At 41.4% G+C, this 140,126-nt stretch overlaps 14 protein-coding genes, 1 long non-coding RNA gene and 1 pseudogene across 24 annotated transcripts; 8 read left to right on the top strand and 8 right to left on the bottom strand.

Annotated features, from left to right (window-relative positions):
• Positions 1-3,339: 3,339 nt before the first annotated feature.
• Positions 3,340-8,698, bottom strand: LOC127783241 (transcription factor MYBS3-like). Of its 2 annotated transcripts, XM_052310481.1 has the most exons (6): positions 8,307-8,698; positions 5,356-5,567; positions 5,170-5,262; positions 4,978-5,100; positions 4,335-4,389; positions 3,582-3,725 (listed from the first exon to the last, which is right to left on the bottom strand). In XM_052310481.1, the coding sequence occupies exons 1-5, from the start codon at positions 8,611-8,613 to the stop codon at positions 4,375-4,377; spliced, it is 750 nt and encodes a 249-aa protein (XP_052166441.1). In that variant the 5' UTR covers positions 8,614-8,698; the 3' UTR covers positions 3,582-3,725; positions 4,335-4,374. The 2 variants fall into 2 exon arrangements, with proteins under 2 accessions (XP_052166440.1, XP_052166441.1); XM_052310480.1 differs by lacking the exon at positions 4,335-4,389 and having other exon boundaries at positions 3,340-3,725; positions 8,307-8,697.
• A 5,812-nt stretch (positions 8,699-14,510) lies between these two features.
• LOC127781216 (tyrosine--tRNA ligase 1, cytoplasmic-like) lies at positions 14,511-19,203 on the bottom strand. Its single transcript, XM_052308142.1, has 9 exons — positions 18,926-19,203; positions 17,779-18,062; positions 17,570-17,666; positions 17,337-17,442; positions 17,114-17,196; positions 16,404-16,549; positions 16,132-16,237; positions 15,900-15,959; positions 14,511-15,270 (listed from the first exon to the last, which is right to left on the bottom strand). Exons 1-9 carry the CDS (start codon positions 19,166-19,168, stop codon positions 15,220-15,222), a joined length of 1,176 nt encoding a protein of 391 aa, XP_052164102.1. The 5' UTR covers positions 19,169-19,203; the 3' UTR covers positions 14,511-15,219.
• A 2,823-nt stretch (positions 19,204-22,026) lies between these two features.
• On the bottom strand, positions 22,027-24,833 carry LOC127781653 (F-box protein PP2-B10-like). The gene is made up of 3 exons (XM_052308661.1): positions 24,450-24,833; positions 24,200-24,318; positions 22,027-22,817 (listed from the first exon to the last, which is right to left on the bottom strand). The coding sequence occupies exons 1-3, from the start codon at positions 24,774-24,776 to the stop codon at positions 22,364-22,366; spliced, it is 900 nt and encodes a 299-aa protein (XP_052164621.1). The 5' UTR covers positions 24,777-24,833; the 3' UTR covers positions 22,027-22,363.
• A 6,741-nt stretch (positions 24,834-31,574) lies between these two features.
• Positions 31,575-33,805, top strand: LOC127782019 (F-box/LRR-repeat protein At3g58900-like). The gene is made up of 5 exons (XM_052309093.1): positions 31,575-31,650; positions 31,962-32,818; positions 32,908-33,108; positions 33,188-33,387; positions 33,472-33,805. The coding sequence occupies exons 1-5, from the start codon at positions 31,575-31,577 to the stop codon at positions 33,521-33,523; spliced, it is 1,386 nt and encodes a 461-aa protein (XP_052165053.1). The 3' UTR covers positions 33,524-33,805.
• Positions 33,806-42,047: 8,242 nt separating this feature from the next.
• LOC127781571 (disease resistance protein Pik-2-like) lies at positions 42,048-51,688 on the bottom strand. Of its 2 annotated transcripts, XM_052308541.1 has the most exons (6): positions 51,185-51,688; positions 50,701-50,953; positions 50,525-50,610; positions 43,360-45,397; positions 42,967-43,245; positions 42,048-42,478 (listed from the first exon to the last, which is right to left on the bottom strand). In XM_052308541.1, the coding sequence occupies exons 1-6, from the start codon at positions 51,601-51,603 to the stop codon at positions 42,461-42,463; spliced, it is 3,093 nt and encodes a 1,030-aa protein (XP_052164501.1). In that variant the 5' UTR covers positions 51,604-51,688; the 3' UTR covers positions 42,048-42,460. The 2 variants fall into 2 exon arrangements, with proteins under 2 accessions (XP_052164501.1, XP_052164500.1); XM_052308540.1 differs by having other exon boundaries at positions 42,049-42,478; positions 50,525-50,953.
• A 2,401-nt stretch (positions 51,689-54,089) lies between these two features.
• LOC127781504 (uncharacterized) lies at positions 54,090-58,146 on the top strand. The gene is made up of 4 exons (XR_008019013.1): positions 54,090-56,642; positions 56,735-56,899; positions 56,979-57,245; positions 57,711-58,146. It is a non-coding gene; the product is annotated as an uncharacterized LOC127781504 (long non-coding RNA).
• A 233-nt stretch (positions 58,147-58,379) lies between these two features.
• Positions 58,380-62,169, bottom strand: LOC127782018 (disease resistance protein Pik-2-like). The gene is made up of 4 exons (XM_052309092.1): positions 62,126-62,169; positions 59,737-61,777; positions 59,347-59,613; positions 58,380-58,496 (listed from the first exon to the last, which is right to left on the bottom strand). The coding sequence occupies exons 1-4, from the start codon at positions 62,167-62,169 to the stop codon at positions 58,380-58,382; spliced, it is 2,469 nt and encodes an 822-aa protein (XP_052165052.1).
• An 805-nt stretch (positions 62,170-62,974) lies between these two features.
• On the bottom strand, positions 62,975-65,807 carry LOC127782844 (F-box/FBD/LRR-repeat protein At5g53840-like). The gene is made up of 4 exons (XM_052310118.1): positions 65,768-65,807; positions 64,698-65,573; positions 63,508-63,678; positions 62,975-63,413 (listed from the first exon to the last, which is right to left on the bottom strand). Exons 2-4 carry the CDS (start codon positions 65,505-65,507, stop codon positions 63,213-63,215), a joined length of 1,182 nt encoding a protein of 393 aa, XP_052166078.1. The 5' UTR covers positions 65,508-65,573; positions 65,768-65,807; the 3' UTR covers positions 62,975-63,212.
• A 2,339-nt stretch (positions 65,808-68,146) lies between these two features.
• Positions 68,147-68,876, top strand: LOC127782017 (uncharacterized). The gene is made up of 2 exons (XM_052309091.1): positions 68,147-68,315; positions 68,434-68,876. Exons 1-2 carry the CDS (start codon positions 68,147-68,149, stop codon positions 68,874-68,876), a joined length of 612 nt encoding a protein of 203 aa, XP_052165051.1.
• A 4,688-nt stretch (positions 68,877-73,564) lies between these two features.
• On the top strand, positions 73,565-78,038 carry LOC127781278 (putative F-box/LRR-repeat protein At3g18150). Of its 4 annotated transcripts, none has more exons than XM_052308214.1 (7): positions 73,565-73,775; positions 75,827-75,938; positions 76,056-76,102; positions 76,273-77,092; positions 77,188-77,352; positions 77,427-77,594; positions 77,705-78,038. In XM_052308214.1, the coding sequence occupies exons 4-7, from the start codon at positions 76,295-76,297 to the stop codon at positions 77,732-77,734; spliced, it is 1,161 nt and encodes a 386-aa protein (XP_052164174.1). In that variant the 5' UTR covers positions 73,565-73,775; positions 75,827-75,938; positions 76,056-76,102; positions 76,273-76,294; the 3' UTR covers positions 77,735-78,038. The 4 variants fall into 4 exon arrangements, with proteins under 4 accessions (XP_052164174.1, XP_052164175.1, XP_052164173.1 ...); XM_052308215.1 differs by having other exon boundaries at positions 76,056-76,119; positions 76,324-77,092; XM_052308213.1 differs by having other exon boundaries at positions 76,056-76,119; positions 76,277-77,092.
• An 836-nt stretch (positions 78,039-78,874) lies between these two features.
• On the top strand, positions 78,875-81,816 carry LOC127781559 (F-box/LRR-repeat protein At4g14103-like). Of its 2 annotated transcripts, none has more exons than XM_052308525.1 (5): positions 78,875-79,237; positions 79,756-80,661; positions 80,739-80,900; positions 80,988-81,211; positions 81,304-81,816. In XM_052308525.1, exons 2-5 carry the CDS (start codon positions 79,789-79,791, stop codon positions 81,305-81,307), a joined length of 1,263 nt encoding a protein of 420 aa, XP_052164485.1. In that variant the 5' UTR covers positions 78,875-79,237; positions 79,756-79,788; the 3' UTR covers positions 81,308-81,816. The 2 variants fall into 2 exon arrangements, with proteins under 2 accessions (XP_052164485.1, XP_052164484.1); XM_052308524.1 differs by having other exon boundaries at positions 78,878-79,247; positions 81,304-81,814.
• A 241-nt stretch (positions 81,817-82,057) lies between these two features.
• On the top strand, positions 82,058-84,818 carry LOC127782824 (putative FBD-associated F-box protein At5g22720). 2 transcript variants are annotated; one of them, XM_052310095.1, is made up of 4 exons: positions 82,058-82,166; positions 82,860-83,765; positions 83,846-84,332; positions 84,425-84,818. In XM_052310095.1, the coding sequence occupies exons 2-3, from the start codon at positions 82,893-82,895 to the stop codon at positions 84,326-84,328; spliced, it is 1,356 nt and encodes a 451-aa protein (XP_052166055.1). In that variant the 5' UTR covers positions 82,058-82,166; positions 82,860-82,892; the 3' UTR covers positions 84,329-84,332; positions 84,425-84,818. The 2 variants fall into 2 exon arrangements, with proteins under 2 accessions (XP_052166055.1, XP_052166056.1); XM_052310096.1 differs by lacking the exon at positions 84,425-84,818 and having other exon boundaries at positions 83,846-83,918; positions 84,116-84,200.
• A 2,521-nt stretch (positions 84,819-87,339) lies between these two features.
• On the bottom strand, positions 87,340-90,965 carry LOC127781376 (putative protease Do-like 14). 2 transcript variants are annotated; one of them, XM_052308323.1, is made up of 10 exons: positions 90,435-90,965; positions 90,197-90,334; positions 89,976-90,106; positions 88,918-89,187; positions 88,705-88,835; positions 88,418-88,535; positions 88,249-88,338; positions 88,100-88,168; positions 87,920-87,997; positions 87,340-87,555 (listed from the first exon to the last, which is right to left on the bottom strand). In XM_052308323.1, exons 1-10 carry the CDS (start codon positions 90,850-90,852, stop codon positions 87,547-87,549), a joined length of 1,452 nt encoding a protein of 483 aa, XP_052164283.1. In that variant the 5' UTR covers positions 90,853-90,965; the 3' UTR covers positions 87,340-87,546. The 2 variants fall into 2 exon arrangements, with proteins under 2 accessions (XP_052164283.1, XP_052164284.1); XM_052308324.1 differs by having other exon boundaries at positions 89,976-90,113; positions 90,435-90,582.
• Positions 90,966-103,963: 12,998 nt separating this feature from the next.
• On the top strand, positions 103,964-110,547 carry LOC127783212 (endoribonuclease Dicer homolog 3a-like). The gene is made up of 10 exons (XM_052310446.1): positions 103,964-104,462; positions 104,682-104,782; positions 104,888-105,068; positions 105,146-105,257; positions 105,464-105,529; positions 106,160-106,224; positions 106,546-106,677; positions 106,787-107,933; positions 108,229-108,331; positions 108,743-110,547. The coding sequence occupies exons 4-8, from the start codon at positions 105,215-105,217 to the stop codon at positions 106,907-106,909; spliced, it is 429 nt and encodes a 142-aa protein (XP_052166406.1). The 5' UTR covers positions 103,964-104,462; positions 104,682-104,782; positions 104,888-105,068; positions 105,146-105,214; the 3' UTR covers positions 106,910-107,933; positions 108,229-108,331; positions 108,743-110,547.
• An 867-nt stretch (positions 110,548-111,414) lies between these two features.
• Positions 111,415-112,475, bottom strand: LOC127781438 (uncharacterized; annotated as a pseudogene).
• A 14,072-nt stretch (positions 112,476-126,547) lies between these two features.
• Positions 126,548-138,377, top strand: LOC127781073 (uncharacterized). Of its 2 annotated transcripts, XM_052307979.1 has the most exons (10): positions 126,548-127,157; positions 127,330-127,467; positions 127,549-127,679; positions 131,914-132,183; positions 132,262-132,392; positions 134,718-134,835; positions 137,359-137,448; positions 137,529-137,597; positions 137,692-137,769; positions 137,933-138,377. In XM_052307979.1, exons 1-10 carry the CDS (start codon positions 126,593-126,595, stop codon positions 137,939-137,941), a joined length of 1,599 nt encoding a protein of 532 aa, XP_052163939.1. In that variant the 5' UTR covers positions 126,548-126,592; the 3' UTR covers positions 137,942-138,377. The 2 variants fall into 2 exon arrangements, with proteins under 2 accessions (XP_052163939.1, XP_052163940.1); XM_052307980.1 differs by lacking the exons at positions 137,359-137,448; positions 137,529-137,597; positions 137,692-137,769; positions 137,933-138,377 and adding an exon at positions 136,180-136,356.
• The last annotated feature ends 1,749 nt before the right edge of the window (positions 138,378-140,126 follow it).

Genomic DNA, 140,126 nt, shown 5'->3' with positions numbered 1-140,126 from the left:
GTTAAAGTTAATTATTTTAAATTGGAGACATACTTGTTCATGAATGTAGATATAGGTCCACGTTGAAAACAATGTTCGTCCAAGAGGGAAAACGACATGGAAGAAATGCATCACTTTTCAATAAAATATGTACAAAACTGCATCAAAAGAAATGCATTTTTAGGATAAAATATATGCCTGAAGTGGTCCTATATATGTGTGTCTACATACCAGCTGATTCTCTGTTTGCATGAACGACGTCGTCTGCCCTTTTGTTCAAAAGGCACACGATCGAAAGATACATGCAAATTTAAGTGATTGATTATATTTTGTGTGCATATTAATCGACCTTTCAGTATCAAGAACAGGCAGGGAAATTAAGATTAATTATAGCTGATTGGCACAAGAACATATGTATTCACTAAATATTCAGCATAGCTATCAGTATCTTGTGTCATCAGATTTTCGGTATCAATTAACCTCAATTTATTAGATTGTCACAGATAATATAGTATCACCAGAATTAATGTTATCCATATTATATATATATATGGAGTATATCGTCAAACAGATCATTGATCAGAAGCATATAACCTGATTAATTTTATGTTTTTTATTAGTATGCTCTCTTTTGCTTAATTTTCTTGTTTAATCGTAAAGATAGCTTAACCTTACTAACCACTCCCTTTATTTTCGATTGATCATCTTATTATTGTTTGAGTTACTCCCAAATGATCATTATATTACTATACTTTCTAAGTATATTCGTTATGCATGAAAGTAGATGGACATTAATGGATACATCCATACACATGACTCTTTACAATCAACATGCAATATTTTGATTTGTTATTAGCTAGAAAATAGTAAGAATGGTGCATGTATTGAGTTTATCACCAGAGTAAACATAGAGAACTCCATTCGTCCCATAATTTTATATTTCTAGGATTCAAATTTATTTCAAAATAGTTTTCACAATAGAGTATTATAGTTGTCACATTAATCACTTATGATTCAAATTTCTTCCTATTCTACCCTCAATCACCATCTCACTCTTACCTATATATCATTTAGTCTTTCTTCTCAAACCTTAATATATACTATATGCTAAACAATCTAGAATTACAATTATTGTGAAATAGAGGTAGTATATGATATTTATTGGCTTTATTTGATCCTGTAATATGATAATTAATTGAGAACAGAGGGAGTACTTACCATAATTTAAGCTGTAATATTTATGACTCAGAAACCAAACGACAATGTTGTTACACGTGACAGCATGAAACACCACAGCACGTACTATCCGTAAGTAATAAGGACGAAATTAACCAAGTGACACCCTGCACCAATAAATTAACCACTAATTGATGACAATAACTTGCATGCAAGTTTGACTCCATGTATACATGATGCAAGCAAATGTACGTTACGCCTTCATGCTCTCTAATTAATTAATTAATCGTCTATAAACATTGTTATCATGAAATTAACTTAACTTGCAGTCTAGCTTGTATGTGATGGATTAATTAGGTGGGGTTGGACTTTAGCAAAGGATTAGTTCGAGTGTCACATGCAGCTCGATCGATCCATCCATCTCGCCCGGGTCGCTATGAACCGACGATTTTAAAGTATGCATATCTTTGTATCTATCTTTAATTTGATTCAACTTAATTTAATTAATTTCGTTCAATGCTTGCTTCCATGGAAAGTGTGTGTTTGTGCAGAGAGTAATTAATTGATTTTTTTTTTCATTAATTTGATTCCTCTTTTTTCACCTTGGAGCTCTTGTCTTTTCTAATCTAGTGGCTAGTGTTGTCATGATTTTTGTAGAGGATTCCTTCAGAATGCAGGCATGAATTGGATATGGGGAATATTATCAGCTGCTAGCAAAGTTGAGTTCATATATATGTGACATGCATGGCTGTATTATAAATATCACTTGCTTTTCTTAGCTTCTTTCTCTCTTCCTTCCAACATCAAGAGTTTGTTAGGCTTTGAAATGTAGTGGCCATGGCAATGCAAGCCGACAATGAACTGTACTAGGGTTTTTTTTTGTTTTCAAGAAAAAATAATATTTGAGGTTTGAGAACCGACAGTTTGATGATAAGACCATGGATGGAGAAGAGTAGAGTCAATGGCACTCACTCTTTGAAAAATTTTTCCCCTTTTTCTTTATTTTTCCTTTTTGTGTTTGTTTTCGGATGAGTAGTCGGTCTATGGAGGTGGAAAGGGGGTGATTCGACTGCGACAATGAGAGATTGCATGAGCTTTTGGGTCTCCTTCAAATACAGGAATTAATAGAATTTTAATATGATAGTTCAATCCCCGTATTATTCGGAGAAAATTCATGCATTCCAAAAGAGGATATAGGATTTCTTGTTTTGCAATGGACCATCCAAATGATTTTCAAAATAACTTCCTAAATTTGCAGAAGGAAAAGAACTGCACAGTTTAAAGGGTGCTTATGATGGATTCCCAAACATTTGGAATTCAACTCCAAAGAAAGAAAGAAAAAAAGGCTTTAGGATGCAATATTCAATACTCAATCCGTCCCATAATATAGCAATATAGAACCGAACGAGACATTCCATAAGACAATGAATCTGGACATCCTGTGAAATGTCTCGTCGGTTCTAGTTTGCTATATTACGGGACGGAGGGAGTAGTTGAAATTGCTTCTTTTTAGATATAATGAAAACTTTATTAAACTTAGCCAATTATATCGTACTGAGAGCACTCCCGATCTCTTTTAGACTGGTAAAATTATCCATCCAACCGGCTTTTTCATCCAAAGGATGATCCAAGATTGTCCAAAGGAATTGTAGATCAAGACAAGTGCTTAATCTTTTTACTTGGACTGTTGGACACAGCATTTTGCCTCCAGTATACAAATCCAGTTACACCTATCATCATTCACAAAAGGTTGTACACCAATCAGATGGCAAGCTGTTCTCCTGCCATGGTACCAAGTACTGGCTGGAAGTACCAGTGCTTACCAAACCATGGAATTGAGGGGATGATCACTGATCAGGTGCAGAGCCAATTATGCTACACCACCCACAACATTCTGTTTTATCATCACCTTTTTTCAGTCACTTTCTCCATTGATAATATGCTCTACCCTCTGCCTGGACCAAATGAAGAGAATCAAATGTACATGCACCAGAACTGCACTCAATTCAGGCCGGTATACACCAACACATGAATGATCAGCTAGGCACATGCCATTGCCTAAAACATATATAGAAGGGACATGAAAGCTGCAAAAATATATAGGCTCCACATGAACTTGATTGTGTGGCCAGAAAAAAGGAGGCAGAAATGAAATGAAGGGAGCATACAACGATTCGGAGCACATAATCTTTAATTCCTTCTTTTATTGGTGTATCGCTAATATAATGTTAATGTTTATTTTTGTAAACATTCAACAACATAGTTAAAACTCCCCAAAAAAAATTATCAGTCTATACGACTTGAATTACGCCTACTGCGTTCTGGGAAGAAATACTGGCCCTGTTTTGTTGGGAGGGTGGGGCAACTGTCAGATCCAGATCCTTCTCTGCTGGAGGATCTGCCTTCTTTGGCTTTCTTCTCGGACTCGCGAATAATGCATTAGAACATGCAGTCAGGTTAGCTTGAAATTCCAGATCAGCTATGCTTGCAGTTGCAGGAGTCGATGAAGATGCCCCTTCAGCGATTCTTGGAATTGGTCTGAACAGCATGGGCGCCCTCAAGAAACCGTCCTGGAAAGGAATGAAGGTTAATTAATCCATAAGTATAGATAGTAATGGCTCATTGTATTACAAATGTAGCTCCTAAAATGTAGAAAATGAACAAATCTGTGTGTTTCATAATGAGTTCAAGGAACAAATGCTCAGGCTCTCATACTGATCGTTGGCACCCTAAACAACAGTACTTGTAATCAATACAGTACCACTACCAACTAGGCAACTACCAAGTAAAGTACATCAACTAATAATCTAATATAACATGATGTTCTCAGGCGGTTACCAACAAGATAGTTGTTCTGATCAAAACTAATTCCCTAATATTGCTGGAACTCAGGGCACCAAATAACTTTGACATTACAAGTTACGGTGTCTTTTCATAATTTTCATTTTTGCACATATGATTCAACATGAATAGTAACTACCAAGTACCAACTCCCAAATCCACAGAATATTTGTGTTGGTGCTTGGGACCACTATTATGGAAACAATTGTACCGTCGTTTTTGGAACAGTACCAATAGTGCATAGAAACAGTTTAAGAACATAATTTTGGATATGCAGTTGTTACTTGTTGGGTTTACATTAAAAGTGCAGAAAGGTGTGTTTATCCAGTGCAGCCTACCTATTAGATGCTCCGACACTCTGATAAGGAACCATCCAAATTATCGCAAAAGATTCTACAAAAACAAAATTAAGAAGGTAAGGATCAGAGTGATCTAGTGCCCATAAAATTGCAGGTTTTACTACACATAGCAGAACAGAGAAGTTCACTCAACAATCGCTTTTACTTCTTTATTTACCTTCACCGAGTATTATTTTTCAAAAGAATATTTTTTCCCTCATGACAAGTTCCAGTTTGGACTGAAATTCAGTATGTTGATTAACAATTTTGAACCCAATATTATCAGTCTTTGAACTATCTTTGATGATCTGGATGGTCCTTCATAGGAAGGAGATTGGAAGCACTGAAAGCAAATATGCCCATGCAATTTCAATTTCCCACAACTCATTATTTTACCAGCTATGAAATAGCTGTGCCTATTTTCATTTCCCTGATGTGTGTGGCTTTTGGTTGGTAAATATGCCCACATTATAGTTGCAATATGGTATTTAAAAGTTGGAGATCATCAATGCGGAGCAATGCCTAGACCAATAGAAAATGGTTCAAATGAAAAACATCCAAACTCTTTATGAGAAATCACCACCTCTTAAAGTATGAGATATCTGATATCTAATATGTCAAAAATGAAAACCAGTAGCATTACCATGTGGTTCATTTTGCTGAGACTTGAATCTACATTTGTTGCTTTAAAAGATGGAATTGGGGGAGGAAGATCTCTTGCAACTTGTGGTGCTAGATTAACTGTGCTTGAAGATGAGACTCCTTCCTGAAAATAGGTTGCCATATATCTCAGCACTGAAACTAGCATGTTAAAATGGATATCAAATGAACTTACCAAACTGCTGTTCTGGAGTTGTTTAGTCATAGCTACCATATCATGTAATTTTCCCATTGATGGTGGCAAGACAGGGCAGTTTGGTGCTGGTGACTGCAGTTCACAGGTGTACCAAGGATTGATTAGAAACATAATAATGTTCAGATGCCAATGCAGAGTACTGTATGTTAGCAGAAGGTACAATACCATATCAGTTGCCATCATATCAAAAAGGCTTGATCTGCGCTTCTTCTTGTTTGGATTAGTTTGTCTAAGAAAATATTTCTGAGCATGACTAGCCACTTGAGTTGGAGTCCTGGTAGTAACAAAGTTCTTAGATATACCCCTCCAGTCCCCCTTTCCTAGCTTTTCAAGACCAGCAAGAAATGTTCGGTGCTCTTCTTCAGTCCAAGGGACAGCTGCACAGTGGAAATAAATCTATTAACTCACCGACTGAATTGCAATAGATACAGAAAGGTGATATGCGCTTAATAACTGTAGCAAGAAAATGGATGCACATCCTATTTCTTTTCATCTTACTATCATAAAAACTTTCTTGAGGTAGCTTTGCAAATGCTTTAGAAAGTAATGCTAGTATTGTCCAAAAAGAAGTGTAAGACATTATCAGGTTGACATGCTTTAAATATAAGATGAGAGGGATTTCATGGAAAATTTGGGCCCAGGGATGATATCTGCACAGTTTTGAAAATTGAAGAACCAACAATAAATGGTTTTGTAGTTGAGGAATGAAGGATCAAATGTGGACTTTTTCCAAAAAAAAAAAAAAAAAAAAAAAAAAAAAAAAAAAAAACTTATAAGGTGGAAGTTAGCATAATAGCCAGTGAAAATATCAAGAGAAACCAATGCAGTAAGGGAGATATCAATGCTTCTACAAATAAATTTCAGTAACCAAGCCATAGTGGGAACTGGGACATCCTCTCCGTGTGCTTATAGCCTTACCAAATCCAAATGTATCAATATGTAAAGTAGTACTTGCAGAGAGCAATTTCTCATCATCCAGGTCTTTAAGTACTTCCACAGTTCTACAATTAAACCGGTTTCAGTGCAGGGATATGTCTAAGTGTATATAGGCTAGGGTGTGTCCAGCCTAGTGCCTGATCACTTTATAGCCCCCTATGCAGTGACTGCCTGGGTAATCGACAAGGCACTGACTAGTACTACCTAACTACTTAGAACAACCAACACTTCCAAAGCATCATTGCAAGTTTGTTTAAACTATATCTGAAATCATCTACTATGTAACTTTTATTAGAATACAAAAGGTAGTCAAACAACTCTAGACCATTTTTTGACAAACTGTAGCATCTACATAGAAGTTACCTTTGACTTAATAAAATTTTTATACAGTTAATATAGGTCGCATGAGTTACTTTGTCATTTGTTTAAGTTTACTGAGCAAAGGCCCAACTCCCCCCCCCCCCCCCAACCCAAAAAAAAAAACTCTGAAGCATGGAGCAATACTCTAAAATGATAACCAACTAAAATAAAAATCATGTTCACATATCATAAACAAAGAACGGGTAGGCTATTTTTTCCCCATTTTAACAAACATTAGGCACCATATTTAGTGGAAGCCAGAAGCCATTGGAATGCATATAGCATCATTACTCCAAAACAAACATCTATGATAAATCAGACTAACAGATTAATATAATTGATCAAATGTAACAACTGCAGGAAGTCAATAATTTTCACCGGCGGGTGCAATTATGAGAAAAATAAAGTCCTAAAAGAATTCCTGTAACTTAAACCTAGGATGCATTATGATAAAGTTAGAAAGCAGCATTACTCAGGATGGAACGAAATAGGGCTGCTTGTGTGTGCGATATAAGAACACAGGATCCAACTAACAGAACAGTTATGTGCATGAAGACAAATGGAACAGCATCCATGGAAATTTGATTAATTTGTCTGGCTAGCTGTATATGAACCAACCAGCCACCAGGCACTGAAAGGCACTTACACTTCAGCAGGAACGCATTACACATCATTTGCTTTCCCTAAAAAAGACAAAGAGCTTGTCTTTTCCAAGCACAATATGAACAGAATCCATCCTATACTTTTACAATATTCAGAACAAAGTCCAACATATCAACAGCTTGTCCTTCGTTAGGGATGTGACAATGCAAATACTAGGAGGCCTTCAACTGCCTTAATGCACCCTGATGTATATCAAACACAGTGTAATAAGTGATAACTGTCTTAATCAAGCTCCTCCTTGCATGACTAAAGAGTAAACTCACCTGATCCTTATGAGTAAATTAATGTAAACCAGGCAACACCAATACAAACACAAATTCCAACCAGGGATTATCCGGTCAGTTATATATTTCCCAGTCACCCATCAGACTATACTGCCAACGCAAAATCTGATATGGAAGAAAACAAACCCACCAGCATGCATCATGGATCAAGTCCAAAAGAATCACTATTCAAAGTTCAAACAACTGACTAGTGGATACTATTTACCAATCTATAAGTACAACTGTAGCAAAAATAGGATCTTCAATCAACTAACATGCAAAGAAAAGCACTTGTAGGCTATATGCCAGCACTAGCACAAAACAAAGCAAGAAAGCCTGATACATTCAACGAACAAACGCATCTATCGTACATTTGTACCACAACTCTACAACCTCAATCGACCTAAACTAATAGCTTGTAAAACTCTTGCACATAGCAAAGAAGGTTCAAGCATTACATATCCAATGAACTAATGTGCAAATAACAGTGAAATGAATGTAAACATTTACATACAAGCTAAGCTACAGCACAAGCACAAACAAAAGGATATTAGACTTTCCTCATTCGATGTGCAACGCATTCGTGGCATCAGAAACCTAATCATCTCATTACCTAAATCATTGGATTCTGCTACAAACGAATGCAATCTTTAATAACCCTCCATATTAAAGTAACAACATTTCTGCGTCCAGACAACTCAGGTAAAACTAAAAAAAATAGCTAAAAAGGCCATGGCTTTGTCCCTCCAATCCAAGCAATTTTTTTTGTAGCGAGCAAAGAGACCATTCATCACCAGATCTTTCCTTATTTCTACATTTCTATTAACCAAAGGAGAAAAAAAATTAAGCTAAACGAAATGGAGATTAAAAAAAAAAGAAAAAAAAGAGGCACACCTTTCTTCCTCTCCTGCGCGCGCCGCCGCTTGCCGGAGGACAGCAGCAGCCCACCGTCGGAGAGGTACCCGTCGCCCGATCCCCCGGCGTCCCCGGCGCCGCCGCCGCCGGCTGCGGCGGAGGAGGCGGCGGCGAGGTTGCCCATGCTCTTGCACTTGCGCATCGCCTCCTCCCTCGCCGGCCGCGGGCTCGGATCCCGGGGGTCGGACGGATCCGGCTCCGGCTCCGGCTCCGGCTCCGGCGGCGGCGGCGGCGAGATGGTGACGCCGAAGAGGCGCATCGCGGCGGGGCGCGAATCTTGAGGCATATCCCGACGGCCGCCGCTCCGACGGGGTTGGGCGGTGGCGTTTTTATTGGGGAGAAGGCGGGGTGTCGGAGGGGACCAACCATTGGACACCCCTCCTATTTATCTGTCATCACACCATTTTTTTTCTACCATCATATGCTGCTGCTTTTTTTTCTGAGTATTGCTATACTCCCTTTGTTAAAAAAAAAATCAAATTCTAGAGTTGAATTTTATAAAAAAAAATCAACTCCTACCATCCTACCTACCATTAGCACGTAAAACGAAAAGTTTTATTCCTACATTACTCTTTACCTATCTATCACTCTTATTATTATTTTTAATGATTAAAGGCATTTTAGTCATTCTCACCCTCCATAAATTCTACCTTGGGATGTTAGGACTTGATTTTTTTGGCACGGAGGGAGTATGTACTAAAATTTTCTTACAAAACTCTCACTAACAAATTTCTCGACCGTTTGATTTAACTAGATGAAAGTTACGAGAATTCTAGATTTAGTTATAACTTACCACATCAGAGTTTGTAAGCATTTTGTAAGAAAAATTTACTAGGTATAGGCTTTTTCTTCTCTCTATTGTTCCTCTTACCAACACTGCTTCGAAATTTATTGAACAATTAATATCTAAATCTTTCTCGACTACTGTTATTCATTGTAGTGGCAACCTCGCTTTATGTGTTTTGTAGTACATTTATTTTACGAAGTTATGCTCAAAATCTTTACGGTGTAAACAGGCTGTTTATTTTATCGAGATTGCGGGTTGATGAACTACTCCCTCCGGATTGATAATACTTATCGTCTTGAATAAGGACATGGTCTCCAAAAAAACAACTTTGACCATTATTTTTCATTATAATATGATTAAAAGTGTTAACAAATATATGATCTTATTAAAGTACTTTTCAAGACTAATCTATACATGTAGTCACCATATTTTAAAGACAAATATTTTAAAAATGATTCATAATCAAAGATTCTAAAGTTTGACCTCACCCTTGTCCAAAACGACAAGTATTATCAGTCCGGAGGGAGTACCAGCTAAGAAAATGTTGTCGTATTCTATTTTTAATTTCATATCATTACCACATAATGCTAGTATTTAACAATATTATTTTGTGTATGATTTTATAATAGGATGCATATTTTTCTTCCATTTTTTTTATCAACACTGTTTCAAATTTGTTGAACAATGAATATGTAAATCTTTCTTGGTCATTGTTATTCATTATAGTGTCATCCTGGCATAACATGTTTCTTAGTATATTCATTTTACAAAGTTGTACTCGACATCTTTACATTTGTAGATAGACCAGCGATTTTTTCCTATCAGCTAAGAAAAATTGGCATGTTCTATTGTTCATATCACTACCATAATATTAGTATTTGATAGCCAAATTATTTTGCATATAAATCTATAGTAACAACACTACTTCAAATTTATTGATCAATGAATGTCTACATCTTTGTTAATCATTGTTATTGATTGTAGTGGCATCCTCATATCACATATTCCGTAGTATATTAATTATACGAAAGATGTGCTTAAGATCTTTACGTCTGTAGAAAGACAGTTGATTTCACCAAAATCGCAAGTTGAAGTACTAAAAATGATGTTCTAGTTTTCACATCACTACCATTATTATGTTAGCGATTAACAGCCAGGTTATTTTGCGTATAAAATTATAATAGGATGCCCATTATACTTCAAACTTACTGAACAATGAATATCTAAATATATGTTTATCATTTTTTTTTTCTCCAGTGGTGTCATTGGATTTCTAAAATGGTTGAAGGAGGAAGTGTCCGTATAAAAGTCAATGATGACTTGGGTAATAATTTCAAACGTACAAAGGCCTGCGACAAGGGGATCCAATGTCGCCTATACTTTTCAATATTGTGGTTGATATGTTAGCGGTTCTCATTGAGAGAGCTAAAGGCGATGGTCAAATTAGAGGAGTCATTCCACATCTAGTGGACGATGGTTTGTCCATTCTATAATATGCTGATGATATAGTAATTTTTCTAGATCATGACCTTGAACAGGCCAAAAATATGAAAGCCATCCTATGTGTGTTCGAACAGCTCTCAAGGCTGAAAATAAACTTTCATAAAAGTGAGATTTTTTGCTTTGGGAAAGCCAAGGAAGTGGAGGATCAATATAGACAACTATTTGGTTGTAATTATGGATTTTTCCCGTTTAGATATCTTGGTATTCCTATTCATTATCGGAAACTCCGGAATGTTGATTGGAAAGGAGTTGAAGATAGATTTGAGAGGAAACTCAGCACATGGAAAGGCAAAAACATGTCATATGGTGGGAGATTGGCCCTTCTAAACTCAGTTCTTTCAAGCCTTCCGTTGTTTATGTTATCCTTCTTTGAAATTCCACGAGGTGTGCTTCAAAGACTGGATTACTTTAGGTCACGTTTTTTTTTGGAGTAATGATGACCGAAAAAGAAAATATAGACTAACTAAGTGAGAAAACATATGTCGACTAAAAGATCAAGGTGGACTAGGTGTCCATAACCTTGATATAAAAAATAGCTGCTTATTAAGCAAATGGCTTTTCCAGTTGTTTAATGGTGAAGACCTGTGGCAAGACCTTTTGCGAAATAAATACTTAAAGGGTAAACCTCTTTCTGGTATGTCCAGCAAGATAGGTATTTCTCAGTTCTGGGCCGGTTTAATGAAAGTCAAAGACCAATTTATTAGGTTTGATTCTTTTAGTGTGGCAATGGGACAAACATAAGATTTTGGGAAGACACGTGATTGGGATCGCGTGCTTTCAAAGATCAATACCCTACATTATATAATGTGGCTCGAAAGAAGCAGTCTACTATGGCAGAGGTCATGAGCACAATGCCGCTAAATATCTCTTTTAGAAGAGCTATTGTTGGCCAAAAGCTAATCAAGTGGAACGATTTGATCCTCAGGCTAGCTAATATAACTCTGTCAAATGAAAAGGACGACTTTGTATGGTCGCTCCATAAGAATGGTCAATTTTCCGTCAAATCTATGTATGCCGCGATCATGAACTGTAATGTTCGGATCAAAAAGAGAATTCTGTGGGACTTGGAAATTCCACTAAAGATCAAGGTCTTTATGTGGTTTCTTCACAAGAAAGTAATTCTAACGAAAGATAACCTGGCTTAAAGAAAATGGGGGGGGAGACAAACATTGTTCTTTCTGCTATGCACAAGAGACAATCCAACATCTTTTCTTTGATTGTCATGTCGCTCAGTTTGTTTGGAGATGTGTGTTTTTTGCCTTTAATATCCCCCCACCCCGTAACGCCAAAAATATTTTCGGTAATTGGCTTAGAGGGGTATCTAGGTTCATTAAGAAGATGATTCTAATTGGAGCTAGTGTTGTATGTTGGTCAATTTGGCGTTGTCGCAATGATAAAGTTTTTAATGGTAAACAATTATCTAACCCTATGCAGGTTATCTTTATGTCTTCCTACTGGCTCCACTTTTGGTCTACAATGCTACCACAGGAGGAGCAGGATACTATGCGCAATGGTGCTACACTCTTGGAATCGGTAGCCAAGGGTCTCTTATTCCACTATGGGTGACGTAGTTCCATAAGAATTGCTAGCTAAAATATTTTATGTGGTTTAACGCTAGTCAATAATAAAGGGGAGTTGGGGATTTGTCCCATCACCTTATTTCTCATTTTGATTTACTTTTATCTTACCTTTTTATTACTATTAAACTTATAGCTGTGTGTCTTATGATAGAAGCCGGAGATGTAATCCATTTCCATTATCTAAAAATATGTTCATCATTTTCATTCATTGCAGTGGCATATCCTTCCATCACCTGTTTCATAGCACATTTATTTTATGAAGTTGTCCTATGTATCTTTACAACTGTGGACGAACCGTTGATTTTGGCGAGACTTGCGAGTTGTATATTTTTGTTTACCTGTCAAATAATTTTCTAGCAGGATGCCTATTTTTCCTCCATTTTTCCTTTTTGGCAGCATTACTTTAGATTTATTTTATTTTCATATAGTACCATAATATTCCATTTAATAATCAGGTTATTTTACAGATAATCTTAGTCATATTTCATGCATAAATGTCAACATGTTTGCATTTTTTATGTCAAGGCTCCAAATGCTTCTGAATGCAAATAACAACTATTACGATGAAAATGGTAATATTTTCTTATCGCCAACTTACCACAATATATATATCCATAGTTGCTAAAAAGTTATATTAACTTATACTCCATCTATCCTTTTATGTTTGAGGTTGGTTAGCTCAAAACTAACCAAAGGAGGTAGTAGTTTTTTTAGATGATGCATTAAACTGAAGTTGGTTCACATTGCTGATAATAGATATCATTCGAGTATAAATATTAAAATGCACATTCCCCACTTTAAACATGTCGACATCACCATTTTTGCTGGATGCCCTTAAAAACACAGTGTTTTATATCAAGCTGGTGCTCCTATTTACACCCTGTTTGGATGTCACATCGGATGTTTGACACTAACTAGAAATATTAAACGTAGACTAATGACAAAAACCATTCCATAACATTAGACTAATTCGCGAGATGAATCTATTGAACCTAATTAATCCATAATTAGCCCATGTGATGCTACAGTGAACATGTGCTAATTATAAATTAATTAGACTTAAAAAATTTGTCTCGCGAATTAGCTCTCATTTATACAATTTGTTTTGTAATTACTCAATGTTTAATACTCCGAATTAACGTATAAACATCCGATGTAACATGATGTATCCAAATACCACCTAGCAGTATAGTCCGTTTTGGAACCTTGAATAACTTCTTGAATGTCTTTGCCAAATAAATGAAGTCTTATTTGGCACCTTTATACAAAAAAAAAAAAGGTGGCATGGTATGTAAAGCACTTTATTGAAAACGCCACCGTATTTATTTTTCTAGTAGTACAAGAATTTCCTTAAGAATGAAGGGCTTTTGTTATAGTACTACCTCGTATTAATGTGGGTTGTTTTCTTATCTTGATGACTTGATCTAATGGATCACATCATTTTACCATAAACCTCGTAGATGATGACCAACGTCATCTCTCCGCGATATTCCATTTGCAATTTTGCATACATGTTGCCAACCACGCGACTGAGGTTTGTATTTTCGTGCCATTTCATTTTAAACTTAACCACGATTTAACAATGATGGCACTATGGTGCCACCAATTAATTTCCTAGATCATGTAATTAGTTCTAGCTCATACGCATGTTATAGCTGCTGACAAACTACGCCAAACTATATACTCCCTTGGTTTCAATTATTTGTCTTCCTAACAAATCTTACACTAAACTTCCCTTGGTTTCAATTATTTGTCTTCCTAACAAATCTTACACTAAACTGAAGGTGTGGCAAAACACATCGCTAACCTCACTAATTACATCCTTAATTATCTATTTTCATGTAAAGCCTCTGTTTTAGCGTAGTAGCGTACTGTAGAAAGGAATTTTTGGTAGTTGGTACCTGCCACCCATCACTGTCGTTTGTATTTTGGATATCGGATTCGTTTACTTCATGCTTTTGCTGGCTTGCGTACACGTTTGTACAGTGACATTTCAGGCCAAGCTTGTAGGGGCGGGGTAGATGAATCCTTTCTTATCATGAGTCAACCACAAGCACACACGATTGACAAACCTTTTCAACATGGTCATAATCATAAACATATCCAAAGACCCATTTCTCCCTGAAACATACGACTTGTAAAACACAAGGATAAAAAACTCATATGGTTTTATGATTTTGACTGAATTACAAGTGTAACGCAAATGATCACAAAAGATAGGAAAAGCGCATAAACTTAGATACATCATAGGAGAAACACGAAAGTCTGAGAAAAGATAATCCCTCAAAAGTGAAGCTCGCAACAAAGTTCCAGGGGTGAAAAGTTTTGACGTGTCACATCAGATATACGAACACACATTTGAAATATTAAACGTATACTAATAACAAAACAAATTACAGATTCCGCCTGTAAACTGCGAGACAAATTTATTAAGCCTAATTAATCCATCATTAGCAAATGATTACAGATTCCGCCTGTAAACTACGAGACGAATTTATTTATTAAGCCTAATTAATCCATCATAAGCAAATGTTTACTGTAGCACCACATTATCAAAACATGGAGGCAATTAGGCTTAAAAGATTCGTCTCACAATTTACACGCAATCTGTGTAATTAGTTTTTTTTATATTTAGTACTCCATGCATGTGTCCAAACATTCGATGTGAGAAGGTGAAAAGTTTTATGCGTGGGAACTAAACAAGGCCATATTCCTGCTCCCACAGGGCCACAGGAGTTGAGAAAATGAAAATGATTCCAAACAGGGCTTCACCAGTTAATATTTCTTTCCACAAAGGTAAGACCTTAGTGGTTGTGCAGATGCAGAGCAGAACAAATGTTTGGTATCAACAAGGCATTTCCACTGTCTGCACTCAAAACTTTTGCCTTTTTTCTCATACTATAACGGTATAAGGTGATCATGAACATTTAAAGTACATAACACTAACCAAAAGAGAATGTGTATCACACAACTGCATAATGTAAACAAAGTTAAAAGATATCCATGTAGACCATCATGAACTCTAAGATGCTTGAGGTCTTGAACTAGTATCCTCCGTTTTTACTTTGTAATTCTGCAAATCAGAAAAGTTCAAATTAACTTCCTAGTAATTGACCCGTATTGGCACTAATCGCTGTCAATAGAGTAACTCAAAGTTCAGCCAGATTATTAAGAGCCCTAAAATAAAACTGCAAATTAAAGTAAACAATTATTTTTTTCCATTATTTCCTGGTAAATGAGGTTTTGCATGGTTATGCCGGCTGAGTCAGGTCTCAAATGCCACCGACAAAAAATCCCAATCAAGCAGATATATCAAGAAAAAGGCATGATTCAAGCTATTGACAATGAACCGGATCATAAATCACTTCTACAAAACTCAATCTGAGATAGTGCACAGGTGCAGTTAAAAGGCATCAAAGTGGTTACTATCTTGCAGAGTTGCAGTTACAGTTCGAAGATAGAACGTAGAAAGAACATAGAAAGGTAACCATACAGTTAACAGATGGATAAAAAAAAAGGAAAAGGCTATACGTACTAACTTTTTCTTACTAAATTCTTACTAACACTGATGTGTCATGCTATGAGTGCACCTAGAATTTTTGTAACTTCCATCTACTTAAATCAAACGGTTGAGATGATTGTTAGTAAAAGTTTAGTAAGAAAAATTTAGTACGTGTAGCATTGCTCAAAAAAAAAATATACCTTAACAGTGTTGAGCAGAACTTTTGCTTCACTGTTGTTTTTGAAGTGGTCACGGATAGGCTGAAAATGGGAAAGGATAACATTATTAAGACGATAATCTAAGAACAATGGACTATTGATCATACTACATCGTATCCAATGAAAAAACAGGTCAATACAAAAATGTACTGATGCAAGATTGATCCCGCAACAATTAAAAGAATCCATCAATTCGTTTTGCCAGGATTCATACCTGCAATATTTGGTTTATCGCTTTTGCAAGAGCTGGTTTAACATCAGCAGGATGCAAAGCACCACTCTCATAATCAGCGATGAGTTCATTCATGTTGGCAAATGTCCTGTTTAACAGCAAATGGCAAACAGTTGTTACAACTGAAAACATAAATGGTTGTGCTCAGTCTGCAGATAAACTGGTGGTACAGTTATTATCGTATGATTATCCTTTAACATGATTGATAGTAAATAGGATAATTCAAAGTTTGGTAGCTCAGAATAAAATATTACTTGTTACCGCCATTTTCTTCCTTCCGAACCACCTCAAACGTTTCAAACCAAGGGAAAACAATGTACTTGATGTACTCCAAGCATGGATTGCCATCAACAATGTTGGGAGGGCAAAATGCTTGTTTTATCTTCAAATTTACCTGAGCCTGCAATGAAGTTATGAAGCAAATAAACTTAGAAACCCAAGTAGAGCAATGATGAGCTGCGAGAAGCCAACTTAACAGAAAATAGGTAACCAGGCACAATAGGGACAAAGCAGAAGTCACTATAGAAGACAATGCTCCAAGCAAATGGTACAAACATAAATGATTCCATTTATCCACTGGATTATGCAAAATGAATAAACTGCAAATCAGCATAAAAGGCTACACAGTAGCCATTCAAAATAATATATCTGTCAACTCAAAACTAGGAACTATAACAAAATTAAAATCGCCAAGTAAAACATGAAAGTATAGCGCTTAAACATTCCTTTATCTTTTATGGTAGATGATGACCAAATCCTAAACATCCTAGGCAAATATCCTTAAAACATATTCCACTATCTCTATTCACCAGTGCAAACTAGAAGGTCATGCCACTCTTCAATAACTGTTGGTGCATGAGCATAGTTATGAGAGGCATAGTGCATGACAAAAGAAATTATTTTATATTGCAATATTGGGTTCAGAAGTATATAAAGATGGATAACTGGTAGTAATGGGGAAAACCTCGTCATCTTCCATAAAAATGGCTGAGGATGGATCACTCTTTGACATCTTTTCTTGGCCCTCCTTAAAACCAGGGAGCATATCTGTAATTCAGGTTAAGGAAGTAATACAGTGTTCTAAAAACTGGTTAAGAACCCCCAATTATGACTCAGCTTGAACAGTGTCCCATGTTTATTTACTGCATATAAAGGTTTAACCAACTTGGAAGGGCAGATAAGGATACGATGTGACAGAATAATTGGTTTGTTTCTCCTTTTGATGTCATCACAGTACTCCCTGGCTAGCATATTGACCTTCCTTTGGTCCATGCCCAACTGGCAAATGTCTGCCTACAAAGGGAAAGGGATAATTAGAGCAAACTCATGCCACAGGTTCATGCACACAGCTGTCTTTACATTGTAACTCAGTATACTTCGTTTTCACAAAGCACTTGTGCAATAGTGTAAATGTACTAACCTTTAAGAAAAATATATCAGCACACTGCATGCAAGGATAGAAGATCTGGGCAGCTGTCAACTCATCCGAATCATTCCGACCCATAATCTGACAACATCTGCAAACCAAAGAAAAATATACTCACTTGCATGTTAGGAATGGCAATAACACTTTCAAGCTTTGGGAACGAAGAAGCCATAGATGTATATAAGCAAACAAAAGATGGTTACCTCATTATTCTTTTGACATTATTTTTACGAGCAATGTCCATTACAAGTGGCCAATATTCATTTGCACGCTTATTGATTTCCTCTGAGGACCACAAGAATTCCACACCATCAAGATTCATACCAGCCGCTCTCCAAATCTCAATCATGTAGCGTCCCACAGTCTGTATTTTTTTTATATCACCCCCCATCTTGTTGTTTAGCTGAGCAAACCAGTCTGCTATCCAAATTTTCACTTTGCATCCAGCTCTGACCATCTTGTTAACATTGATTGTCTTCACAATGCCCTGACAATAGACAGAAAGATCGATCAAGACCAATTCATCTGTTCAAATCCTACAGTCCAAAACTTTTGCACGTGTAAACTTCACGCGTCACTGCCCGCAACGAGTCATGACAGAAGAGGAAGCACACAATAAAAAAAGATATACTAGTGAATATTGTAACCAAAGATCAGGTAATGGTAACACCAAAGGAATGATTATGCTAGTTTGTTTTCATTTTCTAGAACAAGAATAAACCTCGAAACATAGGAATAATGAACTAGATTATATGTTTCATAGTTCTAGAGAAAACTATCATCATCATGGCTGGTTACTATCCAAACCAGCACACACCACCATTTAACACATACCAGATTAACATAGACACCACACTTCATTTCACCCATGTGGTTCATAAAGGACAATGGATAAAACAAACCTTATATCTATATCCAACCCAAATTTATTTACATCGACAGCTTAAAGTGAAGTGAGCATATTAGTGCGAATCCCCACTACCCTGCTAGGTAAAATCATGGTGATCCATCTTGAATGTCCATGCGATTACTAAATTAACATCGACGCAACACATAACTTAAATCACATATGAGCATGATTTGCTAATAATGCTAGTACCCTACCAGGTAGAAAAGAGCACATCCCTTCAAATTTCAGGAGATTGCACTCAGAAACTTTGGGAGCAAAAAAAATTAAAAAAAAAGTAGTGTGACGTTTCTAATGTCCTCCATGATTAATCGAGTTCTAGCCAACAAGGAAATTCTATGTCCTTGTACAATCTACTTAACCCGACCTCAGTTATCTCGAAACCTAGGGAAAGTAGATCGATTCAAGAGGCAGGAGAGGAGGACGCGGCGGATTCGCCGAACCTGCGCAATGTGCATGCGGCCGGAGGGCTCGAAGCCGTCGTAGCAGATGGGGACGGGCTTCTTCTGCAGCAGGTTCATGAGCTCGTCCTCCTGGATGCACTCCTCGCCGATCCCCCGCAGCAACTCGAACCGATCCTGGAGGCTCATGGCCGCCATCCCCGCGGCGAGATTCTCCACGGCGGAGGAGGAGGAGGAGGACGCCGAGGCGTCGGCGGAGCTCCCGGACGGCTGCGAGGGGTCCATGGCGGCGGCGATGGCGGCGATGGCGGCGGCGGGAGAAGGATTTTGCGGCAGGCGGCGCGAGAGGAGGCGGCTGATAAGTAGGCCCCACCGAGCCGAGCCCCCGCGCGTTTCTCGCCGTCCGATCTCGTTTGTGTGGCTCAGATCGAGACCCCCCGTGCCACACAGATGAGTTGTCCTCTCTGACAAGTGGGCCCAAGGTTAGGACGTGGCCCACATGTCAATCGCCTAACCGTCGGCCCAAGCAAGTTTGGTTCAGCCTGTGGGCCGAGCCCATTTTTGTGCTCGCTAGGAAAGTCTAATACCTACGTGGGCTCTGAAGATCAATTGGGCTAGTTAGGTAGCTTCTTCGTATTCTTCTTTCTCTCTCTTTGCTATCGCCCCCACTACTGGTAGTGAAGACTATAAGAGACCCCACAAAGAACCCACTATAACTTTTTACCATATGTAGATCGGAGGGGGGACTATCACTCTATTTAGTTTACTCAGACCCCACTACTATTTATTTCTGGATCCGCCACATTTCATACTTCATCCATCCTAAATTATTAACATAGGGACTGTTCACTTTAATGCTATTTCAAACCATATCATTTTGTAGTAAAGTTGTTAAAAATGTGCATATGTTTGGTTTCTTACCAAAATTTGGTAAATATACCAGAAATTTGACAACTGCACGGTAATAATCAAAATTGGGTAGCATGTATGTTGGCAATAAAGTGAACACGTCCAAAATAGCTATATTGCCAACCTTACCAAAATTTTAGCATTGTTAAAATTTGGTAATGTTTATTTTGGCATCAAAGTAAATAGCCCCATGGTATCAGAATTAACACAATCTAATGCTACGTATCTAAAAGTGAGATTACATCTTTAAATTCATAGTACTTGTGTCAAATTCAGTATTGTGTTGTTGTAATTTGTGAATTGTGACGGATGGAATAATTACATTACTTTATAGATGGGCGAGTTCTCCATATGTTGAATAATGTTATTTTTTTTCCTTTTCTTTTTTGTATGGTGTCGTTTGTGATGTTAGACTTGATCCGCGACCGTGTCCGCCACATATTTGGTTGAGTTTACCCGGCACTAGGTTTTTCTACTGATTGACGGCCTTTTCAACTGCTTGGTCTGAAAGTTTACCATTTTTGTCGGGAGAGGAAAAGAAAATTCAAAATTCAAAAGTCAAACTTGTACGTACACGACAGCTAGCTGATACTCCCTCTGTTTTCAATATTTGACGTTATTAATTTTTAAATAAAATACCTGACTATTCGTCTTATTAAGGTCCAGTATAAAAATATAATAAGGCATACTATATCTTCTTAATAATAAAACCATTAGAAAAAAATATATGGTTTGTTTATAAAATTCTCCGTGAAAGGGTAATCGTCACGTCCAAAATTCAACTTTAAAAACAAAGTTAGCGCATCGATGAGCGAGGTATATTTACGCCGAAATGGTAGATGCAATCACCGTCAATGCACTGACTCTGGACTGATCGGCCGCGGTGACAAAATTGGAGTCAGTCAAGTACTCAAGTTGCCGTACGGTGTACGTGAAACCGCGCCACGTAGACAGCCGCGTACGGGTTTATTGACTTTTCATTTTGATTTATAAGTGCTATATTTTTTTTCTTCCTTATTTTGACAAACTGAGCGATAGCCTGTGTTTAGTTCATGCCGTATATAGACACATATTTGAAGTATTAAACGCAGATTAATAATAAAATAAATTATAGATTCCGCCTGTAATCTGCGATACGAATCTATTAAGTCTAATTAATCCATTATTAGCAAATGTTTAATGTAGCACCATATTGTCAAATCATGGCGTAATTAGGCTCAAAAGATTCGTCTCGCGATTTACATGCAAGCTGTACAATTGGTTTTTTCTGTCCACATTTAATACTCCATGCATGTATCCAAATATTTGATGTGACAGAAAAGTTGGAAGTTTGAAGAAAAAATTTTGAATATAAACACGGTCACAATATGGAGATTGCAGAAAACTGAATAGTTTCAGGACAAAATCAGAGCCAATTTAGTCGACAGAGTGTAATGCGACAACCGGAAGCAATGATGCGAACAAATCAAAGGCACTTGCGAGTCTTGCACGAAATCAGAAGCGATTGGGAGAGATAAGATAGATACTGATGGATACTTTCTTGAATTTTCTTCCGTTTCATCGGTCAGCAAGATTCCAACAGAGATGCAGCTATCAGAATGACAGCATCCGGCCGGTCTATATATGATCCCTCATAACTGATGAGATACTACCTCCGTCCCATGAAAAGCGAATGGAACAATTACAAATTTATCACTACTTTGAATCGTTATTAAAAATACCACTAGAACTGTATTCGAGTGGTATCCTTACAATATTGAAAAAACAGTGGCAAATTTGCAAATGCCCCAAAACGAATTTAGGATCAGGTGTGACATATCATAGTACTACGAATCTAGACATATCTGATATTAAGTTGGTTTTTTATGAGACGGAGGGAGTAGATTGCAAGTTTGCAACCTAGCTAGTGTACCATTAGGATCTTTCCTGGGCTGCAAAATTAGTCGGTTTAACAGACACACGTGTGTGCGTTTGGTGAGACTGTACTCACAGAGAAAAGACACGACGAGTTGGGTTAAGTTAGCCATCAAACCGAACAACGCTGCCGTCATTAGGATTGACACATGCGATGGTAACTACACGGTTCTTCGGACTTATCAAGCATGCGTGTATTGTGACTCCAGACTCGCTTGATAAACTGCACAAGTTCAAATGATTTCAAACTGTAATATAAATTTGAGAATAGCAATGCTAGGTATTCTGCTAGGCTATTATCTAAAAATAATAATGTGGAGAATTAAATTATCCCTGATAGTTCTGAGAAAACCAAAACGCTACAGGTTTCATTTTGTACATGAGTATACATCCCAATATCCCATGGTGGTAATTTGCTAGGTTATTATCTAAAAACAATAATTCAGAGAATTAAATTATCCCTGATAATCTGGGTCGTGGAGGTAATAAACTAATAATGGTTGTATTTCGTTTATATATATCAGAACAAGTGCAATCCATACTTTAGCAGCTCATCAACGAGATGAACTGATGGCTCCACGTGCCCAACATCTGGACCGTCCGATACGTCATACAACCCGCGAATCCGCGCGATCACGACCGTTCATTTTACCAACTTCAGACTACAGGCCTAAACTCCATACACTCGACGACGAGGCCGCGCTTGGGATACCACCCGAGCACCTCGAAGCTCGCCACCACGTCCTCGCCGCCGGCGCCGGCGACCTCGTCGGCGGCCACCCGGCCGAGCTCCATCTCCGACCACCCGTCGCCGCGCCGCGCGGGGCGCCTGACCGGGACGCCGGCGCCGGCGAGGCCGACGCCCCTGAACTTGCGCGCCTCGGCGTCGTCGGGGCGGAGGCACACGGCGTGGCGCGCCACGACGCGCCCCGCCGCGGACACCGTCGTCTCCTGGTCCGGGAAGCTCAGCCCGCGGTGCCCCTCCGCCGCCGCCGCGGTGCCGAACACCAGGTACGCCGCGTACGGCGTCGCCGGCGTCAGCGCCGCCGCCGGCAGCCGCCCGTAGATGTCCAGGCACGTGCAGTCCACCAGCTGCGCCACCTCCTCAAACCTGAACAATCAAACCAAAACAATTGATTCAATTAATTTTCTTTCCTCAATAGCGGAATCAAATCGAACTTGTAAATTAAAATAATCCAAATCATGCAGCTCGTGGCAGCCATGGATGAGATTGCTTAATTAATCAAAACTACTACTTTTTCATATAGGCCTTGTTTAGATCCAAAAAATTTTGGCAAAAACATCACATCAAATATTTCGATTTATGCATGGGGCATTAAATCTAGAGAAAAAAACAAATTGCACAGGTTGTATGTAAATTGCGAGACGAATCTTTTGAGCCTAATTACGCCATGATTTGACAATGTGATGCTATATTAAACATTTGGTGATGACGGATTAATTAGGCTTAATAAATTTGTCTCGCAGATTACAGGCGGAATCTATAATTTGTTTTGTTATTAGTCTACATTTGATATTTCAAATGTGCGTCCGTATATTTAAAAAACTTTACACCCAAAAAACTAAACACACCCATAATTAATATGCATGATGAACACTGAAATGGAGAAGCTAGCATTAATGAATCGATGTTGATCAGATGCGACTATATATGCCTGCCAAGAAAGGATCAACGGAAACTCCTGCTCAATGCCGTCATGAATGTTGACGAATCAGCTCATCTGGAATCACAGAATTTTATTTATATTGACACGTACTATTAATTTATTTGTGGATGCAACAATACACGCATGTATATATGCATCTTTCAGGAGACAGTGCCGGGGTGACGTCGCTGTCTGGTCGACTGTTCTTGATCAGAAACGTCTTGGAAGTTGATCGATATCGATCTTTGCTCAGCAATCTGATCATCACCTAAGATTTTTGAGTAGTGCTCAGCAACTTTTGTGACTGAATGTTCTGCGGATAATTAATTAATTACTTTCTACTTGACAGTGGCTGTAATTTCTACTGCTTTTCCACCGCTCGGTTGAAAAGGCTTACGACTAGGGAATTGTTGCGGTTAGTGCAGGACAGAGACAGATATGCTAAATAGAATAACACTACGCGGTTTAATCAATATTGTTTATCAAGTCGCCGTAGATAGTGAGATGCCACATGCACAACAAAAATCTTGAGTTCGCAACTAATTCATGCCCGATCGATCAAGTTTTCAATTGTTTGGGTGTACGAATTCAGGAAATATATCTGACAGGAAGCAACTGCTTTGAACGACTTGTGCAGGCAATTCATTTTCCTACCCGAATTTGGGAGAATTAACTGAACTCAAATGTGTTTGCACATGGAGCGAAGATTCTATGACGATTGATTTTAAAATGAAACGCGAGATTAATCCATGACACAGATATCGAATCGAATTATAGGAAATTAAAGCTAAATATGTAAGGGACAAGAAGAGATGTATTATTATACCTGGAGAGAGGGTGAGGTGTCCATCTCCAGCTGAACTCGCCGTCCTCCCATGGCAAGCTCAGCTTCCTCGCCGGCAGCGCGAAGCACTTGGCCCCGCTCTCCTTCTCCAGCCACACCATCTGCAACCGCCATGAACAATTTGATTCGGTTCGATTCAATTTGGATGTGTATAATTGAATTTGCGATGCAGATCGACGACGAACTTGGCATGAACTAGTTTCTTGATCGATTAGCTAATTAAGCTACGTACCATGCTGCCGTCGTCGACGGGGACGGGCTTGTCGCAGAGCCCGAGGTAGACGCCCTTCTTCATCCTCTTGCCGCCGCTCGCCGCCGCCGTAGCCGGCGGCGGCGGCAGGGGCGCGATGGCGCGGTAGTCCGGCGGGAGGAAGCGGTCCCAGACGGCGTCCGACTCCGCCGCGGCGCGGAACGACGGCGACACGGCGGCCAGCCTGCAGGCGTCCCGCGGCGAGGTGAGCGCGATCACGTCCGCCAGGCACGCCTCCGGCAGGTCGCCCACCCGCGTCGTCGTACCCTCCTCCACCGCCTCGCCGCCGCCGCCGCCGCCGCTCGCCATGGAGAACGAAGCGATCGAAGCAAAGAGAAACAAAAAAAAAATCTATGGAGTTCGTGGCCTACCTGAGAAGCTAGCCGAGCTCGCGAGGCGAGTATATATATAGCTCGACGGCCGCGACACGTCATCGGGACACGTCGTGGTCGAGGGGCGGCGAGCGGTGGGGGGAGGGGTGCATCGGAGGCCGTGCAGATGGAGATCGACGGCCAGGAGGGTGGCCACGTTGACGAGCTCCTTTTGGTCAACGCCGGGGAAGAAGAAAAGTCAACTCCTTGCCGGTTTTTTTCTTGTGCGTAAAAAACGGTCCACCGCCGGCGTGGGCGTGGCATGGGTGTGAGCCATATGGACTGAGCTCTGTCACGGCCCAAAAAATATTGCTTACGTACGAAGATCATCGGTGACGAATCCGGAATAAAAAGATTTAAAAAGTTTTGTATATTTTTATTTTTCTTAAAAATATAGGTAGTATGTAGAGGAAAAATTTATAAAAAAGGCCCTATACATTTTTTATTTATTTTTATTTTTTTAGAGATGGGTATTTTTTTTACCCAGACTATACATCCAATCAGATATATGCAGACTTTTTAAATTAGGAACTTAGCCTATTAAACATAGAACTTAGCCATCAAATAACACAATCTAAAATTTGATCCTATAGAGATTTGAACTGTAACCACTAAGCTACATGCCCTTTCACATACATATTTTATTTAATGATATAGTAGTGGGTAATATAAGCCGTTAACAATCTATATGTGTAGGTTTTATGCACAAGCGAAGATGTTGTAGGTAAACACCTGTTGATCATGATCATTTCACATGTGTTCTTTTTTTCTACGGATGATTAGAGAATTGGATGGTGGGGGTAGTGGTTAACTTTGCTATTGGTGATTTTGGTTTGATTACCTTCACGACATAGTACAATTAATGTACCCAACATATATAGGACGGTTTCATGTGTGGCACGTGTATGGTAGATTAATATGGCTAACATGTGTTATAGTTAGCATCATGTTCTTGGCTGATGTACCATTTACATATAAGTGCTACGGATGATCTGTTTGTTTTCCGACGTGTTGCCTAGATATATGCATGTATGCCATGTGTGAGTGTCTGGCTGATGTGTAGTGACCGACGATGCACAACAACCAGAGTTGGTGGCCAGTAGTTCACAGTAAATGCACGGTAGTAACTCACAAGACTAGCACACCTAATTGAAGTCATGCCTTGGCGAGCGTTAGCAACACGTCACTGTAATTGACTCTAACTTCCTAATAATACATATACGTATCTTTCAAGTTTAAACCAAATTAACCATCGGTATAATTGCTAAAATGCATACTCCTTCCATTAAAATGTGAAGAGAGTATCGTTGAACAAGTCTAAGGACAGATCGATATATACCACGATTCATTTAACCTCACTTACAAACCATGACCCTATTTCATAAAATCCTCCAAAAAAATACACTAATCTCACCACGAAAACGCAAAACTTAAACACACGGACTAACGAGCTACTCCTTCCATCCCAAGTTAAATTAACTAGTACGAAATACGATCATTCATAGTACTACGAATTTGAACATATACAGATGTTTTCATAGTACTACGAGAAATGTTTTCAAAGGTGTCCATGTCGCTGTATACGTTGTCATGGAAGCTGGCTGGGTCGTACGGACGGGGCGCCGTGCAACCGCCGTCGCCGGCCGGCCGTGGTACGATATGATGCTCGTACTCTTTCCTCCTGACACCGATCGGACGAACAGAGGGACAAATCGTGCCGGGGGAGGGAGATGTGTTCGATCCTGTCAGCGTTGGGGTTCCTGTCGTCGTCGGTGTTGCCATCAGCAGACGAACCCCAGAACACCACGGTTTGCGAGCCCTGCAAGAAATCCTGATCGATTGGCTGACGAAGATTCCTCTTCCCTTTACACTTTCACACGCAGCAGCTGCGTGAGATTCCTTCCAGAGATTCATCATTCACTGGGCCAGCAAGCAATATATAAATGGCATCACCTGCATCCATCAATTTGGTCATGCCCTTTTCTTTTCTTTTTCTCTTCTCTTCTAGATTCTTTTAACTTTGATTTGTGCCATTGAATATGACACGCCAAGTTGAGAACAGAATAAGGTGGTGTTTAGATCCAGAGACTTAACTTTAGTATCTGTATTTAGACACTAATTTAAAGTATTATATATAGACTGCTTACAAAACTAATTACATAAATGAAAGCTAATTTGCGAGACAAATTTTTTAAGTCTAGTTAATCTATAATTGGAGAATGTTTACTGTAACATCACATAGGCTAATCATGGATTAATTAGGCTGAATAGATTCGTCTCGTGAATTAGTCCAAGCCTAATTAATCCATGATTAGCCTATGTGATGCTACAGTAAACATTCGCTAATTATGGATTAATTAGGCTTAAAAAATTATCACGCGAATTAGCTCTCATTTATGTAATTAGTTTTATAAGTAGTCTATGTTTAATACTCCAAATTCATCCGATATGACAGGGACTAAAGTTTAGTCTCTGGATCCAAACATCACCAATACAGATTAATACACCCTTTGTCCTTAAAAAAAATCAACTATCTAAATAAATATTTGCTTAGATATTCACTCAGAAATTGATTTTTTTCTTGTCTTGTGAGTAACAGTGCATAGAATTTTAGAATCCGGTACCAACAGGTATAATCCCCTCAGAACTACGTTTTCTTTCAGGCCTTTCAATCAATCAATACGACCTCGTAAAGGCAGATTTTGCTAAACCCGAGCAGTTTTTTAAAAACTTGCTCCAGATATGAAACTGGGTATTTAGGTTCCCAATAAAATTGCTCGATAATAGATCGATTCATCCAAAGCCTGCCCTGCTCGCTCCGCTTGGGGAGAGAGAGAGAGTAGTTTGGAGAGAGCAGGAAGAAGAAGAAGCCTCAGCCTAGCTCGTTTTTTCACATCTCCAAAGCAAGGAATGTTCAGATCTTCAGACAGTTCTTCGGCCCGGTCAGTTCCTGAAACGAATTGTCAGCGTGATAAGTCCATCCGAGGCTGGAAACTGCGGTTGTCACTCGATCATAATCGAGTTGAGTTGGTAGTTTGGTACTGCATGAATTTTTGATATTGGATCATCGATTTTTTTTTTTCTAAAAGAAGGTTCAGCATGATGCAACTATGCAAACAAGTGGATGAGCTAGTACTGTTCAATTGTTCCACATGTAACAGTGGGTGGATGGCAATGCTGCGACAAGTCTGGAAGGAACAAAGCCGAAATAATATTAACAAGAGTAATCTGTTGACATGAGGGGATTATTAATCAATTGATGAAAGAAACAACGATTAGAAATGACAGGAGTTGGATGGTGTACTTTGGTCTTATTTAGTGCAAAGGCATGAGATTGATGTGACTTCCTAATTGAGTTGGGCTATTAATCTGTTGGCTACTCAACAAGTTTGGTGGTGTGTACATCATGCCTTGAGTACTTGTAAATTTTTTAGGAGAATTTTGGCTTGGGTAAACCAAACCAGTAATAAAAACATGCGGGAATCGATAATTCTACATCAAAAAATTTAGAGTAAATTCCACTTGCTTTGGACCCCTCTTTAGTCAATGTTTTCATTCTAGATTGAGTAATCTTACTTTTGGGTCACTTTGAACCGCCTTTAATTCTTTTACCCATCTACATCCAACTTCTCATATGTGAAACAAGTAGTCTACATATAACTGCAGAAGTTTATTGACAAGTAGTAGTAAGGTCATCGTACTTGTTCATATGCTAGATAGAAGAGTTGGGTGATCCAAAGTGTAACAAGGATAACATTATCTTGTCCAAAGTAAAAACATTGGTTAAAGGTAGTACAGACAAAACATCCGTTATAAATAAATAGTCCAAAGTGAAATTTACTTGCCGGTAGGCTGGAAATGTGGTCCATCTAAATTACTACCTCCGTCCTAAAATAAATGCAGCTGTGAATATCCGTGTTCAACGTTTGACCGTTCGTCTTATTTGAAAAATTTATGAAAAAAATAAAAATAATTAGTTATACATAAAATACTATTTATATTTTATCATATAATAACAATAAAAATATTAACCATAAAAAATTCAAATAAGACTAATGGTTAAACATTGGATAAGAACAGTGCAAAACATCACTTATTTTGAAACGGAGAGAGTAATCCTTAGTTGGGCCGGAAGGAGATTGCAGCGGACGTGCGGCCTACAGCAGTACGGTGTGGCTGGTTTGTTCACTGACATCGGGCCCGCCTATCGTGTGGGACCCACTTGTCTGTGGCTCATGCTTTGGTGAAAGCGCTTCACCGTCTCGCCGGAGCGCCGCCCGCCGCCGCGGGGAGGTAGACGGAAGTCTCCATCTGCCGGTTAGGTATTTCTGTTGCGCCTGTATTCTGTACTGCTTGCTTTGCTGCCTGCCTGTGTTTGCATCCCCATGTTTGCAACCTATCTAAAACGCGCACGCTTTTCAAACTATTAAACGATATGTTTTTTTTATAAAAAAAAGGTTTCTATATGAAAGTTGCTTAAAAAATCAAATTAATCCATTTTTTAAAAAAATTAATATTTAATTAATCACGTGCTAATGAATCGTTCCGTTTTCTGTGTGGCGGGAGGGATTACTTCCGAACACAGCCTCGTCGATCGGTGCTGCCATCAGCAACGAACCCCAGAACATTACGGTCTGCGAGCGCTGCAAGGAAGCTTGGTCGATTGGCTGACGAAGATTCCTCTTCCCTTTACATTTTCACACGCAGCAGCTGCGTGAGATTCCTTCCAGAGATTCATTCATTCTCATTGGGCCAGCAAGCAATATGTAAATGCATCACCTGCAGCCATCAATTTGGTCATGTCCTTTTCTTTGATTTCCTTTTCTTCTATTCTTCTTATTAGTTTGATTTGTGCGGTTTAATCTGATAGGCCAAGTTGAGAACAGAATCAAGTACAGGTTAATTCGGAGAGAGAGAGAGAGGAGGAAGAAGAATCCTCACTTGATCAGTCTAGCTCGTTTTTGACATCTTCAAGCAAGAAATGTTCAGATGTACATTTCTTTGGTCCGGTCGTTAGCATAGTGCCGGAAACGAATTGAACTTGTCAGCGTGATCAAGTCAATCCAAGGCTGGCAGTTGAGTTGGTAGTGCATGAAATTTGGAGATTGGTTCGTCGATAGTGCATGAAATTTGGAGATTGGTTCGTCGATTTTTAAAGAAGGTCAGTATCATGCAACTATGCAAACAAGTTGAGCTAGGCTGATCAACTGTTCAACGTGTATATATCAAGTTGAGCTAAACATGAGGCATTGCTGCTACAAGTCTGGACGGAACAAGACGAATAAAATTGACAACAATAATTAATCAATCGAGGAAAGAAAACGAACATAGAATTAAGTGACAGAAGTTGGATAGATGGTACTCTGGCATTGTTTAGTGCAAAGGCATGATTGATGTATACCTTATGACTTCCTAATTGAGTTGGGCTATATTTGTTTTCTACTCGAACAATTTGGTATACATCATGATTTGCAGTTCTTTGGCCTGATGAGTAAACCAAACCAGTATAATTTTTTTTTTTACTTGCGGATAGGCATGGAAATGCGGCCCATCTAAAGTAACCCTTAGGCCTTGTTCAGTTACACAAGGATTTAATTTGAACCAATAATGGTAAGTATAGTAAGAAATTTATGATAGATACAACGAGAGACTGAGATTCATTCCAGGCTGGGAACCAACTTAATCATGATAGGGACGATAAGAGACCGGAAATCAATCCATTAGTTAATAGGTGTGAAACTAATCCGGATATTTTATTGTATCTAATATAAGTAAATTGGTTCTTAACCCGGAATGAATCCCGGTCTCTTGTTATACCTATTACTCCTGGCCCGAAACTAATCCTTGTGTAACCGACAAGCCCTTAGTTGGACCGGAACGGAACTGTAGCAGACATGCGGCCCATTAATTTTAGTCGGTGTGGCTGGTTTGTTCACTGACATGTGGGCCCATCTATCATGTGGGACCCACCTGTCCGTGGTTCATGGCTCTGGTCTCTTGGTCCACTGGTGCCACTGCTGCTTGTGCCGCCGCCGCCACGTGCCGGTAGGGCTCCCCGCGGTTGCTCTCGCCGGAGCGCCGCCCGCCGCCGCGGGGAGGTAGACGGAAGTGGCACCGGAGCGTGCGCACCCTCAGCTCTAACCCTTTTTCTCCCGGGTCCATCTCCATCTGCTGGATAGGTTTTTTCTGTTGCTTCCTGTAGCCTGCACTACTTGCTTTGCTGCCTAGGTCTTGTAGTCTTCGTTAGTTTTTTTTTTTCTTGTTTGGGTTGAATCAGGTGAATGAATTTCGCAGTTTCTGGTGGAAATGATTGCGAATTTCTGATGTCAATTTTGCGAGGTCTGGTTATTAGGATCTTTAATTTATTTTTGGGTGGGGGTTTGGGGGAGGTGTTGTAAACGTACCTGGTCCAATTTTTAGGGATCGGGTTAATATGTTCTGGAGTATTATGCTATCTGAATGTATGAGGGTTTTGAAATGAAGAGATGAGGGATGGGGTTTTTTGGAGCATTTTATTCCTTGAGAAAAGAATTGATGTGTGAGGGTTAGCCTGATTCTTACTAGTCTACCCTTCAGGGTGTTAGCCCCAAAGATTAGTACAGACTTGTGAGAAGGAGCGTTGTTCTAATGTCCATCAGAAGTGAAGTTTAGGAACTTGGTGTCTTTCTATGCTAAATATGAACCTTCTTTGTAAATGGTTGTAGAGACTGAGAAGGGTTATGGCATGTGAAAGGTAATGTCGAAAAGAGAAGTGATCATCTTACATTCTTACCTATCAAAATCAAGCACAGACAAGATGGCTCACATTGTTGGTCTGATTCGTGGAAAACCATGCATCTTTACTTTAGGTGCCATTAGTTCCCGAGATGTAATGGACTAAGGAATTAAATGATCCTGGTTTTGTCAAATTGCACATGGAATTCGATGGATTCTTCTACACAAAAAGATGATTACTTCATGGTTTTGTCCATTATGTCTATTATATTTGCTTAGCAAGAATTGCTACATCAGATTGAATAGCTATATTTTCCAAAGTTGTTTACATTTTCACTAACATGTATATTGCTGGTTTTGTGCGCAGGGGTATATCGTTCACCACATATTTGAGTGAATTGTCCATGAGACTGGGAGATAAGAATGTCTAACAAGCGTATGAGACCAACAGTACTAGAGGCCAGCACCTATGACTTTATCAGCAGCCTCCCTGATGAGTCACTGCAACATATCCTCTGTTTTATGACTACACGGGAGGCCATACAGACATGCGTGCTGTCCACTAGGTGGCGTCACATTTGGAAATCTGTACAGTGCCTCGAGATCAAAGCATCTGAATTCACCAGCAAGATGGGATTTGTGAATTTTATGGACAACTTGGTACTGCGCCGTGGTTGCGTGCCTCTAGATAGCCTTCGCATGTATACGCTATATCAACATGGTAGTGTTTCCCTGAACCATCACAACGCTAACATGTGGGTTGGCTATGCTTTGAGGAGAAATGTCCGTGAGCTTCACATCTGTGAGCATTATTCTGAGTATTTTGATCTAGACCATTCTTCCTTCATATCGTCCCATCTGAAAATACTGCGTCTTCGTAATGTTACCATCAGTGACCTCTTTATTGAGAAGCTTTTTTCTGGCTGTCCAGCATTGCAAGATCTTGTGATGATAGATTGTTGCGTGTATGCAACCAGATTTTCTTCCACCTCTTTGAAGAATTTAACCTTTATCTCACATAGCCCTGACAATGGTGATTCTGTTCACGATGATTATAAAGATCTTGTGATAGATACCCCGAGCCTTGTTTCACTCCACCTGGAGTGCCTTCCCTTTTTAGCTCCTTGCCTTGTGAATGTATCATCCGTGGCAAAAGCCTACATTCGCCTTGATGATATGTCCTTCCCATGTTTTGATACGAAATACAACATCCTCAGTGGTTTGTCAAATGTAACAAAATTGAAGTTGCTAAATGAAGAATATGATGTATGATCTGTGCTCTAGCTTTGCCATGATTTTCTTTTGTTTTTCATGATCTATAGCTGATGTCTCTAGTTCTCTATATGCCATTGCAGGATGAGGATGAGGATGAGGATGATTCTTTTCGTTCAAGGAAAAACGAGGTACTAAAAAGGGATCTCCGGAGGTGCCAATCATTCAATAACCTAAAAAAACTGTCTGTCGATGATTGGTGTGTGGATGTTGACCTAAGCGCGCTGATTTACTTGCTTCGTTGCTCACCAATCATAGAGAAACTCACTCTGCATCTTGGAATGGTAAAGATATCTTACCTGACTGGAGTTTTTCTTTGCTTCCTAATCACCATGCTGATATGTTTTCAGTTCTTGTCACCAGATTGAAGGTTTGGCTTGGGAACAGTGGATGAGTTACCCACAAGAAGAGACGCCAGACCTGTCATTCAGTTGTGAGCGTCTTAAGAAGGTCAAAATCATCTGTGTGCAGGACGACAAAAGGGTGCCTGCTATAGTTATTGCTATACTTGCCAATGCGAACTCTCTGCCAGAAATTGTTATCAAACCGTACAAGCGTTTCGAGTAGGTATGGCTGTTTTCACCTTACAGCACTGGTTTTCTATAGTCGTGAAGGCATTTACAGACACCATTTTAACTTGTACGTAGGTTCGGCACTTGGGCTCGGGCAGATGTACGAGCATGGTCCTCTGATCAGTGATTAGATCCTCATGATCGGTAACCCATGTTCAGTTTGTAGTTTATATGTTAACAAACATTTTGTTGATGAGAGTTGCTGTGGGTCATACTGCTCTGCCCAGTACCAAATCTTCCTGGAAATCCTTTTTACTACTGCTGTTCTTCCACTTGAAACTTTTATCCACCAGCATCATCATGGTACTTGTAATTTGTTTTGTGTTTGAAGACTGAAGTCTAAGCAAGTCATGTATCTTTTGGCATTTTTCACCCCAAAATTAAACTTGGCCGTGGAGAGTGCTCTTTATATATATATGTCGCAAAAACTGCAGTTAGAGTTAAGTCCAAATCTTTTTACATCATTGTTCAGTTTGATCTTGATTGTCTATAAATATATGTGAATCTAACAGGTCAAAGCATGTTTGGAGAAAGGAAGAAATCTCGGCCTAGCTCAGCTCTAGCTCGTTCTTGACATCACAAATCCACAGCTGTCCAGGACTCCAGGCAACCAAAGTTCAGACGTTCAGAGTTCAGACAGTACGTTCGCGATCGTTTGCACTGTGCCTGAACTGAACTTTGTCAGCATGATTAAGTCGATCATAATCGATCGAGTCGGCAATGCATGCTAATTCTGAGATTATTGGTTCATCGATTTTCAAAAGGGCAACACCATGCAACTATGCAAACAAGTTGAGCTAGACTGTTCACATGCATTAATTCATGGATGGCATTGCTGCTACAAGTCCGGATGGAAGACAAGTAATATTTAACGATAATAATCTGCTTACATCAGGGAAATCAATTAGGGAAAGGAACAAACTTAGAAATGACAGAAGGGGAATGACACTTTGGTCTTTGGCCTTATTTTGTGCAAAAGGCAAGATGTATATATACATTACGACCTCCTAAATCTGTTAGTCTGTTGTCTACTCAGCAAATTTACTGTACATTATTCCTTGATCTTTCCTTTATTTGTAATAACTTTTTAGGAGTAATTTCGCTCGAGTAAACCAGTAAAACCATGCAGCAATCAGTAAGCTCGCGCCATTTAAAACCATGCGGGCCCATCTAAGTTGGGCCATAACGGAACTGTGGGCTCTATACGGGCCATATAAGTTGGGCCTGAAAAAAATTACGATTTCCGTACAAGGCCCATGATATGTTGGACTAGAGCGGGTTCGCGATGGACGTGCGGCCCATTCTAGCTGATTCGTTGCTTCATTCACTGACATGCGGGCCGGTTTCTCATGTGGGGTCCACCTGTCAGTGATTCATGCGCGCGTCCTTATCCAGAACTCGGTCAAAGCTTCAGTCTGGTGGTCACACTGCCCGCCTCACCGCTGCAGTTGCGCTGCGCCGCCACGTGGCGGTAGGGTTCCCGGCTGGTCCTCGCCGGAGCGCCGCCGAGGTAGGCGGAAGCGGCCGCCAGAGCGCACGCCTCCGGTCACCCTTGGTGCGTGCTACCTGTGCTTCTCATCCTTCTCATTCCGGCTCCATCGATCTACTGGAGAGGTTTTGTAGGGAAACTATTTTAACCGCTCGAGTGAATGTCCACTCGTTTATTGCACCCGTTTATTGCATGTCATTTAAGTGGTTATGAAATTTTTTTAAAAAAATTGACAAGATAGATCAATATGTAACGTATGACTCCACAAACATGCAAGTTCAAATTCAACTTCTGCAAGTTGTAACAAAAATAACAAATTTAACTGTAAATATACATATAGTAATTTGAGTTTTGTTTGTTATTTTTTTATAACTTGTGGAAGTTGAATTTGAACTTGCATGTTTGCGGAGTGATATGTTACATATTGAACTATCTTGTCAATTTTTTAAAAAAATTTTCATAACCATTTAGATGATATGCAATAAACGGGTGGACGTCCACTCGAGTTATTAGAATCCATCTCCAGGTTTTGTGTAGTAGAGCAGCTTCTTGGCATCCTATGTTTTCTCCTCGTTAGGGTTGGTTGAGTGAATCAGGTGAAATACCTTTTTTGTATTTGCTGGTGGTCACCAGCATCATCTTGGCTGAAAATGGATTAACAATGCTTTACTGCTGCATTCAAGATAGAACTTGTGAGGTCTACTGTTATTGGGGATTCTTTTTGGGTGGGGTGGGGGCAATGTTATTTACTGGAGTAAAATTTTGTTCTTTGTGCGACGGCTGTATCGTGATATGTGTTCCTGGAAAAAAAAAGAGTGAAGTGCACCAGCGGTCCCTAAACTTGTGCGGATGTATCATCTAGGTCCCTGAACTCTTAAAATGCTTTTTTAGGTCCCCGAACTTGTCTTGCGTGTCATATAGGTCTATTCGATGACGTGGCATGCCACGGTGATGCCTACGTTTCAGTGAGGACCCCACATGTCAGTCATATGTATAAAAACTATATTTCCTCCTCTCTACCTCCGCGTCGAGCTCCACCGCCTCCGCTCACCGGCATGCGCGCGCCGGCCTACGTGTGTAGGCTCCGTCGGCTCCGCCACACTAGCCTCCTCGCCGCGGGCGATGCCGCACCCACCTCGGCCCAGGCAGCCTTAGCCGGCCCTCCGCGTCGAGCTCCGCCGCCTCCGCCTCCGAGCCGCAAGCGACGCCGCTTCTGTTCAATTAGCCCGCATAGTTATGCCGTTATGGTTGCATGCACGGGTGGCATGCATTGGATTCCCATGCTGCGTGCATATGTAGTATGCATGGGCGCACGCTACGTGCATGGCGGCTAGCTCCGCCAAGCACTCCGCTGGCTTCAGCCGAATAACCCGCATGCCGCTCCACGACCTCCACTCTCACCTCTCACCACGGCCAAGGCTGGTTAACCGGGACCCTGGTGGCCCTGCGTCCTTCAGCGTGAGGCCGTTCCGCCTCAGCTTGAGCTCCGGCTCGCCGCAAGCGCCGTCGAGGGACCACCTCTGCGCGGGCCACGGTGTCACCTCCGCGTCGGCAAGCCTCCGCATCCGCGCGCGGCTCCGTCGCCTCCACGGCCACGCGCACTCCGCCAATGCCGCGGGGCTCCGGTCATCGTGGTTGTCCGCCTCGGCGTTGAGCCACGGCTCCGTCGCCTCCGTGGCCACGTGCGCCTCTGCTGTCGACGTTGCGACCTCGTGCGGCTCGCCGCCGCCGCCGCCACGTGCGACTCCGCCGGCCGCGCGCGGCTACGTCGCCTACCCGCCCAGGTGCGACACGGCAAACCCCTCCACGCGACACGGCGGCCAGACCACCGCAGCTACTTGCTGGCCTCCGCCAACCAATGCAGTGCTGAGCCACCTCCGCGTCGACCGCAGCCGAGTCCGCTTATGTCCGCCTGCGCGAGCTCCTAGCGGCGCCGCCATGAGCGGCAACCGGCACCCTCCGCTGGCACCACGCGACTCTCCGCAGCCTCCATTCGGTAGCACGTGTGGATAGATGCATGCAGTGTATGGCCCTATTCACATGGCAAGGTGTAGGAGCGCGGCAACCTGCAGCCATGCCTGCCTTCGGGGACCTATATGACACGCAAGACAAGTTCGGGGATCTAAAAATGTATTTTGAGAGTTCAGGGATCTAAATGACACATCCGTGCAAGTTTAGGGACCGCTGGTGCACTTCACTCAAAAAAAAAACTTCATGTGAGGTTGAGCCTGATACAGTACTTACTAGTCTACCTTTCAGGGTGTTAGCACAAGAAAAGTAGTGTCTTGTGAAACGGGTCTTGAAAAAGATGGCAAAAACTGCAGTCGGAGTACAACAGCGTCCAAGCAGGTTGAGCTAGACTGTTCCACATGCATCAATGCATTGCTTCTACAATGTCTGGATGGAACAATAGGGGTAATACTAATTACAATAATCCGGGTATACGGGGGAATTAATCAATTAATGAAAGGAACATCTCTCGGAAAAATGAGCCCCACTCCGATGTTTTTTATTGTACTTCCTCCGTTTCAGTTTTATAATGTAAGTCATTTTAGGATTTTTCATATTCATATAGATGGTGGTGAATCTAGACATTATACGAATGTGGAAAATCCTAGAATAACTTAGGTTAGAAGCAATGGTTGCGATGGCAGCTGCTGCGATGCCACTTCGCTCTTTGCCGATCTGGTTGCCCGAGCTCCTTCCGCCTCGCTTTCTCGCAGACGAGATCACCGCCGCGTAGCTCGCCCGCAACAAGGAGGCCGTCATTGCTGGCCTACACGCCACCCTCGACCACCTCCTTGGCGTTGCCTCGTCCAAGTTGGTGACTCCAACCCCTCACCGTCGTGGCCAACGATGTCGAGTTGGAGTAGCGGCTCCATCAGTGGCCGGGCTGGAGGAGCAAAGAAGAGAAGAGAGGAAAGAAGACAGGAGAAAGTAGGAAGAAGATAAAAATGAAAATGAAAAGGTAACTACAGTGGCATGATTATAATTTTATAAAATTTTAGTGATACGACCGCTAATAGATGAATTATGATGATATTTTTCTGAATAAACAAATTTGTAATGACATGGATTCAATTAAAAAAAAAGAGTTTGGCGATAGAGGTGACAGCAGATTCCGAATAGTTAATTATTTATCACTTTTACCGGTGATAATAATATATTTATCACTGTGCTCACGTCACGTGTCGTAGAGGTACTCCCTCCGTCCCGTAATATAAGTGATTTTAATTTTTTTCTTGTACTGTTGGACCACTTGTTTTATTCAAAAATTTTATGCAAATATAAAGAACGAAAAGTTATGTTTAAAGGACGTTGGATAATAAAGTAAGTCATAAATAAAATAAATAATAATTCTAAAATTTTTTAAATAAGAGGAATAGTCCAACAGTACAGGTACTATAAAATGCCACCGGCAGATTCTCCCCTCACCGCCATAACGAGGGCCATCTTTTGTGGAAACGATGCAGCGCTGCCTGTGGCCGCGCCGTCGTGTGCAGGTTTGGGCTCCTCGCCGGCCGTCGCACGCCGGTGCGCGGCGCGGAGGTAGGCGGAAGCGGCGCCGGAGCGTGCAGTGTTGCTGGTTGGATAGCTGGTGGTGTCACATCGTCCCCCTCTTTCCTCTTTGGCAGGAGGCCTCTCCCTCCGACGGCTGCCGCACGCCGGTGAAGAACGGAGGCCAGCGCGAGCAAGGCCACAGCCCGCCGCCGGTTCCCTTGGGTGAGGCGTTTCGTCTTGCTGACTTCCTGAGGCAATTACTGTGTTCTTCCATCCGCCATTCGCCAGCTAGGGTTTTTCCCCGCCTCCATTTGGGGGCTTGGGTGTTATTTCAATGTTGTGTTTGATTTGGATGAATAAAATGAATCCCCCTATGCCATGTTTCTGTTGACCGTAGCCGTAGTGTCGATTAGCACTTGAGCCAAATAATGAGATCTTTAGTTTTAGCCATTCAGCTTCAAAGTAATGCACATTTTTTTTTTAGCAATAGCTGCAGATGTTGTTTGTGGTGTGAATTGGTGATATCTGGTTCCTATTTCCAGTCCTGCCAACAGGCCGACAAAATTGTGTGCGATGGTTTTCATATCTTGGGGTTAAAATTAAAGAAGAAGAGGGAAGCCCCTCCATTTCCATTAATAGAGGGTAAAAAGGAAATGCCACCCAAGTTGTTTAAGAGTACATTTTATTCCTTGTTCCAGTGCCAAGTACTAGTAAGTCGTATGTGGATGTGTCGCTTTTTGCATTGGAGAAAAGGATGCTTCACTGCTGTAGTACACTTCCTGTAATAGGATGCCAGGGTCTCTTCTCTCCAAAATGGAAAAGATTTATTTAGCCATTGCCGCAGCTGTGGTTACTAGCGTTCTCTGTACTGTGATTTAGCAATATCTAGTTTCTATATCCAGTCCTACCAACAGGGCGGAACATGATTGCGTTTTTGAGGTTTTCTTTTTCGGGTAGAAGAGAAATGCCCCCACAAAATTTGTTTATTTTCCTCGCACCTCAATCTTATTTTGTTTCCTGCTTACAAGAACAAATTTTTGATTGCAAATTACTAACGTGCTGTATCCAATTTTGCTTGTGTGGATCTATTACTCCATTCTGTGGATATGGCAGTTGGCACCCTCGCACACCAACTACTCGATTGAATGCCCCTGATAAAGTAAGCTCTTCCAGAGAGAGAGATATGTCCCAGTCTAGCAGGCGAACGAGTGTCTGTGACAGGATCAGTGCTCTACCTGACGAACTTTTGCACCATGTCATGACATTCCTAACAGCGAAGGAGGCTGTGCAGACTTGTGTGCTATCTCGGAGGTGGCCGAACGTCTGGGCATCTGTGGGATACCTCAATGTTGACTCGTGCAACTTCATTACAGTGAAACATTTTAAGAAGTTTGTTGACAATTTGCTCCTGCAGCGCAGCTGTGCCCTGTTGGATATGTTCTGTATCCATACCTCCTATGACAGCTCTGATGATTCCCTTGATTATTCTGACATCCATCCATGGGTCCGCCATGCCCTTAGGTGCAGCGTTAAAACTCTCGGCATACTCAATTATTGTGATGGCAAGCTCCTTTCTGTAGATGGATATCCTGTCCCCTTCACTTCCTTGCACTTGAAGAGTGTATACCTTTGCAAATTTTCTATTGATAACCGTTTTGTCGAGAAGCTCTTTTCTGGTTGCCCGGAGCTACTGCATCTGGAGTTGAGACATTGTGCCATCAAGGCCACCATGTTTTGCTCTGCTACATTGAAGATTCTGACCATTACAGCTGCAGATAGAACTCAAGATGACCCAGAAGGTTTTCAGCATCTTGTGATAAATATGCCAAACCTTATCTGCCTGCATGTAGAGGAGATTGCAAATAGAAATCTTCGGCTCCTAGACACATCATCAGTGGAATCGGCTTCAGTTTACCTTAATAGGTTCTCTTTTGGACATTCTGATGTTGACTGCACTATTCTCAGTGCTCTTTCAAACGCTGCAAGATTGCACTTGATGTCTTCATCTATCTACGAAGATGTAAGCTAAATGCTGTAAATTACAATTGCTCTTATTTGTTGTTTATATATTCCTATCTTTAACATCTTTGGAGTTTAAAACTTGTGGGCAGGTGGTCCAAAAGGTATTACTACGTGATCTTCCAAGGTGTGGGATATTCAGCAATCTAACGAGTTTGGCACTTGGCGAGTGGTTTTTTAGTGATGGCTGCTATCCACTACTGTACTTGCTTCGGCGCTCACCTAACATAGAGGAACTTTCCCTGCATCTTGTCAAGGTTCGGTATATCTCCCCCTCTCCACATTGCTGTTTCTTTTCTTCTCATGAATTGAGTTTAACTGTTTCCTTGTTCATTTTACCAGCATGGAGCTTATGCCTATGATCACCACACCAATTCTGCAAATGCTACTGCAGATTTAGATCCCACATGCGAAGGAACAGGGACAGCAGTTAACTGTGAAAAGCTTAGGAAAATCAAAATCATTTGCCCACAAGGCGATAGAAGAGTCCACATCATTGTGAAGATCTTATTTGCCATTATTAATCCTCTCCCTCAAATCAAAATCCATCCCCAAAATGGCTGAGAATGTTGAGCATCTTAGTTTCAGCATTTGCACACTCAAGTCTCTTGAACTGGAATTCCATGACTCATATTTCAATGTTTTCTTTTACAACCTAGGCCACCAGTTACGTTATTGAAGTTGTTGATGGTTATGATCCTAAATCTGTTTTGTAAGTGATGTGGATTTTGATGACTAGGGTGGTCATCTTAAGGTGGATCAGATTTTCTTATTCTTGGGCAAGTTGTTATTTCTCCTTTTGCTGACTGTATTTGGGCAAGTTGTTCAAGTAAAATGATTTTTAGTTGTTACTCAGTTGAGATATTATTTGGTGACCTGTTGTTGCATTGTGCATCTGTAGGTTCACAGTTACGAATCTGTGCACCTTCTGAGATCTGAATCCCATCATGTTATTGTTTTGTACCTGTACTTTGTGTTTGCTCTACTGAATTCATCAACTAAATCTATACATTCCCCCGCAAACTTCACAGTATACTAAATTAGAAAATGTGAAACACATAATCTGAAAAATTAAGCAACATATTCAAGGTCACTCTTGCATTCATGCAACATGAAGGTTTTCACAAACAATTTTACAGCCTGAAGTCTGCTTTCTTTGAATCTTTCGGTGTCCAATGAGGGAATCATGTGGCCATGACTCTGTTGGTGGATTGAAGCTTTCCATTTTTTAGATAATGGAAGATTTTATTGAACGCAGTCAATTACAATGAGGCGATACAACTATGTTGAGCATACTCCCGGCATTTGCATAGCTATGATGCACATAGCCAAAACACACTTATAACCTCTAGTTTGGATATAATATATACATGAAGTTTTTAGGCCTATCAAAGGTAAAATGTCCAACATCCAATCCTTAAGTTTTTCATCCAAGGGTGATCCAAGATTGTCCTTAGAGTAGATCACTCTGAAAGGGAATTAAAGATCAAAACAAGTGCGCAATTTGTCACTTGGATTGAGCATTTTTTTCTCCAGCACACATATCCAATTACACCTATCATCATTCACAAAAGATTGTACAGCAATAAGATGGCAAGCTGTTGTGCTTACCAACCCATGAGGAGGGTGATCAGGTGCAGAGCCAATTATGCTACAGCACCCATAATATTCTGTTTATCATCACCTTTTTTCAGTTATTTTCTCCGTTGATAATGTGCTGTAACCTCTGCTTGGACCAAATGCAGAGAATCAAACATGCACCAGAACTGCACTCAATTATTAAAGAATTTGGTTACAAATGTGTGGGAATAACAATGGGATGTCACCTTATTACTGTGCCACTTACGAAAGATACATAAATGAGATAAAAGATAAAGTGTTATAACAGTAAAAGAGTAGACGACATATGAGGAAATTGATCCGAATATACTGCATTTTGAAATCGGATCACAGATTGGTCAATGCTATGACAGCTTCCCGTCTTGTCTGGCTCGGATTCATTAATATTGTGCCATCACTGTGCCAATCTTAACCTTCAAATGAACAGCTTGCCACTCAATTATTTTCAGGGACCTAGAAACAGTCAAAAAATAATGCTATGTTAGGATGAACTATAGTTTTAGCAGTCTACCACCATGCATATATATCTTGTGAAATGACTATGAGCAACTGCAAGTGAAACAAAATATACTACCTCCGTTTTTTAATAGATGACGTCGTTGACTTTTTCTCACATGTTTGACCATTCGTCTTATTCAAAAATTTTATGCAAATGTATAAGATATAAATCACACTTAAAGGACTATGAGTGATAAAACAACTCATAACAAAATAAATTATAATTACGTAAATTTTTTGAATAAGACGAATGGTCAAACATGTGAGAAAAAGTTAATGGCGTCATCTATTAAAAAATGGAGGGAGTATATAGCACTCATGTATACATAAAAACAATTAAAAGGCAAACATGATTCAGAATGTGATGGTTGGTGTTACAAATTAACTGGGTTTCTCTTTAGTACAATATTTGGGACGAGCTCAAGAAGAGAGATATATCTTGCCTGTTGATGTTGGTCAGAAATACTTTCTTCCATTCTATTTATCTCTAGTGTTGGATGGTTGATATGATGGTCGACTACGTTCCTCGCAGCTGCCACAGCTTCATCCACATCCCCAACCTTACCATCCTTGGACACATATATGTTGACTATTAGCTTCTCCAGGCGTGGCTTCTCATTCAACAACCAAAGGTAGCTAAGGTAACGATGATGATCATTCGACGATGGATAGACAGATATCTCAAAAACTTTTTGATCGGACCAGCTTGTTGGCTGAAAAAACTATATATGCACAAGAAATAATTAAGTCAGATTTTATATATGTAGGCAAAAAACCAGCATAAGGAAAATCGATTGAAATGATCTAAGTACATTACGTACTGTACATACACGTACCTCATCGTCATCAGGTGAGCGCATCTTCTTCTCAATATCCTTATCAGTTTGAAGGACTGGACGGTTGGGATGGCCGTGTGCTGCATTTGCCAATGCCACCTCCGCTTCCTGCACCTCTACAGCAAGGGCATCCTTGCAGCTGATCTTAGCATTGACCCTCTTGAGTGAAGTTCTTCCAAAGTCATTAAAGCCTGCAAGCAGGTTGTTAAGACCAGCATGCAGGTCTGCTGCATCTTTTAGGAACCGCACATCGACACTGAATTCAAGGGATTCAAGTCTTGGCATGAAGATAGATGCTCCACTGATGGACTCACAACCATGAAGATCAAACCGGACAAATGAACGAGGAGTTCTAAAGATTCTTAACTTTTGGAAGTAGCCATCATCAGCAAGCTTCTTCTTAATGCTTACTAGTCTGGTATATTGGGAATCCAATTTGAGGTAACAGAGCATTGGGAGCCTTCCAAGGGTTTCCATGTCCTGCTCTTTCACAACCTGTACTTTCACGTCTAGATGCGAGAGGCAACCAAGAGTTGATGAGTTAACCCACACAGGTAGGCTAAAAAACTTGATGCATGTTAATGATAGCTGCCAGAGCCGAGGACAGGACACAGAACCTGCATCTGGTCTGGTGCCTTCCTTTACCGTAGTGCCATATATATGCATAGTGTGGACCTTATGTAGGCAGCCTAAGGACTGTAGAAAATCTCTCTCCATGCTCTTATCTCTCAGCCCATTATAAAGGTCGGCATAGAGCATTCTCAGTTCTCTGAGGTTGCCCAGCTCCTTCGCAAACTGCCTTACAGCGACCTCTCCGGCAAGATTTATGTCTAGCTGTTGCAGCGATGTCAGTTTCCCGATCAAACCAGCTGGCACCATCTCCAATAGGTGAGCAATACGTAGACACAACAAATGTGTCAGGAGACCCAACTCCTCCGGCAGCTCTTTTATTGTACCACCACAACCACCCAAGTCCAGAATTTTCAGAAACTTGAGATCTCCTAATTCTTTAGGGAGCCTAAGAAACTCTGTGTATGAGGAAAGCTGGAGGCACCTCAGGTGACAAAGCCTTCCAGCACACTGCAGGATACTTTTTATGTGATAATCCTCCATACCATTACATCTGTCCAAGAACAACACACGTAAAACTTGGAACCCTGGTGGTGCCACACTATTATTGCCAGTATTGCACTCAGTGGCAACAAAGGACCTCACCTTCTTCATATCCACATTAGCAAATTGGTAGCTCGTGATACTCGTACGGTGTAGGGCCAACCTACGAGCATTGGTGCTCCCAGGTTTCCGTTGCTCATCGTTGTCCAATACGGTGACAAAGTTTTGTTCACTTGTCAATGAACGAGCTAGATCGAGCACCATATCATGAACACGACAACCATATATATACCCATAATTTTCAACCCCAATTGGCTGGATCATGCTTCTATTTATTAGCTCATTGAAGTAACTCTCCCCAAGATCATATAATCCTATATTTGTGTTTTGTTTCTCAGGGACAAATCCTTCAGCTATCCACATCCATATCAAAAAATCTTTCTTAATTTCATAATCTTCTGGAAACATGCTTAGATAGAGCAAACAATTCTTTAGATGTGAAGGCAGATCGTAGTAGCTAAAAAACAATATCCTCTTAGTATTTGCCATTTCATAATTATCTTCTTCTCCAAAATCAATAGCTCTGTACACCTCAGGCCATTCCTGACCTGATCTACTAGCCAACAAGCTAGCTATCGTAATGATAGCTAATGGCACACCAGCACATTTCTTCAAAATTTTGTCACATGCCTGAGTTGATGAACTGTCAAGATATCTGCCTTCACTACCAGTTCTTGTATACAATAATTCTCTAGAATTGTCATGAGAAAGTGGTTTCATATTGTACATATCGCTGACAATTGTGGCAACCTCAAACTTACGAGTAGTTACAAGTACTTTACTTCCACAATCATTGTCTTGTAGACCACTTTCGAGTATTTGCCATGATGGCTTATCCCATATGTCATCTATAACGATGAAAAACCTAGAATGGTAGAAGAACTGTATAAGCACCCCAATCATTGAAAATTATGAGTCATCAATAAGAATTGTTTTTCTTTTCATACGTGACAGAACATAAATTTTTAGTGTCGAAGAAAATCTAGATGAGAGAGATAAACATGCATAAAAAGTGAAATGTTGCAATTAATTATTCATTAGCCTATGCGTCGGCATGTGCTTTTGGATAAAGTGTGCGCGGCGAGGGTCTTGTAGCTAGGGACCAGAGGTGCACTAGTATAGTGACGGGGACAACGCTAACAAGGGGGCAGTGTGCTCCTGATCTGTCACGAGTTTAAACGTGACATGCTCTTGTGGGAGCGGTGGCCAACACATCTTCTCCAATATTAGGCCCATTGGTAGAAGGAGGTGTGAGAGGTGGATGAAACACTAATATATATATATATATAGATCATTGTTCTTGTAAGTATGGGTAGTTACGGTTCCCAAACGACCACTATAACTTGAAAGTTGGCAAAATTTGTTATAGGACATCCAAAAAATGTGTAATTAAGCTGGTGGACACTGCAAGAACGTGAATTTGCTGTTGGGTGCTAAAAAAACTTGTAATTAGCTGATGGTCACTCGTGGTATTATTTTATTATTTTCGGAGGAATTGGAGAGAGAAACTAATGTGAGAGTACGATTCTGCCCCTGCGCAACTTCAATCCATCTCTTCCCTCGTTGAAGCTGGTTGCTGGTCGTTGACCACGCCGCCACAATGTCCTTTTTACCCCTGATTTGTTGAAGCAACCCAACAGCTTCGTGAACTTCAAGAACAGGAAAACAAAGTTAGGCAGCAACAAGAAGTTTTAGCTTGATCGATCGATGAACGATGGTGCCTGAAGGAGGAGGAAGCAAGATGTCGTGGACGGAGGGGAGGAGGGAGAGCATGTGCGCTAGGAGATCGGCCGGCAACCACTCGATGTGCAGCTCCTCCTTCATCGCTAGTGCGCCGCCACCGACCTTGTCCCCACCCATCCTTGCTTCCTCCTCCCACTCGCCATGGAGTCGAGTGGTGGGCGTGCCTATCTCTTGGAGAAAACAAAATGTCTAACAAAGATTTGTTCTATTTTGATTGATGAGGCGAAGGGAAAGGAAGAGGAGGAGCCGTATGATGTGGCATATAGCGGCAAGGAGGATGAAAGCTAGGGGATGTTCGGCAGGTCTCCACTGGCGCACGCCGACAACCCGCTCATCCACGACTTGCACTTCATGCTTAACCAGCGCCCCCGCCGCGATGCTGGAGCTCTCGATTTTTGACCACCGCAGCCACCACAACCACCTTCTTCTCCCCATCTACAGCAATAGCAGCAACCTTAATTTTGCCGCATCGTTCGCATCGGCGGTGAAGATCTAGGGGCTCGACGTCACCACCTACCAGAGCTTGTACGGTGACGCTAGTGGGCGGCGGGCGGAGGAGGGGGCAGCAACGAGGGAGGTAGCCAAAGGAGGAGTGGAACAGCGGCAGGTGAGCGCCTCCTCTCCTATCCTCCAACCCCCTCTCCACTTCCCCCTACCACCCATGGATCTCCGGCTAGTCAAGCCGCCGCCGCCGCTTCATTGACCTACTCCGCCCACCGCCGCTCCACTCCGCTCCTCCTCCGGCCACCTCCACTGTTGCAGTGTCGACCAGGGAGCAAGTTCGATCAAGGGCAAACTTGTCTTTAATGAGTGTTTCTTTCTCCAATTCCTTCAAAAATAATAAAATAAGGCTGCGAGTGTCCGACAGGTAATTACCAGTTTGTGTTGTGCCCGACAGCAAATTCACGTTCTTACGGTGTCTACAAGCTAATTACACCTTTTTTTGGCTGCCCTGTGGCAAATTTTTCCTTCAAAGTTATACTTTGCTCCTTTCTCACGGTTCCCAAAACCGTGAGTGATGATCGTATCTCTCATGGCTTATAGCAAGAACCGAGACTGATAGTCGCATGGCAGTCTCGGTTTATAAACAAGAAGTGAGATTGATAGGCCATATCAATCGCCATTTCCAAGCTTCCCTGTGGCATGACGCTTGCATTATGGTGTGATGCATCATTTCCGCCTTCCTGATCTGTCATAAAATCGACAGCCCATCACTCACTTGCAATTTATATTCTCACCACTGATTTCCATGGACATCAATGTTTCCCTCTACAGTAGTTGACTATATAAATCAAATGATCTTTTTAAATTAATAGCCGTGACTATTAAACCACATATTTAATTTCTAATTTGTTTGAACAATTTTATTTTTCACAATTAAACCAACAATTTAAGGCCCATATATGCTTTGGTTAAAAAAATGTATGCTGTCTATATAGCCCTTTGTATGCTATCTAAATAGTCATAAAAAATTAGAAACAAATTTGATAATATCGACTATTCACTATATTATCGTATAAACATGCATAGTGTCAGGGTTATGGATACCACATATCTAATAGTAGTTGACTAAATTTCGGCAGGACCCACCACATACCATGTCTTATACGGAAAGAACCTTCAGATATAGGAGGAGTTCCGCATAAGGAAGGATGAATAGAGTTCTACATGGAAACGACAAAGACTACTCGGATTGTATCCATATTGGTTTCCCTAGTTCTACTTGGACAAGAGGACACCTATGGGTATAAATACAAGGCCCCTAGAAGGAGAGGAGACACGGAACAATAGATCAAGACACAAGATCAACATACAAGCCAACATGCGCCAAGACAAACTGCCGGATATCAATTTCAGAGATAAGCATGGCTAGTCCCCTACGGTGTCTAAGGATACTGTCAGGAGATACATAGCGCTATCTTTGATCTCGTCGGATGCGGATTCGAGGAGGAAGGCTACCATGTTGTTGACTACGAGTCAGCACTTCAGACCGCCAAGTCGACAACAGATAGATAGGCTACCTCAAATATTGTACTGGTGTGATTATGATGAATAAGAGCAATGACCGGCTTCGGCCAACAGGAGTAGGGTTATTACCTGACAATTCAGGGGCCCGAACCTGTATAAAAATCCTCATCTCGTCTCTTTTACTACAATCTCGCGTATATCCTAGTACCAACGATCCCCATACTATGCAAATACCAGAATCGCGACATCAAACGTCGACACATAGCTAAATTGTGATCTATAATACAAAGAAAGAAAAATTAAATCACATATTAATTATGTTTTGACTGAAATATGTCACATGGAACCATATTCTAGTCCTTTTCATATCATCCACGTCCAAATAGTCTTAACAATTAAAAACAAATTTAACAACATAGATTGTTCCACCATATATTACCACCACAAACATGCATACCTAAAACAGTTCTATATATGGCACAAGAAATAAATATAAAAACCCCATATTTCCTCATATGTAGGTGGATGATTGGTGCTTGAGTGAATATGTTTTCCATGCTGTTCTCGGTACCCTCAAGTCTATTTGATTTTCTTTAGAAGCTGATTGTAATATGGACAATGTGATTGAATACAGTACTAGTAGCTCTCCCTTAAGAAAACCATAATAACTACTATGTTTTGATTGAGAAAATTGTATGTGGGACCACATTCACACCCTTCGAATGTTATCAGATATAAGAATATTGCAAACAAACTTGATGAAGTAGATTATACCATTATATATTACCCCACACAAACATACATATATAGCTAAACTATACCTAGGATAAAAATGTTAAATCAGTGGTTTTTAAACGTTCATAACTTCTAAGATATATATCTAGAGTATGATCCATTTTGCCCTTGTATTCCTTTAATTAAATGAACCATTGATGACTCAATATGGCCATATTTTAGTGTTAAATACATTACGACACATGGCGCTGAAATGTAATAATCAATGTCATAATAATTTTTAGACATAAGTGGTATTATGTTGTACTAGCTAGGCTTGGTAATATTCGTACATAGATTTGGACACAAGTGAGCCATACACTGTTACTACCAGGCACCAAGTGTATGTAAAACTTTTTGATTGTATTATGCCGTACTAAGCTTATTTTAGTGGTACAAATGTAATCCCATGTACTAATAAAAAAAAGCACCTAGCTTCCAAGATAATAGTAATAATTAGTAGTGATACCGAATTTATGCAACGATAGAATAAAGTGATCTACGATTTGAATCTGATAGACATTCCTATCATTTATCATTTTGTAGATCCAAGTCTATAATCTATTTTATGGCATATGTATTTTTCTTTTTTTTTCTACAATTGCCTAAATTCCTAATTCTACGAATTTAGGCAATGTTCATTTGCAATAGACATATATGCCATTCCTATCATTAGTAGTGATACCGAATTTACGCAACAACGGAATAAAGTGATCTACGATTTGAATCTGATATACATTCCTATCATTTATCATTTTGTAGATCAAAGTCTATGATCTATTTTATGGCATATATTTTTTTCTTTTTTTTCTACAATTGCCTAAATTCCTAATTCTATGAATTTAGGCAATGTACGAATTTATGGTCCCGTTTATTTCTTCTGTAACAGGTTCAAACTGTTAAATGGTACGTTTCGTGGGAAAATTTGGATACTCGTGGCACGTTCAAACTGCTAAATGGTACGTTTCGTGCGAAAATTTTCTATATAAAAGTTGTTCTAAAATATAAGATTAATTCATTTTTCAAGTTTGTAATAATTAAAACTCAATTAATCACACGTTATTTCCACATTGTTTTGCGTGAAACACTTCATCTTTATCTTCATTTTCATCTTCAGGAGATTCAAACACCACCTAGAAGAAATCCCTTGTTCTCCGCGTGCACGCTCCCTCTGTGTAAGCAGCTCAAATATTCATTCATACACGGGTAAGGTAGTATATGTTACATATACTCCCTCCATATTCAAATAGATGACGTCATTGACTTTTAACATGGCGTTTAACCATTCATCTTATTCAAACAAACTATATAAATGCCATTTATTTATTTTGTTGTGATTTATTTTATCATTAAAGAAACTTTAATTAAGGTATGACTTATAATTTAGCATATTTATACTAAAATTTTAAACAACACGAATGATCAAACATTATTTAAAAATCAACAAAGCCATCTATTAAAAAACGAAGGCAACATATAAAAAAATATTTGGCCGTCATATTCATACCTCTTTCCCTTGATGAATTCCCTGAGTTCACCGATGAGTTCCTGTACATTCAACATCTCCATATTTGGACAATTCAGGTACTTATCCTGGCCAACACGATTAAGAATGTTCCACAAGATTTTCTTCATGTCAGGATTTTGACCGATTGGAACAAAAGCATACAAAGGAAAACCCACTTTAATCTTTTCATATACTGCTGTGGCAAGGGTGGTCTTGCCCAGTCCACCCATTCCAACGATGTATACTATCTTTGTTTTCCTATTGGACATATGAAGATTGTAGTCATGCTCATGTAGTGACAACATCTTAATAAGCTCATCCCTTGGCTCATCAATGCCAACAAGATTCTTTGCCATTTTCTCAATATTCAGGATGCGAGGATCAATAGGTGTCAGGCATGCAAGGGTAACTATGTTGTCAACTGGGTACCTACAATAGAGGAGAGTACAAAGACGACACCAAGAGATGATGAAGGTTAGATATATTAGTCAAATACAAATTATATACATAAAATAGAGTACTAGAGATAGTATCCTAGAGATAAATCAGCTCTAACGTGTTCTGTAGTCAAAGTTCTATGTCTTCCATATATACATTGTGAGAGAGCAATATAATGCAACATATTATTAAGATTTCTCCCTTATGGAATATTTTCCATACCTGCCATGCCTTGCATAAATCTCCAGGAGCTTCTTTTCCATTTCTTGGATTGAATCCGCAATGGTGATGCGATGCTTGGTCTTCTTGAACAGTTTTTTCACCTGCTTGCCGAGGCGCCTGAGCACATGTGGGTCGGCTGGCTTGGGGCCATCGTCGTCGACATGAACCAAGAAGGTGTCGATGATGTCCTCCATGTCGTACGACGCCTCCCTGAGGTCGCTCACCCAGAGCTTCACCAGCTCGTTGTGCTGCTCTGGTGGCACCTCGCCGACCATATGGAGGACGGCTTGCACACGCCGGAGCTCTTTTGTGAGAGAATCGATCTTTCTCCTTAGGTCCTTGTGCAGATTGTACTTCTCCTTGAGCAGCTCGCCCAGTTTGGGGATCAGGCTATTCATCGCCCCGGTCACGAACTCCATGCTTGCTACCTGTGGTTGAGTTGAGTGGATTGGATTGCTTGCTTGGTAGTTGGTAGGAGTATATACAAACACACTCCTGTAGGAGTATATACAAACACACCCCTTGTTGTCTTCATTTGTAACTGTAAACCCATCAGTATATATAGTAGCATTTATTTGGTTTTCAGTAAGTTTCAAAACGCGTGTAAGAGGGCGAAAAGGCGTGGTAGGCAATACTGTGTTTACCACTCACATGTGATGGCCAAAAAGGGGTGAACTCAGATGTCCACTCACTTGGCAGTTGGCACTTCGTTTAGATCAGCGTACAAAAGTTAATTACTACTCCCTCCGTCCCAAAATATAACAACTTTTAGCTTTTTAAATTTATTCTAAAATATAACAATTTCTGTACCAATATTCTCTTCTCAACTAATCACAACTCTCCACCATTCAATTTTCTTACCTACTTCCACTTCTCAACCAATCACAATCTTTCACCATTTAATTTTACCTACGTTCTTAATAATTGTGTCTAACTCTAAAAACTCTTTATATTTTGGGACGGATGGAGTAATAAAATACCGGGACATAACGAGCTTAAGTCTTCGTGACAAAAATTTGTGGTTCTGACCGATGGGTTTCAATGACCATATATGAAGTATCAATAGGAGTATCGATCGTTTAGGGCAAGTTTTATAATGGAGGTGAGTACTACATCTAATTTAAATCATGTCATCTTTTCATTAATTAAGAGGTAATAAGTACAACATGTCACCTCTAGTACACAAACCCTAATATTAGTTTACTCTCACATCATCTTATATTTTTCTTGGAGACTGTGTGGAGGTATTTTTGTTAGAGATTGTGTGGAGGTTGCCCCTTGTACAAGGGGTGGCTCATTCTCTCTCTCCTAACTTCTCTCCTCCAACTCATCACCTAATCCTATGTGGTAAATTTAGGGGGTAACATGTAAGGGCTTATAGTACTTGCCCTTACTGAAATGGGCGGTCACAGTGGGATGATGTGGCGTTCAGCCCGGCGCTGCCACGTCCACGAGATTCTCCAATCCAGTGCTCGTCCACGATGGCGCCAAGCTCATCGCCGCGGGAGCGGCGAGAGACGGCAGTGCAGCCGGCGCCATGAGGATGCTCCTGCCGCCGACCTCGCTGCTCCGCGCGGCTCCACGAGGACAACCGCGCCGCTGACCTTGCTCCCGCCACCGACCTCGCTGCTCCGCCCGGCTCCGCGAGGACGACCATGCCGCTGACCTTGCTCCCGCCGCCGAGAAGGACGCGCCGAACCACCGCCGTTCCAGATCCGCCCCGACGCGGTGCCGAGCTCGTCGGCACTTCGATCCACCGACGTGAGTGGTAGGGAGAGCGGTGGAGGGGGAGAGGGGCGCCGGCGGTGAACTAGCCGAAGGAGGAGGGGGAGCGGTTCGTGTCGTGGGGAAAGGCAGAGAGAGAGGGAGATAAAAAATGAGGAGAAAGAACAGGTGGGACCCATTGTGAAGGAAAAAATAGACCACATGCACTGAGGAGGATATTTCTTAGGAAGTTCTTAGTTTAGATGGCAATTTTGGCTCCAAAAAATTGGTGAAACATTGTGAAAACCATAACAAAACTTGCGGTTTGCTCTTTCTTACCAGCTGGGGCAGATCATGCTTTCCCCAATGATTCACGGGTGACAGATGAAGGTGGGATCTCAACCACTATGAAAACAAAAAAAAAAAAGCATGAACTCACGTATGCTTTTCACGTGAGGCTATGAATAGGAAAAACTGCTGGAGACTCGCATTATCTCGGTCCAACGAAAATATCTCGACGTGGTGGCTCATGGTACCAAATCTGATCATTGGATCTAACAATATCTATTCTGTTCTGTTAGATCCAACGATCGGAAATAATTCAGTAACATAAGGTATCAGTACCTTGAGATATTTTTGTTGGACCGGAACAAATCTCTTATATTTAACTCTGACTATATCCTAGATTTATGATCGAAAACACCTGGGACGACTCAACAATACCAACTTGATCAGATTTTCAATTAAAAGGGCACCACATTGATCTGTTTTTGTGCTGCGCAATTTCATACTGTAGAAGAAGTAGAATAGATGCCTCTCACAAAGTGTGGAGGTGAAATCTCATATATAAATAGCTGAGTTACAGTTAGTGCCGCAAAAGACCAAGAGTTACACTTAATGCTGATGCTGAGTTTACACTAAATGTCACAAGTTACATAAGCCCAAAAGTCTAGAAGAGAAACAGTCTAAGGATTAATAAATAATCCTAATACCCGCCTGCAGTCACAGCGGGAGGATCACGAACGCAAATACTGGACCGAAAATCAGTAAATAACCAAGAATGCTTAGAGACGGACGTCGGGGGTGACTAAAAAAATCGGACACCCTTGTCATTATCCAAAACTTGAAGGCTCCCAACTACTCCCTCTTACCTCTTATGCCAAACTCCCAGCTTACCTCCACCACATGTTTCTTTTGCTTTTCTTCTCTTTGCTTTCTCTCTCTCCTCAAAGAGTTCAACACTGCCATCGCTGTCGCGTTGCTCTGCTGCGTTCTCTAGCCAGTTGCCGCCGAGGTAGCTTCCTCGGCCAAGCACGGAGAGGGAGCAGCAGCTCGGGCCGGATGTCGCGTGCGTCACTGCCATTGCCATTGATGCTCTCCTATTGCTTTGCTTCTCGCGAAAATGAAGTTTGACATTTGTTGCTCCTGGAAGTGACGAAGGTAGCAGCCAAGTCACATGCATCTTTGCTCCTGGAGTATGCAACACGAATGTGTTTATGCTTCTTAGCGCCGTGAGATGGTCTGTTTGGTCTTGCTCCTCCAATCATAAGTCTTCTAAGTAGCTATTGTCATGCTACGGGAGTCAGATCCAACTCCAGTCACCGTCGTAGAGCTAGATTTTGCCACTAGTGTACAGAAAGAAGGCAATTTCAGTCACTGGAGCAGGAAAAAAAAAAGGTGAAAGGTAGGTGTTCCAATCCATTATTTCATCTTGTTTTGCTTTGGTGTATTGGAATGTTTCACCTCCTTTGATTAAGATGTTCCACATGATCGATGTGTACTATGTTTTTTCGATGTTGCACATAGCAAGGTCTTCATGTTTCAGGCAGCCTTTTCTAATGTTGCAACTCCTTGAAACATCTTTTATCATGCACTGGAACATTTTTAAGCGAGGATGAAACATGTGAAACATTTCTAGTTGAAACAATTTTCATTGAGTGATGAAACATATGCAACAATTTTTTGTATAGAGTGGAACACCGTTCGGAGATTGGCTAGGTCCGATCCCTAGTCCTCTCCGTAAATAACTGAACCGGTAAGCCTTTAGTCATGATGTCCGCGAATTGGTGCGATGAAGGGACGTGAAGCACCCGTACTTGTCCCAAAGCCACCTTTTCACGGACAAAATGGATGCCGATCTCGATATGCTTCGTCCGGTGATGATGCACAGGATTGCCTGTCATGTAAACATCGCTTACATTGTCACAATAGACAACAGTAGCCGAAGCAATTGGGACATGAAGTTCCTGGAGCAATTGCCGCAACCAGCAGCACTCTGCATGCGACGGCATGTGCAACGGCACGGTACTCCGCCTCAGCACTGGACCGGGAGACTGTAGGTTGGCGCTTGGACGACCAAGACACCAAATTGTCTCCAAGGAAGACACAGTAGCCGGATGTAGAACGGCGGGAAGTAGGACAACCCGCCCAATCTACATCAGAGTATGCCGTTAGGGACGGAATCGGGCTGGAGTTGATGTAGAGGCCGGTGGAGAGACGCCCTTCACGTACCGGAGGATACGCTTGACCAATGCAAGATGGGGCTCGCGCGGATCATGCATGAAGAGACAGACCTGCTGAACGGCATATGCCAAATCCGGTCAAGTAGGGCACCAGCGATGCTCCTGTATTCCGAAGGGTCGGCGACCGGTAGGTCGTCTATGGTCGAGAACTTGGCATGAGTGTCCACTGGTGTTGATGCAAAAAAACACACACCAGCCTGGGAGATCTGCTTAACTCCAGTGCAAGTCCTAAATCTTACTTTCGGGTTCAAAGATGTGCCAGTTGATTTGATCCTGCAATTAACAAGAAGGAAAAACAAGAAAACCGAGGTTAAATCCATAAACGATAGCCGATCGGCTAGGGGCCGATGACATATCGTTAATCATTAAGCCGATGTTGTTGGCACTAGATCGGCAATGAAGATTATAGCAACGTAAAGTTAAATCTACTCAATCGGCTGTAGATATCAATAATATATAATATTCCTCTCGAAATATATTTAAACCAAGTGATTGGGATAGATCGAACAGTAAGTCGAGACAGTATAAACCACTTATGCTTAAAAGTACTTTGAGACGAAGATTATATATACACTCATAGCATAGCCGATCAAATAGATATAACATGCATCGGCTAATACTCCGATACCACTCTATATCAAGATATTAAAACAGACAAAATATATCAAACAATAAGCCTAATATACTTTAATGCAATAAGATCTTAATATAAAGGGCAGACTTAGCATATCAAGTGAACATGTAAAGATTAAAGTAGCTAAATCAGGTAGGATCGGCTGAAACCCCGATACTATCTCTATTGATGATCATAAAACAAGCTAGATGTAGCAGTTATAAATATTACTTAATAGATCGAACTCAACCGATGCAGCATTAAGCATAAGAATAAATGTAAGATCCAAACAAGTTGATGAAAACCTCTAAGAGATGGTAGATATGCTATATAATCTAGATTAACAATGATATCTAACTCTATCGGCTGCCTTCCAATAATAGATGTTGGCAGTTTAGGGTTAGATTATGATACTAATAAAGATTATGAAGCATATATGATAACTCGATGATTTATATAACCAAGATTAGAGTGTCATAAAGATGTAAGCACTACTCCCAAGAACGCAAGCCATCATGACGAGTTCTCTTTTGGACACGCTGACACTGACTGCAAAATTCTCAGTTCTCTTTCAAATGCCACAGAAGTGGATGTGATGTCTTCATCTGTCTATGAAGAGGTAGCTCTGTGATTTTAATATACAATTGCTTTGATTTGTTATTGTGTATGCCCTCTTTTAACATCTTAGGAGTTTGGGACTTTTTTTTACAGGTAGTGCAAAAGGTATTACTAAGTGATCTTCAAAGGTGCGGGACATTAAGCAATCTTAGAATTTTGGCACTTGCTGAGTGGTTTCTGAGTGATGACTGCTATCCATTAATGTACTTGCTTCGGCGCTCGCCTAACATAGAGAGACTTGCCTTACTTCTTGGCACGGTAGGATATACCACCCCTTCTCCATGTTGTTATTTTTTCTGATGAATTGAGTCTAATTGTTCCTTATTCATCTTATCAGTGTGGAGCTATAACGTATGATCTCTGTGACAAGTTACCAAATGCTACGGCAGAAACAGGCCCCAGCTTGAAAGAATCGGAAACACCAGTTAATTGTGAAAAGCTGAGGAAAATTCTAATCATTCACCCACAAGGCGATAAAAGAGTCCGCATCATTGTGAGGATCTTATCTGCCTATATTGTTCCTCTCCCTGAGATCAGAATTGAACCATAAGGTCCCCCAAAAGAAAAAAAGAATTCTCCCATATGACTTATAAGTTTGAGGACGGTGAGACTCTTAGAATCCAGCATTCACATTTGTTTCTTGAAATTCCAACCTGGACAATTGATTACTGTTTCAATGCCTTGATGCCACTGATAATCATGACCCTAAGGCCCTGTTTCTTTCAGCTTAGGATTATTATAATCCAGATTATTGAGAGTAAGCTGAAAGAAACAGACAACTTATTGAAGTAGCTTATTATAATCTGGAGCCCAGCTTATTATAATCTGATAAGCTCATTTATGTGAGCTTTTTCTAGATTATTGGGTGAAAAATTACCCACCATGCCACCCCACTCCCTCTTTAGACTTGCAAACTCAATAATCTAGGCTCTAATAATCTAGGAAAGAAACAACTAACTGCTTATTCTACTACAGATTATAACAATCTAGTTTATAGTAATCTGACTCAATAATTTAGATTATAATAATCTTGAGCTGAAAGAAACAGGCCTAAAAATCTTTGTTGTAGGTGACCTGGATTTTCATGACTTTTGGGTGGTCATCTGAAAATGGCAGAGCCCCTATGATTCTTGGATCGAGGACTCAAGTTTTTTTTTTTTACCACATTCATGATCTGTGTAGAGCAAATGTCCAGGTGCCTTGCAAGACTATTGTATCCGTGTTCTCTCTGTCGTTTCCAATTGCTACCTTCTGTGGTTGGAAGGATTGTTGCAAGTAACTAGTGTTATGTCGACGTGTTGTTTAAACTGTTGATAAGTGCATGCGTTGCTGATAATATGGCATCTGATGAACAAGTTCTTTTAGTCGAAAGAAAACTAGGTTCACCCTGTTATTCTAGAGATTGATTGTCACGGTTAATGCTTATATGCCGTAGCTATGCCCAATTCACGATCTCTAGCAAATTTGCAGAAACAATGCATCTGGTAATGTTGATATGTTTCTGGGATCAGGGCTTTCAGTTTCTTGACGATTTCGAATCCGTGCAGCTTCTGAACCCCAGCGTGTTCTTGCTTTTGTCTCAGTTGTCTGTGTTCGCTCGATCGAGTTCATCTATACATAATCCGTCGTCAATTTCACAGTATACTGAAACTCAATTAGGAAAAAAAAATGAAACAAAGATTCTGAAAAATCAACCACCATATTCAAGGTCGTGCTCGCACCCATACAATCTGAAGATTTACAGAAACCTTTTTACTACAGCATGAAGCTTTTGGCGTCCTTTCACATTGGAGGCGGATAGCCAAGGAAGAAAGGCGGCTTGGATTCTCCATTGATAATATGCTCTAACCTTTGCCTGGACCAAATGCAGAGAATCAAACATGCACCAGAACTGCACTCGATTATTAAAAAGTTTGGTGACAAACGTATGGGAATAACGATAGAATGTCACCTTATTACTGTGCCGCTTACAAAAATATATAAATGAGATAAAAGATTAAGTGTCATAACAGTAAAATAGTAGACGGCATATGAGGAAATTGATCTGAATATACTGCATTTTGAAATTGGGTTCACAGATTGGTTGACGCTATGACAGCTTCCCATCTTGTTTGGCTCAGATTCATTAATCTTGTGCCATCACTGTGCCAATCTTAACCTTCAAATGAACAGCTTGCCACTCAATTATTTTTCAGGGACCTAGAAACAATAAAAAAAAGGGATAATGCTATGTTAGGATGAACTATAGTTTTAGCAGTCTACCACCATGCATATGTATCTTGTGAAATGACTATGAGCAACTGCAAGTGAAACAAAATATAGCATTCTCACGTATGCATCAAAACAATGAAAAAGCAAAGATGATTCAGAATGTGATGGTTGGTGTTGCAAATTAACCGGGTTTCTCTTTAGTACAATATTGGGGACAAGATCAATAAGAGATACTCCCTCCATCTCAAAATATAAGCATTTTACACGGTCTCCGATATACTAGTTTGACCAACAATATCTATAAAAGTAAAATGTTTTAAATAAAAGGAGTTGTATATTATGATAGTTTGTTTAATTATAAATGTAGTGGCATCAATTTTACATGATTGATATTTTATTTATTTTTTGCTATTAATAGCCAAAGTTTAAAATGTTTGACTTGTCACTATGCTAAAAATGCTCATATTTTAGGATGGAGGGAGTATATATCTTGCCTGTTGATGTTGGTAAGAAATACTTTCTTTCATTCTATTTATCTCAAGTGTTGGACGATTGATATGATGGTCGACTACGTTCCTCGCAGCTGCCACAGCTTCATCCACATCCCCAACCTTCCCATCCTTGGACACATATATGTTGACTATAAGCTTCTCCAGGCGTGGCTTCTTCAACAACCGGAGGTAGCTAAGGTAACGATGATGGTCATTCGACGACGGATAGACATGTATCTCAAAAACTTTTTGATCGGACCAGCTTGTTGGCTGAAAAAAATATATATGCACAAGAAATAATTAAGTCAGATTTTATATATGTAGGCAAAAAACCAGCATAAGGAAAATCGATTGAAATGATCTAAGTACATTACGTACTGTACATACACGTACCTCGTTGTCGCCAGGTGAGCGCATCTTCTCCTCAGATATCCTATAAATTTGAAGGACTGGACGGTTGGAATGGTCGTGTGCTGCATTTGCCAATGCCACCTCGGCTTCCTGCACTTCCGCGGCAAGGGCATCCTTGCAGCGGATCATAGCGTCAACCGACTTGAGCGAAGTTCTTCCAAAGTCATTGAAGCCTGCAAGCAGGTTGTCAAGGCCGGCATGCAGGTCTGCTGCATCTATTAGGAACCGCACATCGACACTGAATTCAAGGGATTCAAGTCTTGGCATGAAGCTAGATAATCCACTACTGGACTCGCAACCATGAAGATCAAACCAGACAAATGAACCATGAATGATAAAGAATCTCAACTTTTGAAAAAAGTAGTCATCATCGGCAGATTTCTTAATGCTTATTAGCTTGGTATACCGGGAATCCAATCGGAGGTAACAGAGCACTGGGAGCCTTCCAAGGGTTTCCATGTCCTGCACTTTCACAACTTGCACTGCCAAGTATAGATGCGAGAGGAAACCAAGAGTTGATGAGTTAATCCACACAGGTAGGCTAAAGAACCTGATGCATTGCACTGACAGCTGCCAGAGCAGAGGAGAGGACACAGAGCCTGCATCTGCATCTGGTCTGGTACACTCACTTACTTCACTGCCTTCTATACGCATAGTGTGGAGCTTATGTAGACTGCCTACAGACTGTAGAAAATATCTCTTCATGCTCTCATCTTTCAGCCCTTCAATAAGGGCAGCATTGAGCACCCTCAGTTCTCTGAGGTTGCCTAGTTCCTTCACAAACTGCCTTACAATGACCTCTCCGTGAAGATATATGTATAGCTCTTGCAGCGATGTCAGTTTCCCGATCAAACCAGCTGGCACCATCTCGACCTGGACAGTAATACGTAGACACAACAGCTGTGTCAGGAGACCCAGCTCCTCTGGTAGCTCTTCTATTCTACCACCAGAAGTTTCACCCGAGTCAAACACTTTTAGAAACTTGAGATATCCTAATTCTTTAGGGAGCCTAGGAAAAATTACGAATGAGGAAAGCCGAAGGCACCTCAGGTGGCACAGCCTTCCAACATGCTGCAGGCGACTTTCTATGTAAGCCGGCATATTACAATTATCCATGGATAACACACGTAGAACTCGGAACCCTGGTGGTGCCACACTATTATTGCCATTATTGCACTGAGTGGCAACAAAGAACCTTACTTTCTCCATATCCATATTAGCGTATTGGTAGCTTGTGATACTCGTACGGTGTAGGGCCAACCTACGAGCATTGCTGATCTTAGGTTTTCGTTGCTTATCATTGTCCGGTATAGTGACAAAGTTTTGTTCACTTGTCAATGAACAGGCTAGATCGAGCACCATGTCATGAACACGACAACCATCTATATACCCAATATCTTTAACCTCAGTTGGCTGGATCATGCTTCTATTTATCAGCTCATTGAAGTAACTCTCCCCAGTCTCATATAATTCTGTATTTGTGTTTTGATCCTTGGGGATAAAACCTTCAACTATCCACATCCATATCAGACTATTTTTGTTAATGATATAATCTTCTGGAAACATGCTTAGATAAAGCAAACAATTTTTTAGGTTTGAAGGTAGATCGTAGTAGCTAAAAGACAATATCTTTTTAGTATTTGCCACTTCATCATTGTCTTCTTCTCCAAAATCAATAGCACTATACACTTCAGACCAGTCCTGACCTGGCTTACTAGCCAACAAGCTAGCTATCGTAATGATAGCTAATGGCACACCAGCACATTTCTTCAAAATTTTGTCACATGCCTGAGTTGATGAATTGTCAAGATGTTTGCCTTCACAACCAGTTCTTTTGTTGAATAATTCTTTAGAGTTGTCACGAGAAAGTGGTTTAATATTGTACACATCACTCACAATTGTGGCAACTTCAGACTTACGAGTAGTTACAATTACTTTACTTCCGCAATCATTATCTTGTAGAACATTTTTGAGTATTTGCCATGATGGCTTATCCCATATGTCATCAATAACAATGAAAAACCTAGAATGTTAGAAGAATTGTGTAAGCACCCCAAATCATTAAAAATTATGAGTCATCAATATGAAGTGTTTTTCTTTAAATTTCATACGTAATGGAATAAGAATCAGTGCTGAAAAAAAACTAGTTGAGACAGGGAATTATGCATGAAATGTGAGATGCTGCAATTCATTGGTAGAGAACACACCATTGGGTTAGGAACCCCACATAGATGTTGGTTTCCCAACCGGCACCACTAAGACGAAACTAACGAGGAGAAACCATAGCCTATGAGGTTCCATGAAACCAAAAAAAAAAGGTCAAGCTCGATGAATCGAACAACACTCCATCACTCACAGAGCATGCACTCACAGATGCAAGAACCCATTCATCAACATCCACATACCACTGTCCATCCAACAAAAAACACATACTCCGAGATTGAAAGGTTTCCGGGAACATCGAAAAAAAATTACAGAATCAAACATGCACAAGTTACTCTCTTTTTTTTTAAATCCTGATCATCTTTATCATCTTCCTCTCCTTCCAATCTCCTCTTTTTTTTCCTCCTTTTCTCATTTTTCCTCCTTCTGTATTCTCTTCTCACAAATATTTTTCTTTTGAAATTATAATTGTTTAAGGTGTATCTGGCTATCCATCATTGGAAGATCTAGTGATGACAGACTTTCCTGTTCTTGCCACCAGGTGATTATGTTCATGATGGTTTTACATATCTCGTGATAGAATGGCTTGCCCTTAACAGGGAGCAATCAGATCGTCCATGGACAGTACCGTACCAAAACTAAAGCAAGATGACTAGATGAGACTACAGAAAATCTTCTATGCAGCCACCAAGTTTCATATCGGCAATTGGGAGACCACTGATTTTTGGAGGCCAATTGAAACAGCCCTGCCAATACTTTTCTCCTACTGTAAGAAAATCCAAGTTGACAGTTCAACAAGGCTTTCAATCTTACAGATGGGCAAGAGACATACAAGGGGGCCTGTCTATCAGGGCAATGGAAGAATATTTCCAATCATGGGATGCAACCCGGGATGTAAAAAAAAAAAAAGGCCGGCCTGCACATCAGGAAAACAGCTACGAGCAACCGATAATAAGCAGCAAGGAGAGCATTGACCAAATAGCAGACTCAGCCAAGAAACGCAAATAATACACAAACGGCCGAACAACTCAATCAACTTTTAACAAGAAATTTTCCTGTATGTATGTATGTATGTATGTAAGTCGCCTACACAAACAACGCTATGTATGTATGTATGTATTGTTGAGAAGTAGAACAACAGGAATGGTGAGGCACGACACCAGTATATACAGACAACATGTCATCTAACAAGTTCAAAGCAGAGTAAGTGGCATGTATGCGGAGACACAGGTACATCTGTCTCATCTCATCTCCACCGGCCAGCTCCAAGTCTTGGTATGTATCTTGGCGACCAGTTACTGCCAAAAGCCTTCAGTGTCATGTGGTACAAGCCTCAGCAGTTTTATGTGTACTGTTTCCAGAGACGGGACATTCTGCCGCAGAATTTGCACGACGCAGTTGATTCTGTTGTCAGTCTCCCACCCTTCAATTTCAAGGTGTCTCAGTGAGGGGCATTCAAATGGGCTCACTTGTGAGTTGAACACTATCTGAGAGCGCTGCAAAGAGAAAGTGTTTAGCTTAGAACAAGAGTACGTCAATAATGGCATGGAAAAACTAATCTTAAAAAGCTCAAGCAAACGCAAAAGCTACCTTGTTAAATTTCAGAGTTAACTTCTTCAAACAAGGTGAGAGCGCAAGCAACTGGGCCAGCAGGTTGCAATCAGATATATAACACCAGTCACTTACAGTCACACGAACAAGGTTTCTTAGGAAAACCCACTTTGGAAAGCGAAAGCTGTGAGTCAAGACCTCTTCCACAATCTGTGAAAACAAAAAAACAAGACAACATGCCTAAGTTTATCTTCAATTTGTCCAAGCACACCATGTGAACATACCAAAAGGAACACCTCATAAATTAACAGAGCTCAGAAAACATCAGGGAGCTTAACATCAAATCTCCACACACAAACACACACAAAGAAAAAAATACTGATTTTAGGGAGTTCAAGTTCCTGACCAAAACGGTTCAGGCCTTAGCCAGTTACAGTTCAGTTGATAATGCTAATACTAAAGAGTACATATATTTCCTCTGAATGCAAATGTCGGTTTTAACTTTGCACTTCATAGCCAATAACTTGGTATACCTCCGGAATCACCATTTTCTAAGCTTCTAGAGTTTGAGTTCTTGTTTTAGTAACATCATCTAGGTCAGATCTAAGTGAAAGTCAGAAACTCAGTACACTCTCGTGCTACCTTTCTACTAGCCGTGAATTAACAGAGCCCAGAATATCATGGAGTTTAGCATCAAATAAGAGGAAATAACTGATTTTAGGGAGTAAGAAAATGATTCAGGCCTTAACCGTTAACAGTTCAGTTGATGTTGCTGTTACTAAACAATACAACCATTTCCTCTCAATGCAAATTTCAGTTCAACTTTGAATTTGATAGCCAATAACTCGGTATAACTCAGGAGACACCATTTTCTAAGCTTCTAGAGTTTGATTTCTCGTTTAAGTAACATCATCTAGCTCTGATCTAAGTGAAGCCAGAAACTCAGTACACTCATACCACCGTTCTACTAGCCGTACAGATATCCTGGTAGCATGATATGCTCAAGAAGTAATGTCAGTAATGTTTTCTATCACCAACCTCCAGAAAATGTGTCTACTAGAATCAATTTCTCGGAGAATCATGGCTTTGAATATCAGAGTTTACATGTGCACTAGAGTATCGATTTCTCGTAGATCAGCTCAAATCATAGCATATTCTCCCATTGTCCCAAAGCAGAATTAAATGGCATTGTAAGTTATGAGAAGAACATGGGGGTTTAGAAAGCATACGTTTCCTGTTGACGACAGAAGCCTTAGTTCTGGGGCTTGTGAGATCAAAGAGAACATGTCCCATCTGTCAGAGACATCTGAGAAAGTGTAGTCATCTAGGTAGATGGTAGTCTTAAACAGGGCCTGCATCTTTCCAAGTGAAGGGGTGCAGCGAGCACCTCCCTCAGTGGCACGAAGCATGAGAAGAGTAAACGTGTCCAGAAAATGATCTTGATCACCATCGATCACACGGGCATCGATACTGAGAAACTTCAGGCTAGCAGATGAAAGTTGAGCCTTTCCAAATAGACATCCTTTCAGTTCCAACGTCTCCAAGGATGGGCAGCCTGATGACAAGTTGAGAAGCATAGCATCACTGATTGACACACGAATAAGGTAAATCTCCTTGAGACAGCGGGATCCAAAGGTATCACAATCCAACTTAAGCAATTCGAGCTGACGGTAATATCTGATACCAATCACACGAGCTTTGCTTCTCACAGCACTTCGCACCCAGATGTTGGTCCTTTTGTCGTCCAAGAAGTCATGGGATCTGCACGATCGGATCCAAAAGGAATCAATTGACAGGCCCTTGCTCTCGTATCGGGCCATTCTGCTGTCAACGAACGAAGCGAATCCGTTCTTGCTCGCGAAATCGGCCGTATTGAAGTCGACTCTATTGGCATACTCCCAGAAGTTGCGCCAAGAAGATGACAGGATACACGTCCGGACCGCGTCCCGTGTGGGCAAGAACGAAATAATACGGTGTATGAGCTCGTCAGGGAGGTTGGTCAGCCGGTCGGCAGCATCGGTAGAGTCGTCCATGGCCATGGCGTCGTCGTACAGCGCGCCGGATATCGGAGGCGAATTTCGTCGAACAGGTGGCGTGCGGTGAACCTGCGCCACAAGGAAACAACAAGACATGGGCATGGGATTACACGCAGCAGGAGCAACAAAGAAAGTCAAGAACGCAGCATCATCATCCCCATAGCTCCTCGCGGCGCCGCTGAATCAGAAACGACGACATTGGTGGCGAGGCAGCGGTGGAGGATTTGGGGGAGGAGAGATTGGAGAAGAAAGCAACAACGTACCAGGGCAGGGCGCGCGAGGCGAGAGAGCGAGACGCCGATTTGCTCGTGTGACTGACGACGACTATTCTTCGAGCGGTGTATATATATATACCGCGGCCGGCGTGGAACTTCTTGCCACCTCGACGGTTGCGGATCCACGCCGTCCAATTTCAATCCACCGTTGGATTTGCAGCCTGATTGTTCAGCTGCAGAAAATGAACCCAGTTTTTTTCTTCTTAATTCATTTTTCAGGAGTATATTAATGAGCTCAGTATTATTATTGTGGATTATTAATTTGACTATAGAATAAATTAATATTTTAAGAATAAACTTAGTAAAACAAGTGCTTTAAGCAATTTAGTAGAAGATTTTTTTTCCAGAAATTTATGTTTTTTTTAAAAAAAAGTACAGTAAACAATATATTTCAATAATCCGGTAAATAACCAACCGTTGAGTTATAGTAGGGTTGTTTTACGAGTGAATCTATTCTAGTTGATATACCCATCAACTTCGTGTTTCTCTATAATATATACCATTGTTTTTACCAATTGTTTCTATAATACTTTCTCCGTTCAAGTTTGATCAGCATATTTGGTTTGTGCCCCAAGATCAAGAGGAAGAGCACAACTGTAAAACGGATTTAACTCGGCATGGAGATCTGAGAGAAAAAGCATTGCATGCTTAACAAAAGGGACATATGCAGAGTTTTTTATTCATCTCATTCGATGCTAACGGTGAGGCCATTGGCTCCATGCATGCGAAATTAAAAAAAAAATTAGACAATTAGGCTGAACCAGTAGAACTTTTGGTTTTTGTGGTTATGCCTCGATCAAATCTGAACGGAAAATGGTGCCGGGAACCTACTTGTAAAAAAAGAATTCTTAAAAAGTCAAATTATAAATATTTTTCTTCCAAATAAGATTTTCACGGCTGCTGCGGCGCCCAAGATATATTTCTAATAAAAAATTTATATTTTGATCTTTTCAGAAAATTTATTTTACAAATATATCATTGGCCTGGTCTTTTTCGCACTGATCTCTCTACTACCTCCATCCCTAAATAAGTTCATTTTTCACATTTCTATCCCACACATACCAATACAATCATTGCCCACTGTACCTTATCTATTCCTAATGCATTTATTTCATACTTCTACTTTCACATACTTTGGTCTAATGATTATTTAAAAGTAAACTTATTTTGAGATAAATGGAGGGGTCAAAAATGACCTTATGGACAGAGGGAGTACATTTCTGCTGCTAGTGGAGCGACGGTGTTGGTGCCAAGATGTTGGACCCTGAGAAAAGGGTCTATCAAGGTCCCAGCCTCTACCTTGGGCCGCTCTGCCTTCGCCGTTATCTGGGTCGAGCTTTCCCATCCCCATCCCCATGAGCTCCACCGCCGCCGCACGAAGGGGAGGCTTTCATCAGGTGTCACAGGACCGAAATGCATGGTGGCGAGCTCAACTTGGTCAAGCTACTGCGAAAAGAAGTTGAAGCTAGCTTCTTTATCGGGATTCAGATAGAGAAGATGGGAGAAGAGAGAATGGCACGTGGATCAAAGTGTATTTTTTTAATTTATTTCTAAGACTTACACTTGGGTCTATACATTTTTTTTTCTGACGGTAGACGTCACATATTGCTATGTAAACGACACACGAAGACCAGGTCAGCGTGTCAGGTAGGCGTCATATGGAATAAAGCCATAATCTAAATAGTCGAGGGAGGCATAAATTGAAAATATATGATTTTGAGGCTAAGTGATTTGAATCACGCTCGTGCTAAAACTAAGGGAGGCAATGTTTCCTTATTCTTTTTAATGGTAGTAGCTAAATCTACAGATAAGAGAAAATGTATTAATGTGTTACCCATATTTCTTATTTCTTCTATAGGCAAAATTATTTTAATCTAATTTTATATGTGGCTATCCATTTAGGTTTGATCTTTTCTTTAATATCAGAAAGTTAAAGGGGTAACTACAAAATTTAGTGAGATTAGATGAGGGTGGTAGATTCATTGCCACCACCACTATTTCTTTTTTTCTTTGAAACATCACGCATAAAATAGTGTGATGCTTTGTATTGATGGAGTAAAAAAAATATTACAAGACTATAGCTCTAGAAGGCTATAACCAGTTAACCACTATTTCCTTTAAATGAGTATATGTATCCATTAGTTTCAAGCCCATCCATATATCAATATATGGGCCAAAAATAAGGCCCATCCAAAACACGGATGATGGACGAAAACGTAACCACAGTCGGGGTGCACCGGGAGACCGAACCTACGTTTCCTCCGACTTCTAGTCCGAGATGATCGGTTTTCGTTGATCGAGCGGCCTAGAATATATAAATTAATAATTATAGTGAAATTTTGAGGTGATCTTGTTTGTTTTTTCGTCATGGAGTCATGGGGACGCGAGGAGTTCACGGCGATGGAGGAGAAGCTCGTCGAGGCCCTACGCCACAAGATGCAGGGCGAGACGCAGCCGTCGTCGTCGTTGTTGCCGCCGGTCGTCTGCTTCGTCCACGACCTCAACGTGCTCGCCTTCCACCCCCAAGAACTCTACGGTACGCTATAATATACTAATGGAATCGGATCATATCAGACCGAGAATTGCTGTTTTGATTGATTTCAGTTACGTTTTCAATCAATTAACACAGATTGCATATTGCATGCTGCATGCAGATGAGTACAAGATGGATAATTTGCACGCCGGAGATGGCGGCGGCGGCGGCCTGGTTTACTACTTCTTTGGCCCAATGGAGCTTCACAGCGTCGGCGAGAATGGCTCACCAATGCCGCCGCCGCCGCCGCCGCCGCCTCGCACGACCAAGGACGGCGGCATATGGAAGGCATGCGGCGGCGCCTGCAAGATCATCGATGCCGGCGGCGGCAGGCTCGGCCAGAAGGTGATGTTGGTGTACTACGAGAGAGGCTCCAGCACGAGGAGCGAGTGGGGTATGGACGAGTACACTACTACCGACGTCGCCGCCGGCGACCTCTGCCTGCGCCGCGTCTACCGGCGCGACGAGACATGGGAGGACGAGCAGCGGCGGCGGGTCAGCTCAACGGCCGTTAGAGCCAAGATCCTCGCGCGAATCGAGGCCCGATCTTATTGCCCCCCTTAATTATCCCGCAATATTAACATATATAGGATAATTACTCTTCTTGATTAGTACATGAAAAGTTAGAAGAAATATGTTGCCTCATCCTTTATATTCCTCCAAGGCTCTAAGTTATATTTTGAACCCTATATACCCGAGGCGCCTACAAATCGGACGCCCGATTTGCTAAAAGAAAAACCGGGCGCTGTTCCACTAAATAGATCGGAAATGTTTAACTAAGGAGATAAAAAATGTTTCAGTCGTTTAAAAAGCAAAAATATATACAACCAAATCACCTCATGAAACATTTTGCTACAACGTATGAAACAATGGTTTTTAAAAAATCAGATGTTGTTTCACCCTATATAAAAACAATGTTACAGCAAATAACGAAAGAATGTTTCAATTCTTAAAAGAAGTGAAACACGGCCAGATCTCTAGATGAAACAATTTGGTTCAATGTATGCAACAAACGATTTGAAGCCATTACAACACTTAAACCCCGTGTACATCAATAACCCACGTGTCCATCAAGATGAAATGAAATTATTAAACTGTATCAAAATACATTGCAACATTTGATCCATATAGAGTGAAACATCACAAGTACACTTGCTGAAATATTGTTGGTGGAACAAAAAATGAAATGAATTCCCTTAATAGGGTGTTTCCGTTATATCCGGGCGACTGTTACCATGGGGACACGCGTGGTGGGGACACTTGGAGCTAGCATGTGGGCGGCGGGCGGCGCGGCGTCCGATTTTTCTCCCACCCATCACGCGTCCGACGCGTGACATTTTCCCTATATACCTATATATTCTGTTAGTAGATCATGAGTGAGTTGACCGTTATTTTTTTTGAAAGTTATTGCCCCCCTCTCTCTCTTATGCTTGTACACTGGCTTAGGGATAAAAACAGGTGAAAAAAAACAATTTTTTAAAAGGGATATAATTATTTGACCAAATACTAAAAAAACTAAATCAACTTTGATAAAATTCGCATTCAAAAGAATATCAGACACAAATTTTGGTTCCCAATTTTCTAGCTAAAACTCTTGCATGGATTTAATAACAAAAATTTCAATTCTGCATTGCCATATTACCCAGAGCTGCAGCTCCTACTGCCACCAATTTTCCGTACTAAGATTTATAGAGTAGGTAGAAAATAAGTATGAGAAATGCACGATAGTGTTATCTCTTGTCGATTTAGCTTTAGGTAGTAGGTTTGATTGTGCCCTTTTACTTTTAGTTATGGGCCAATTTTGATCTTTTGTGCTTAAGAATTCTAGTTATACCACAAATTAAATATACTTAGTTTTCATGTAATTAAGATTCAGGCACTCCATAATTTTTGGGTTCTGAACAATCGCGCACCTCAGACATACCACTGTACGGTCGTGATTTCATAATTGATCCCATTTCAATAAATGGCCATGAGTTGTCCGTTATAATTTTTTTCAAGATGACTATATTATCCCCCCTCTCTCTAGTGTTTATAGCTTATTACTCCCTCCTTTCAAAAGTATAAAAGTATAAGACATATTCCATTCTTTAGTTTTTTTTAAAAAAATCTAAGTCATATTTATAGTCACTGTGTGCTAAATTAAATTGTTGATCGAAACCTAAAATGTCACTTTATAACTTAGTGGTTGCAACTTTATTGGTTTTGTCACATGGTGAATGAGTCAATTGTTTCTTGGTCTTGGTGAAAAATAAATAGGTCTTAAACTTTTAGATAGAGGGAGTACGAAACATAATTATCAATATGAAAATAATATTTATAAAAACAAAGGCGATACAATTATTTGACTATAAATTTAAAGTAAATTTTATTTTTTAAGTTAACCCGGAATAAATTTCAATGAAATTCATACAATATTTTGGTATTTGTATGAGAACATGCTTGGGGAGAATTTGTGTGAGAAACTGAGAAGCTTCGGCGATACGGCGGAATATGCTTCTCAGTGATGAAGTGATGATCTGTGATGTTGCTATTTTGGTATTCTCTACTCCCTCCGTTCGGGATTTTAACTTTTTGCTTATACTGTTTGACCACTTGTCTTATTCAAAAAATTTTTGTGTAAATATAAAAAACGAAAAGTTATGCTTAAAATACTTTGGATAATAAAGTAAGTCACAAATAAAATAAATAATAATTCCAAAATTTTTTGAATAAGACGAAGGGTTAAACAATGTAAGAAAAAGTCAAAATCCCTTATATAATGGGACAGAGGGAGTATAGGGGCAGATCTATCCATTAGGCGGGGTGGGTCGACCGACTCAGCTACGACTCGTGTCGCCCACACTCTCAAGACTCCCTTATCCTCTTATAGCAGCCATAGGCCATCAAAATTAGGTATAACAAGGTATAAAAACTCAACAGATTGAGACACTTATACGAATAAACTATTAATACGATATGTGTTGTGTTCGATTGCTCTTATCGAGAGTGAATATCTCCGTTCTTCGTCCTATCTATATTTTAAAGCTGCGTCCGTCACTGAGGGAGTATATGCTATTCTTCGATTGCTACAGAACGTTTCGATCTTCTGATCTGAGATTTCGATTGATCTACCAATTTGTCAATCGTTTGCTTTTATGAAAGGAAGCTCCTGTATTTCTCTCTAAACAAACTAAGACAAGGTTATATAATTACACGTAAAATTTTGAGTAACGAGGTTTTCACGGGTGTTTTTCTGTTACCGCTGAGAAAAATAATATACCCCTTCCATCCAAAATATATGAGCATGTTCAAATCTCTATAAAGACTGGGTTGTTATATTTTAAGATGAAAATAGTAGTTGTCAGGTCTCTTACTCTCCCTAGCTCCCAGAGTTGGCCCTGCCGCTGCAAGAGCTGACCGGCGGCTAGGACGGCGGCAGCGAGGAGATGGCAAGGCGTCGGCGACAGAATGCCTTCGGACGGTGGTGGGGGCGGCGGCCCAGCGGCTCCCGTATGTCGGCGTCGACGGCCTTAGGGGCTGCGGTGGCTCCCGTCGGCGCTAGCGGCCCTAAAGGCTACAGCGGAGGACGACGACAGCTCCTGTCGGCGCTGGCGGCCCTAGGGGCTGTGACGGAGGACGGCGGTGGCTCTTGTCAGCAGCGGTAGGCTGCGGCGGCTCAGGACGGTGGCAGTCTGAGCACTTTGGATAGTGTAGGCCTAGGAATCCAGTGAAGTGGAAGCCGATCCCGTCAGTTCGTGTCTGGTTGGATAGTTTCGACTAAACGACGATGACAACGGTTGAGAGTGGGCTAACAAGCAGCTGGCGTTAGCTCACCTGAAAGTGATGAAGATGGGACCAGTGGAGGTTTGCATCGACGACACACTAGGGGCGGTGATGACTGGATGACTTCCACTCATCAAATCTAGTTGTTTCAGGAGAATATGGCAGGACGCAGAGAAGCAGGGATGTGTCGAGGTTGTTTGGTTTTCTTTTCTTTTTTGGTTGTGTGTTCTCCTCCTTATTGAGATGTGAGTCTAAGACTGTGTTCGGGAACCCTCACTCCCTGGCACGCAAAACGGAGCAGCGTTTAACGCGTGATTAATTAACTATTAACTAATTTTTTTTTCAAAAATGGATCAATATGATTTTTTAAGCAACTTTCGTATAGAAACTTTTTGCAAAAACATACCATTTAGTAGTTTGAAAAGCGTGTACGCGGAAAACGAAGAAGAGGGGTTGGAAACTTCCTATCCCGAACGCAGTCTAAGTACTCTTATATCCTTTTGGCTATGCATATCATTCGTGGATATATAGAGGCCGGATTAATGTAAATCCATTATCTAAAAAGTAAGCATGTCTTTCTAATGGGTGTGTTCTAACGTGAGTTTGGTTTTTGCAACCTCCTCATTTATCGTGAGAATGCTTTCTCTTTTTTTTATAATGGATTTAAACCCGATCGTTGCTCCTTTAATTTTAGAATGCTTTATAAATTGTTAAATGGTGTTTTTTATATAAAGTTTCTTTAAATTTATTTTCAAGTTTGTAATAATTAGTACTCAAACACATTGCTTGCTTTAATTTGCTTTGTTTTTGTTTCGCATGTCGTGAAAAATCTCCCCAAACGTCGTACCAAACTTAACGTAAGGCACGTAACGAGGCAAAAACTCAATAAATATGAGTTTGTCGATTAAACATGGTCGATTTGGTCTTCGCATTAGATTAATTAGTGCATCACCACATAATTAATAAACGGAGTTGTTAGAAATATGGCGCCATATGCTATAGTCGATTTTTTTCAGCCACTTACACAGTAGTTACACCTCATTTACACCCCACTTACATATGTAATTAGTATGTAATTTTCGAATTTACATATGTAATTTTGAGACTTACATTGTAAATATACTAAAATTACATATGTAATTTAGGAACTCACAAGGTAAATACATACCGACTATTTTTTATAAAAAATATGGGCCATATGCTATAGTCGATTTTTTTCAGCCACTTACACAGTAGTTACATCTCATTTACACCCCACTTACACATGTAATAAATATAGCTACAACCTTATAAATAGCAACCTTCTGCTGATCGAGTTGTTTGAACACGCCACTTATGTCCCGTATTAATGTTCGCAACGAACGGTCCAGATAACTCGATATATTTGGCAGGCCCCTGCGAAAGAAAAAAGAAAAAGAAGAAAAGCTCGATATTTTGCTGTGGGCTCCACCGGTCATAGACACAGATACTCCCATATCAAAGTTGGGGCCAACGATCGAAGGGGGGAAGAAGCAGAACACCGCGCAGAGCGCGCTCCGGCGTCGGCGACGCCGCTCGCCACCGCGGCCACGTACACCTCCGCCACCGCAGTGCGGCATCCCCGCCTTGGAGACCTGCCCTCCAAACCGCCTTGAGGCTGCCCCCCCGCCCTCCGTCGCCAAGGGCATAGTGAAGGAGAGGTGGCCAGGCCACCACTAGGTACGTCTGCTAAGTGTTCGACGAAATGCTTCCGTGCTTACACCCGATTCGTTTCTCGAAGAGAATCTGTTCGATGGAGTGTGCCTGTGTAGTTTGTGTTTCAGATTCGGCGAGCACCTATCTCCCATCTTCTCCTTGACCTGCAAGGTGTTGCGCTTCAGCAGCAATTGTTTTTATCTGACCTAGCTAGTATATCGCGGTTTGCATGGATGTTCTAGAGAAATCATTCGATTTGCGAATGGAGAGTTTGATGGGAGTAAGGGAAGGTTCTTGCTAGATGCTTCTTTGAATTCGAACATGGATAGGGTTATGGACAAGCTGCGCTCGTTGGAAATTCTGGGTTTCGTTTTACTGATTTCACGTTTCTTTGCTTTGATGTGCATGCATGATAAGAGAATGTTACTTTTCAAAATTAAATTACACCAGGCCCCGTGATGTAGTTGCCCAATCAAGTGTGCTCACATATATTACATTGCTGTTGTTTATTGCAGTGGATGACTTGAATTTTTACTAGTGCTAACTATTTGTCTTTTAGTCACATCAGATTTTTGTTACAGGTGATTAAAAAAGAATCATCTGTATCCCTACTTCACTAGGTTGAATCCAAAGCACGGATTCTTAACCGGCATTTATGCCATGGTGTAGCATGCGATGTTATAGAGCCAAAAGGATTCTTTGATATAGTTCACATAGCCCTTTCAACTACTTCTATTGTACGGCACTTCAGCTTGCATTGCCGCTGAAAGGATACTGTGCTACTATAAGAATCTGGTTAGTTTGTGGCTACTGTGCTACTATAAGAATCTAGTTAGTTTGTGGCTATTGTGCTTCATCTATTAAATTGCTGTTGTTTATTGCAGTACCATTTGACTAGTGTTAAGTATTTGTTTTTTAGTCACAGAAAAATTATATTTCAGGTGGTTCCCAAAGGAATCACATGTATCCCATGGTTGAATCCAAACCACTGTTTCTGAACCGACACTGGCACTATGGTGTAGCATGTGATGATTATAGAGCCAACAAGATTTTTTTACCATAGTTCACTTAGCCCTTGCAACCACTTCTCTTGTATGGTTACTCACCGTGCATTCCAGCCGAAAGGCAATTCTGCTTCTATAAGAATCTATTTACTTTATGGCTATTCTTGCCTGAGAAGAACGATAAAACCAATGTAGTTTTGTGTGGTGAAAAAACAGTACATTGTCAGTTGCCAAACAGGACGCATATAAGAGAAGTGAGATGTCGGCAAATGGTTTGGAATTGGGAATAACTACAGAGAGGAAACCTAAACACTAACTCCCCATTCTTTCTATGGTACACTACCATCAAAGCATTGGCTGTAGATATGACACAGGTTTCTAACCACAATGGATTTATGTCTTCACACAACTGTGATCTGGATAGATAGCTTGGCTTCTAATAGCTGAGCATGGTTTTGTCAAGAAAGCTTTTACTACATAACAAAAATGAACTCACTTCTGATCACATTGGACGCACATGTGACTTCAGAACTCTTGCACAAGCTTGGTGAATTTCCTTGTTTTTACCTGAATGTTTCACATTTCTGACTCCCAGTATAGAAGGAATGGAACGTTGAAGTGATTATCAATAACAAACTATCAGTATTTTTTAAGAACCCCAGAGTTCTCTTTGGTAGGAAGTTTATTCTGATGGCACTAATTACACACAATACATATTTGTATTTAATTATCATATTAATCCATTTGTATGACCCACCCACATGGACGATTGGAATATGTACTTTATAATGTGTTAGTTCAATGACTTGAATCTCTTGCCTTTTCAGAGTAATTGGCGCATGAATTCAACTGTCCTTTCCTACCATGATGCTCTGTGGAAAATGCATCAACATATTGCTTTAGGAATTGCTAGTCATTCTGTTGCCCGTCACACTTCTTTCGTTTATTTTTCTGCTGATTGGTGCCTTTACATGTGGCTTGCTTCAGCATTTTTATTGCTTACTCTTTAACTGGAAGTGTTTGTTTGTTTCTTCAAGAAATATTTTGAGAACGTGCATTTGTGTCTTGCAGGACCAGAACATATTGGTCAAGTACCTCTGCCATTGAGCTGTTTCAGCCAGTGCAAATCCAAACCTTTTCTCACTAGGACACTGAAGAACAGTATTTGGTCCCTCACCACTAGGTAGTTAGCAATCTGCGTGACGAATTGCCTATATGTGCTTATAAATACTGTACTTTCTCTATGTGCGTTTGTATCTTCAAGAGGATCTGTTTGACAAAATGTATATGTGTGTTGCAGCTCTAGGACAAACCTCCCGGTGCATCACTTGCAGCTCTAACTTCAAGGTATTCAGAAACCGCAGGTAGCCTTTCTCCATCACTAATAACAAATAATTCCAGTACGTCTGAAATATGTTAAATGAAATGTTTCTATGAGCTTGTCAATATTGCATTCCATTGTTTAGACCCACAAAAAAAATTCTGTTTGATGAAAAAACTTTGTGTTGTTGAGTTAGATAGAAGATACCAATAGCTTTGATGGAGAGCAATATTGGCTTCAATGATAGGCTCAGCAACCTCCCTGATAAGCTACTCCACAGGATAATGTCATTCTTATCAGTACAAGAGGCTGTACAGATTTGTATGTTGTCAACAAGGTGGCAACACCTTTGGAAGTCTCTACCTTGTGTTCGTATCAATGCAATGGAATTCTCCACCAAGAAAGCCTTCATAAACTTTACAAATCTCTTCCTGCTGAATCATGGTCCCAAACCACTGGATGCATTTCATCTCAGCATTACCAGGTCGCTTGATCCAATTGATTTTGATGATGTTGACCTTTGGATTTTTGATGTTCTAAGCATGGAAGTGAAGGTACTCTCTATTGATCTTGACCACACTAGGGATTTGCATCTCGACCCTTTCATATTCAGGTCGTCATTCTTGAAAAGACTGCATCTTGCCAGCATGAATATCAGTGAGGACCTCATAAGACAGATATTATCTTGCTGCAAACAATTGGAGGATATGGAGATAATTCACTGTAGCATGCAGACGAACAATCTTTTGTCTCAATCATTGAGGAAGTTAAAAATGATACGCACAGATGCATGTGACAGTTGTGTTGGTGTTTATGAAGACCTGTCAATAGTGATGCCAAGCCTCAGATTTCTCTGCCTCGATGCACGTGGTTGTCGAGTGCCTATTCTAGCTGAAGTTTCCAGTGTGGAGAGAGCATCCATTATCCTGGGCGAAGATTCACTTGTTGATAATTGTGGTATAATCCAAGCTCTTTCCAATACAATGGAACTCGAGATTCTAGCTCCAGGGACTGATGTAAGTTTTATGATTTAATTTCATGATGATTTCCATTAACCTACACTATACTATAGTGTTGGTTCTCATAGACTTATTATCTACATTATCTGCAGGCTCTTGCATGCTTGTTACGAAGGGATCTTGGGCGATGTTATGTTTTCAGCAAACTAAAAGCTCTCTCCCTTGATGATTGGTGCTTAGCGATAGATTACAAGTCGTTGCTATATTTCCTTGCACACAGCCCGATTCTTGAGAAGCTCAGTCTTATCCTCAAGAAGGTAAGTATTATTTCAAAGCTTTTTCCGGTTTTAATGACTACTGATTTTAATGGGTAATCCTATATCTGTTGTAGTTCTCATTGAAGGCTTCAGAACCACCTGAAACAACTTTTCGGTGTCAAAATCTGAAGTATCTTAAGGTTGAATATGATGAGAAAGATGCTAGAGTTTGCAGTTTGATGGGACTTATATATGATGTTGCTCCATTCATCAAAGACACCATCGAGATAAAGCGTACTACTGTATGTATAATTCTTTGTACGTTTATGTCTAAATCATTTTGTATTTAGCTTTATTTTATTTATAACTTAACTTTGCTTCTTTTTTTTTGTGCTCCCTTGTTTCCGTGCAGGTTTCTAGTATAGATTGGGTTTTTCGTTGAGATGAAAGCTACTACAAATTAAAGAGTTCACTGCGTACCCGTTCTGAATAGAAAAATGGCCACTTTGTGCATATTTCACTTGGCATTCGTTTGTTCATAATTTTCGATTTCATCCATTACCCCTACGATTGCCCTGTACATAGAGCCGTATCACATTATTTGTGCTGTTCGTTTCGTCCCAAAAATCATTTCCTGAGGTTTCAGGTACGAGAGTATTTGCAACATGCATGTTAGTAACCGAGTGAGAACAACATTACCTTATTTTGGAAGGGGCAGTAGTTATCAATTAATTCGTTTGACCGAATTTGTTTAGTTTGTTTCTTTCTGCCTACCGTATAAATGTTGTTGTTTTTTTTTCCCCAGAATTTTATTTGTAGAACTACTTGATTGGTGTTTGAAGAGTAAGGAGCAAACGAAACGAATGCATACACTTGAGTTGTAAAAAACCTATCCCCTCATGCCTCATGTAATTGATTGCTATTGTTACATTTTTTTTTTGTTTTACACTGTGACCTGGTTTCCGTGATGATAGTCGTACCAGGAATTCTGTGTCCAATTGTAGTTTTTTGGTGGGAGGGGGCGATATTGCCAAAGATTTGGATTTTTTTTTTTGCTGATTTTCATCATAAAGTGAATTTTGATCACAATTCCACTCTTGCGTTTGATTAGAAATTCTGACCCGACGAAATTCAGACCAAACAATTTAATTACATGTTACACGCTTCTGTTTGTACCGCCTGAAGATTTCACAATCATTTTTTTTTTGTGTTTTCAACCTTGTAGCCTACTTTATTTCGATTTCACAGATTTTATCTCGATTTTCGTTAGCACGTCTTTGAAACCGCTAAACGGTGGTGTTTCGTGTGAAATTTTCTATATAGAAGTTGATTTAAAACATCAAATAAATTATTTTTTAAGTTTATAATTATTAAAACTTAATTAATTATGTGCTGATTTTTTTTTTATTTTAGGTGTCCTAACTTTATTTTCATTTCCATTAGAAAAGAAGACCACGGGAGAGGTCAGTGAAAAAGCGGGGAGGGTGGCAAAGAGCAATGCTACACGTGCAAAATTTTTCTTACTAAAATTTTACTAACAATTATCTCAACCGTTTGATTTAATTAAATATAAGTTATAATAGATGTACTCATAGCATGACACATCAGTGTTGGTAAGAATTTAGTATGAAAAAGTTCGTGGACGGGCTCTCAGCGGCATATGTCGAGTCATCACTTGGCCCAGTGGACCTCGTTTGGGCGGGAACGGTATGCTAGGCCCACATTAGTTGGGCCGGAATCCCGATCTGAGCGGCACATAAGATCGGACGGCTCGCAGGGACCCAGGTCTCGGGTGTGAGTGGTGACGGCGGTGTCACATTTCTCCGGCTCTCTCCGGCCGCCGGCGACACACCGGAATCCACCCCGTCGGCCGCGGGACGATCGCCGGCGAGCAGAGGCAACCCCGCCGCGAACCAGATTGGACCTGAACGAATCCGGCTTCTTGGTGCTCCGTAGTCCGTACTCCTACCTGTTTTCTTTCTTTACCCTGAGCTCATTCTTCCGCAACTGGTCGCCGTCTAGGGTTTTCCAATCGCGCCTGATCCGCTTAGATTCTTCGTGGCGTCTGCTAGGAACCCTGGATCAGGCGATCTCAATGTCGTGTAGTTGTTTATGATGGAGATAAATCGTGAGGTGGTTGGTTGCAGGGGCTATTCACTGCAATGGGTCTTACCTTTGCGGCAACTGCCAAAGATTGTTATGAGAAAAACAATTTCTATCACAATTTCAAGGAATAAATACCTAGATTTTCCTCTTATAGATAATATAGATAAAACCCATATGGGCAGATTGTTCGGTTGTCGGTGTTTCTTTCCTTAAATTGTTAGGTTTATTCCTTTCTTCATGTTTCAATTTCCTACCATTTTCTGCTTATGATAATGAATTCATGATTGCATATTGCTACTGCAGTGTAGCCTTGTAGCTTACCATTCTGCCCTCTCCTGGGATTCCTTAATTCTGCAGAGACAGAATTTTGCACAACACCTGCTCGACTGAATGCCCCTGACAGAGAAAGTTCTCACAGAGACAAGGATGTCGACCTCTAACAGTGAGGATAATGCTCCCGACAGGATCAGCAACCTACCGGACGAGCTGCTGCACCATGTCATGTCCTATCTAACAGCGCAAGAGGCAGTGCGGACATGTGTGCTGTCACGGAGGTGGCAGAACGTCTGGTCATCTATGATGTTTCTGCATGCTAACGCAGCCAAGTCCAGCAGCATCACAAGTTTCAAGAAATTTCTTGATAATGTGCTCCTGTACCGCAACCCTGTTCCACTGAAGGGACTTTGGATTTCTGCCGCCTGCGACAACTCTGATGATTCCCTTGATTATTCTGATATCCATCGATGGGTTCGTCATGTGCTTAGGAGCAATACACGCGAAGTTGGGATATTCGTTCGTTGTGGTTCCAAGCTTCTTTCTATAGATGGTTATCCCTTTGCTTTCACCTCGGTGCACTTGTCTAAGTTGGTGCTTTTCAAGTTTATAATAGACGACTGTTTTTCCAAGAAGCTTTCTTCTGGTTGCCCGGTTTTGAAGGATCTAGTGTTGATAAGCTGTGGCATCGATGTCACCATGTTTTCCTCAACCACATTGAAGAGTTTCGACATTCACAATGCAGAAGACATTGAACATCTGCCCAAACAAATTGAGTATCTTGTCATAGAAATGCCAAACTTAGTTACCCTGCATATAGAGGAGATTCCAAGAAGAAATATTCACCTTGTGGACTTATCGTCAGTGAAAGAGGCCACAATTTACTTTTTTGAACACTCTTTTCGAAATTCCGCTGTTGACTGCAATATTCTCAGTGCTCTTTCAAATGCCACAAGCTTGAAGCTGATATGTGATTCTGTCTATGATGAAGTATGCTACCTCCTTTGAACATTTTCTCCTATCGGTTTTTATGTGTTTTTCTGATACACCTTTGGACTTGTCGGCAGGTGTCAAAGGTATTAATGCGTGATCTTCCAAGGTGTAAGGCATTTGACAACCTGAAAAGGTTGAAGCTTGGTGAGTGGTTTCTGAGAAATGGATGCTATCCGCTACTCTTCTTGCTTCGGTACTCACCTCACATAGAAAAACTTCGCCTGCAACTTACCAAGGCAAGATATAACACCTCCCCCCTTCCACATTGCTGTTTTTGGTCACGGCTTGAGTTTAATGGTTTCCTTTTTTATTCTTGTTATCAGCTTGGAGCTGAGGAGTATGAGAAGTTTCCAACTGCTGCAGCAGCAATAGATCCTCCATGCAAAGAAGCAGCAAGAACGTTTCATTGTGAAAAACTTACAGAGATTGAAATCGTCTACCCTCAGGGCGATAAAAGGGTGCACATCATTGTGAGGATATTGATTGCGAACATTAGCCCTCTACCTGAAATTAAAATCAAGCCCTGTCCGAAATCCAGATTATCATGGTATGTTTCTTAAAATTGCCCATTCATGCTTATTGAATCAGCGGCTTATGTTTTGAGGCATTTAACAAACATCATTTAAACTATTCTGTTAGGTGATCTGTGGATTTTGGTGACTGAGGTGTCTATCTGGCTGGATTAGATATTCTGATACCAAGGATGATGTTTTTGGAAGACTTGTTCAGCTATCCTTTATGTTCAGCAGGAACCAATTATCAGAATAGCGACCTCATCATCATCAGACGAACCAATTATGTTCTTAGTTTCTGAACAGCCAAGTGTTCTGGAACTTCTCATTCCTGTTTACAATCCGGCTGTTTTTCTCTGTTCCCTGTATGACGGTACTTTCTCACTTGTCCATTTCAAGATTGCAATTTGCAAACTTCTTATGTGCGACCAACACTCGTGCTTGCTGCTGCTGCTGTTGCTTGTTTATTTCAATTTTATCTTCAATTTTATCACGTTCGGCTACTTCTTGTAAGCCGCTGCCTCGCAGCGACAACCCATCTGATAATTTCGGAGCAGCAAAAGTTGGGCCGGAACGTGAATGTCCATCTACGTGCGGCCCATATTTGTTGGGCCGGAACTCTCCTTAGGCCAGCCAGCCAGCCCACAAGGCGTTTGGTCACTGACATGTGGACCAGCCTCGTTACGCGCCTAGCGCTCCAAAAATCCAGGGGCTCATGTCGTAATTATTCCTCAACCAGAGGGACCAGTTTGAAAACATCTCCAGCTCTAGTGCATCTGAGCCGCACGATACGATCGTACGGCTCAGGGAGACCACAGTGGGAGGGGCAGCTGACATGTGGGGTCGGCCGACCTCTGCGTTGGTGTCGCATTTCACTTCCACGCTACTCTCCGGCCACCGGCGGCGACACCCTGAGCCCCTCGTCGGCGGCGGAACGCCGGCGAGCCGCGACCAAGGCTGGGCCTGCATGCGCGACTACGCGGGTTATTGGTGTGTGCTGCTCCTACCTGTTCTTCTTAGTCCATTCTTTCGGCTCTACCAGGGTTTTCTTTTCATCCCCACTGCTCCTCTAGTTTCTACTCTGTTAGGGTGTTAGAGATCAATGTCGTGTTGTTTCTTACAGTATGGTGGATTTTGTTGCACTTGAGCCTAGTGTCTCAGATTTGCTGACGCTGCTTGGTCTGGAACCAGGGGATTATTCTGAGAAAAAAAAAATAACCTTTGAGATTAGTAATACTCTATCCGTCCCCAGAATATAAACATTTTTAGAGTTGGATACGGTTATTAAGAAAGTGTAGAATTAAATGAGTGTTGTGATCGGAGAAGTGGAAGCACGTGGGAAAATTGAATGGTAGAGGGTTGTTATTGGTTGAGAAGAGAATGTTGTTGGAGAAGTTGTTATAGTTTGGGACAAATTTAAAGTCTAGATGTATTTATATTTTGGGACGGAGGGAGTATTTGATTCTACCTAGATTCTCCTCTAGTGGATAAAACCCATGGCAAGATTATGCGGGTGCTACTGGTTGTTTTCTTAAATTGCCACCGAAATTGTTAGTTTACCTCATGCTTGAATCTCGTTCCATTTTCTGCTTATAATATTGAATTCATGATGACATTTTACTAGTGTGGTGTAGTCTTTTAGCTTACTCTTCTGCCCTTGCTTGGGATCATTTAATTTTGTAGAGACAACACCTTGCACGGAAGCTGCTCGATTCAATGTCCCTGATAGAGCAAGTTCTTCCAGCGACAGGGATGACCACCTCTAACAATGAGGAGAATGCGCCTGACAGGATTAGCAGACTACCAGACAGGCTGCTACGCTTTGTCATGCTCTATTTAACCGCGCAAGAGGCAGTGCAGACATGCATGCTATCACGGAGGTGGCAGAATGTCTGGTCATCTGCAAAGTGGCTCAAAGCTGATGCAGCAAAGTTCAGCAGCATGAAAAGTTTCAAGAAGTTTGTTGACAATTTGCTCCTGTACCGCAGACCTGTGCCGCTGGATGCACTTTGGATTCTTGCCACCTGCAACCGCTCTGATGATTCCCTTGATTATTCTGACATCCATCCATGGATTCGTCATGCCCTTAGGAGCAATGCCTGGGCTCTTGGCATAATGGAGCATTGTGGCACCAATCTTCTTTCAATTGATGGTTATCCCTTTCCGTTCACCTCGGTCTACTTGTCTATCTTGCACCTTTGCCATTTCATTATAGATGACAGTTTTGTCAAGAAGCTCTCTTCTTGTTGCCCGGTCTTAGAGGATCTGGAGTTGAAAAACTGTGCCATCATTGTCACCATGTTTTCCTCCACCACATTGAAGAATTTGCTCATTAACTCTACAGAGACCACAGAGCATTTCCCCCCAAAATTTGAGCATCTTATGATAGATATGCCAAACCTAGTTACCCTGCATCTAGATGAGATTCCAAACAGAAATATTCAGCTCGTGGACGTGTCATCAGTGAAAAGGGCCACATTTTACTTTTTTGAACTCTCTTTCCAAAATTCTGCTGTTGACTGCAATATTATCCCTGCTCTTTCCAATGTCACAAGCTTGGAGTTGGTTTCTCCATCTGCCTATGAAGATGTATGCGACCTCCTGTTAACAGTTTCTTATATGTGTTTTTTTATACCATTTTCCTAAAACATTGTCGAACTTGTTGGCAGGTGGTGTCAAAAGTGTTAATCCGTAGTTTTCCAAGGTGTAAGACATTCAGCAACCTGAAATATTTGAAGCTAGGTGAGTGGTTTTTGAGAGATGGTTGCTATCCACTACTGTTCCTGCTTCGGCGCTCACCTACCATAGAAAAACTTCACCTGCAACTTGACAAGCTGAGATACAATACCTCCCCCCCCCCCCCCCCCCCACCGCGGGGTTCACATTGCTATTCTTGCTCGTGGCTTGAGTTTGATGGTGTCTTTCGTTCTTGCTATCAGAATGGAACTGATGACTATGAGGATTACCCAGATGCTGCTACAGCAATTGATCCTACTTGCAGAGAAATAGAACAAATGTTTAGTTGTGAAAAGCTCACAAAGGTTACAATCTTCTACCCACAGGGTGATAAAAGAGTGCACATCATTGTGAGGATCTTGATTGCGAATATTAGCCCTCTCCCTGCAATTAAAATCAAGCCCACCCCGGTTTAGCATGGTATATTTCTTAAAATTGTCCTTGCATGCTTATTGAACCAGTGGTTTATGTTTCAAGCCATTTGACAGACATCATTTAAGCTGTTTTGTTAGGTGGTCTGGATTTTGGTGGCTGAGGCCTGAGGTGTCTATCTGGCTGGGTTAGAGATTCCAGTACCTGGATGTTGTTGGAAGACTTGTTCAACTGTTCTTTCTCCTTTTGGTGACAGTACTTGCGACTTGTCTATTGCAACTGTGTACTTGATCGGTAAAAGTTTGATTTAATTCATCGTGTGGTGAATTTGGGTGCACTTGTGCGTCTTGATTCCTGGCAAGGTTTGGGAGCTTTTATTAGGGTGCTGTATGAGAAGCCCCCCAAGACAATGGAATCATCTGGCCATGAGGCCATGGCCCTGTTGTTTCATTGGAGCTTCACATGGTTGTTTTTTTTTCTTTATCAGTTTTCTTGACACAATTCATGCATTAGCGAGCTGGAACATCGTTTAGAATGTGAAACCCAAATATTGAATTGGAAAAAAAAACTAAACTTGATTTCTGAGGATGAGACGAGTTTACTTTTATTTAATACATGGACAAGATGAAATGGCACAATCTCTTATATGAATTTGATCCACTGACATGGTATACAACAAATGGAACGGACATTAACATTACACTGGCATATTAAGACAATTACACACTAAACGCAAACAATGATGAAGCTGCATGTTGCTATGGTGAGACAACAATCTCCTTGAGCTCAGGGGAATTACTGCTTTCACCTAGGGGATGAGCTGATGCAGCATGGGTTCCTTTCTCCTTGCAAGATTTTATGCTTTGGGAAGTTCCAGATGGAGTAGCTGCATCTTCTTCCTCAATATTGAGAGGCTTGAAATCTTGGGAATTTGATGAGAAATTGATGGACTAGTGCCACCATCTTGTCTGTTCTCCCGAGGCTTCCTTTTCAGCAAGCGGCACTGTTGTCTCCTCTGAAGCCTCTCAGGAAATGCCTCCATTCCTGCATGTGCCAACAGGAGCCACAATATCAACGCCTGATCCTAGGCTCTTGGCATGCAAGTAATCCTTGACATCTACCAGCGGAGAAGTAGAGCATCTCCACCTACACTTCTCCTGTGGTAGTGTTTGGTTCTGAGACTAGGTAGGATGGGATGAAACCATCCCTGATTTTGAGGTTGGGATGATTCTATTCGCGTGTTTGGTTTGTAGAATAGGACGATCTCAGTTTTTTGTTTGGTTGAATGGATGATAGAGGGATAGGATGGACGTCATTTGCCACCACTGACTCCACATTTTGTCCTCGTCATCTAGGCCCATCAACCTTTATGCAATCAACCATACTGGGCAATGTCATAATTAAGCTTCACAACCAAAGTAATATTGTGCTTATTGATGAAGCAACAACCTAAGCCGGAGTATGTGCTGAACTGCAAGATTTTGAACTCCATCAATAGGGTTATGTGGAATACTATGGGACTATCAATTTTGTTTGGTGTCATATCCTGTAACTATCAATTTTGACTTGTCTATTGCAACTGCGTACTTGATCTGTAAAAGTTCGATTTAATTCAGCGTTTGGCGAATTTGGATGCACTTGTGCGTCTTGATTAATTCCTGGCAAGGTTTGGGAGGTTTTATTAGGGGTGCTGTATGAGAAGTCCCCAAAACAATGGAATCATCTGGCCATGAAGGCCATGGCCCTGTTGTTTCATTGGAGCTTCACATGGTTGTTTTTTTCTCTTTATCAGTTTTCTTGACACAATTCATGCATTAGCGAACTGGAACATCGTTTAGAATGTGAAACCCAAATATTGAATTGGAAAAAAAAACTAAACTTGATTTCTGAGGATGAGACGAGTTTCCTTTTATTTAATACATGGACAAGATGAAATGGCACAATTATATGAATTTGATTCACTGACATGGTATACAACAAATGGAACGGACATTAACATTACACTGGCATATTAAGACAATTACACACTAAACGCAATTACGCAAACAATGATGAAGCTGCATGTTGCTATGGTGAGACAACAATCTCCTTGAGCTCATGGGAATTACTGCCTTCACCTAGGGGGATGAGCTGATACATCAACTAAATTTAGTTTAACAAGAGTTAGTGTGCACAATAGTTAGCTATTACAAGACTCTGTGCCTTGGGAAGTTCCAGATGGAGTAGCTGCATCTTCTTCGTCGATATTGAGAGCAAGGATAATAGTAGAGCTCACTATCTACTGGAGTATTAGCCTATCTTAAAGCTAACACATATAATATATTAGCTATAAGGTTTAGCTATAATTTTATTCTCCTATCTCTATCTCTCACTTATACATTTATTGTTTTTGTCTTGGAGCTTGTGTTAAGCTAGCTCTTGCATGAGAGCCAACAGCTTTGATTTTTTGTTACCTCTCTGCTCCACATAAGCTTATAGCAAGATTATAGCTCATTATTATACTTGCTCTGAGAGGCTTGAAATCTCGGGAATTTGAAGGACTAGTGCCACCATCTTGTCTGTTCTCCCGAGGCTTCCTTTTCAGCAAGCGGCACTGTTGTCTCCTCTGAAGCCTCTCAGGGAATGCCTCCATTCCTGCATGTGCCAACAGGAGCCACAATATCAACGCCTGATCCAAGGCTCTTGGCATGCAAGTATCCTCGACATCTACCAGCGGAGAAGAGCATCTCCACCCACACTTCTTCTATAAGACTCCACATTTTGTCCTCGTCATCTAGGCCCATCAACCTTTGTGCAATCAACCATATTGGGCAATGCCATAATTAAGCTTCACAGCCAAAGTAATATTGTGCTTATTGATGAAGCAACAACCTAAACCGGAGTATGTGCTGAACTGCAAGATTTTGAACTCCATCAATAGGGTTATGTGGAATACTATGGGACTATCAATTTTGTTTGGTGTCATATCCTGTAACTTAGGTTTGTTTTTTTTGTTTTACCTCAAAAAATTCTATCAAGCTTACATTGCATTTGTGTTTATTGCTCATCTTGTAAATTACTAAATCTCACCATTGCAGAATATTCATATAAAATATTAGCACAACCATTTAGGCAATGAGGTTACATCGCTGATAACATGACTTGATAAATTATCCTAAAAGAAGTATATTACATATCCTTTGGTCAGTCATATAACTCTAGGCGACTTCAATCTTACAGCATCTCTAAGACTTCAATCTTATAGCACCTGTCATATACACCATCAGTCAACCTACATTTAGAAACATTTGTCAATTAAGCACATAATTTTACCATCCCAAAAAATAAATGTCCTCGCAATATCCAAATCAAATGCTGATTGAGTCATCTAGTTAATTATGCCAAAAATAAATGTATTCAAATTGAATGGTTGATCACCCTCGGGTTAGCTATGACAGTATTAAATTCTGAATTATAATTCTAGATGCATGGGCTGATAATAAAGCTAACACATGTTCCAAACTATAGGAAGCCATAGTACAGAACTTGCCAAACATAATTTGCATTGTGAGGATTTTTTTTAAAATGAAAAGTGAGGATGAATTTTGGGGAAAACAAATAGCAAAGTGAGGCTTTACTACAGTTCAAGTAGTTACCCGCTTAGAAACATCAGAGAACGGTACAGGGAAAGTAATGCTTTCCTTATATGAGTCGGCGAGATTATGAACTTCAACCTGCATAGAGAAAAACAAAATGGGTGTTCAGTTTTTTTTTTCTTTTACCTTCCAGTACTGAACAAAAAGTAATTTTTTTTTCACTTGTAGCTTTTAACGTACCTTGAGATCTACTGTAAAGCTTAAGCCCTGCAGGTATCCCCAACCAAGAGAAAGGAGGTAATCTTCTAACTGTTCACAAGATGTAATTAGATATAAACCATATTATGTTTATAGTAAATTGATTAACAAAGAGCAACAGTTCTTATCACCTGAGGTAAAGTAGAACAACGGTTATCCTTAAAAACAATCACGTCCCCTCGTCTAATACCGATTCTCTCAGCAGTAGAATCAACTTTTACCTTAATTTGAGACCAAAAAGGGTCAAATACTATGGGTCAAATCCTGTGAGAAAAATATCTGGATGGAACAGTATTATACCAGATTCACAATGAAACCGCCGGTGATATTGTACTCAAGACAAAGTTCCTCCCGCATAGAGACATCCAGTAGTTCCACAGCCTTCAATTGCATGCCAAGCATGGGACGAGCAACACGGCTAAAAATGAGTCAGATTTAGAGCATCAGCTCCAAAAGTTAAACTATAAAATGTTTTTTTGGCTAATCCAGAACAAGTACTATAAAGTTTCTTTCTTTTTTTTTAATTTTTTGCCAATCCAAGTAGAATATAGATCACAATAGTTAGGGGGAAAAAAAAGGAAACAGACCTAAACTGATGCCACATCTCAATGCAAGTTCTAATTGTAGTGATAGAGATAACAACCGGACCCGGGTTTCTATCAAATGCAATTCCAATGATATTACCATCATGGTCAACCACCGGCCCTCCTGAACCACCCTACATTAAACAGATAGTATGAAATTAATTACATAAGAATATAAGAATGCATTAAAATGCGAACATAATATTGCATCAATACCTCGGGAATATCACAACTCAGAAACATATAGGGATTGGTCAATAACCCAGGATAATCCAGCCATGAAATTGTTCCATGCCTAACCATTAAGGACATGTTTTCATCCCTAGCCAATGCAAATACATCCTGGCCATAGTTTATGCCCAAGCCAAAAGAAGGGACCTGCAACTGGAAGTCTCCCTTGACCTCCAAAAGAGCGATACCATAGTGTACATTGAAGAATAACAACCGTCCTTCTGTAATTGTCCTATTTGGCATACGAACGGATAGCTGAAAAGTTTGAAATTTGATCAAATATAGTTAACTAGTATAAAAAGGACTAAATATCATAAGAAATTGCATAGATAAGTACCTTCAAGAAAAACTCTAGGTGGGTAAAGATAATTGAAAAATGGGCAAAAGGATAGAAAAAGAATCAACATCGTGGAGTATAACAAGAGGCATGCAAGGCATAGATATTCTGTAACAGTAACACTTCTATAAAGAAAGGCAAAACCAAGCGCATAATATGATTTTAAAACAGTGCGTTTAGATTGTACTAAGAGGGTGCCAAGAACATTCAAACAATAGATGAAATAACAAAAGTAACTGTGAAGGGACCCACACCAAGACATGAAAAAAACATGTATCAAAACCACCATGTAGACAAATGCCTCAACACAATAGAATATCCAATGCAGCGTGCTAGGTGCAGGTAGCTAAACCGTAGTGAGACAAACATATGCAGTGGTGTTTAATGTGTTGCTTGACATTACATAATTTGGTTTATAGAGTAAAAGCAAAGGGTTAGAATTCTTGTGTCACTTTTACATTAAGCGGAGAGAGGCCTTTGGAATGCCAAGTGGGCAATATAACCAGATTTATTTGACCTCAATTTCAATAATGTCAGTGAAACATGGATGACAAACAAAGAGAATTAGACAACAGCAGTTGCTACGTGAACTCAAATAATTAAAGCACCTGCAGGCAGGCATGATCAACTACACTGATAAGATGCAGCATTTAACATAGAAGACCATACGCACGGCATATATAATTTGAAGAAGCGAATTATGTACCTTGAATGTTGGCTTATGAAATTCACCGTCGAAGTCGCACACCGTAGAACAAGAGGTCAGGATCTTGGCGCACTTGTTGGCCCCATCCCAACCAATCACGATGCCGGTGCACTGGGAAATCAGTTCCCCATCTGCAAGCTGTCCATTGTCACGTTCATAATTTCATATAGCTAGGATCATCATATGAAAATATTAAAGGTCGATCGGATGATTTGTTTTACCAGGCTTTGAGGATGAAACACTGACAACGGAACGAGCCACACGCAGCACCATGGCCTTGTCTTGTGAGCTGACCACGGCATCAGGAGTGAGGGGATCCCGGGGGTTATCTCTGAGAGTGGGGATATCTTCAGGACGAGCTAACGAGATCGAAGAAGTGAGATCAGTGGTCATGACTCATGAATCAGGCAGGGTTTAATTTGAAGGATTAGGCAAGGTAAGAGAGGAAAATTAATTAACCTTGTTTCTCGAGCTTGCTGATCCTGCTGCACTCCTCCATCCATTCTTGAACAGCACTCATGTGTTTCTTGCTAAGAGCATGTTGCCCTGGCCGTAAACTGGGGTAATCCGGGTAGCGACCAGGGACCGGCCGGGAGGCCAGCCTTGTACTGCCGGCGGCGGCGGCCACCGCCGTTGTCGTCTTCTTCCTCTTCTTCGGCGGTTGATCAGAAGAGCCCGACACTACCCTAGGGTGGTCGGTAGAATCCGAATCCAACCCTAGGTGACTCCTCGCTGATCTAGATCGAGTCCACCTTCCACTGCCCGCCGCCGCCGCCGCTGGAGCAGGACTCGTTTCCGATGATTTGGGAGCTTCTTCTCCACTCGCGGCGTGGGATAGTGCCGCCCCCGTCGACCTCCTCCGCAATTTCGGTGGCATCGATCGATCGATCGCCGCCGGTCACGATTTGCGGGGTCGCGGGCGCTAGGGATTTGTCGGCTTGGGTCCCTCTCACTCCGTCGGGTTGTACAAGGCCTCACGCGTTACAGGAAGTACTGCTCCCTACTTGTTGGCTTGTTGGGCTGGTTCTTTTTCAAAACGGAATCGACCTTATCAAAAGTGCCCGTGCCATGACCTATTGGGTTTAGGCAACTAATCTGCTAAAAAAGTTATTTATTTTTAGATAAATAATCTGCTATACATATGTGGAATACATAGGATGTTTAGTTTGGATGATTCGTAGCATGGGAGAAAATGGATAGACGAATAATGCGATTGTCTTTGCCTAGAAGGCGATGGATGAAAGTTTGTATGACGAAAAAAATATTTATATTTTTACGTAGGTAAGTCTAATAAAATATGAGTGAATTTTTTTTTACTCAATGTACTTTGAATTGTGGGAATATATTTTTTTCGAAACACATAGTACAAACACGCTCACAACACGAGCATTAAAATTGACGAAGTCACCACAAGCGCTTCAAACATCTATGTCATCTAGTCAGTTGACCTACGCTCACTTTGCAATTGTGGGAATATACTTGTACATTGTTACCTAAAGAAAATATGTGGAGTTTATCAAATCGTAAAATCAATCTTATTGTTTCTTGTGAGAGTGAGTAATGTTTTTGATTTACAAATTGTATTTGAGTCAAATATTAATAAGTAGACATGAAAATGAAAAAGAAAGAAGATTAGACATATAAAAAATGAAAAAATATTAGACAGTGAGGGAAAAATATAAAAAATAAGAAAAAAGAGCGGATAGGGACGAAGAAAAAAGCATAGGGGACAGGTCGACAGGTTGAGGCCTGTCTGGATCTTGCAATATCACTCTCTCGTTTCGTCCGCACGGTGTTTAGATTAGTCATATAGCGTGTATAGTTTTGGCGTGTCATATTTGATATTGTATAGGGTGTCGTATAGGGTGTTCAGGAACTAATAAAAAAATTAATTACAGAATTCGTTAGTAAACCGCGTGACAAATTTGTTAAGCCGAATTAATCCAGCAAATGTTTACTTTAACACCACATTGTTAAATTATTGGACATTAGGCTTAAAAAATTTATCTCACAAATTAGTCATAATTTTTTAGCCTCACATTTCTTCCTCTCCGTCGACGTTGCTGGCCAATCCACCAAATCGTCTTCTCTTCCCCTCGCTATTGTCAGCCCGATCCACGACGTCATCACCACCCTTCTTTTTCTCTCGGCATGTGCTCGCGGTTAGTGAGCTTAGTGCCGCCGGATGATGTCAGATCTGGTGTCTTCCTCCTCATTACTGCTGTTGGATCCGGTGGGTTTTTCTTTCCTAGTGATCTCCTCCATGGGATTTAGCCTCTGCTCAGTTCCCACACATAAAATTTACACCATGTCACGTCGAGCATTTGAACATCTGTATAAAGTATTAAATATAGGCTAAAAAATAACTAATTGCACAAATTGCAACTAATTTGCGAGACGAATCTTGTAAACCTGATTGCTCCATGATTTGACAATATAGTGCTACAGTAAACATTTATTAATGACGGATTAATTATGCTTAATAGATTTGTCTCGTTATTTACTGATGGATCATGTAATTAGTTTTTTTTACTTAGTGCCCAAACACCTCATACGACACCTTATATAATACTCAATGTTCCACGTCAAAATTTTACATCCTTTGATCTAAACACCTCCATAGTTTGATTGGGGCGCTCTTTTTTTAAAGGATGTCTCAGGATTTGGTGCAGTGGAGGAATCCACCTTACAAGGTTTAGTTCTTCTTCTTCCTTTCTCTGCCGCTGCGCTGGTAGCGCTGGAGGGGTTTTGTAACCACCTTGTAATTTTCCTTCGCAGATGTGATTAACCACCTTGATATGGTGCTCGGCAAGGGCATGGCTGTTATGTACAGATTTGCAGGACCTTGGATAGGGCTTAGGTAAAGGAACTTCCATGATGACATTTGTTTGTAAACTTTGGATAGGTAACTGTATGGCTAAGTTGGTTTGTGCCCAAAAAATTCCTTGTGTGAAGGCTAGTTCTGTATATTGATCTGGAAAATAGGAGATAGCCTTCACTACCTACTTTGTTGTCACTATATTCATGATTTTGCATTTTTTAAGCATGTTGCGTTTCTGAGGGGTTGCTTCCCGTACCACCAGATTGATTAGTCTGTGATTAGGTAGGTAATTTTAATTAAGGGGAAAAAACTAATACAGATGCTTTCATGTGATATTTTTCGGCGCAATAGGAAACATTAGCAGTTCAGCACATAGAGACAAATACATAGTTGTTTAACAGTAGAAAGATAGTGTTTCTATGAAGAATTGGATGTGAATTCCACTTCCGAGTCAATGACAGCGTTGGCTTCTATCTTCCTCTCTTGTTCACTTTTTTTTACTGCATATTTAACCCATATTGCACGTCCTATCTGTCACTAACTCCAATGTGATTTAATTTTTGCTTTCACTTTCCCAATTTGTTGTTATCCATTTGTCACCAAAATAAGATTTTCTTTAAGAAAACAGAACGCGAACTAGTTAAAATAGTGTTCAATCTGTTAACTTAAATTTATGTTAAGAATTAACTAAATTGGTTGCTATTTTCAGGTATATTCAGTAGCTTAAATGGGGGATCTAAAATATGAACATGGCAAGCTGATGTCGTTTGGTGAAAGCGGGCGGTGGCCAGGTGGGTGCATTTTCTGGCAGTGATAGTGAAGTTGGTTTGCTTGGCGACATAATTTGATTACCTTTTGAAGTGATCAGGATGGTAAGTTGTAAACTGCACCCTTCTCGCTAATTTACCAGTTTGCTTTTTAAGGCATTGCAGTCAATCCCAAGCTAGCTAGAAACTGAATCTTCCTCATGTTCCTTTTCTCCATTTCTTCTTAGCAGTCCTATTCAGTCCCATATCGCTCACTGTCTACTGTTATGATTTGTTATTATCGGGACAAATGAAAATGAATTCTACGGTCCTTGAGGAGATACCATGAGGTACGTACCAAAATTTTAGTACCTAGGTACCATGAGGTACCAAATTTACAATAGAAAAAATGGTACTTCATGGTACATCCTCAAGAACCATAAAATTGCTCAATGAAAATTGAATTGTAGCACTGTTGCAGTTCCATTTTTGTCAATACATATGGTTTCTATCTAGGAAAGATGAAAGAGAGTAAATTTTGCAAGTCCAGGGCACTGTAAATCAATCTTTGGAAATCGGCCTGCACTGATGCAATAATTTTGCAATCTGAATCAACGTGAGCAAAGCTACGACGACAACAAACCACCAACGTGAGTGGATAACGGGACTCCTCTCCACCTCCACCTCAAAGATCATCCTGAACGGTATCCTAGGCGAAACAATCAAGCATGGCAAGGGCCTGAGGCGAGGCGACCCGCTATCCCCTCCTCTTCATCCTGGCAATAGATCCCCTCTAACGTCTACCGGATAAGGCCACAGAGACAGGAATCTTGAACAAGCTAAGAGGCAGAGAAGTTAGATTCCGCACATCCATGTACGCTGACGACATGGCGGTTTTCATACATCCAACTAAACAGGACGTAACAGCATTTGCGGAGCTGCTAAACCACTTTGGGCAAGCATCTGGATTATGTACAAATCTACAAAAGTCCCAAGTAGCCCCGATTAGGTGCGACAATCTAGACCTCGATGATGTCCTGCAAGTCACACCTGCCACCAGAGCCAATTTTCCAATGAAGTACCTAGGGTTGCCCCTAACACCTGGAAGACTGCGGAGAATACACCTGCTACCTCTTTTCGACAAATCAATGAACTGCATATCTAGATGGAGGGGGAAACACATGGGACTGGCGGGGCGGACTACTCTGGTAAAGGTGGTTCTTACATCGCAACATGTTTCCTCCTGACGGGCCTGAAAGCTTCCAAAGAGTCCCTTGAAGCCCTCGACAAACAAAGAAGGAAATTCCTCTGGGCAGGTGGAGAGGCTTTAACAGAAGGAAAATGCAAAGTCAACTGAACGCGAACCTGCCTACCAACGGCTGTCGGAGGGCTGGGGATCCTAAACCTAGAAAAGTTCGCAAGAGCCTTACGCCCGAGATGGCTCTGGCACGAGTGGAAGTCACCGGAGAAAGCATGGGTGGGATCTGGAACGCCATGCGATGACACCAACAAACTCCTCTTTGTGGCAACAACGACCTTGACAAAAGGCGATGGAGCTAAGATAAGCTTCTGGGAATCAGCATGGTTCTAGGGATGACGCCTAAAGGACGCAGCACCTCTGGTTTACGCAGTGGTGAAAAAGAAAAGTGCAAGCCTGCAGCAAGCATCACACTCCGACCAATGGTTGATGGATCTCGACTTGCCGGTGGTCTCAGGGTGGACAACGGACCTAATTAGTCAACTTGTCAACGTGTGGGGTGTTGTACGAACCTTGCATTTGACAGAGAGCAAAGAAGACAAGACCACTTGGAAATTAACCAGCTACGGCGAATACACGGCGGCTTTAGCTTACAATGCACAACTTCTTGATACAACAACTTCCAACTTCAATCCCATCGTCATCCAAAAAAGAGTATGGACCTCCAATAGATTAGCAACCCGTGGGTGGCCGAATAATTCCATCTGCCCCCTATGTTGAAAGAATCCGGAAACGACCCTCGACCTCCTACGGATTATAGATATGTGAGAAGAATCTGGACGTCAATTGCGGACTGGACGGCATGCGAGAGCGCAATGGCACCAAGCCTTGACACTCCTCGAGTGGTGGGAGACCACCGCATGCATGCATGAAGCACCGAAGAAGGTTTTGCACTCGCTAATGCTGCTAGTTGCCTGGGAGATTTGGAACGAAAGGAACTATAGAGTCTTCTAGCATCAGGAGCTCCCGGCGAATAGTCCGATAGCCAAAATTAAGGAGGAGGACAGAACATGGGTTATGGCGGGGGCGAAACACCTGGGGCGATGGCTTAGCTTCTAGTCTTGTTGGGTTCAGGCCAAAGGCCTTGAATCTGTATTTTTTTTCCTTTGCGTGTGACGCATGTATAGTTTTGATGTTTGGTTGCTTACTAACTTTGCCAAATCACATGTTAGGTAAGGTGTGGCTGCCACAAAATGTGTGGCTAGCATTTTGCTAGCCACAATTTAGCCAAAGTTAGCCAAAAATACAAGTGTATAGCATGTGGGGCCGTATAGAGAAAATATGTGGCTGGCCATAGTTGAGTCATCAACCAAACAAGTGACTAAAAAACTGTGGCATGACTCACTTTAGGCGTGGCAAGTTGTGGCATGCAACCAAACAACTCTTATTCAGGCTGTGTTTAGATGCAGGGGTAAAAAGTTTTGTGTGACACATCGGATATACGGACACACATTTGAAGTATTAAACGTCGACTAAACAAATTACATATTCTGCCTGTAAACTGCGAGACAAATTTATTAAGCCTAATTAATCCGTCATTAGTAAATGTTTACTGTAGCACCACATTGTCAAATCATGGAGCAATTAGGCTTAAAAGATTCATCTCGCAAATTAGTCACAATCCGTGCAATTAGTTTTTTAGCCTATATTTAATACTCCATACATGTATCCAAACTTTCAATGTGACTGAGGTGAAAATTTTTTGCGTGGGAACTAAACAGGCCTCAATGAAAATTGGCAGCTTGCTAGTTCCTAAAAAAAAAAAACCACCGACGTGCGATGATTACCGAGGCACCAACCATAGAGGTACTGAGAATTAAATTTCAAAATATATATCATTTTTCTTGATTTTGTATATACTAGAAAAAAATGTCCGTGCGTTGCAACGGGTAAATACATTTTCCTAGTGATATAACATATATTATGAAATGATCAATAATTTGAAACATCAGGATTGCTTTACACTATAATTGAAAAGGTTAATCAAAAAAAAATTTCTTGGTTTTGAGCCAAAAGCCCATTACTTTTTTTCCTTTTCATCCCAAGCACGGTCCGATGTCTCCTACCTCTCTCTGCTCGGACTGTCTCTCTTCCGTCCGGTTCGGTCCACAAGTGGAACCTTAGACCCAGCTAGCACAACCGCCCCATTTAGCAGCGTCTTAAACCTTCGGAAGACAATCCTGCCCCATTTAGTAGCATCTTAAACCTTCGGAAGACAATCCTTTTGTGTCCCGTACGATGACGAATCCGATCCTCCCATCAAAATCCAGTCGAGTTTTTTTTGGTCTCCCAACATTGGTTCAGAGCTTTTGATTCACTCGATCTTCCCCGTACGATGACGGAGCCGATCCTCTCCATCAAAATCTAGTTGAGTCTTTTTTTATATCTCCCAACATTGGTTGAGAGCTTTTGATCCACTCGATCTCCTCTTTTCGTTTGCCCCAAATCGGAGCAAATCCGCAAAACTCGGGACAAAAAGGGATTGGGGAAGCTCGTCGGTCGGTAATCATTGCCGACCATTGAACGAAGATTAAATCCGGCGAATTAAAGTCGAATTGAAAGGGGAGATCATGGAGGAAACAATGAGGGAGAAGTGGGGAATCGATTTTTGCAATCAACGGAAAGAGAAAACGCACGGGGAGGTAGATCGATGTGGCAGCAGCGTTAGGGGTCGGCCTAGGCGGCGGCTGCAGATTAAATCTGGGAAAATTAAAGCCAAATCAAAAGGGGTAGGGAATCGATTTTTTAATCAATTGAAGCAGGAAACGTATCAAGGTGGCGGATCGGGCAATATACAAAGTGATAAAAAAATATAGTGCGCAGCATACGTGTGGAAAAATTGGATGAGATCCAAAAAAAAAGGTTGCGGGAAACACCGGAAAAAACCAGAGCGGGATAGAAAAAGAAAGCAGCGAAAAAATGGACCAAAAATAGTACGAGAAGCCTTACTTATTTTTTAAATAGGTATAGGTATAGATATAGATTTAGCAAACAACGTTGAAAATATATTAAGAACAACTTCAAAATTAAATTTTAAAAATCAAAATTTTCTTATTAAGGCAATCAATTCTAAAAATTCAGAATTTTCTTACTAAGGCAATCAATGGGACTCCTTGTGCCATGATCGAAGCTTAAGGGTACGAACAAAAACAAAAACGAAGAGTCCGTATGTATACGTTGTAATCCTATTACCAATCTCTTGTTTAGTGAGTTCACAATAAAAAACGATTTGCTTTGGGTGGCCTTCAGTTGTAACGGGTTGGGTTTTAGATTCTACGGACAGGAGGACGTGTCATTCCGTGTCTGGTTCTACTACTTTTTGTTGTGCCATGCATGCATGGTGGCCATCAGTGGCGATTCTAAGGGCTAGGCTCCATCAGGCACTAGCCTACCCTCCGATTTTTGCAAAATATTTTCAACTAGATAGCTGAACCACTTCAGGAGAAACCATGGCATGATGATGGCGGCGTTTTTCTGGGGAAGAAGATGAACAGGCGGCGGCGCAGGGCCAGGAGTCGAGAGAAAAGACCGCCTAAGGAACGTCCTTCGGCGGTATGCACGAAAAAGAATTATTAGGCCCAAATGCCCAATCGTGGCTTGTGGCCCATGTCCTCCTCCCAGACTTCACTGACTCGGTCATCCCAAGTCTCCAGCCACCAGAAGCGAAGCCCCCAAATCCCCCTCCCCCAACCCTAGCACGGTGACGGCGTGACTGGCGGGCGGCGGCGGCGTTGCGGGCTCTTGCGGCACTGATGCAGCGGCCGGCGGCGTTGCTTCGGCAACAGCGAGCTGCCGAGCAGCAGGGCACGCAAGCGGCGACACGGCGTGGGCAGGCCGTAGGACGCAGGCAGCGATGCGACCGCACGCCGTAGACGGTAGATTCGTAGTGCCGAGCGGGTGAGCAGAGCAGACGAGCAGCAGCAAAGTCAGCAACTAGCAGAGCAAGCTCCAAATGCAAAGGCAGCCAAGCCGTGAGTCCTCACTCCATGTTTTATTCTTTTTTATTTCAGCAGCAGTAGCTAGAACGCTAGATGATGAGATTTACAACAATTGAGCCTCATTGTCTCATAGCTTTGATTTATTCGTAGATTAGTAGCTATGGAGAAGAAAACAACATTGTTAAATTATTTTAAAAACGATTCAAGTGGTACCCTTCCAACTGATGAGAATATAAATCAGCCAAAAAGGTTTGGAGATCATTTCAATGGAATTCGTTCAATAAATTTGATTGGTTGGAATATAGTGTGGAAAAGGATCTCTTACTATTCTTAGATGGTTGATGCAAATATGCAATCACTCGCTTCCTAGTGGCAATGTACTTTTTTTATGGTTTCTTTTTCAATCATATATGTGTGAATTAGCTTAATGTGTTTTTTTTCAATCATATATATATGTGTGAATAAACCTTAATGCTTTGAAGTTGAGCCTATCCTCTATTTCTATCTTGGATTCGCCACTGGTGGCCATGGACCAAAATCGTGCATGTAGTGTCCGACAACGATGGATCTCGGATTAAGGCTTTTACGCGGGCCTCGTGCTGCTTCATGCGTGAGCGAATCGGACACATATGACGACGTACGAAGTAAAAACATCTTAAACTTTTATAATAGGTAAAGATAAAAATAAAGATATACATGTTTTTAAAAATTATACGAAAATATACCTTTTCCGCTGATTGGTTATGCGGCACCGTACGTTGACGCACCTCAAATGGTAAGGGGGGCGGTCCCGCGGCGCCAACATGCGCGACCGGATGGCTCGGTGCCGCGCCATGGCCATGCGGGACCAACGGACAGGAGTGACGATGGCATGATGTTGAAACTGGGACTGGGTTGCGATCCGGCAGAGTAGTCGAGCGGCACCACGCCAAATGCAAACGATCGATCAAGTACATAATCAAATAAACTTAGGCTCCTAACGGATGGCCTAATAAGCCAAAAAAAATCCAAATTTTGAATTTTCAAGCTTAATTTTGAGATATTTTCAACGTAGTTTCTTTTTCAACATTGGCTTTTAAGTCACCAAGAATATATTTATAAAAGTTTTACCTATAGATTTATTTTTATTTTCTAATAAGCCGTTTTGGCTTATTAGAAAATAAGACAAACGATGGGGACCTTATTCCTAATGCCCATAGTATTAGCTAATTAGTTTGTACTGTGCTATATATGCATGTGTATGGCCACTTTGCTATACTAATCACTATACCATATATGTATATGTTCACTTATGTGTGTGGCGGTCGCGCATGTGGCGCCGCGGGACCGTCCCCTCTGATCAGTCCCGCATCTTTGATATGCGCCGATGGTGCGATGCCGCGTTCCTAACTTGCAGGAGAGGTATATTTCCATAAAAGTTTTAGAAGCATGTGTGTATATATATATATATCTTCTCTATCTCTATCTCTATCTCTATCTCTATCTCTATCTTTATCTTTTCTTTACTACTTAAATTTTTTTAAAGAGGTGCTTCCATCGTTCGTAAAAAAAAACCATGGGCGAAAAAAACTGTACGAAAAAAACCTGACGAAAAAAAGAAAAAAAACAACTCTGTTCGATCCAGAAAAGGCGAAACAAATGGAAAAAAATCCATGGGCGAAAAAAAAAGTGCGAAAAAAACCCAAACCTATTAGATCTAAAAAAAGGCGAACAAAAAGGAAAAAAACCGGCCGGAAAAAGGAAAAAAAACAAATCTGTCCGATCGAAAAAGCCGAAAAAGAGGAAAAAAAGAAACGAATCCGACTCTGTCAACGCGGTAGAAAGGGTGAAAAAAATCTAAACGAATCCGACTCCGTCGACGCGGTAAAGAAAAGGGCGAAAAAAAATAAAAAAAGTACCTGTCCAATTCCAAAGAAAATCAAATCCTATTATATGTGACACGGCGTGGTAAAAAAAATCGAATCTGATTCCATCGACGTGGTAAAAAACAAGCGTAAAATTTTTTTATGTCCAATTCCAAAAAAAAAGTGTCGAAGTTTGATAATCGAGAAAAATAATGTATATTTCAAAATTTAATTCATCGATCCAATATGTCAGAACGTAGCAGAAAAATCTTTATGTTATCTATGCCTATATATATCTATATCTACACCTAATTAAAAAAATACACAAGAATTCCGGTGGATTTTCGTCGATAACCTAATTTTTTTCATTCGCAGCATCCAAGATCCGAGTCCAGATTCGAGTCCAACACAAAAGAAAAAATCATCCAGAGTCCACATCAACTAACAAAAAAAATTAAACCCATTTGTGTTACTTCCCAATCCCAAATAAAAAATTGAAAAATGGCGAACGAAAAAAAAAACAAATCGAAAAAAAAATCCAGTCACCAGACCTCGCCAGAGACACGAGCGGTATGAACTTGCCGCCATCGAGCTTCAGCCGCCGCTACCGCTTTCGAGCTACCGCCACCACCTCCTAAGGCCAGATCCGACGAGGAGGGGACACAGAGTGGCCGTCGGCGGTGGCTCGGTCGAGCTGCACCGCCACCGCCTTAAGGCCAGATATGGCGAGGGGTGGAGAGGCAGCGGCACCTGATGAGGAGGAAAAAGGCCAACGGTGGTTGGGGGGAGGGAGGGAGAACGCCGATGAGGATAGAGGGGAAGGGGGAGGGGAGGAAAAATGTGAATTAGGGTTAGGGTCCTTGTCACCAGTTGTTTTGAACAATTCAGCGTCGATCTGAGCTGTCCATTAAAATGAATAGCTCAGATCGATCCCTCGTCGGGTGGGCCTCCATCCTTGGGCCGTAGCGCCATTGGGTCGATCGCATTTCATGGGCTGCATGTGCAAATGCCCCAGCAAGTCGGTCGGGTACAAAGTGGCCTCTTTTTTCCCCTTTTTTAAACTTTCTTTAGTTTTTAGGAATATATTTTCTCAAATTCCAATATCATGGAAAACTAAACCCTAATCATTATCTAATATATTTTATATTTGTTATAATTTTAGTTTACCCGTTGCAACACACGGACACTTTTTCTAGTGTAAACATATATCTGAGAAGGTTACTATTAGACATATGTCGACGTTTGATGTCGCGATTCCGGTAATTGCATATTATGGAGATCGTTGGTACTAGGATATATACGAGATTGTAGTAAAAAAGATGGGGACGAGGATTTTTATATAGGTTCGGGCCCCTGAATTGTCAGGTAATAACCCTACTTCTGTTGGCCGAAGCCGGTCGTTGCTCTTATTCACCATAATCACACCAGTACAATATTTGGGTAGCCTATCTATCTGTTGTCGACTTGGCGGTCTGAAGTGCTGACTCATAGTCGACAACAGGGTAGCCTTCCTCCTCGAATCCGCATCAAGCGAGATCAGAGACAGCGCTAGATCCCTCCTGACGGTAGTCGTAGGTACCGTATGGGGACTAGCCATGCTTATCTCTGAAGTCGATATCCGGCGTCTTGTCTTGGCGTATGTTGGCTTGTATGTTGTATCTTGATCTATTGCCCCGTGTCCCTCTCCTCCTAGGAGGCCTTGTATTTATACCCATAGATATCCCCTTGTCCAAGTAGAACAAGGGAAACCAATATGGATACAATCCGAGTAGTCTTTGTCGTTTCCATGTAGAACTCTATTCATCCTTCCTTATGCAGAACTCCTCCTATATCCGAAGGTTGTTTCTGTCGACGGGGGATACCCGTAGATCAGATGTAGAGGGTATTGGGGTACGCTGGTACGAGGATCTACGTAGTACGACATCAAACAAACAGGAAACAAGGATTATATTGGTTCAGGCCCCTTGATAGGTAATAGCCCTAATCCAGTTGGTATGGGATTATATAGTGAAAACCACATATTACAAAGGGAATAGCAGAACTCGATGATACCGACAAGACTGTAGTTGAGTTGGTTCGACTAGATCACCCCGGCGACTAGGCTCCTGAAGGCTCCGACTTCGTAGGCTGTGGTGGTTGTGTTGGCGGTGAGATTCGATGCCTTAGGTCCTCCCGGGGGGTCCCTTTTATACCGCAGGTCAATTGGTCTCCAAGTAGAACTCGGAGACATCAGACCCTATACGATACAGTTACGACCCAGTTCTATCCGAGTGGTACTCCTTCCATCCGTGGACTCCGTGATGAATTTCCTTAACGTGTACAAAGAATGTCCGTATACGCGCGGGTATACCATACCAGTACACGACGTATATCCAAGAGTAGAGGGTATACCTTATCCGTAACCCTGACAGTTTTCGTATAAGACATGGTATGTGGTGGGTCCTGCCAAGATTTAGTCAACTACTATTAGGTATGTGGTATCCATAACCCTGACAACATACACCTCTTCAATAAAAAAATAATAGGATATAGTGATAGTAGAAAAAGATTAAAAAACCGAGCAATTATATAAGTGTTAGAAATATACGAAAGAAGAAATCCATGAAGAAGGATAAAGTACATAGCAGCATGTCTTATGCATACTCACTACACGTATGCACGTCATATCCTAATCAATATCAGCTTTATAAAATTAACATCGCCAAATTATTTTTATCCTCGTTTGCACGAAAGAGCATTTTATAAGTTTATGTAGTAAATAACACCGACCTAATAAGTTTGTGTACCACAAATACAATTTACTCTTTGTAGTAATTAAAACTCAATTATTATTAAAAATAATTAAAACTCAATTAGTCTTAATGAATTTGTCGTTTTGCATGCCGTATTTAGGCCCTATTTAGTTATAAGGGTGAAAAGTTTTTTCATGGGAACTTAAACAGACCCTAAAAATTTTGCCCCTACATATCACATCGGATATACATGTACACATTTGAAGTATTAAACATAATATAATAACAAAACAAATTACAGATTCCGTTAGGAAACTGTAAGACGAATTTATTAAGCCTAATTAATCATCCATTAGCAAATATTTACTGTAGCACAACATTATCGAATCATGGTGCAATTATGCTTAAAATATTCGTCTCATAATTTCTTAGCGGACTATGTAATTATTTTTTCTATATTTAATATTATATACATGTGTCTAAACAAACATTCGATATGATATAGCATGAAAAATTTTACTTGGGAACTAAGAAGGCCCTTAATCTTTCATCGAAGAAACGAACGCGGGAATTGATAGATATGGGCCCCACCGGTCAGCTATACGCCTACTCCAGGTTGGAGAAGGAAAGGACGAAGCGTGCACGCAAACTCACCACTCGACTTCCGCGGCACCACCTCTTCCCCTCCCCTACCTCTCCGTCCTCCGCCCCTCCCATCTGGCCTGGACGCCGGTGGAGGCTCTGGAGGAGGAAGTGAACATGAGCAGGAGCACGCGCAGGCGCAGATGGATGTCAGGAGCAGGTCGGACCGAGGCGGGGCCGGCGTGATTGAGGAAATCGGCCAGCGACAGGCAGGCCACATCCGCTACCCTAACCTCCTCGTTCCGGCGAGCCCTTGATTTATGTAGAGCAAGCGTCTGGCAGATGAGGAGTTGTTTGTTTGGGCGACGGCGCTCTAGCTAGGACCTAATCTCCAGCGCTAGCTAGCTGCTGCGTCCGCATCGCAGTACGAGCCCTCGTCGGCGGGGGACGAGGTGCGCCGGCTCCACCTGTATCTGCATGCCAAAGACCATCGCGGACGCCAGGCCCGCTATTCGATCCGCTCATTCGCAGCTCAAGATCCAGCGAGGAGATGGTCGTCGCCGATGGTACCCACGTTTTTTCTAAGTGTTTTTGGGAAGGGTTTGCGAGCTAACTGACGCGAATCAGATTTATTATTTGTCAACACTTGTTTTCTTTTTCTTTTTTTTTTCATATTTATCCTTTCGTGCTTCGAGGATTACTAATTTCGATCTATTTGGGTGTGAATATTCCCAATGGTGAATTGTCATGACCTCACTTGGTAATTTTTTTTGTTCGAATGGCAGTAAACATGAACCCGGAATCATCTTCTCAGGAACATGAAGAAGCAGGCAAACAGAAACGGCAAAAGAGAGAGTGTCAAGCTTTCACACACAGAACTCAGAAGGTTCTGCAGAGTTCTCCTTTTCACAGTCACTATCTTATATTCTTATATGATCAGAAAAAAGAGTACAATCCTGTGACATTGCTTTGTGATGCTGAGATTGGTCAGATATCAGCTTGATGTCTATGAGGTTGCAATGCGGAGAAACACGATTGCGATGCTTGACACAGGAGCTGGGAAGATAATGATTGCTGTGATGTTTATCAAGGAGTTTGGAAAGATAAATAGAACAAAGAATGCTGGAAAAGTCATCATATTTCTTGCACCAACAGTTCAACTTGTTGCATAGGTTATACCAGAGTCTGTAGACTGTTCATTTTACCCTAACTGTAACATAATTTATACTGACATTATTTTTCGCCACAGCAATGCGAGGTGACTGAAACTCACAGATTTTGAGGTGGAACAATGTCATGGCGCAAAGGGGGTTGATCAATGGACAGGTCCAAGATGGCAAGAGCAAATCTCAAAATATCAGGCAAGCATTTATTCTATGCTTTTTAAAGGCTTATTGATTCATCATATGTGCTAAAGAAAATATTCACTCCATGCTAGCAGCAGTTATGATCTGCAGTCTTCTGTTCACTATATTACACTAGGATATTCTTAACTTATATTTTTCCCCTGTCCTATGATCCTATCTACTTGTTGATCCTTTCAGCACTTATAATAATGAAATTACAGGTCATGGTCATGACACCACAGGTGTTCCTACAAGCTTTACGCAATGCTTTCTTGATCTTGGACAAGGTTAGTCTCATGATATTTTATGAATGCCATCATGCAACTGGAAACCACCCTTATACTTGTAATGAAGGTATTGTGAAATACCATCTTATCATGTTTTTTTTTTTGTTTTGACACTACCATGAATATTTGCATTCAGGTTTTTCTTTTTTGTGTTTGTCATAAGTTATAACTTATCACAATCTCAGGAGTTCTATTACAAATCAGAACATAAGCCAAGTGTGTTTGGTATGACAGCATCACCTGGTATAAGAAAAGGGAAGTATTCAGTTTTCTGCAAGAACTATATAGAATGCTTCTTCTTCTTTTCTTTTATGAGTGGGTGGGTAGGTGCCCGGGGGGCTCGATGGAGGATGGGATATTAAACCTCATTTGTTTCAACTCTGGTTGAGAGATGCATAAGTTAGAGAAGATCAGCAATAAATTTCTTGTAAACAGTAGCATTTAGGATATGTGTTAATTCTGACCTGCCATCCCAGAGAAATATCCAGGAACAATGATCACGCACATATTCTCCAGTTTCACTTTGGCCATAGAGTTCATAAATGCCAATATTTCTGGCAGATTTGATTTATTCCCATCACTTAGTAAATCTTATTGGATGATTTGAGTTTTTCACGGTTGTCTTTGCAGGTGTCTCTTCTCATTTGGATTGTGAAGGTCAGTTCTGTGAATTGGAAAACCTGTTAGATGCCAAGGTATGTTCAGTTTCCTTTTCTGCCACACATATTATATGAATAAGCTGGGTTAGATTATACAGGACATGTTAGTTCTGATTACTACACGATTCTACTTTGTCTATTGAACTGCAAGGATATATACGTACCTGAATTCCAGTTATTGACAGATTGTAGTTTTCAACCAAATGCAAATTGTTTGACTGTTGTGTTTGTTTTGAGAGCTTAGGTGATATATATCTATCTGTTCTACCCATGCCATTTTGGGATACACATATGACCCCTTTTAAAAATGTTATTCGTCTGCGTACTTTCAATCTCATCATTTTTTATCTTTAACAGATCTACAGAGTTTCAGATAGAGAAGAGATAGAGCTTTGCGTTCCTTCTGCAAAAGAAATGTACAGATTCTATGACCCGAAAACAATTTGTTTTGAAGATTTGAGTGAAGAATTGGGAGTTTTATGTCCCAAGGTTTTCTTTATCTCTTTTTTTCTCTGCTATATTGATCGAATTTGTCATCAAAGTTTGCACCTCAGCATTTTTTATGTTTCTAAGAACACACACTTTTTTGTATATGCAGTATGATGCATTGATAACAGAGTTGCAGAATAAGCAAAGCTACATGTATGAAGATGCTGATGATATAACAAAAGAATCAAGGAGACGCCTTTCTAATTTTAGCAAAAATTTGCTACTGCCTTGATGATGTTGGTCTTGTTTGAGCAAGTGAGGTATTTGTTATATTCATTGGCTTTAGCTACTTATGTTACAGCTGCTCGCGAGCGCCAAGACGGTGCCTTCGCTTCCCTCATCGCTGCCAAGTCCACCCCCAAGCTGCTCCACTGCCTCGCCTTACGCCTCACGGCTGAGCAGATCGTGTGGCCCGATAAAGAGATAAGTACTGTCTGTTTCCTTGATCTGCTTCAGCCGCCAGCACCATCAACCCCTTCTAGCTTCCACAGGTATCATTAGGGATGAAAACGGAGCGGATACGGACGGATAATGCTCATACCATATTCGTTTTCATATTTTTTACCGGATACGAAAACGAATACGGATAGCTCGAATACGGAAACAAATACGGATTATCTCGAATACGAATAAGAATCGAATATGATCGGACACGAATACGGAAACAAATTTTTCTCGGAACACAAAAACCAACTCAACTTCTAATAGAAATAAATATCAACATATATAATTAGCTCATTTTATATAAAATGAGGTATAATTTATAAATATTTTTTAAAATTTAAATAATATTAATAGTATGGACTAGTGTTAAGAGATAAACTATTATTAAAATCTATAAAGGTATATTGAAGGTTATAGAGTTAGAAAAAAAGGGGTATGTCTCATGGGTCCTGCGGATATCCGAATAGCACTGTTCACCGGATATCCGAATTATTATCCGTATTCGACGGAAACCCTGATACCATATTCGTATTCGTATCCGGGAGAAAATATCCGTATTCGTATCCGTATCCGAAATATCCGAGAATTATCCGATCCGAAAGGTATCCGTATCCGTTTTTGACCGGAGCGGACGGAAACTATCCGCTCCGTTTTCATCCCTAGGTATCATCTCCCTTTCCTCCAATCCTACATATTTTTAGGTTATTTTTAATAGAATTTACTTTTTTCTGGAGTTCGAGCAGGTGACTGCATCCTGTAGTTTCTAAGGTCTGCAAAAAGCATGCTTCAGATACAGTTGGGGATATATACAGGTTCTTTCTCATGAGTTGCAGATTTTTATTCCTGCTTTGGAATTTCTTATTTGATTGCTGTGAAGGGCAATCTAATCTGCTATGTTTCGCACGGTTTTTTAGTACCTCACAGTAACTTACATTACATGCAAGCAAATGTAACCAACCAAACAGTACAACATAGGATGTGTTATCTGTTCTACATGACAAAACTAAACGATTTGCATTTGTAGCATCTTGCTCTCTCCTTCCCTCTCTCTTTACTTCATAAATATCTGTACTAATACGTGGTCAGAACTGCACATTTATTTTACAGAACATCAAAACGGGAATATGGGATGCATTCCTTGATGCAAGACAGATAGAAGTGTCCAACCATTACGAATTTCTAAATCAAAGAATTCAGCACAGAAAGATAGGTACCAATGGCCCGACTTGCCTCTCCAGTAGCACTCATCTATTTTATCTTTCATATCATTTTGATTACAAAATCATCCTAGCATAATTCTTGCAGTTTTTTAATTTACTAATTATTGCGCATAGATATCTACCTGCAATAATTCTTCTGGTGCAGATGAGTGGCAATATATTCTTAAATGGAAATAGTTCACCTTATCCTTTCTTTTCTGCCTCCTCTGCTAACCCCTCTTGCTCTTTGACACAACCAATTTATGATCAGAGTATGTGCTGGCATGTATGTACCTAGAATAGTGCTTTGTTATATTGGTAACCCATTTAGTAAAAATATTTTTTGCTCTGATTTGAGCCTCACTTTTAGTATAATTCTTGGGCACTAAACAATTGATTCTTTCTTTTTTCAAATCAAGCAGGATGATTAATGTCGTTGAAGCGATGACTATTATCCTGGCTTGCCTACGATCTTGGTATTTCTCCCTTTCCATTTTATGTAGGTGCTCATATATGTAGATATGTTGTTTATTCTTGGCATCCCCATCTTCTTTGAGGTATCTAGATGGATATCATACCAATAGTTGTCGAAGAGTCATCTTTTAGGGAGATATGGTTTGGTGTGCCTATGTAAGTTTCTACATGTTGCATATATCCGACAGAATGTCAATATAAATTTCAAGCCAAGAATAATTCTATATTGTTTATTTATGCCTTACATTTACTTAATTAAGATAAGCTTCCTTTTGGGATTTCTACTCTTTGAGGGATTTGATGCTCGTCTCTGGGGTCATTTGCGTCCTATGTAAATCCAATCCAATCATACCAACGAATTAAGGTTTGGATTATGGATCCTTTCAATCATCTTGATGAGTATACAACCAACACATGTAAGTTGATTTATTTCACCTCTGTTTGTATGAATCAGTTTCTTTTATCCAACATAATTTAATTGTCCTTGCATTCTTTGGCACAAGCATTGACACATCATAACTTGGTTTGCCTGATTTTTATGATTGGCAACAGAATTCAGTATACACCAGCTTTGTCGCGAGAGTAGACCTCATGTAACATACACAAACGCCTGTATATAAATTCTTTTCTCCTCCTATATTAATGAAAAGAGGCAGCCCTCCTGCCCTCTTTTTCGAGAAAAAAACTATTAATGCCTCTGTTCTACAATTTGGTCTTGGGTTCTAAATTCAGAGACTTATTAAGAAATACTCAGTTATCTCTTCAGGACCAGTAACACTTCTAGACTCACTAGAATTAGACATATTATCTTTATAGGGCACTACTGTGTTCTGCTTTTCAAATTGAGCGTCTAAATAGAAGATATTGTGCCTATGTACCTTTTCTATATATTCGATGAAGTAAGTTTTGATTGTAAAAAAATATGCTTGCAGTTCTACATAAATAGCGATATGGCTGAAATGAGGCATTTCAAATTCTAGATTATATACAATTTTGATAGTGCTTTCAGTTTAATAGTGCTTGCAGTCATCAGTCACTGTTCTTGGTGTAGTTTCCAGATAATTAGAACTTTTCAGAAAAATAAAGCTGTGATATCCAATGTGTTCTATAACACACTACAATGTACATGCATCTCCCATTTTGTGTTTTGTAATTCTTATGACTGTCCGGAGGTAGATCATTGAATCGACTTGAAATGCACTTACCTGGCAATATATGTTCGCTGCAGCTCTTTCTGTTTCATCATTTCGTATGGAGGAGTATGGTGAAGCCTATAATGAGGTATGTCTGCTTCGCGTTGTCTTTGCTGGTATATAATGGGCCCATTTTTTCTGATTCCTGGTTAATATCAAGGCTTTTCTCATTAAGCAAAATGATTCCCTAACCCTGTTCCCTTTCCGGAAATTGTTCAGTGCCTTTAAGAAACTGTTTTGAGCATGTTGCTACATCAATAGTACAATCATCATCTACTGATGCCTCACATGAAGTCATCATTGCTCACAAATTTGCATCCAAAACAAGAATTGAGATTCTTTTAAATTGGAAGCCCCTCGATGAGGGTTAGGATAATTGTTAACTATTCCCAAGTGATATGTAGAATAAATGATCAGCTCTTTTTTTTTTAACTTAGTAGGTGATAGCTTCAATAACTTTTGGAAATATTTAGAAACAACGTGTAGTTGAACTGGCAGAATATTTGTGGCATTGTAACCATCTAACCTTTTTCTTAATGAATTATTCCAATAGTTTTTTATTGAGTCATCTGCGCCCTTATATGAAGAATTTTGTACTCAGCATTTATGCCGCTATACAGGATGAGCATTATTGCATAAGCAGGGAGACACTCTTCCAAAGTATAAGCTTCTATCCTTATTTGTGGATCCAAATGATTATGCTACCTAGCTGAAATTGTATGTTCATCGAGTGAAAACTTTCATGCTGAAATTGTTTTGTTCCTTTTTCCCCTTTAAGACTTACATATATTACAATAACCTGCACAATTTTTATTAAGGTGTTACAGTTTATTCTACAGCAAAGTTACAACATACTCCATGCAAATGTAATACAGTAACTCGCAGCATTTCTGACACTAATAATGGCAAAATTTAGTATTTATATAACCACACTCATGAAGCGCGCCGATGGCACGCCCAGTCATCTAGTTAGCTTTGTTTTTTAGAACTCAAACCAGGCGCATTTCATATTAGAATGCAACATTTTGTTTAGAGTCTTGATGGCCATTAACTTGATGATAAACAAAATATATATCAACGGGAGAGAGACTCAGCCCTCCCCAGTAACAAGGAACAGCATAATAAGGAGAGAGTAGTAGTCAATTAAAGAGTAAAGAGAATAGTCTAGCTCTCTGCTAAATAAGGCTTACAAAAATCCAAAGGTAGGTCATTGACTGATACTTTACTTGCCACTGTGGTCTAAGATATCGCAAAACTTAATCTAAAGGGTTAATTCTTGGCTAGTAAGTATTCTTCCAAGACCTGAAAAGTGAAACCGCTTGTTAGAGTATGCTTGAATAAGTATATATGCAGATAATAAATTAGTAAGAACTTTACTTACACAGACAAAATGAGGCATCTACTCAACTGTGGCATTCTACCCATCGTCATGCATGCCCACCATCTCCATCCTCATTGTCCTCAAGAAGCTGCAGCTAATAATTAAAATGAAAAAACTTTAACAGTATGAGATAGAAAGCATGTGCATATTGTTAGTCATAGATAATACTTACGTTTTCCAATGCATTGGTAAGAAACTCTCTGACATCCTCCAAACAAATTGCATACCCACATTTAGCATCCACCATCACTGCGTGAAATACAGCCATACATTGACCATACCATTTATAACCGGCCCTCCAGAAAACCCGTTGGCACAGTCAAATTCATGAAACTCCGTAAGTTTCATAGTGTAACCTTTGGTATTGCAACTTGTGAGAACATCGTAAGGTCTCTCTAGATAGCTTACGGAACCCCAAATCGAAGAATTGGCGCGGAGAGGCGGCCAACCTTGCAAAAGGGATAGATCACTCTGCTCAGGAGGCAAATCGGCCAGGTGAATGATAGGATGATCACTGGAACATGGGACAAACACCCCACCAACATCTACGTCTTGCAAGCACAGCTCGTCCTTTGTTACTTCAAGAAGAAGAAGATCCTTCTCAGTGTCAAGGGCTACCACATGCGCATCGCAATATGATCTCAACAACTCAGATACATTCCCATCAGGGTAATCTGCCTGAATCTGCGCCTCGTGATGAGTACAGGCCACACCAAACAGGAAGACCAAGTTGAGCTCTTCAGCAGTGACTTGGTGCACCCCTTTTTTGAACACACAATCAACTGCATGGGCTGTAGTCAGGATAAACAACTGTGTGTCGCTACTGTGAACGACAAATCCAGTCTGTTGTCGTTCCCCGAACTTCCGTCTCTTAGCCTTAATAGTGAGTTCATCTGTTGGCACCCCCGTATCCATCACATCTGTTGCCTTGTCTGTCAACGCCACGTATTTCCTCATAGCTTTCAAGTTGTTCTGCTTCTCATGACGCACGGCCACCTCGACACTGAAAATGGACGGGGCCGTTTTACTAGCTAAGTATTGTTTGCCTGCGCTGCAGCCCCCGGTGAGGAGATTGGGTCGACGCCTGTTGTTGTTCGGGTCAGCCATGTGCAACTAGCCTAGAGTAGGAGAAAGGAGTAAATTGCTAGCTGAAGAGGAAAAAAAATCAACAGTAAAGAAAGAGTGCACTTAAAACAAATCATATTAGCTAATGGAGAGGTGGCTAGTCCAGAAAAGTATTCGACGATCGATTGTCATATTAGCAAAACACACACACATATCGAACATATTAGTTCAACAGAAAGATTAGCAACTATCAGACACACACATCGAACCTATTGTTCTCAACAACAGAGGCAGAGGCACATCGAACCTATTGTTCTCGCAGTAGCAACTAGTAAGGGTCGATGCGGGAGCCTCTGTGCTACTTAATACATACAGGTGAGTCGACCCATCTGAACCCCTTGGCAGGTCCCAAAGTGTCTTCTTCTTCTTCTTTTTTAAGAAACCTATTTTTATTTTTAATTTCATATCCCATATTTTGTGTCTCTATTACATTTACAAGTTTTTTACAAGGAAAAAAGGACTGAATGGAATCAATTGATCTTAATTCGGGTATTTGTGAATCGAGAACGAGAAATGAAAATGACTAGTGAATCACATTTTGACATCCTGGGGGTTATGGAAGCAGGAGGCCAGAACGAGGCCGGGAAACGCGGGCCGGAGCGGGAGAAGGCTACGCGGCCCAGAGGCTGAGCGCGCATGGGCGAGGCCCAACACACGGCCCATGCGGACTGGTGGGCGCGTGGCTTGTCAAGAACAGTGCCCGCATCCGACCGGCGGCGACGATGGGGTGGTTCTCCGGGACGATTCTATCTCTATCTCTATGCGGTTAATTAGTTCGAGAAAGAGGGCACAGGAGCAACGAGAGGAGTCGAATCCAACTGCTCAGATCCACCAGAAATCGATGGACGGCGACGGATCGAAAAGGGGAAAAAAGTTCGATTCAAGAAACCATTAATTTGAAGCATTACCAGGGCATATGTCATGGCTCCTATGCGAGCGACACTAGAGAACGAGAACGACAAGAGCTAGATATAGCAAGTTAAGGAGGAGCATGAGAAGGGAAGGAGCCTACCGTGACGGAAGAGGGGCGAAGCAAGGCCGGAGAAGAGGAAGACGGGGGGCGTCGCGCGCGGGAGCTCCCAGCAGCTGGATCACGCGGCCGGCTCCTCCGGCATGACGAGCGGTCTGGCCGGGGATGGGGGACGACAAAACAGCCCGGGCTGTAGCTAGCTCTAAAGGCGGCGAGGTTATGCGAAGATCCAAGTGGAGAACGGAGGCTCCGGGAGGAGGCTTGGTGAGGAATGGAAGTCTAGCTGGCGCGGACTCGGTCAAGGGAGGGGGAAGGACCTCTCTCCAAGAGGCGGAGGGCGAGGTGAAGGGAAAAAGAAGGGTCTGCCACCTTCCGCTTTGGGGGAGGATTGGCAGACGGAGCGAGCCACTCTCTGCCTCCACGCATTGGCGGCTAGCGTCGTGGAGAGGCAAAAAGATTGTGCATCGGCTTTGGCGGCGAGCGGCGGCAAAAACGGTCGCCGCGTCAGGAGCGGGTGACGCCGGCGTCCTGCCCGGTCGGCCACGACGGTCGCGCGCGCGGGAAACTGTGTGTGCACACCCAAATTTGAATCGGCGGCGACAGATTCGATTTTGGGCCCATGCATGTTTTATATGGGCTGTATCGACCCATGGTGGCCCATATGCACCCCTTGGCAGGTCACCATTTCCAACCCCCCATCTTTATGTGTCTCTATTACAATTACAAGTTTTCATCATTTATTATTATATTAATTATTATTAAAAAAACAAAAACTGAATGGAGTCGATTAGTCTGCGATTGGCTAGGCTAATCCAGGTATTTGAGAATCGACAACGAAGAATGAAAATATAACTAGTAAATAAATCGCTAAATGTAAATTAGAGACCAAAAATAGGTGATGTGGAGCTTGTCGTACCTAACTAGATGCACAACAAGTTAGCAACACTTTTCTCCACTCTATTTAGGAAAGCTATGCGCCTCCGCAAAGAAGAAGATACTAGGAGGTGTCAGGTGTGCTAGATGCATTGTCCAACCAAGCAACATGGCCAGTGGCGGGTGTGTGAGGTGGATTATGATGAAGATGTTATGGGTCCCAGTGGCGTCGGCAAGTCCACCATGATCCTCGCGGTTGCTTCCATCTCTCGCCCGGCTCCTCAACGGTGCCCCGCCACCAGCACCGATCTACGCTCAGTCTCCAGCTACCCAGCACGATACCCTCTTCCCGCATCTCATCGTGTGCAAGATGATGCATTTCAATAGCCGCCTTCGCCTCGGCACACGCGTCTCGCACAAAGTCATCGACGCCCCCCGCGTTGACACGCTCATCGATGACCTTACCCTAGCCCGTGTCAACACCACCGGTGACTAGGGGAAGACGGGGGTCAACCGGATCTTGGAGGGGGTAAATGCAAAGATGTGGTCACGATGGATTGCCATGTCGGTGGTCAAATCTAATTAAGTGAGATGTAGATCTCGTTGGTATATTAAAACAAGATTATGGACCCAAATATCGGATTGTGGATCTAAGTAATACCACACGAGCTTCGATTTATAGAGCTGATGGTACATTTTATTCTGGCTAGTTCGGTCTCATTTGTCGGAGTACTGAACTACCAAGTAGGGCGAGCGTTCTAAGTTTGGGAAAAGAAAAAAAAAAGACAAGCAACCGCATCTGAAAAAAAGAAAAGGAAAAGGAAAGAATACATGCATCTATAGTTTGATGGAGGAGATCGAAGAACTTACCAGGATCATGTACCGACTGCCGGTAGCTAATACTCCCTTCGTTAAAAAATAAAAGTTAAGGGCTAGTTTGGTTTGAGACCTAAATTAGACTTATCAATATTTGGCAATTTCAATAGTGTATAGTGTCTATTTGATTTGAAGCCAAATTTTAGCATGCCTAAGAAAATTGGCCATTTCAATAGTTAACTTAGGCTATTTTGGCTTCAATCCAAACACAACTTTGCCTTACCAAAATTAGTCATACCAAAACTTGTCAAAATTTGGCACTGACAAAATTTGATAAGACCTATTTATGCCACAAACCAAACCAACCCTAACTTAGAAAAAAAAATATGACTTTTCTTAAGAGATTATATTCCCTTCTAGATTAAATTTCTTAGGGGACGGAGTGAGTATGTGCGAGCGAGCCAACCAAGAACAGCTAGCTAGTAGAGTCGATGAGGAAGCTAGCAAGAACACTATTTCATCCGTCTCATAATATAAGGGATTTTGAGTTTTTGTTTGTATTGTTTGACCATTTGTTTTATTTAAAAATTTGTGCAAATATAAAAAATGAAAAGTTGTGCTTAAAATACTTTGGATAATAAAGTAAGTAAAAAAATAAATAATAATTCCAAATTTTTTTAATAAGAAGAGTGGTCAGACAATGAAAGAAAAACTCAAAATCCCTTATATTATTAGACGAAATGAGTAGAACAGAAGAGTGGTCGTCTATTTTTTAAATACTCCTTCAGAACAACCCAAGTAATAAATACTCCTTATGCTCACTAACTTTAGCGTGGGACCCAATATTATTCCTCTCTTTTTTAGAACTCTTTTTTTGAGAACTTATTGCTCCTCTACTAGCTAGCGGCAAAAGAACAAATGTTACCCTGAGAGGCAGCAGGCACAGCACAAAAAGGGTAATATGATGGTAATGCATAGTTCATTGAATACAAGCGTGATGCACGGATCGGTCGATCACAGCGTGACTCGGAAAAGTTGCAATTTGACCACACAAATTTATTAACATTAAATTTGTTGTTTAGCTAGCAAATCCCATGAATAAAATGCACTGCTAACTCGTGAACATCTATCTGTACCAGCTAAGAACAAGAAAGAAAGAAAGAAAGAAAGAAAGAAAGAAAGAAAGATTAAATTTCATAAAACTACAGACATCTTAACTAAACTATCGCAAAAGTATAGATTTAAGTTGTTGTATTAAAAAATAACAAATTTAGTGTGACAAATTTATCACAAAACTACAAATTTAAGATGGAGGGTCACATAACCATATATTCAGTTGCAAAACTTTTTCACAAGACTAAATGTTTAGTGCCAATTTAATCACAAAACTGCAATATTTATACTTCCAACATGATGGTAGTGCTAAGTATTTGTACTCTAAGATATGTGATTTTGTGATAACTTCAATATTAAATACTCCCTCTGTCCTATAATATAACAACCTCACTAAAAACCATTTTTTTAGACGATGATATTTTTTTTCAAGCGGGTAAGTCTATCAGAACTAAATAGCCACCTACGAAAATGATAACCGTGGGGCGAGATCGTTCCGTCTGCAAAAAGACGAGATCGTTTCCGCCTACAAAAATAAAGAGCCACCTGCGATCGACCGTCTGCAAAAAGGTTAAGCATCTTAAAAACACCACCTACCCACCAAAAATCGCTAAGTTGGAGTGCTGCCATCCCACCTCTCCGGCTCTCCCCTCCCCTCCCCTCACCTCACCTCTCCCCAGCATGGATCCGGCCGAAGGGTTGCGACCGGAGAATGGTGGCGGCGGATGTCAGGGTTATGGATACCACATACCTAATAGTAGTTGACTAAATCTCGGGAGGACCCACCACATATCATATCTTATACGGAAACAACTTTCGGATATAGGAAGAGTTCCGTATAAGGAATGATGAATATAATTCTACATGGAAACGACAAGGACTACTCATATTGTATCCATATTGGTCTTCCTAGTTCTACTTGGACAAGGGGACACCTATGGGTATAAATATAAGACCCCCTAGGAGGAGAGGGGACACGGAACAATAGATCAGGACACAAGATCAAAATACAAGCCAACATGCGCCAAGACAAGACGCTGGATATCGACTTCAGAGATAAGCGTGGCTAGTCCCCTACGGTGTCTACGGATACTGTCAGGAGAGACATACCGATGTCTTTAATCTCACCAGATGCGGACTCGAGGAGGAAGGCTACCCTGTTGTCGACTACGAGTCAGCACTTCAGACCGCCAAGTCGACAACAGATAAATAGGCTACCCCAAATATTGTACTGGTGTGATTATGATGAATAAGAGTAACTACCGGCTTCGGCCAACAGGATGTAGGGCTATTACCTGACAATTCAGGGGCCCGAACCTGTATAAAAATCCTCGTCTCCGTCTCTTTTACCTCAATCTCGCATATACCCTAGTACCAACGAACCCCATACTATGCAAATACCGGAATCGCGACATCAAACGTCGACAGCGGCGACTCCAGGCGGTGGCTCCCCACCCTCCCTCCCTCCCTCCCTCCAGATCTGGCCAGAGGGGGAGGGGGAGGGCGATGGCGGCGGCAGCTCCCCATCCTCCCGGTAGTGGCGGCGCGAAGGGTGGAGGCGGCGGTCACCGGCGGTGGGTAGGGTGGAGGCGGCGAACATCCGCAGCGGAGGGGCGGCCACAGCGGCCGGCAGGGCTCCCCTCCCTCCCAGATCTAGCCGGAGGAGGGGAGCCGGCCAATAATACTCCTTTGGTTCTAATAAATGGCACCGTTAACTTTTAAACATATGCTTGGAATTTATCTTAATAAAAAATTGTGCAATTAATATCAAGAAAAATAATTCTATAATCATACATACTTAAAATAAATCAAATCACAATAGATAATTACATTTTTTTTAAAGAATAATGCGAATGCTAAAAGTATGTGAAAAGTTAACGACGCCCTGATGAGAGTATTCTCCGATCCATGATGGTTTTTTACACTTTACACAGCATATCCTGATACACCTCTTTCCTTCTCCATCCCTCCTTTCCAGGAATCCCCGCCTGCACGCAGTCGTATACAGGACAACTAGCCTGCACAACATTCACTGCACTGTAGCTACAACAATGTCCTTGTTTAAATCTATATAACATAGACTAAATCACATCGGATGTAAATTTATTTCAGCCGAAGAAAGGATGTTTGCTCGCCTGGTATGAGCGCGCTATGCATTACTCGGAAGGTCCAGGTTCGATTTCCCCAGCTCTAGCGTTTTCGTTCCTATTTTTACGTGATTGTCATGTAGCCAGGGTAAGCGTTTTCGTTCCTATTTTTACGTGATTGTCATGTAGCCAGGTATTTTGATTCAGCTTAGGAATGTAGATTATTATAAGCTAGCTTAGAAGTAAGTTAAAACAAACATGTAGATTATTATGCTAGATAATTATAAACTATAAGCCAAATGATTATAATCCAATAATCTTCTCTAGATGAGCTTTTTCTAGATTATTATGTGGCTAAAGACCTATTACCCCTTATATGCCTCCAATAATCTAGAGAAACTTATATGCCTCCAAGATTATTGAGTGGCTAAAGACCTATTACCCCTTATATGCCTCCAATAATCTAGAAAAACTTATATGCCTCCAATAATCCAGAGAAACAAACAACTCGCAACATATTACATATTATATGTCAGCTTATGCCTCCAATAATCCAGAGAAACAAACAATTCGCAACTTATTATATGTCAGCTTATTACAATCCAGCTTACAGTAATCTGATTTAATAATCTAGATTGAAATAATCTTAATCTTAATATGAAGCGTTTCTATTTTTTTCCCACTCTCATTATTTTCCCAATTTCATTTTTTGTAGTTATAGTCTTTCTTTTAACATTATATATATATATATATATATATATATATATTACTTGTAGAGCTTTTTAATAAAAAGTTCATATACAAAGACTATTCAGAAAATTTATTTGCGTCGGCGCTGACCAACTGGCAACAGCGACCAGCGACCAGGGAGATTGTCTCGGTGCCGAGCAGTTGGTGGTGGCCAGAATTGCATCGGCACCGCCGCACCGGCCGCCGGCGACACGCGATGCAGTTTCTATTTTTTTTGCCATCGCACATCGTTGATCGCCGAGCGCGTGAAGTGGAGAGGAGACGACGTGGGCGGCGGCAATCACACAAGCTTCTGTTTTCTTTTCGCCTTTCTGCGCGGCGCTTCGCTTTCTGTCTTCCGCGTATGCATGCGCTCGATCTGGGCCAAGGACGCGGGGATGTTGTGTGTGTGTGTTGGGGGGGGGGGGGGGGGTTTGATGTTCCTACGCATAGTGCAACTCTAAATCCTAAACTATGAACCGACTACGTACACAACATGTGTCCGCATATTCTGGATATACCATGTACCATTCCTAACCCAAAACATTAGGCCATCCCCAACCCTTCATATCATCTAGTTTACATAACATTAAATACATTGCCACATAAGCAAAAATCCTATGTGGCAAAAGAGTTAATGAGGAGAGAGGTAAAAAGATGATGAAACCATTTCTCATGCAAGAAACTATCTCTACACAAGTACCAAGAATAAAAACAAAAGGATAGGTGAATAAAAGGAGAGAGAAGAGAGGTGATTGGATGAGAATTTAATTTGAAGACACCATCCATTGTATACATAGTTTCTACACATAGTGTCTATATGACATGGCAAATATAAAAACTACTTGATAGTTTCTGGGTTGGGGATGGCCTTAGACATAGTTTCTATAAACTCCACATCATAAAGAAATTAGTATTAAACACTACTCTTCCAATGCAAACATCATTATTCCATACTTAAATTTAATGCTATTTTATCTCACTTGATATCTTGGATGTTGTGTAGAAACCATGTCTCATGCAAGACATGGTTTTCTTCTCTTTTCTTATTTATTCACTTGCCACATCATTTTCCATCCTAAGTGATAACTTATTTAATACTATAAATGCAATTCTAGTTATTAGTTATTAGGTTGGGAATGGGCTTACCTGCCCGCACACACAATACTCTGACAAACACCTCCTTCCAAACCCTTTTGTTGCAATCCGCACACAGCTGCACACCTCGCCTAAGCTTGCCTGGGCCAATCTGCGCTACTCCCGTTGCACTGTTGCACTAGACGATATCCGCGAATCAATCCTTGCACTACTCTGTACAAGCCGATGTGTTGGATCCCTTGTATAGGCGCGACGAGACACTCAAGTCGGCAAGGAGCAGGTTCCCTGTCGAGTCCATCTCGAACACGCGTAGGAATTCCACTCTGACTCGGACTTGATTTGTACTTTCAGCTTCCAAATTCCTGTGCAATTTACGTGCTTCACCTTTACTCCCTCCGTTTAAAAAAGCTAACCTAGTACACATTATAGTATATGTTTAAATTCGTTGTACTTAAGTTTGGTTTTTTCATGCGCCTGTTTCCTGCCAACACACACATGCATACATGCAAAACACCCAATTGCATATAATTAATTAATATCTACATGCAGACATGCATTATTTAATGCCCAATGCTCTTGGCTGTCTTCCGTGCGTCACTGCATGTGACCAATGGCAAATTTGTGCATCCAGCATTTGCTTTGGACTCTGTAGTTTGCCGTTGTGCATGCTGCACCTCACGGCTTGCTGCCGCAGCCATACCGCGCACGCTCCTCCAAAAGCTCCGATCCTTCTGTATTCCGGAACTAATCCTACGGTTGTGTTCGGATTCCATTGATGGAAACTAATCCATTCTGCACGGAAAATGAAACGGTCCATCAACACGTAATTAATTAAGTATTAGCTATTTTTTAAAAAAATAGATTAATTTAATTTTTTAAGCAACATTCGTATAGAAACTTTTTTAAAAAAACACATTATTTAGTAGTTTGAAAAGCGTGCGCGTGGAAAACGAGGGAGATGGGTTGGGAACATGGGGATGCAAACACAGCCTAGTTGCCGTCCTCGTACCCATGTACGAGCTATGCTACACCTTGTACTCATCGCCAACAAATAATTGCACACCCTGCCGCCACACCGTCTCCGTGTAGCACGCCGCCAACCGCGTCGTCTTCGCCAGCCGCCAATCGACCCGAGTGCCATGTCTGGCCACCTCCCTGTCAACCACAACTCATCGAAAAGCCTGAACCACCCGCCCAAATTGTTCAACACCACCGATTGGATTGCCAATCGCTGCCACCACCATCAACGTGAGCACCACATCTGGTCATCTCCCTGTTGAAAGCAACCATCGAATAGTTCAGGCTACCGCTTAAAGTGTTCGACCTATTGATCAAATTCCGCTAATCGACGTCGTGCTCCACCTTGCACCATGCCCTATCCCGGACAATGTGTCGCTGTGTGCAACCTGGCGCGGGGTGGGGCACCTCCCTCGTACCTCTACCTTGTATCTCCCGCAGGCTCTGATACCACTTGTTATAAAACCGGACTGAAATCACATCGGAAAACAAACACGAAAGAAAATACCATAGAAGATCCAAACATGAAGACGACGCTGAGGCACAATATTTGTTAACGAGATTTAGCCGAAGCCTACATCACCGGGGGCTCTGATTACAGGTGCTCCTCCCCGATCTAGCATATTCGGGTATCTATGACCCTTCAATAGCTATGCCTCCGGACTGTACCCACATTTATGCTACTGTCACCTTGCGGTTACAACTGGTGTGCCTCTCTATTTAAGAGAGATAATAAGATAGAGTCCGACTCTTACTCTATTCCTATACCTAGTACAACTCCAAATCTTAAATTGTAATCGACTACGTACATATATTCGACACTAACTCTAACATCATTAGCGTAGGGCAGAGCTCATCAGCTCAAGCTCGATCTTGCACGAGGAGAGAGAGAAAAGGAGAGAAGGGGAGGAGGAAGAAGATAACAGGACTCTAACATGTGGGCTTCACATTATTTTTAATTTTGGTTTTGCTGACTAGACATGCCACATAAGCAAAAACAACTTTAATCCAGCGAAAACCACATTACGGGGGAGGGGTGGGTGCTAAATTAGACGGTTTTAATATTTGAGGGGTGCTAAGTATCCGGTTTTGAAGTTGAGGGTGTTGTTTAGACAAGCCTAATAGTTAAGGGGTGTAGAATAGATTTATCTCTAAAAAATACCCATTAGTAGCTAGTAGGAATAAGTTCACTTTGACTCCCTTAACTAGTAACCAAATCTGATCGTATCCTTAAACCGCAATACATGATATATCGACCCTAAACTATTAAAACCTGTGCAATTTTACTCCCTTGTTAGTTTTGGAGGGTGGTTTTGCTAACGTGGCTCCTATGTGGCAGTGTTGACCTGGGCTATGGTGTTGACGTAGCGCTGAGGTGATATTAGAATTAAAAACGTATATGTGGGCCGCATTCGTTACACAAAAACATATTTGTGAGGTCCACCGACATGTGGGACCCACAGCTCCTTCCCTATCCTTCTCTCTGTTTCTCTTCCTTCCGACAGAATCCGGAGCGGCGTCGGCAGTGAGGGCCAGAGCGGCGGCGGCTGCACGGCGTTGAACTCCTCCTCCAGATCGTCGGGCTCCACCAACACCCGCCGCTGTGCACGCTCCCTGCTCCTGGCCCTGCAGTACGACCCCCAATCCGCCACCATCCGGTCCGCGTCCACGCACACACCATGAGCGGCGCACCGGACGCGGCCGCCGGCGGTGGCGCCGACAACGATACCACCACCGCCGCCGTCGTCGCCGCCGCCTTCTTGCCGCCGGCCATGTCTTATTAACTATTGGTGCGGTAGCTAGCTTACTACTCTTGTGATCGATTGATCTGTGTTGATGCTGCTAAGATGTATGTTTCGATGTCCTTGTATATGTATACATGGGGGATCTCTCGCCGTGGCGACCCGTGAAGACGTGCGTCCATGTGCTTGCCGGCTTGTCGCCGGCCGTCAAGACACGGCTCCGCCAAGAACTGAGCCATGGTGGTCCACTCTGCCATAAACGAGTACATCGTCAGCACCGACGACACGGCCTGCTTGGCAATGGCGCCAGGCCGGGTGTAGCGCTCCCTGATCTGGCGAGCGAGGGCGATGAGGATGCGGCCATACATGAACCCCGGTTGAGCAGCAGCACCGGCCGATGATGATGCTGCCGTACAGGAGAAGTTCGACGCCGTGCCTCCATCGCCGCTGCCGCTCCGACCCTCGCCACCGCCGTCGCTCCAGATCCTGCCCCCTGGAGACGAGCGAAGTGAGAGGAAGAGAAACGGGAAAAAAATTGTATGGCACCCGGTGCCACATAGCATCTATAGCACCTCTTTTAGATTAAAGACACGTGGCTACATAGCAATCTCAAAGTCACCTCCTCTCTTCTTCCTCTCCTAATCCCCATTGAACGGGATCAGATCAGGATCCTTCGTCTCTCTTCTCCTGATGACCTGATCCCATGTATAAATCTGCATTACGGCGGCGACAGACAGATTGAGTCCCTACATCCACCATCCAAATTACCTTGTCAATGCTACACATGCATGAAGTGAATCCTCGTTACTTTATTTTTGCAGATCGGGAATAATTTCATATTTGCACATTTGTTTAGGTTGACTGGAGATCAAGTGAGGTAATTAAAGAAGTTATCCCGTATAATTTCCCCCTAAAGCAATTAACTACTACAATCTTGTCTCCATGTATTTTCATCGTTCTTGAGAAGTCACGGAGCTAAAAAATTATTGATGAATTAACAAGGTTTAGGAAAGAGTTACGAGTAGATGGCTCCACGTCGTCTGATGAACGAGATGGCCGGTTAGACGGAGAAGACGGGCGATCTCGATCTCCGGTGATATAGTGACATGTCGCCGGGCTGCCCGGATACGTACAGCGAGAGTAACAACATCCTACGCGATTCTGTATTGCGGATTAGATGTGAAGGAGTATTAATTCCATGCTTGTAAATTAGGATAAGATAGATAGAGGCATGATTCATCTTGCTGGCGAACAGAAAAAGCGAGGAAGAAGATGAAGTTGCTTTGAGATTCGTGTGTAACCATGTGTCTTTAATCCAGGAGGGGTGCTACAAATGCTACGTGGCACCGGGTGCCATACAATTTTTTTCCAGAGAAACGGGAGAGAGGGAGGAGGAGAAAAAGGATAGGGAGGGGATGACACGTGGGTCCCACATTTCGGTGGGCCCCACATTTTTGTGTGTGTGAATCACGAATGGAGCCCACATATATGTTTTTAATTCTAATGCCACCTAAGCGCCACGTCAACACCATAGGCCAGATCAACACTGCCATGTAGGTGCCACGTCAGCAAAACCACCCTGCAAAAACGTCAAGCGAGTTAAATTGCATCGGTTTTAATAGTTTGAGGTCGATATATCTGGTATTGCGGTTTAAGGATACGAATCAGATTCGGTAGCTAGTTGAGGGAGTCAAAGTGAAGTTACTCCTAGCTAGTAGGAATAAGGTCACCGGAGGTCCCTCAACTTAACACCGAGATTTTTTGAGGTTCCTTAACTACAAAACCAGACATGTGTACCCCTAAACTCTCTCAAAACGTTCACTGGAGGTCCCTCGACAGTATTTTTGTCCGGTTTTGCTAACGTGGCATCCTAGTCAGCAATTTTTTTAAAAAAAGTTACGTGGGGCCCACATGTCAGCTGCACATTTTTTTCTCCTCTTTTCTTCTCCTTCTCTTCTCTCTTCAGCGAGCGCGGCAGCCACAAGCGGACGCGGAGCGGCGTGACGGGGTTCTCCTCCGTGGAGGCGACGAGCACGGCCGTGGCGGCGATGGAAGGTTCCCGGACCCGGAGCCAGCATGTTCAGCCGGAGCAGCGGCTGCTACACCAACGCCGTATTCTCCATCGCGCGCTCCTCGCCGCCACCCAGATGCTGCTACTGCGCCTGCGTCGCCGCCAAGCTCACCGTCAGCTTCTCCTTGATCGCTCCCATCAATAAAAATGTGGACATAATTATTGATAGTTAGGAGCACTACGTGCTTGCAGACGGCGAACGACACGACCAGACCGGCATGGCCGCCGCGGTGAACGACACAACGCTGGCGCCGGTGCTCGCGTCACGTGCTGTACGCGGAGGCGTGTAAGGACGCGGTGGACTTCCTTATTGGCCTTCTCCGCGTTCGTCGAGGCCGACGCCGACGTCTTGCTAGAGGAGTTCGGTGACTCGCTGTGCCCGTCGATCCCTTGCGCCGGCGAACTCCTGACCCTACCGGAGAGCAACTCCGCCGTCGTCACCGACCGACCACTACTTTACGTGCAGGTAAGTACGTCGTCATAAAACTTGAATAAACTTTGCAAATTTTGCACCATTTGTACGCGACTTACGTGTTCATGTCTTCATGATGCCATGCATGTAGGTAACGAGGCTGTGGTGTGGCGGCTTGCAGGCCGTTGGCGAGCTCGTGCAAGGTGTGGGCAAGCGAGCCCCTCGATGCGCGCCACCCGCCGCGTCCGGCGTACGACCACCCCGAGTATGAGCCGGCGTCCAACGAGGCCAGCGACAAGCTCCATCCATGCGACGAGCTCGTGCACCGCAGGTTCCTCTTCGGCCCCGACGACGTCCCCGCGCTGCGTGACCAGCTCCCCACGCGTCTCGGGCCCCGGTGCTCGCGCTTCCTTCTCCTCACGTCCCCGAGCCCAGACTGCCGCTTTCCGCCGTCTGTAGCCGCCAACGCCACCCCTCCGCCTGCTCCGGCCACGCGCCGCCGCCTGCTGCCGCTCGCCCGCCACTCGCCGCCACCGCAACCGCGCTCGCCTACTGACGCTGCTCCAGCCGCGCTCGCCCGCTGCTTGCCGCGTCAGAGTCGGCAACTTGCTGGCTCCGGGTCCGGGAACTTGTCGTCGCCGCCGCGGCCGTGCTCGCCGCCTCCACGGAGGAGAACCCTGTCACGCCGCTCCACCTGTGGCTGCCGCGCTCGCTGAAGAGAGAAGAGAAAAGAGAAGGAGAAGAAAAGAGAAGAAAAAAATGCGCAGCTGACATGTGGGTCTCACGTAATTTTTTAATTTTTTTTGCTGACTAGGATGCCATGTCAACAAAACCGATCAAAAATACTGCTGAGGGACCTCTGGTGAACGGTAGTTTAGGAGTACATATTTCTGATTTTATAGTTAAGTGACTAAAAAAATCTCAAAATCTCGCTGTTAAGTTGAGGGACCTCCGGTAACCTTATTCCTAGCTAGTATGGCTGTATGGGCCCAGTAATCTGGTAGCGTTCAAGCGCGCGTGGGCCGGGCCGTGCGTGGTAGGCCTTCTGGAACCTTCCCGAGCGACCCAGCGGTGTGAGCATCAACAAATCCCTCGTCTTTGTAATCTAAAAATGGAAAAGCAAGCCCTAGCAACCACATCTCCGCCGCAGCTCTAGCCACGAGAGGCGGCGATGCCACCAAAAAAACCGAGGTCGGCGCCACGCAGAAAGATCTGTTCGTCGACGGATGCGGCCACCGGAGAATCTCCTGTGGCGACCGGAACATGGACTCGATCTAGAACTAGAAGGATGATCATGCGGTTGGATAGTACAGTGTCTGACTCTGCTGGCGGCGATGGCGTTCAAGGCGGCGGTGGAGGAGGCGGGGTCGGTGGCGGCCAAGGAGGAGGAGGAGGAGGACGCGGCGGCGGCTGGGGCGGGGGCAGGGTCACGGCAGAGGCTGAAGTGCCGGCGTGCTCGACTCCGAGGAAGAGCAAGAGGATAGTGGTTGTGTCTCCGTCGTCAGGTTCGGTTTTGAAGAAGTCGAGAAAGACCACACCTCAGAAGGCCAGCAGAACAAAAGAGAGGGGAACGACCGCCGCCGCCGGTACAAGCTTGGCCTCCCGGCCGGTTCCTCTTCGCTACCCGGATTACCCAAGCTTACAGCCTGGCCAACATACTCTTAGCAATAAATACATGTGTGCTGTTGGAAACTGGATGACAGAGTGCAGCAGGATCAGCAAGCTCGAAAAACAAGGTTCTCACTCGCCCAATCCTTTCTTTTTCTTTCTTTCTTTCTTTCTACCTTTTGTTTTATAGTACTTCACACCGCTGCTTTGCTTGATAATGATGGTCACTGTTCTTCCTTAATTCACAAACCCTGATTGATCAATGATGGTCACTGATCTTCCTTTTTTTCCCCTCGTTAGCACATCGTAAGGATATCCCGACTCTCAGGGGTGAGCCTAAGGATCCCCGTACTGCTGATGCCGTGGTTAGCTCAGAAGACAAAGCTATGGTGGGGCGAGTGGCTTGCTCCGTTGTTGGTGTTAAATCTAAAAAGCCTGGTAAAATTATCTAAGCTTTATACTATTTATATGCACGCTTCCTCGTAGCTATTGATAAATGCCATTGAATGACTTGCGCAGATGGGGAACTGGTTTCTCAATGCACTGGCATTGTTGTTGGTTTGGATGGGGTCAACAAGTGTGCCAAGATCCTGACAGCTGCTTCTCTTGTTTGTGACTTTGAGGGTGAACTGCATGACCCAACACTCATGGTATATAACTCACTTCTTTAAATTGCTCCCTTTTTATAAATCTTAAATTGCTATAGTTGATCATGTCAGAAGGTGCTTTAAACGACCCAACTCACCCTCACAAATCCTTTCCAATTGTCACCATATTCTTCAATTAAATCTGGAATGGAACAATTGCAAGATTGGTTCAGAACATAGTGGCATTAGAATTTTAATTATAACAACACAAAGCAAACCTGAGGCTAGCCTAGTTGGGATTTGGAATCGTACACATGCAACTTGTATTACATTGTGTTTTTGTAGGAGTTGTAGATGTCAGTTTGTTAGAGTATATGGATAGGATCGTATTGTATCCGGTTTGCTATGGTAGGATAGGATTAGTTTCCATCTCCATCTCTCTGAGTTTACTTAAGATCCAATCCATGTAACCTATGTATACTGGCCCCCGAGGCATCCCTATACTATTCAACACAGTTAGTAAGCTAGAAAAAAAATGATCATCATACATGCTAGAAGAGGATATGAATATACAATATGTTCTTCTCAGATTTCCTATGTTTTATCTTCCATGGAGCTGCAGGGATCAGGATAATTTGTTCATAAATAAAATAAATCATTCCAGAGTACAAAGCATGTGGAATAAATCTCAACCTTTTAAACTGGATTTCACAAGCGGCAAAAAGTTAATACCTGCAAATTGGTATGCATACTCCTATACAGGGAGGTGGGAAGCAAATTAGCTGAATTGCAAATGGTTGTGGTGTGTCTATGGAATATAATTGGAAGGATAAATTAGTACAAAATGAACCACCAAGAAAGGAATATAAGTATTAGTATATAACATGTGTTATTGATGAGGGAAAAAAACTAATCTAAAAGTTTCATGTAAACAATATTGTTAGTGCTGCATGCATGAAATGTAGTAAAAGAGTACTGCAGTAGTGACAACCAACAGGGAAGTCAGTAAGTCACCATCGACTGCTCTGGGTTAACCTGATCACTAACATCATCATCGGGGAACTGGAGTAATTCAACCACCACAGCAAAGTTCATCTTGTACATAGTGCACAACAGAATACGGCACTAACCTGGAGGTTCGTAGGATGGCATTCACTGCATGAGCCTACGTATGTTGGATGCATGGAAAGCAGATCATGTAGAAACAAAGATTGCAACTGCCAGATTCCATTAGAAATGCTATAAGAGTCTGTTGTGGCCAGAAGCAAGCAGAAATCTACAAAGGTGCATTATGGGCTACAAATTCGATTGGTTTAGGTATACAATGTAATCATTTAGTAGCCAACCGGATACAATGTAAACATGAAGTAGGCAACAGGAGCAAGAATATCAGTGAGGAACACGAAGCAACTATATGCATATACAGTGACTGCATGGAACCAAATCGACAGAACTGTATCTACCTTCTTTACCTTAAATTTGGTGAAGAAATCTATAAAGCATACCCTACTCGTTTAAGATGAGAATAGGTAATTATGCGTTATGTTGAACAGCAGGACAACCATATAGAATTATTAATAGGGACAATTGCCCGTTTGACCCTATTGTGAAGTCTTAGCTACCAATTTGACCTCGCTTTTCAAGTTTACAAGTCCACTTCACCGTTAAGGTTCCATTTAGAAAAAAAAAAGAAATTTGACCATGCGAATTGGCCAAAATAACCCTGTTTACACAAACCTTATCCCCAACTTCATTTGGCGCAAGGCTTTCCATGGAGGGAGCAAAAGGAGCGACGGTGGCGGTAGCGGTGACGCTCGAAGGGGGTGGCTGTGCAGAGGGAGCTGCCGCAGGCCGAGGTAGAGGGAGCGGCGGCAGCGCCACTCAGAGCGAGCGGAGGCGGCGATGGCAGCGCTCGGAGCGAGTGAGCATCGGTGGTGGCACGCGAAGCGAGCGGCGGCGGCGACTCTTGAAGGGGGCGACCGTGCTCATCGGCTTCTACGCTTGCTTGTGATGGTGGGCAGCGGTGGCGGTGAGACGGCGTGCTAGAGATGTCGTCGATGCGGCCCGAGCCGTCCGAGGAGACCAAGCGCGCGCTCGACGGGAGCCCGGTTCACGTGGTCCAGATGCCCCGCGCTGGTGCCGATGAGGAGACGTCGTCGATGGATGAGGAGCGCGGTGAGTGCGCGGTGTGCTTGGCGGAGTATGGCGCTGGTGACGAGGTGCGGGTGCTGCTGTCGTGCGGGCACGGGTTCCACAGGGAGTGCGTCGACCGGTGGCTGTTCACGTGCGCCCATCTGCCTTGTCTGCCACGGCCCTGTCGTCGCGCGAGTCGAGGGCCCGGATGACGCCAAGGAGGACTGCGACGGCAGTGAGAGCGTCGAAAGGCACGGCAGCGGCGGCATTGGCTTCCTACCTGTTGCAGGTGGATCCCACATGCTTCCTGCAATTTTGGTTTTGAATGAACACCATGCATAGCAGCAAAAACAACACAAACATCACGCTTCATGAACGATAAAGAACTAGTGGTATTTTTGATACTTGTGTTTTTCTTCATTATATGCAATTTGGGATCAACGAAATAGGGCAATATGCTGTGAAAATTTTGTAAGATATCTGCCATAATAATGTCAAATTGAAAGCCAAATCTTTCAAACTTATCTCAAATCTGTGAAAACTATACCAAATTCGTTACAAATATGTAAGAAGGTATGAATAATTTTTTTGATATAATAAGGTCAAATGAGCAAGGGCAAAAGGGATAACTTGCTCCTGAGTTAACACCGTTACCATGTCTTTACGGAATAGGGTCAGCCTTAATCTTCAATTTTGAAAAACAGGGGCAAATAAGCAAACTTAAAAAGCAGGGTCAAATTGGTAGTTAGGCTTCACAATAGGGTCAAATGAGCAATTGCCCCTTTTTAATATGTTAGGAGATGTAGAGAAATCTAGATTGCTTGGTAAGCACTTGCCATGTTATGTAAAGAAGGAAAATCAGAACTATGAATAAATGGCTAGGCTTCAGCTTTCCAGTCTGCAAATTTAACCATAATAATGTAATCAAAGAGGATGCAACAGAAATTGAGAATGAGGATACAACTGAAATAATTGTGGGGTTCCCTTTCTTTTCCAGACCTGCAGATTGCCGTGTTAATAGAATTTACAATTGGAGTAATCAGGTCCACGGGTGAATTGGTGGCCATCCACTTCTTCCCTTATGTTAATACCTTTTATTTTTTGTGGTACCGTTTCCAAAGGGAGGGGGAGGGGGGGGGGGGAATTGTTGTATTCAGCTCTTTGATGGATGTGAGATACAAAATTGAATGGCAAGAGCATCACTTAATTTGCATTCACTCAAGAATTGCCATGGATGTGAGATATATATTAGAGTGATGGACCATTGCTATCTACAATGCTACTACAAGATTAGTATACCACTCTGAAAATAGCATTGCATTTACACTCTTTATGCAGTGAGAGAAAAAAAAAGGGTATATGAAATCCCCCCCCCCCCCCATATATTTTTCCTAAATGTACTGATGCTCTTGACCTAAAAAAAACTGGTATATAAAATCCCCCGACACATCTGCTACTACAAGTTCAGCATGTCCTAATCACTACCATAAAATTAAAATCGATCATCAGGTACTCTAGACCTCTACTCAAAACCTTGAATTTCAAGAAAATAAAAGCATACTCTAAAATGCCCTTTTTGTGTAATTGTGTTGCATCGATCTAAAGAAAATCAAGATCATATTTACAAATGCAAGCATGTTTCACTTAATTGGCTACTCATAATCATAGATCAATATGTTGCATGAACATGATTGCAAAACAAATCAAGGGTTGAAGGCTCGAGGCTTGTACAATCTTAACTAGCTACTCACTGTTTTAACATCTTATTATGTGCTTGGTTTCGCCTATTCTAGAGATGCACATGTACTTCCAATAGCATTATGCTTATGCGTAAAGTATTAACCTCAAAATCATTATGTTTTAGCCGTAACAAAAAAGATAAAAATTCTGACAGTTTTAAGAGTATAAATCTATCATAATTTTGTCTCTTTTGTTGCTCCCTATGTATATAATGAATTTGAAGATGAGACTTTACATGTAGACAATACTACTAAAAGTACATGTACAAAATTTTCTAGAATTTTTGGTGATATTTTTTAGTTGGTGTGCATGTGTACACGAGAAGGCTTGTGTGCATATTTATACTATTTTTTATGATTTACTTTTCACCCATTGTTCCTTTTTTACAAGTTAACCTTATCTCATCTAATATCATTTTTTTCAGCTATCTGTTCATTTGCCAAATAAGGTTGTCACAGAAGGAAGACTGTTACACTTTAATGTTCACTATGGTGTTGCACTTTTGGAGATCCTTGGAGACTTTCAGTTGCAGGTCCTATCTTTTGGTTCGAGTACAAACTATGGTATGGATGTATTTGTATTGGCCAGAGATGAGAGCATGTCATTAATGGTGAGGCATGGAAAGATCTCATGGCTTTATTATCCTATGTTATGGAACAATCACTGCATGTTCCTCAGTTGTGATATTCCTCAGGTACTGATGCATTATAATCTTCTGCTTCTAATTCGCTCTGTTTTCTTGATTTAATTTCATGGTATCTATTTATTGAAGGGTGCTTCAGGAGGGCCAGTGATTGACCATGATGGCAATTTCGTTGCAATTGCACTTGTTAACAACCCGAGTCCAGTTGTTATCCCTGTCAGTACGATCAGAACTTGCATTGATATGTGGCTTCAGTTTAGGTTTGTCTTCCCTTTTTGTTCTTATTGTCATCTGCACAAAATTTTTATATAGATTTTGTAGACAGTTATTATTGTTAATGATGCATTTTCACCTTTTACCATTGTCAATATCCTGTCCACTATTTTGCACTTTCTTAAGTGCTACAAAGTTTTCTGTGGTGTTTATATCATCCCTGGTGAGATCATGGTTGGTAAGACGCATTGCCTTGGCGTCTGAGCACCACAGGGAGGCAAAGCGTCAGGTCACTTAGCCTTATGTCCAAAAGGGGTCAAGCAATGACAAGGTGGTGCTTCACAACACAAAAACGGAGCGATGATGAAGAGCAGAGTTGATCCAGGCCGGCATGGAGGTGATCTGGGCCACATATTGGCAGCAGGAAAGGGATTGCCTGCAGGAGGAGGTGTTGAAGCCAGTGAAGCTCATGTGCGTGGGCGGCAGCGGCAGGGATGGTACGCGGGAGGAAAGGATGAGAGGAATTAGGGCAGGGGAGGTAAAGTAGTGATGAACGGCTCCATGAGATACAGAAATCCAATGGCCGAGAGCTTTAGGAGAATACTAGCCCATAAGGACCAGTCAGCCCATAGTGAGATTATTAGGGATTCTTCTACCAATCCACAACGAGGCTCTGCAATGGTCTCTCTCTCTCAGCTGTAGTCCTCTTCATCTCCCCTCCCCCCCCTGCTGGTCTTCTCTCTCTCTGGTGCTCCTATCAGCCTCCTCCTCCCTCCCTCGACCCGCTCTCTCTCTACCGGCTGAAGCATTATTTTTAGTTTACACAGCTTTATATGGCGTCATGTTGCCTGACGCCTTGTTCGCCTTGGCCGTAAGGCGGTGGTTGCTTGCCTTGCGTCTCCTTTCTGCCTTAAGAACACTGGGTGAGACCTCATGATAACCGTTTGAACGTGATCCTGCTTGCTCATTGGTCACTGCAATTTTGTGCCATACATGAATGTTGAGGTATGGGGATGGTTATGGACTTAGGTAGAGTATATCACCATCACGGTTGGACAGAACCATGTTTTGGGTTAGTGATTTTAACACGTGCTGAGAACTACAAAAATTGAATCAGTGAACACGATCATATTAACATGGTTCCATTCCAATACATTTTAGTGAATGAAGATGGAGTGGCGAAAAAATGCACTGTGAACAGCAGTGGCAAAAGTAAAAATCAAGTTATAGCAGAGTTGTCGAGTATCTTCTGTCTTGTTCACAAAAGTTTATTTGAGACTATTTTATTTGCCATTTATCTGTTTAAATATTTATTGTTGTATTTAATGTTTTATTGAATTTAAAAGGGTGAGCACAAGTTATGAAGTTGGGGGTGACACCATCATCAATAGGTGGATAGCAAAGCTGTCTGGCATTTTTTTAATGTTACCCTTTGTTTGTTAGATCATTCAAGTTGGGCCTATCCTTAGATTCTGTAATATAATGTCATATGTTCAAATATGGGATTAGTTGCATTTAGGAAGGCAAATCTAGTACAAAAAAAAAGCATACAAAATGTAGCAGTGACCCAGTACAATACTACTATACCATAATTTATGCATCTTATTATTAGAGAAAATTGTCCCTACACTGGCCAATCTGTTCCAACATCCTATTTATCTTGTGTTCTTTTATGCTTGCCGAAACACCAATCTTATACCACTGCCATCAATCTTCATGATTTCTACTCCTCTTTACTACATTTTTTTTTCTTTGCGTGCAAGACTGTCACAAAAGTAACCGTAATCCCCATTTTGCTAAATGTCGAGCCATAAATTGGCTTCAGTTGCAAAACTCCATCACGTTCCACTGCTGTCCACTTGTTGCCTAATGCCCAAAATTTTACTACCATTCCAGCCCCATGCATTGCTGCCTCAACACTCACTGCTGCTGTCACATTGCTGCTCAGTGCACTATATTGATCGCTGGCACAATACATATTAATTATGTGATTTTGAATGCTAGCAAACTTTGGCTGCTAGGGGCATATGTCTCTCTTTTACTTATTTGTTTTCTGACCATCATGGAATCCTTTTGTTGTAACCAGTTAATGTTCATAATAAATGGTAAAGGATTTGACGGTATATATTGTCAAGATGTAATAAATTTGATTGTATGGAGGCAATTCCCCATTCTTATACTGAAAAAATATTGATAGTAGTGTGGAACAGACAATACAGCCTTATACCAATGTGTCTTTTAAACCAACATGTCAAGGCACTATTTCCTTTTTTTTTTTTTCCTTTTTGAGCACTTGGATTTGGATTAGCCAAAAAAAATTGCTGTATAGTTTATGTTTTGGAGCTGATGCACTAAATATAACTCATTTTCAGCCGTGTTGCTCGCCCCATCCTTGGCATGCAATTGGAGGCGGTGGAACTTCTGGACGTCTCCACACAGGAGGAACTACGTCGTGACTACAATGTCACCGGTGGTTTTGTTGTGAACCAGGTATAAGGACATCCACAATGTGCATGAAAAGTGACCTTAATGAATAAAGTGTTTATGTTATTATGCATTGGGAGAGGAGCCGAGGAGAGAATATTTGCTATTGGCAACCTTAAGCTTAAGACTAGACCATAAGAAATTTAAAAATATATATTTTGTGCCTTTGCAACATGCACTTCGAATACCTGGGTGAATAGGACTTTTTCCTCAGTAGGCCTCAGCTTTAGGTCAATACTAGAAAATTAGCGCGCCAAGTGGCGCGCTTATTATAGCCCGTGTGTACTTGCTAAGTAGTTTCCAAAATTCATGTCTATAAAAGGTTGGTAAATGAAATATTCAATGATGTTATTAACCGATGCAACAAGTTAAGCTAAATTAGCTTCCATGGCACTTTTGCTAAAAAAAAGTAACTATTACCCTTTAAGAACAATCATAAAAAACTGGATAGAACCATAGATAAATATATATTTACATGAATTCACTAAGATAAAAAAGCTTGATACTACCACAGTTGTATACAGTCTTTTTTTTTTTTAAAGAATACAGTCGTTTCCAGTCTAGCTTCTAGCTACAGCACAAAGAAGAAACACAACAATGTAGTTACACAAAAAAAATTCAGAACCACAGTCTTTCACATATTTTAAATCCGGAGGTCATGATTTCGAGCACCTTGTAGGCGGCAACAATTTATATCTTTGGTATCTTGCATATCCCTAGAAATATAAGGAGATGAACACAAATTAGTTGGACCTATACTGACTATAGAAGGAGATCAAGAGCAAGAGACAAGGTTAAGCCAGATTGTTCTGGTGGGCTAGTGGCACAACAGCAAAAGCTATCAGAGACATGGCAGTAAAACTATGACTATTTTTAGATTGAAACAGCAGTTCCAGATCTAAAGGAAAACTATTGTTTGTCAATCGTTAGTTCTTATTATGGGTGCATTCAAATGATAATGGAACAAACTGTTGATAGGCCCATCAAAGTGATAACATCCACCCAACAGAACAAAAAGGATGGGGAGAGGGATACAGAGAAAAAAATCTCTTCAGGAAATATTTTATCTTTATATATTTGTCAGATAATCGCAAAAATACATGTTCAGATAACACTATTTTTTCCATATATAGAGAATGTGGATAGAAATATAACAAGCTCATGATGTATTAACTTAAGAATGTGGTCATCATGAACAGTTGCAATCGATCGCAACTTCAAAATTTCTGAAGTAATACTCAGGACAATCCCTTGAATAGAACACTTGCAAGTTGCAATGAGCGCACTAACCAATTATGATGCAAATGTCAGTAAATTGCACCACTTTTATAGATCATTTTCTTTTGTCAGGAGAAGTACTCTCGAAATAAACTACTGAGCAGGATTGAGACCAAAGAAAAAACTATGTATCAATGCAGAATTATTTTCATGATTATAAATGTTATTAGAAAGGGTATTCAGAAAAAAAAATCAAACTTGAGTTTTGTCAAGAACCATTCCTGATTATGTTCTTCTAGCGCATTAATATTTCTGTTCCAGATTATTCTAACTGTATATATACTAATAGCTCTAACTCATGTATAATTCGATTGCTGCTACGATGGAATCAGTAATACATAACTTAACTGATTAGTAATCCATATAAGAGTTTCATAACTTAGCATCAAATTCTGCAATTTCTAGTTGTGTGTTTCTCCTGGATTTCTGCAGAAGTAGTAGTAGCAATAGAGCAATTAATACACTATCCAACAAAATAGTCCTAACTGTGCTATCAAATGCAACTCTAAGAAAGAACAAGATATATTCTTTCTTGGTCATTTCATCGAACACCATGAATGCACAGTTCGCACTGCAAATCAGCAACCACACGTTCAGGAAAATAAATTGAACAAACATTACACTGTAGCTTGCTCACCACTGCCGGCCATGGCGACGACCGATAAGCGCGCTCTGCTGGCCGCCGAGAACGGCCATGGCGGCGGCGGTCCAGTCGCCGTGTCGTTCAACACCAATGCCATCGTCCTGCTCGCCCTCCTCGTCTGCGGCCTCGGCGCGGTCGCGCTCCACGTCGTCCTCCAGTGCGCGCTCCGCGTCATGCCGTAGGCTGGGATCCCTGCCGTTGGCTCGCCGACGCTGTTACCGGGAGCGGGAGGCGTCGAGATGAGATCGATTGGAAGGGGGAGAGGCATGAGGTCGATCGACCCTTCAGGAGAGGACGAGAGGCTAATTTTTTTGCATTTTACTCCTTCGCTAGATCATATTTTACATTTTAGCCCTTCGCGGGAAGAGCGTATGCACGAAACACGCAGCGCCACGTGGCCTCGCTAATCGCACGCTAATCTGCATAGATTTCGATATATAGAGAAGAGAATATATAAACATTGTGTATGTGCTATAGACAAAAGGATATATGCCCTGTGGGTTTTATCTTATGAGATATGACTCTTATGGAACTTAAACATTGAGGATGCCTAATACTATTCTGTCCAGATATTTTTCTAGTAGCATTTGACTCTGTTGGCCTCATAGGTGAATGTTGATTCTACTGCTGAGACACTTGGCATTAGACGAGGAGACGTGATTGTTTTTCAGGATACCGATTCTTGTACTTCTCCTCAGGTGATAAAAACTCATTGTCTTTATTTATCAATTTACTATAAATATAGTATGGTTTATATATGTTTACACACACTGAGCAGTTGGAAAACTATCTTCTTTCTCTTGGCTGGGGATATTTGCAAGGGATACGCTTGACAGCAGATCTCAAGGTACGTTTAAAGCTACATGTGCAAAAAAAAAGCCACTTGGTTCTTTAGTATTGAAAGGGAAAAAAATAGAAACTAATTTTGTTTTTTCTATAAGGTTGAGGTACACAACCTGATGGACTCGTATAGAGAAAGCATAACTTTCCCTCTACAGTTCTCTGATGCTTCCAGGCGAGTAAGTACTTTAAACTACCGTATAGCGTTACTCTACTATCTGCTATCCATAATTGTTATCATCAACCGTTACATCATAGGCACAAAGGAAATTATTTGTGGATTATTTGCATCATAGGCACAAGGAAATTATTTGTGCAACTGACAAACGTTTTGCAATATAGGTTGATTGATGATGATGATGTGGACTGGAGGTGTTGTAGAGGATTGAAGTCACCTAGAATACTATTCCCTCCGCCCCAAAAATAAGTTAACCTTATACGGGATGTGGCATATCCAAGTACTACGAATATGGACAACTATACGTCCAGGTTCGTAGTACTAGAATATGTCTTATCTTATACTATGTTAACCTATTTTGAGATAGAGGAAATAGTATGATGCAATGTACTCCTTGAATTTTGGGACGAGTCAGTTTGGCAAGGTAACAATTCCTTAGTGCCAGCGATGCAACCTCTGTGCTTTTTGGGACAATTTGGCAAGTCTTGCCAGCGATGATGATGTTTTGCACGATACTATTTTGTAAGGATGAGTGGTACTGCGCCTCTTACGCTCTTAACAGAAGACAATGCCCCCTCTGTGGCTCCGTATATATAGCAAGTCAACTTGGCGCCATTAACTAAATCTCAACTTTGTTTTTCATATATAACTCAGGCACAACATCCAGCCGCGCGGATGTGCCATCAGCGACGTTCTGCTACATAATATCAGTAGATGTATTGGAGGACTCCGTTAGACACATGTCAGCTACGTATGTATCTACATGGCTGGATGAATAACCTGTGGTTCGTTTCAATTTCTAATGTAATCACGTGATCTCTAATAGATTAGTAAATAAATAGTCAACATGAAAGTTTCAAAATTAGAATTTTAAGTTCAAATTTTGGAGTTGAAAGTTCTAAAATTTGGAAGTGACATTTTGAATTTTGAAGTTGAAAGTTTCAAAATAGTAGTTGAAAGTTTCAATTTTTGGAGTTGAAAGTTTTGAAATTTGAGTTGAATTTCTAGTATAAAGTTTTAAACTCGAGGATAAAAGTTGTGAAAATTTGAGTTCAAAGTCTAAAAAATTGAGTTGAAAGTTTCAAATTTCGAGTTGAAAATTTCAAATTGAAGTTGTAAATTCAAAATCGGTTATTGTTTATGAATTTTGAGTTTATAAATTTATCAGTAGATGATTGGGTTAAAATTTTCAAAGTTCAGATTAAAAGTTTTAAAATTTAAAAATATGCAAAAATAACTAAAATATTTGAAAACCACTTATAATAGGGGAAAAAAAGGGAAAAGGCCTTTACCTCTATGGGCCTATAAAGGCTCAAGCCACGTCCAAACAAGCCGAAGTAGCTGCGTAGTCCGCACGCACGGGTGCCTGAGTTATGGTCTTAGCGATTCTGCTCATGTGTTTCCCAGACCACCGGGCCAGGGTTATCGCGCCCAGCAGTAAGCACGGTTACCATACGGTAACCATGAAAAATCATACGAAACCGTGCAAAATTTATCAAAATTTCAAATTATTTTTAAATTTATTTGAATTTAAGAAGGTTACCGCGGTTTTTCTATTACCGTACTCCCACGGTAAGACCAGTAACCATGCGGTTACCGACGGTAACGTAAAACCTGTTCTGCTCCCAGCGTCCCTCGAGGTTTGATATGCAGCCTATACATCTGCTTCAATAGTAATCCAATGTTCCGGTAGCCTGATTTTTTGATTGGCTGGGAATTAATCTAAGCTTTTGATAATGCCCAAATTAAATTTGGTATAAATACATTCTTTATCTCATACATCACAATTTGACTCCATTTCGGTAGTAACTAGAAAAAGGCGTGTGGCTTTGCCACCCGTGATACAGTGAGCCAGGCCCATTCGGTCTAATGGGTATCAATTTAATATGGAGGGACAATGAGAGGAAAAGTTTCTTCTTTTCCGCGGAGAAAAACACATAAAAGAAACACATATAGGAATAAAAAATTATAGAAATATGGATACATAACGGAATAATACAGAGGGCTTGTTTAGATCCCACCCTAAAATTTTGCATCCTATCATATCGAACGTTTGAATACCTACATGAAGTATTAAATATAGGCTAAAAATAACTAATTGCACATATTACGACTACTTTGCGAGACGAAACTTTTAAACCTGATTGTTTCATGATTTGACAATGTGATGCTACAGTAAACATAATGGATTAATTAGGCTTAATAAATACGTCTCGCGGTTTACTGACGGAACTGTAATTAGTTTTTTTATTAGTGCTCGAACACCCCATACGCCACCCTATATAATACCCGATGTGACACGCCAAAACTTTACACCCTGGATCTAAACACCCCCAGAGTATAAAACACATAAATTGT

This window comes from Oryza glaberrima, chromosome 8 (assembly GCF_000147395.1).
Source record: "Oryza glaberrima chromosome 8, OglaRS2, whole genome shotgun sequence".
Classification (NCBI taxonomy): Eukaryota; Viridiplantae; Streptophyta; class Magnoliopsida; order Poales; family Poaceae; genus Oryza; species Oryza glaberrima.
The sequence above is the reverse complement of the archived record's forward strand: the minus strand, read 5'-3'. Positions and strand labels throughout refer to the sequence as shown.

Coding starts and splice junctions, on each gene's coding strand:
- LOC127781559 (XM_052308525.1), top strand. CDS start 79,789: ATGCCCCTGACAGAGAAAGTTCTCACAGAGACAAGGATGTCGACCTCT. Junction 80,662..80,738: donor GTGATTCTGTCTATGATGAA/GTATGCTACCTC, acceptor ACTTGTCGGCAG/GTGTCAAAGGTATTAATGCG. Junction 80,901..80,987: donor TTCGCCTGCAACTTACCAAG/GCAAGATATAAC, acceptor TCTTGTTATCAG/CTTGGAGCTGAGGAGTATGA.
- LOC127782844 (XM_052310118.1), bottom strand. CDS start 65,507: ATGGCCATGGACGACTCTACCGATGCTGCCGACCGGCTGACCAACCTC. Junction 63,679..64,697: donor TTCTGTCGTCAACAGGAAAC/GTATGCTTTCTA, acceptor TTGTTTTCACAG/ATTGTGGAAGAGGTCTTGAC. Junction 63,414..63,507: donor TAACTCTGAAATTTAACAAG/GTAGCTTTTGCG, acceptor TTCTCTTTGCAG/CGCTCTCAGATAGTGTTCAA.
- LOC127781653 (XM_052308661.1), bottom strand. CDS start 24,776: ATGGCGAGCGGCGGCGGCGGCGGCGGCGAGGCGGTGGAGGAGGGTACG. Junction 24,319..24,449: donor CCGTCGACGACGGCAGCATG/GTACGTAGCTTA, acceptor TGGCGGTTGCAG/ATGGTGTGGCTGGAGAAGGA. Junction 22,818..24,199: donor ACACCTCACCCTCTCTCCAG/GTATAATAATAC, acceptor TTGATTGTTCAG/GTTTGAGGAGGTGGCGCAGC.
- LOC127782018 (XM_052309092.1), bottom strand. CDS start 62,169: ATGGACAGTGGTATGTGGATGTTGATGAATGGGTTCTTGCATCT. Junction 59,614..59,736: donor GCTCACCTGGCGACAACGAG/GTACGTGTATGT, acceptor TATTTTTTTCAG/CCAACAAGCTGGTCCGATCA. Junction 58,497..59,346: donor TTTCTTACCAACATCAACAG/GCAAGATATATA, acceptor CATTTGGTCCAG/GCAAAGGTTAGAGCATATTA.
- LOC127781376 (XM_052308323.1), bottom strand. CDS start 90,852: ATGCCACCGAAATTGCGGAGGAGGTCGACGGGGGCGGCACTATCCCAC. Junction 89,188..89,975: donor TTCATAAGCCAACATTCAAG/GTACATAATTCG, acceptor CAAACTTTTCAG/CTATCCGTTCGTATGCCAAA. Junction 88,836..88,917: donor TGAGTTGTGATATTCCCGAG/GTATTGATGCAA, acceptor TGTTTAATGTAG/GGTGGTTCAGGAGGGCCGGT.
- LOC127782019 (XM_052309093.1), top strand. CDS start 31,575: ATGTCGAAAAGAGAAGTGATCATCTTACATTCTTACCTATCAAAATCA. Junction 31,651..31,961: donor CAAGATGGCTCACATTGTTG/GTCTGATTCGTG, acceptor ATTGTCCATGAG/ACTGGGAGATAAGAATGTCT. Junction 32,819..32,907: donor TGCTAAATGAAGAATATGAT/GTATGATCTGTG, acceptor ATGCCATTGCAG/GATGAGGATGAGGATGAGGA.
- LOC127781278 (XM_052308214.1), top strand. CDS start 76,295: ATGGAGAGCAATATTGGCTTCAATGATAGGCTCAGCAACCTCCCTGAT. Junction 77,093..77,187: donor TTCTAGCTCCAGGGACTGAT/GTAAGTTTTATG, acceptor CATTATCTGCAG/GCTCTTGCATGCTTGTTACG. Junction 77,353..77,426: donor TCAGTCTTATCCTCAAGAAG/GTAAGTATTATT, acceptor TATCTGTTGTAG/TTCTCATTGAAGGCTTCAGA.
- LOC127781216 (XM_052308142.1), bottom strand. CDS start 19,168: ATGGACCCCTCGCAGCCGTCCGGGAGCTCCGCCGACGCCTCGGCGTCC. Junction 18,063..18,925: donor GCCGCATGCACATTGCGCAG/GTTCGGCGAATC, acceptor GTCTATTGTCAG/GGCATTGTGAAGACAATCAA. Junction 15,960..16,131: donor CGATAAACCAAATATTGCAG/GTATGAATCCTG, acceptor TCCCATTTTCAG/CCTATCCGTGACCACTTCAA.
- LOC127783212 (XM_052310446.1), top strand. CDS start 105,215: ATGGACAGGTCCAAGATGGCAAGAGCAAATCTCAAAATATCAG. Junction 106,225..106,545: donor AAAACCTGTTAGATGCCAAG/GTATGTTCAGTT, acceptor TATCTTTAACAG/ATCTACAGAGTTTCAGATAG. Junction 106,678..106,786: donor TGGGAGTTTTATGTCCCAAG/GTTTTCTTTATC, acceptor TTGTATATGCAG/TATGATGCATTGATAACAGA.
- LOC127781571 (XM_052308540.1), bottom strand. CDS start 51,603: ATGGAGTTCGTGACCGGGGCGATGAATAGCCTGATCCCCAAACTGGGC. Junction 45,398..50,524: donor GAATTCATCAAGGGAAAGAG/GTATGAATATGA, acceptor CTACCATTCTAG/GTTTTTCATCGTTATAGATG. Junction 43,246..43,359: donor GCTCACCTGATGACGATGAG/GTACGTGTATGT, acceptor GTGCATATATAG/TTTTTTCAGCCAACAAGCTG.
- LOC127782017 (XM_052309091.1), top strand. CDS start 68,147: ATGGAGTCATGGGGACGCGAGGAGTTCACGGCGATGGAGGAGAAGCTC. Junction 68,316..68,433: donor CCACCCCCAAGAACTCTACG/GTACGCTATAAT, acceptor TGCTGCATGCAG/ATGAGTACAAGATGGATAAT.
- LOC127783241 (XM_052310480.1), bottom strand. CDS start 8,613: ATGCCTCAAGATTCGCGCCCCGCCGCGATGCGCCTCTTCGGCGTCACC. Junction 5,263..5,355: donor ATATGATGGCAACTGATATG/GTATTGTACCTT, acceptor TGTGAACTGCAG/TCACCAGCACCAAACTGCCC. Junction 5,101..5,169: donor AACTCCAGAACAGCAGTTTG/GTAAGTTCATTT, acceptor ACCTATTTTCAG/GAAGGAGTCTCATCTTCAAG.
- LOC127781073 (XM_052307979.1), top strand. CDS start 126,593: ATGCCACCAAAAAAACCGAGGTCGGCGCCACGCAGAAAGATCTGTTCG. Junction 127,158..127,329: donor CAGCAAGCTCGAAAAACAAG/GTTCTCACTCGC, acceptor TCCCCTCGTTAG/CACATCGTAAGGATATCCCG. Junction 132,393..134,717: donor GATATGTGGCTTCAGTTTAG/GTTTGTCTTCCC, acceptor ACTCATTTTCAG/CCGTGTTGCTCGCCCCATCC.
- LOC127782824 (XM_052310095.1), top strand. CDS start 82,893: ATGTCCCTGATAGAGCAAGTTCTTCCAGCGACAGGGATGACCACCTCT. Junction 83,766..83,845: donor CTCCATCTGCCTATGAAGAT/GTATGCGACCTC, acceptor ACTTGTTGGCAG/GTGGTGTCAAAAGTGTTAAT.